The 122,224-nt window shown below is 35.4% G+C and overlaps 3 protein-coding genes and 1 pseudogene across 12 annotated transcripts in view; 2 read left to right on the top strand and 2 right to left on the bottom strand.

Moving 5' to 3' along the window:
- Nucleotides 1-10,678: 10,678 nt before the first annotated feature.
- Nucleotides 10,679-15,256, top strand: LOC117417129 (coiled-coil domain-containing protein 39-like; annotated as a pseudogene).
- Nucleotides 14,518-24,824, bottom strand: LOC117417128 (tetratricopeptide repeat protein 14-like). Of its 3 annotated transcripts, none has more exons than XM_034028976.3 (13): nt 24,731-24,824; nt 24,007-24,182; nt 23,483-23,598; nt 23,133-23,332; nt 22,872-22,956; nt 22,643-22,772; nt 21,828-21,983; nt 21,639-21,710; nt 21,298-21,417; nt 20,978-21,100; nt 20,570-20,687; nt 17,728-17,834; nt 14,518-17,186 (listed from the first exon to the last, which is right to left on the bottom strand). In XM_034028976.3, exons 2-13 carry the CDS (start codon nt 24,138-24,140, stop codon nt 16,292-16,294), a joined length of 2,256 nt encoding a protein of 751 aa, XP_033884867.3. In that variant the 5' UTR covers nt 24,141-24,182; nt 24,731-24,824; the 3' UTR covers nt 14,518-16,291. The 3 variants fall into 3 exon arrangements, 2 of the variants coding, with proteins under 2 accessions (XP_033884867.3, XP_034780674.2); XM_034924783.2 differs by lacking the exon at nt 24,731-24,824 and adding an exon at nt 24,273-24,718; XR_009330680.1 differs by lacking the exon at nt 14,518-17,186 and having other exon boundaries at nt 18,206-20,687.
- Nucleotides 24,825-25,492: 668 nt separating this feature from the next.
- On the top strand, nt 25,493-107,951 carry LOC117416941 (multiple epidermal growth factor-like domains protein 6). Its single transcript, XM_034028449.3, has 38 exons — nt 25,493-25,887; nt 29,082-29,216; nt 29,477-29,586; nt 30,144-30,248; nt 74,388-74,510; nt 77,840-77,962; nt 80,221-80,346; nt 80,863-80,985; nt 81,169-81,291; nt 81,670-81,807; nt 82,448-82,570; nt 82,857-82,979; nt 83,635-83,817; nt 84,071-84,202; nt 86,279-86,407; nt 86,773-86,901; nt 87,005-87,139; nt 87,265-87,399; nt 88,273-88,398; nt 88,741-88,872; nt 89,060-89,188; nt 89,397-89,528; nt 90,292-90,420; nt 95,428-95,556; nt 95,888-96,016; nt 96,500-96,628; nt 96,887-97,015; nt 97,184-97,312; nt 98,202-98,330; nt 98,582-98,713; nt 99,762-99,890; nt 100,168-100,296; nt 100,738-100,866; nt 101,192-101,320; nt 101,705-101,833; nt 103,180-103,308; nt 103,422-103,550; nt 104,046-107,951. Exons 1-38 carry the CDS (start codon nt 25,805-25,807, stop codon nt 104,105-104,107), a joined length of 4,797 nt encoding a protein of 1,598 aa, XP_033884340.3. The 5' UTR covers nt 25,493-25,804; the 3' UTR covers nt 104,108-107,951.
- A 4,465-nt stretch (nt 107,952-112,416) lies between these two features.
- The window catches only part of LOC117417159 (histone-lysine N-methyltransferase MECOM-like), a 193,424-nt gene continuing 183,616 nt past the window's right edge, over nt 112,417-122,224 (bottom strand). For all 8 annotated transcript variants that reach the window (XM_034029061.3, XM_034029064.3, XM_034029065.3 and 5 more), the window contains 7 exons: nt 121,345-121,511; nt 120,562-120,639; nt 119,027-119,196; nt 118,525-118,669; nt 115,944-116,192; nt 115,071-115,272; nt 112,417-114,274 (listed from right to left, as the gene is read on the bottom strand). In XM_034029061.3, the coding sequence (XP_033884952.2) occupies nt 114,140-114,274; nt 115,071-115,272; nt 115,944-116,192; nt 118,525-118,669; nt 119,027-119,196; nt 120,562-120,639; nt 121,345-121,511 (1,146 nt within the window). In that variant the 3' untranslated portion in view covers nt 112,417-114,139. The remainder of the gene's footprint in view (nt 114,275-115,070; nt 115,273-115,943; nt 116,193-118,524; nt 118,670-119,026; nt 119,197-120,561; nt 120,640-121,344; nt 121,512-122,224) is intronic.

Here is a 122,224-nt window from a genome sequence, read left to right as displayed (position 1 = left end):
GTGATGACATTTTTTAAAGTAACAACTAACACACAAAACAACTGTAATACAGTTTGGTGTTTGTTATGCAGTGTCAGTAGTTGCACGCAGTTGTATTTTCTTATTTGGTATCTTTTAAAAGCTTCATTAAGAATAGCAGCACCATAATTCGAATTGAACTCATGAGTGCATCCAATCACAATACAAGGAGCTCAATACTGTCAGTGCAAATGTTACGCAGCATCTGACACGTGCACCCACCCACCTACAGACAAACAGGTAAGTGCCTATGTCACTGTTTTTATAATTTAACAGAAACCATATCAGCTTGGAGTGCTGGAAAGAGGGACAGTTTGAGACCCCAGAATTTCTGATGTACTGTCTCCACCTCCACCTGGATTTGGACATTTTAAGCATCGGCTTATAAGTAAACAACTTTCATGATTGTATTGAATAGTATGGGGTACAACACACTGTTGAGTCAATTGATGAAGATGCTGTGTATTTTAGTGTTGATGCCTGCACTGCTCAGCATTAATGCAGTGTAGTCTGACTGAATTGGAAACAACTGGCTGGAGGCAGTGAGATCATTGTAAAAGTCTTAATTTAATATTTCTTGCAATATTCCTTATAAGTGTACACTTCTTTTGTGTATCGTTCTTGGAATTCAATTCAGCAATCAGATGCATGGCCTTGGAGGGCACAGACACAGGCAGTATGAATCTGCAGACAGTACGTCAATAACAGAAATAACAGACTGCAGTCACATAGGCTCTAACCATTTATTCATTTTGTTTATTTTTGAAGACTTCATGTTCTCTTCTTTTTTTCAGTATATCTCAATCATTTTGCAATGTTTATGATGTATCTTCCCAAGTAATCACATTTTAAATATATTCTTTCATGTTGAACAAACATAGTTAAAACACATTATTAGCATGTTAAAGGAGACATCTATCAGAATGAGTTAGCTGGTTGAGCATACTATAGTATAGACCACTGGATTGTGAATCGTCATCCAAAACGTATAAGTCAATTTCACAGCTGGGCTGGTCTTAATCTAAATAATAACTGGATAGCATCAAAACCATTGCAAGACATTGTAACAGTACATATTATTATTATTATTATTATTATTATTATTTATTTCTTAGCAGACGCCCTTATCCAGGGCGACTTACAATTGTTACAAGATATCACATTATTTTTACATACAATTCCCCATTTATACAGTTGGGTTTTTACTGGAGCAATCTAGGTAAAGTACCTTGCTCAAGGGTACAGCAGCAGTGTCCCCCACTGGGGATTGAACCAACAACCCTCCGGTCAAGAGTCCAGAGCCCTAACCACTACTCCACACAGCTGCCTGTATATGCTTTCAAACTGCAATAATTGGAAAATAGCCTGTTATACCTATAATTATTGTCTTCCAATGGCCTTACACATTAAATGTATGTTTATACAGGTATACTTTGTATAAGTTAAGTCTTTCCCTATTAAGAACCAAATGTACAAATGTTACTTAGATCAGGATATGGTGTGGTCCCTGTTTGACTTAACTACAAGTTGTTGACAATTGTCTGTATTAAGTTTTTTGGGGAGAATATAAAAATTCAGATTTGTATTTAAAAAAAAAAGTCAACCATGGCTTAAGTATCTTCTGATCAAAGCTAGTTTTGCATTTTTTGACCACATTTAATTTAAATTTAAATTTGGCATATTTGCCAACACATACTGTAGATTAAAAAAGAGCAACCAATGAATTCAGGTTTAGCTGCGATTGTATAACCCTTTTAATACACAGTGGTGTTTGGAGGACTTTATAAATATTGACTGATTACTTGTACATGGAAATTGTGGATTCCCCAGAATTGTATATGCAATTCATTTTCAACAACCACCAGACCTTTCCTTGCAAAAAAATATATGCAGTAGTACTAATTTTTAAGCTCAGGAACCATTTTATTTTTGCTGAACCTAGATTTTGCACTGCAGTTTATAGTCGTTCCACAAATTCAAACCTCATAACATTTCAGCCAAAGCTTATACTAAGCTTGTTAGTATTTCTGATGCTGCTGGTGATATCGCTGCAGCATTACCATAAATCAGCAGAATTAACTATGATCTTCAACAGCATTGCCAAAACTGGCTGACAGAAGTTTGCAAAATGCTGCGCTGAATATTATGATAACACTCTATAATAATGTTTATAATCTACTTAGGGCCGAGGTTCAAATACATTTTGTATTAATATTTTCCCCCATTAAAGAAAGTGTTACACAGTCATGATCTTGCAGAACTTACACATTTAACAAGTAGAATGAGAACATGTTTTAGGAACTCTGATTCTCTCTCTCTCTCTCTCTCTCTCTCTCTCTCTCTCTCTCTCTCTCTCTCTCTCTCTCTCTCTCTCTATATATATATATATATATATATATATATATATATATATTATCACATAAATTACCTTGAAGATTCACTATCGAAATACAGGGTGCTGATAATTGAGTGCTAATTTAGGTAAATTATAGTATAGTTATCATAGTTATCATAATGTGTCATTATCATGTCATTTTCTCTTTAGATTAGTAATTTAAATTAGATAATAAGAAGTAATTAGCCTCAGAAAAAAGTCATACCTGCCTGTGCCCCCCATCTACATGGCCTACATGGGAGACAAAAATGACCGTAACTATCCACCCATTAGTGCTTTTTATCCAAACCATTTACTAAAGGCCACAGATTCTTGTAATTACAGTATGTTTAAAAAATGTGAAGCAGTTACTTGGATCACATGTATATTTTATATTGTTCAGTTTCTTTTTTATCTTGATGTTCAGCCACATCTCACACAAATTACCAAAACAAGTTTCAGGATTTCATCCTCATATTCCTACTTTATTATCTCTTCATGTAAAAACACATTTATTAAGCTTCATGAAAGGAACATGTCGCAGTAACACCTCATTGTGATAAAGACATTATCAGTTGTTATCTAGGCCCAGAATACGTTGTTGTCTGACCTGTGGTACATACTTACTATGGGTAGACCAGTACTAAATACCAGTTATTTTATAATTACCAGTTTTAAATGGGTTCCTTTTTTTTAATTTGCACCATTTTGTTTAAAAGAAAATAAAGCTGTTGCTTTTACAAAAACAGAAAAAAGGCAGCCAAGAGGTTTAAATTATTAATAATAATAATAATAATAATAATAATAATAATAATAATAATAATAATAATAATAATAATAAAACATGAAAAACCAAGCAAAGAACCATCTCTTTTTTGTCCCAATGAAAGAGGGACTAGTGATAAGGTCTATCATGCTAATAAAATGGATGAAAGCCTTGGTTGTTACTGTTAATGCTTTGGAAGGTTACCTAGACGATCTGCAGCAATAATTTATCCAAAAACACTGTGGCACTGAAGGGGTTAATGTTTAGTGGCCACCACCTGTAATTGGAACTTTACTGAGTCATTGATTACAGCTGTGTACCAATTATAGGTATATAGATACTGTGACAAAGCGTGGTCTGTATAGTTAATATGAACAACACCGATAATGAACAACACAGGTAATAGAATTTAACAAAGAATACATATATAAACATGAGGACACTCAGACAACTGAGATATGAGGGGTTCTAACCCTGCTTTATTTTTCACGTATGATCCCCATAATCACACTTAAAAGAATACAAGTGTACCAAATATTAAGTCAATATATCAAAGCTTTAGGTTTTTATCATCCTGAGAACTAACTACCACATGACCCCAATCTTATGTCACAGGTCACAGTGAAGGGTACTGTTAGATTCTGCCCAAGGAGCTTCAATAACACTGAAAACATGAAGTTGAAATATGGTAGTTTATAAAATACTGGCAGTTGTAGAAGCGATATACAAGCTCTCCTAACAAGGCTGCTTCATTAGATATGACTGACGATGTCCATTAATGCGCATGTTATATAAATATAAGTACAAATGTAGTGCTGTGTGTAGAAAAAAAGTATAACACATTATGGCTTTCAATACTGCATACAAAATGGCATCTTCTCCAGACATTTTGACACAGCAGATTATGTTGCTAATGGGTGTTTAAAAATGATAAATTATTTATTATAAGTCCTGCTAATGTGCTGTATAACAGCTTGACAGGTTTTCATTGCCACCATCTGTATTTTTGTGTTAACAAGACACTATTTGCAAATTAGACTAATTCAATTTGAAATAACTCCTTTACCGCCAAAACAAAAACAGACAGCCTATGCATTTCAATGCCTGCAGTATTTCTTGTCCCTTTGGGCTATAAAGTCATTTTTAATCTCCAAGAGAAAAAGGTATTTTTTTTAATGATCCATTCACAAATACAGTAATAAGCTTTCCTAGTGTGTAAGAATCATGCTTAGTCAACCAAAGACATTTATTGTATAGAAAAGTTCTCATTAGACATAAGAGGTAGGCTACACACTGGTATTTTAATGTCCCGCATTTATATGGATAAGAAAAATGTGATTTCATTTATAATGCTTGGAGTTTCAAGAGAAAAAAAGATACCACATTTAACAAGATTAAATTACGACAAATTTATTTTTGGTACTTGCTGTAAATAAAGTCAAGGCTGTGGTCTTGTGCATAGCTTATTGTTTATTGTTCAGTATTGTTCAGAGATAAACAAAAAAAAGTGGTGGCAAAAATATGCAAGCTAAAGCAGAAGAGAAATTCATTTACTAGGGCTTTAATAAGGGACAGGAAATCTCCCCTTGCAGTTACTTTTTTTCCCGAGGGATTCGCTAATGATATTACAGAACACACTGCATCTCATCAAATCTGTTTGAGAAATCCTAATGTCACTTATGTCAGTCTTTAATGCAAACCAAATGAGTCTTTCCAGTAATAAGAAGCTTCCCAAAATTAGTTTCCGTTTGCAGAAAATTGCAATAGTGTTGGCACTTTTATCTAAAATTTTCACTCATGCATGAGCAAAAAACTCATATATTATTTGGTTACATTCCATCAGTATGAGAAATAACATTGTGTAAATTCTATGCATGCTAATGATATATAGAAATCCACCTGCTTTCAGATAAAATGAGTTTAATTTTCTGTTGCCCACTGCCTGGTTGGCCTTTCATAAATTACTTATGCACAGCTATTATGAAAATAGGGGGAAAGCAAATGAGAAAGTCTTCATATCTCTCTGGATTTAGCCAAGCCAGGTCTCTGGCAGTGAGAGTCAGCGTTTTGAAAAATTCTGCTCTCTTGATTTTTTTTTTTTTTTTCATCTCTATATATTTCTATACCTCTGTTGTAAATGCTGTGACCCCTGTTCTTAAAATATATATTTAAATGTATTTCTTGCTTAATTTGAATTCTCAAATCTGTCCACCTTACTCCTTGTGCATTTGTTGTTGCTCTGATTTGGGAAAAGGGAAACCTTAAAAGTTTTGCATTAGAATGATTTCAATCAAATGCAGTGCCATACCTTTAAAAGCATTTTGCCTTGTAGACTAAAGAAATAAGAAATATTATGGAAAACATGTGACCCTTTGCTATGTATTTGAAAGTGTATTTGTGTAAAGTATATTAAAAATCCAAACTTTTATGGAAGAACCGAAACAGACAATATGCGGTTTATATGGTGCATAAAAAGGAGTATTAAATAAGATGCATGCAATAAATCCTCCCTATACAAATTTAATTGACATACTCTGATAGATAGCACTCAAAAAGTACAATATACTTTTTTTTAGAAATTCAAAATAAAATGACATTTTATCTTATTATATTTAGCATATCATTAATACAACAATGTGCATTTTGTCTTATTGACAGGTTGGTAATGGGAATGACCACTTGCCAAGCACTTTTCAGGGCAATTTGGGCAAGCAGACTGTCACCTTTTCTGCAATGGATTGCTTGGCACTGCACTTTCAGAGCCATTGTGACTCATAAGGCTTTTCAATTTTCTATCCGGTGGACATTGCTTTCCCAAGATGGCAAGGATTAATGCAGATTCAGGGCATTGTGGGTACTGTGTGCTCTTGACCATAAAGACTTCCTGAACTCATTTTGCATGAAGTCTGCTAAATCATTAAAATGGAACGATTGTCAGCTGCTTGGCTGGGACGGGGTTGGAAACAGCCAGGACTGGAAGGTAAAAAGGTCAATGTATTAACCCAGCCTCTTTGTAATCATTAGTCTCCAAGGAAGTAAAAGTAGTGAGCTCAGATTATCCCTGCATAAATAAGTCAACTGCTACATGCCAAGAACAAAAGGCTCTGACCTGCTGAACTCTGAGCTTCTCTACTTGAGCATGCCTTGGCACTGCAGTAGGAACTTGAGAATAAACATGTTCTTGTGTGTTTCAGGCTTTTTTTTAATATTGCAAGTACACACCGTACCCGTTCATTTGAGATGTTAAGGAGTGTCAGGTTCAGAACACTGGTATAAACAGCAGCCGATACCACATAGTCTTCAGTTTAACTGAAATATAAATTAATAATAATGAATCTTGTTTTAATAATGAGAATGGGAAATGGTTATTCTGCCTAGTTCAATAGCTGATATAAAACTTTACAAATGTCTATGTTGAATTCTAATGACATTCAAGAAACTTGAACAAAAGTATAGTGTAGCACGCCATGTGGGAGTTTTGCTTTGTTTACTTTTGTTTGTGTACATAAAAGTGCACACGAGTGCTAAAGTGCAATTCTGGTGTCTGGGTTTGTGTTTAAAAAGGGCAAAACGAACCTCAGCCGTAAGGCTGTGTTACAATATATACATAGACTCCACCTGCTGGACACTTAAAGGAATGACAAATAAATTCTGAATAACAGTGAATACCGTAAAACTTTAAATAAATGCACCAGCGTTTATTTACAATATTTGCCAGTAGCCCCGGCACCTATTGGAAATCGGCGACTATTGGAGACTCTGCATTTATTATGTAAAATCGCTAACATCTGCACATACTTCACATGCAATCATGAAAAAGCTGCCTGCACACAACCTTATAAAAATGACATAAGTAAATGACAACATTCCAGCAACATCATTAAAGGTTGTGTCACTGGGTAATAACAGTTTGTATTGTAATAATAATAAAAACAGTAAAATCCACTAAAGACAGCCCTGTAAATATTGGAACACAAGTGTGTATTAAGGTAGGCTTGCAGCACAATAAAAAAAAAAAAAACAACATGGTTTTAAAATGAATAAAAGCAATGAGTATCATCTTTATTAACACATATTATATTTATTGTTAACTATTTCTACCGGTATGACATCCAACCTAGGTTCTTATGCTAGGAGATTATTTTTTATTATTCCTCAACTGTAGAATAAAAGTTGCTTTTCATAACATTCCTTGCAGTTACCTTTAACTTGGATGCCATTGTGTTTAATAATTTTGCCTCTGATGTAAATAACAGTGCCTATAATTAAAAAAAAATAAAATAAATCAGTATGACTTTAGATAGCAGAAACAGCAGGGTTTGACATTTTTGGAATAAAAAAAAAATACAGTTAAAATTATGAATACAAAACTAATATGCAACACACTAGAATCTGATGCATGCTTACCTTAATACATGCATTTGGCATAAAACATTTTGGAATTAGTCTTGGTCATTATAGAGAAGTTCTGTTCAATCCTGTAACCAAGATTGTTCATTATCCATAAGCTTTAAGATACAAACCCACGGTTACTTCATATTTTATTTTACAGCCTTTACTTGGTCATGCTTCAAGAATCCAATATATTACTTTTATTTTAAACAGCAAGATATGTCTCTCTCCACAAGTCGTCTAAATGACATATCTTTTTTCATGCCTCATTCTTCAATATTTCCAATCAAATTGCTTTATGAACTCAAATCGCTCATTTAAAATGGGCTAATTAGTTTTCAAAGTTGATGCTTTGAAAAATGAAAAAAACAAAATGACATGATTTAGCTCTTTAAAAATTGATAGCTTTTGTGGAATGCAGATTATATGAATTTTTTACAGGCAGATGTACATATATTTTAAAAAGGTAAATATTATACAGTTTAATGGCCATCGATTCCAAGGTTCAATCTAAACCTTACTGATGGAATTGAAGGTTCTGTTCAGTGCTCTGATTGGATGTTCTATATATTTTCCTAGGAGAGTGACAGGATACACACACAGACAGGAGCCCAGCCATTATCACACGGCTTTATAAACCCTTCTTATTACAAGCATCATTCTGACATTGATTCGAAAATCTCTTTTTGTCTTTCTGTTTGCTGATTTGGTTACTGGGATAGTTAAGTGTTAATATTTTTAAAATGTAACTACAAAAATAAACTGATCTGTAATGTATCAGAACTACAACTTAAAAAGACCATTCTAGAAAAGGTTGAATATTAGGAGTAATCGACTCAAACAACCTCTTCACTTCCTCATGTGAAACACTATAATCAATAGTGTGACAAAGGCATTCATGATGGAAAAAAATCCATATGGAAGTCAATTACTGCACCTAATTTCAACATCAAACTAATAAAATCATTATTGTCTCCTTCTACATGTTTATATATATATATATATATATATATATATATATATATATATATATATAATCCTGAGATTCCCAGTGAAAGTCAGTTTGGGATTGAAAAGGGAAAAAGTCTTGCTGAAAAGGCCCCCTGTATTTGTTTGAAAATGGATTTAAGTTCATTGCCGCGCACTCAAGTCTTCATCAACTTGAGCACTTCACTCTGCCAGATACATGCTTTTACCCCACTGCCATGAAGGATAAAGCATAAAACAGTAGGTGGAATGCCATTTGCATTTGTGAAAATAATGCTGTCTGGCTCACTGCCAACACACGAACGCTGTTATTCCCTTTCAATGCAATCCTGTTATTGTGCGTCAAGGTAAAGCAGATGTGAGCTGAGCTGTAAATTGCTGGCTGCTTTTGAATTACAGATCCATACATTTACAAAGTCAATATTATTATTCATAGGAGTTAAAAAACATAAGAAGACATCTTTTCTCTTGATCATATTTTCAGAATAAATCTTGAGCAGTTTTAAGGCTGTAATCATTTCCACTCTCACACATATCAGTAATAATTGTATTAAAGGAAAGTAATCAGAGTGCATATTTGCAAAATTATTATATTTTTGTTCTACAGCTTTACTTTATATTCTATATATATTCTATAGTTTATAATTGGCATAATGAATGCTTCTTTTTTATAGTTATACTGGCATTATATTTCACTTCTAACTATCTTACCAGGAAATGCGTGACAAATTACTTCAAAATTATATCATAACCTTAGCTGCATTAGTCATTAGTTATAATTGCCATAACACCCCATATAGTATTCTACATGATTGGGAAAAGTAATCTTAGTAATCTATAATATAAACAGTACATACTACACTATTGTACATTTCTGTTATTTTAAATTTTAAATGTAATTAAATGTCTGTACATTAATTAATTATGGTCTGATCAGTTTTGTGCTAAAGAAAACATCTTTTCTTTCAAGGGGTGTTGTTTTCTAAACAGCACAGTAGTGATGAAAACCAATAATGTAACTAATTTCTGACACTTTTTGTGTCACATCAAATTTACTGTAAAAATTGTAGTTGTCTTCAGCTGTAGGATTAGAAAGATACATGATTTTAACAGTTAACGATAGTTAAAAGATGCTTCTATCAGTTATTAACATTTGAAAGTGAGACAAGATAGACCGGAAACAAACTTATCACAATACACCAAATCAGAATGACAGTATGTACACAACATGAACACTGTTGGTTAATGTGTAAGTACTTTTAAATGAGACTACTGTATACATGTAGTATATCTATTACATGTATAATGCTGCATATTTAAAGAACTGCATATATATATATATATATATATATATATATATATATATATATATATATATATATATATATATATATATAATTAGATACATTGGGTTAAAAAAAGTATTTGGTTACCAGCAAAAATGTATAATCATGTAGTAACTTATTAAAGTACACTTTAATTATAATTCAAAGATTAGACGCAATTTCAAGAAGACCGGATAGCAATTAAATAAATAAATGTGAAATAGTTTGGAGAAAACATGCATGGCAAAGCAGCGCCACCTAGTGGAATGGATAACTGTATAGCGTGTAGAGTGCCACAGATCTTGAAATGTTATTCACTATTGGATTGAATGAGATTTATTTAACTTCTGAAAATACAAAGATAAATGACCTATCTATGTATATTGATGACAGCATATTAGAATGATGATTTCAGACAAACAAAAGGTCAGGAGGAATGACATTATTTAACCATTTCCTATTGACACTATCAATCAATTGAATCAGACACCTGTGTGTGCTCACGGTGGAAGGTGTTGTTTATGAACATTTTTTAATGTTTGTGTTTTGCACTGGAAACAGAACTTTGGTTTAGTCTCTCAATACAGGCTCTCCAAGATTTTTGTTGTTCAGAAGATAATTACTAAAATAATATTGTACATTTTGCTTATAAAAAATTTAAATTCATGAAAGGGTTAATGTATGGTTACAGTGTACTGTACACGATACTTTGGCATACAGCAGAGCAGACTGCAGCTGGTTAGAGTAAGGTCTCCCTCTAGTGGTTAATAAGCGGAAACCACGTTCCTGTGTACATTTTGGTAACCAGGGGTGTTGCTAGGGCCGCTGTCCAGAAACATTACACAAAAGCCGGGCAGAACTCCGCGGCTTCTAGAGAGGGCTTCGGTTTTAATTTTAATTTTATTTTTTAATATTTTAACACAATTGGCAAGTGAAATCTTGTCTCAAGTGGGATGTGATGAAGGGTTCGCCATTCCCGTTGCAGATGCAGAAAATAAAGTATTGGAAGACAAGGTAAGTGAAACAATAAATTCAAGTTAAAACTTTATATTAATAAGTAGTGACACTGTGTAGACCTATTTAATTGTCGCGTAATGTATACTTGATGTTAATATTATAGATATTGGAGAGTTACACTTTCTATTTAATTACATTTTTTTTTTTTAAATGGTATTGTAAACTATGGTAAAAGCATACCGTGCAAATGCAGTTTAATATATATATATATATATATATATATATATATATATATATATATATATATATATATATATATATATATTGCTGAACTTTTGGTAGCAATTAACCGTACTTTATTCAGCAAAAAAAAAGAAACACAAAGAAAAGGCTAACCTGGAGAACAAGTTAGGTGAATTTGAAGACGGGATCCATGTTATGGCTGCACACTTGAAAAATGTCACACAGGAGCTGTCTCATACAGTTATATTGAGTTTTCTGTGTGGGTTTATCTTTTCATTTATTTATTCATTAATTTTGTTTCATTTATTTAGTACTGTATTCTTGTATTCTGTAGGCTCTTTGTAGAGCCAAGGAAAGGAGTCTGAATGTGAGGTGCATTTCAAGTCTTTGGCTGAGAGAGAGGATGGACGTCTTCAGCAGGAGATTCAAGGGCTCGAAAGTGAACTGGTAACATTAAGAGATAAAAGGAAAGAACATTCAAGAGGTAATGTCTTCATTAACAAATACAGTTATGTTGTTATAACACAAAATAATATGTAATGTAATCAACACAACAAAAAATAAAAACTTTATATGGTTGTATTTTTCTGTTGTTATTTCAAAGTTCAGTAGAGGTATGTTATCCTTGATGTATTTTTACTACTCATGTAGTCTACAAATATTTCTCTTCCAATTCTGTTTTGTTCAGAACAACATTTTCAAAGCCACCCAGAGACTGGAGGATCTGGACATACATACATACAGCAAATTACATGAATATAATGGGCATTTTATATATATATATATATATATATATATATATATATATATATATATATATATATATATATATATATATATATAAAGTTATTTTGTTTCATTTCATTATTTTCAATTATTTCATATAAACCAGTAGTAAACAGTTTATCAAAATGAACGGGCAAGATGTGCTAACTTCTTGTGAATTTTCAGATGAAGAATATGAAGAGAAGCTAAGGTTTGATTAGCTGAAGAGAGCTGTTGAGGACAACAGGTACAAATGAAGACATATCCGAGAACTCCAGGAAGATATTCAGGTACTTAAATATTTGTACAGCTGAATAGCTTGAAGGGGACTGTGGATAGGACCGCTACTGAGCTATGAAGTTTATGAAATTAAGCTATGCAATGTTAAATAAATAATGTAATAGCAATCTGATATTTGTAAAGATTTAGGGAGATTATAACATTAAAACAATTCATGCATCAGTTTTTCCTTTATGAACAGTAGCATGGGTATTATTCGCAATAACATTAGATACCTAAAACATACAGCAATACACAACTACTATTGTAGTTGTGTATTCCTCTATGAAAATTGTGTATTTTTGTTTTCTCATCCTTGTGTTAATTCTGTTCCTATTGTGGTACCTAAAAGTAGGGACGGTCTTGAGTGTAAGTGTCTTATCTAATTATATACAAAAGAAAAAACCTTGGGACTTCATGGTTGAGGATAACATACTGAAACTGGAGGTCAAACGTCAAGCCTTGCTTTACAACAAAGCAGACAACGTTCTCCTTAGAGAAAAGGAAACTTCAGCTGCAAGCAGCTATGAAAGAAAGAGCAGAGGAAATAAAAGTTCATAGGGACATGTTACAAACACAGGTCAGAATTGTGGATCAGGCACATCAAAGGCTCAGGTTTATTGCTAAGAAAATTCAACTCGTGGATGGTTTGTCATAGTGTGCTCAGCTTCCAAATGTTTGAATGTATGTATGGGTTTTATTTTCTACTATTTGGACTTAATAAAATGTTTTTGTTTTATACGGTCCTTCATCACTGTATTGTATGTTGATATGAAAATTAAGCTAAAACCCAATTACATTTTGGAGATACTTTCCAAAAATTGATAAACTAAGGAACAGGTAGGAAATTGTAATGATTTTCACGGCAGCCCCAGAGGGAGAAGAGGATAAGTCACAAGCTTATTATGTTATTAAGCTAGGTAAAATTACTTTTTCAAATGCAAATACCGCTTTAAAAAGCTTGTACTGGCAAAACCTATACAATGTCAGACTTTAGAGGTACATTATTTTTAATTTCCAGGCTGTACAAGAGAAAGGAACTTCAATGTGAAGGGGATGAACTGGATGCAACAATGTGCAAGTCTGAGAGAATTGAGCTTTCGAAAACATGCTGCATGTGATCAACAGCCGCAATACAACATACAGGAAATCTTTTGAAAGAGTCAAAGAAACAGGCATGTAGCTCACTGTAAATGCACAACAAAGCCTGGACATCCATACATATAGCAAATTAAATTAATATAACAGGCATTCACTGAAAAAAAGTGACTTAGTTATTTAATTTAAACCACTAGTAAACATTATATCAAAACTGGCAAAATGTGCTGATTCTTGAGAATTTTCAGGTGAAGAATATGAAGAGAGAGCTGCTAAGGAGAAGTACAGGTACAAACAAAGACAAATCAGAGAACTTCAGGAAGATATTTGGGTAGTTAAACAAACAAACCAAAAAAAAACTGACTGTGATAGGAAAGAAATGAAACACATGACTGTTTTGTACAGTAAATGCAATTCCATTATGATACCTTAAGTAAAGTATAAGTAAAGGAATACTGTGAACAGACAGACAGCAACAGTTTTGCTGTGGATGTCTTTTTTTTACCGAATATGCCAATATTTCCTTTTCTTTGACCCTGGAAGGGTTCATATATTACAAGGAAGTGTTTAGCATAATTAAAGGAAATAATATTTCAATTTATTCAGGGTATGAACAGCACACTTGACAATCTGTTGACAGATGAAGTGGTTCACCATGAAAGGTCTGAGGAGGCACAAACTAAATTATGAACTTGAATAAGGAACTGAAGGCTCCAAAGCATACATTAGAGAGAGTAATAAAGCAGGTAGGTTATACACCAGTCCCATGACCAAGGGTGTCATTTTTATTGTTCATTGTCTACTGAAAGAAGCAATAAAGATAGCAGCCCAAGCATACAAAGCATTTCTGTGAAGGGAAAAAAATAAAGCTAAAGTCAGAGTGATCTGACTGTATTAAAGATTACCCTCTGTCACCCTGGAATGCTTCAAGTTAAATGTGTAATTCAGGGAAAAGTCAAGCATAAGTAAAACATAATTACATTTATGTGCATAGTGCAATTTCCCAATATTTGCTAGATGCAACAGAATATCTATATCAAATCATCTGTATAATCACATTTTAATCTCTCATTAATAAGGATGCAGTTTAGCCCAATTTACATAAGAACATTTTGTGATAATTCCTTGACTTTCAACAACAGTGCTCTAAACTGGCCAGGGTGATTCATACAGCCAAGAAGGGCAGAGGGGAGACCACAGAGGAACGCGATATAGATCTCCGTGGATTACGAGACTTTAACAGATCTGTTAATAAGATGCTGGTCGAAGCTATGGGGGACAAGCCTGAACTAGCATCAGCACTTCAAATATACTTTCAACAGGTAACACACATTGATACCGATGTGAGCAGCATTCTGATTTTCAAAATGCACCAATTTAAAATTATTAATATAACTCCGAGGGTTATCAATTTCTCGACCAAAAGTTTTTCAACCTTAAAACATACCGATTAGCAGTCTCATTTAAAGTGTGCACAAACACTTTATTAGTGTTTATTCAGTTTGTGTTCTTCAAGCAGTCACATGGAATAAATACACACATTGTTCATAGTGCATAACCTTAATTAAAAACAAAATCATGTGATTACTGTAGTCCACAATTTACTTTTACCAAGACTTATCAAATACCCTTTTCCATTCATTTGTATAGGACAAGTTGCCTTTACCTGCAGTTGTTTCTACCTCTAGCAGTCGGCACAGCTCAGCATCATCTGTGAGGTTAGTATAATACTGTAACTACTAAAGTGGGGGATGGGGATTGGACTTTTTCAATTGGGTGGTAATGCGTAGTAAATACTGGAAATAAAACTGCATTAACCATAACATGTTTGCATGCAAATACTATACCGCTTTATACTTGGACATACTGTACATAAACATTTAATACTTAATCTTAACACAATACTGCTATGCATTTTTAGGAGACAAGTCTCTTGAAGGTGCAGTCCTGGAAAGGCTGGTGTGCAGGCACCATCTATGAAGACCGCTGATCTAGGATTGGGACTGTCTGTGACATCACCTCCTCTAACAACAATTTCACCCCGGGAATCTCGCCCCGGCAGTGCAGCTAGCAGCAGCCACAGCCAAAGGAGTCTAAAGTAGTAATTAATTAAATGTGAAGCAACTATATTTAAATTAAAACAATCCAAAATGATTTGTAGAAGATGCAAACAAAATCAATAATTTTATTTGATTTCCAAAACAAATCCCCCAAAGTGTATATTATTAGATGTCAGCATATTTGGACAGTTTTGAATGTTTTATTATAGAGATCATCCGGTGTACAAAAAAAAAAAAAAAAAAAAATTGTGGAGCGTAACCATTAGCAACATTTAGGGATAATACACAACATTTAACATGTTATATTAATTAAATCAGCACATGAGTATACCATTTGCAAATTGTATTTTGTTATTTGTTTCCATTCCTGGGAAAAAAGCTGAAGTGATGTTGGTGCTGAACAACTGTTCTGTCTTGCAGAGCTACACCAAAAACCTATCCAATCTTAGTGTATTTTTTTCCAAATCCTAATACATTTTGAGATTAGTTGTTCATACTAAAATGCACACCTTTGAGTGCGTTCACATTTAATGGAAAGTAATCTAAACATTTTTCCCATTCTTGATTTGTTTGGACATTTATTACCAATTCTTAGGATCATATATTTTTATACAGTGTAAATATTAACCAATCACATGAAATGTAATCGAGGTTCAACTACATGGCATTAGCTCCTTACAACATATCTGGTTTGCTACATTAGCAATTTAAGGCAATATTTTTAGTAATGAACCCCCAGAAAAAAGCACTGCATTTTCTATCATCAAATGTATTTACCGACATTTCGTATCAAGACTTAACAATAATTTTGGTGCAGAAAACACAGCTGTTCATACTTTGAACCACCAATGCAAGTAAAAAAAGACAAAAAATGAAAACCTTGTAAATCTTTTGTAAATGAAGGAAACAAGTTTTAAACATTTTCTGACTATTCAATTGTCCAATGGTGTATTTCTCTTGCCATTAGAAAATTCGACAATGGATATTCCCAAAGGCATTTAGTTCAAAATGAAACATATTACACATTTCACTGTTTCTGCTTACTGCATTTCTCTTTTTCAAACTGAGCAATCTGGCTGAATATATTAAGCAAGTTTAATGGCAAATTCTTGTCCGCTGTCTCTTTAGCAGCAGACTCCTTACCATTCTGCAATCTACCTCTTGACTGTACATTTTCCTCTCCCTTAGGTTTCACCTTACTTACACCCTCTCGGCTCTTGTATTCCTCCTGCTTATCCCCACTCTCTACATTTTTGCTGCAACTATGATCCTGTGAATAAGAATCTCTTATTGCATAACCACACTTATCAGAATACTCAGAACCTGCTGAAGATGAGGAGTTCTTTCTATGGTCTGACTTTTCTGCACTACCATACAGGCCTTGGTGAATGCCAGATGCCTGGACCTGCCTCTTAGAATAGTGGTCCAGCTCTCCCTCTTTACCACTTGATAACCTGTGGCGAGATTTTGAAATATGATGTCTAGAATCCCCATCTATACTGCACTGACTTTTTCCTTTGGTGCTACCAGCTTGGAATTTGGCACTACGAATGGAATCTATGGAGTCTTCAGACCGATCTTCACCATCATCATTCAAGATTTCAACAGAAGATGAAGACATGGAGCGGTTGTGCCTTTTACCCTTTACCTGGGATTTCTGTTCTACTGACCTGACATTCCCCTCTAGCAGTTTAGCCATATCCTGCTTTTGGTTCAGGAAAGATGCTGAGGTATTTGCTGGAGGACGGTACCATGACTCCTTGCTATCAAAAGTTTTGTCTTCATTCGAGGAAGACCTGTGTGAACGCTTCTTGTGCCTGTGTGAAGATACTGAGCGTTTCTTCCTTTTCTTGGATTTTTTGCGGCTTGAAGACAATAAGGAGTCAGAAGGGGATGATGATCTCTTCCTTTTTCTTTTCCTTCTACAAAAGTAAACATTAACACTTACTGGTAAATACAGCACTTAAGAGTAAAATAGTAGCCTGTGCAAAATGCAATACAGCTTCACCTTTATACTACTGCAGGTCACTCAGTCTGCTCGTACATATAAGCTGTGTTGTTCACATAAGTGTTCACTAGGTGGCAGCACCAGTTTCAAGAGTATTTCAAATATCAGGCCTTAAATATCTTTGAAATGTAAATATAATCAAGTAGAACCAATGAGCACACACCTGCGCTAATGCACTGAGGGAATGGCTCAATTGTAATATCAATGGTAGAACTATATTACAATGTATCTTTACATTTATGATTGTACTCAACATTCTGAAAAATTAAGTTTCAGGCAAATTAAATATTGCATAAATCTATACTGTGGCACGAATGTTACTCTAATAACCCTTTATCTGCAGAAAACTACCCAAAATAAACAAATAACACATCTGAATTACTATTATGTCCACGCAAATTAAATTAACCTTGTCAGTTGGCTCCATTTGATAAAATAATGAATACAAAATGTACCTTTTTTCTTCTTTTAATAGCTTACGCAATTTTTCAGCACTTGTCTCCACACTTTTATTCATATCCTTCTCTTCTTTTGCTGCTTCCTCTTTCAATTTCAGTGATTTCTTTAATGCAGCCAGTTACCACAGTAAAACAGCAATTTCAAAATTAAGGTTTATATAAAAACACCATTTGAATTGTGTAGCATTAAACCAGTTTGTTTCAGAAAGTTTAAAAACACAACATAATAAAATGAAGTAGGAATATGTAGTATCGGGGCATACATTCCACGTTGGTGTACATGGAAGTTAAACAGTGAAGTTGTCAAGTAAGAAAATGTGAAAACAAACATGAATAAAATGGGTTCATGTGGCAGATATTGTAGATAAAATACATTTTTTTAATTGAATCAAACCATTTTTAAAAGATAATTAAACAAAACAAACAAGGAATAAAAAATGTTTGCATTACCAGATGTAGTTCAAGTCATACAAACCAGGTTTTAATCCGGAGTCCCAATTGGTTTTGAATCAGATGTAGTACGAGCAACAAATCACAGCAATCCAGTACAGTCAAGAAGCAAACGCCCCGGATCACAGACACATGTACATAAGAAAAGACTTCATCAGTATTACAGGAAATATATGCCAAGTCTTTTACACAGATATTTGTTTAATAAAATCACTGATGGATATTATGCAAGCACCTGTTTTCAGCCCATAAAAAAAAAAAAAAATTATATACATACATATATATATATATATATATATACACACACAACATATATATATATATATATATATATTATATACATATATACACACACACACATACATACATACATACACACACACACAGAGCATATATGTATTTATTAACCAAATCCATTTATTTTTCCTGAATATACAACTCTTATTTCTTTCACATAGTATAGAGTATATGAACAAGATACACTCGCGCATATCATGTGTTTATTGTTTAACACTAGAAGCCCTGCGGCAGTCATTTTGGTGGTTTTTAGTTTTAAAATTTAATTTTCTCCCCTCGTGTAACACATATGGGGCTGCGTGTTCATGTACCTTTCTGGCCGTATGTATTAAATAAATATTCTCACAAAGAATGAAACGAGGGCGTGCAGAAATAATGGCGATATATTACATTATACCTAAATGCCCCAGGAGCAGTCACATTGACGGCCACACAGAAAACAATTGTACTTTGATTATAAAGAACAGTATTCTACTTTATTATTTTTATTTACCAGTCTGCAATGTGTTTAGCTGTAATTAGATTAGTCTCTACTCTCTGCCTTTTCAAAGACTGACGCCTGCTTTCCAGATGCGCTTTTTTGGTCAATTAGCACCGTGACTAGTAAAAAAATAAATAAAAAATACCAGAGACCGTGGAGTTTTACTACACAACAAAATATGGAGTTGATGTTTTGGATCAGATGCCACGGAAGTATTCCGTGAAAGCTGGCTCCTGACGGTGGCCTGTTCAAGTGTTTTACAATGTATTGGACCTAGCAGCCATCAACTCCTGGGTACTTTACAAAGAATGCACAGAGAAGAATTTACCAAGGAGAGAATATATTTTACAGTTAGCACAGGAACTTCGCAAGAAACATTTGGAACAGAGGGAGACTGCCAAGCGTGTACCCACAGCTGAAGCTGGCAACCCCGCTGAGAGCCGCAAGAGACACCAATGCCAGGTTGGCAAGTGCAATAAAAATAAAACTTTGGACAGCTGTGCCCTGTGCAGAAAGGCGGTGTGTGGAAAGTGCACTGCACGTGTGGATTAGCGCATTACCTGTGCTGATTGTGAACAGCCTTAGACTCAAGCTAAAGAAATACCCTTTTGTCGAAAAAAACCCAGAAAAAAATTAATTACTTTTTTTATAACTTGTTGTGCTGCTGCGCTTCTGTAAAAAGTTTTTCTAAGTTTTTTTTATCTAATTGTTCAGTTAATTTTGCGCATCTGATAACAAACCGATTTCTGTTGAAAAGTTAAAAATGTATTGCTATCGTTTCAGTTTTATAAATATGTATGTTGTAAACCGATGTCTGTTCAGATGTTTATTTACATTTTGTTTTGATTTATAAAATAAATGCTCATATTATATATATATACCTAGAAAATAGACTTACAAAGGTTTTTCAAGTACATAGATATATAGATAGAGATAGATATATATATCTATATATATATATCTATATATCTATATATATATATATATATATATATATATATATATATATATATATATATATATAGTATTTAATATGCTTCGGTTGTTCAGCTGTCTGTGACGTACTCAAAGAAATAACCTAATTACATCCAACTGTTTCTCCTTTCGTTATACTATTTATGGTGTTTTGAATACAGCCGTCAGAAAGACTCCTGCGGGGCTTCTAGGTATGAGTATATCTACGGGTCTTCTAGTGTTAAGTCAACCATAAACATTATTCAAGAATCAATTCACCTGTAGAAGCTGTCACTTGACTGATTCAGATGTCCATTGAGCAAGGAAATTTGCAGCAGTTGACCATGGCAAAGAATATGGAATGGGTTGCACCATTCTAGCATCATATAGGGGTGCTGTCCTAGTATGTATTAAAGTGCTCAACGTGACCACCATTTACTTCCAGAATCACTTGAAGAAACTGTAAACGCATCATACAAGGGGATATCTTCTTCCTCATGGTCTAATGTTGCAATATGGATAGTTATATATTGCTCTATTGTTCCTATATCCCTGCATACATGAACTAGTACAATTTGTTAAACTACCAATACGGCAAGCAAAGCAAACTTGTCCTGGCAATCTTCTGCATGCAATAATCATTCTGCATTGTCTCACCTGGATGTGTTTCTGTAGTTTTTGCAAAGCTTCTTCTGCCTCTTCAAAAGCCTCGTCTAAAGCCAGTGCTTTTCTGTATAACCCTTCAGCAGTTACCAGTTTTTCTTCCTCTTCCACCCTATCAAATCCAGTAATAAATGAATTAGGAAAGGGGGGCTCACCAATTGAAAGTAAAAGATAAATAATGTATTATACACATACAGTTACAATAAAACATTGTCTTGGCAGGAGGAACAGTTCTCAGGACTTATCTATGAGAGACATTCTAAATAAAATTGTCTTACCACTAGGGGCAATATAATTACCGAAGAGAATATAGGTTTAGTGCCAATGCCAACCTAATTAGAATCTGACTTAAAATAAATAAATACATAAATAAATAAATAAATGAATAAATACTCAACTTACTGGCCTCCTCTTTGCACTAATGTTTGGCATAAGTATTTTCTGGCATTTCTATGCGTTGGACAGCTCTCTAATGCCAGTTCAAAGTCATCTATAGCTTTATTCAAATTACCCTTTGTAGCATATCTGACAAAAAAGAACACAAAAAACAACAGGTTATCCTTGACCTCGTTTAAAATATATGATTACTCCATTGATTTATAATTTGCTTAATTAGGGGTTAAATTGGTTTTAAAAGGATGTTCCTATTCAGAAATAAATAAAATATATATATATTTCAGAAATGTATGGATGAGGGTTAAAAACTCTCTGGAAATACTTACAAAGCCCCACGTGCCACCAATGCTTCCACATTGTTTGGATCAATTTCCAAGCCCTTGTTGTATTCATTCATCGCTTCTGCATGCCGTCCCGATTTAAAATGATCCACTCCAACCTTTACACTAGAGGAAATGTAAGGTAAACCTCAAATATACAACATACAATATATCAGCAATCCATCTATCCATCACAAGAGCATACTACGCTTCTTACCATCTTACCAGTAAGGGCTAAGGATTATTATTACATTTTTTTTAATCAGCAATATTAAACTGCATTAATGCACACAACACAAAGAGCTAACGAATTGCAGCATTTCAAATCACACAAATAAAACACATACCATTTTAATGCCCAAGATGCCGACTGCTTTTTTCTGATAGATGTCGCATAATCTTCTTTTAAGAAGTTTTTGCTGTTAAAAAAAAAAAAAAAAAAGAAAAAAAACATAGAAAATTAAAGTTCACGAAATGCTACTGTATTTAAAGTTCGTATATGGACATGCAGAAGGTAAAGAACACCATATTCTTACGTTTGCAATCCCCTCATCAGTGAAGCAGGATCGGTTTCACTAATTCCTAGTTTCCCCAAGAGAAACTCTACTGTGGATGGATTCGCAAAACCAAGTGTACGTTCCAAGACCGTCTCATAGGTTTCTGTAGTGCTGCTGACCACCGCAACACTCCGACTAGAGTCATGCAAATAAATGAACACAAGATTAACATAATCAATTTAATAAATAGAAAATACACTTCTAGGTTTGAAGGATGTCTGATGATGAATCAGCTAATGTACTGTGCACTACCTTTTCTCCTAATGTAAACTCAGAGCTTTTCGCATGAGTATCTTCAGTTCAAGCATAAAGGGAGATTAAACTGTGGCTTGATGCATCAATCGATCAGTCCATTATATTGTTTGATCAACAGTTACGTTGTTGCCGGAGATTTTAATTGTGCAATGGATTATTTTGTGCTTTTACTCAGCACCAATCAAGATGAAAATAAGGCAAGCCATTTTTTGAGAAGTTATGCATAATCTTATGTCTTAATTGATGCAATATCTTTCAATAACTTAGTAGATATTCAGTATAGTACTTATTCAGTACATAACCAGTAGCTCTAAATGTATTACTGTATCTATGTATTGGCCGTTTTGGAAAAAAATGTATCTATAGTTTAAAAAAAAAAAAAAAAAAGTGGCATAGTCCCAGCCTTAGTAGTGATCCACATACATTATTTACAACAACGTTTGTTTTTTTTATGGCATTATACCTTTAAATAGGATGAGCTAAATATTTCTGTACAGTTTAGAAAATATAAATATTCTTCTAGTCTTCCAAAGTCTCACCTGTAATGGGCAGGCATATCATCAACACCTATAACTCCAAGTTTCAGATGTGAAAGGGATGGAGGAAGAGAAGAAGGTTGCAACGAAACAGTCAGTTTTTCATGGTAACAGTCAACGTCCTTTACTCCAGCTAAAGTGGGGGAAAAAAACAAAAATTAATGTATATACAAACAAATATAAAAGCAGTTGTTTCCCCTTTATCTGAGTTTATATATATATATTTTCATACCTTGAATTAGATCTCCATTTTGATAGTACGAGAGAGGATCATCATGGTTACCATGGGTAGGCACATCCCGTAATGGACATAGGGCCTGAATTTAAAGAAAAAGGGTTGTTTTAAGCAGAATAGTTATTACCATAATAATATTAATTAAAAAAATAAACAACTTAATGTGTTAACCACATTACTCTGTATAACAATACTGTATATTTCTGCTCTGTCCACAATCTTTACAAAGATAACCTTTGATGGTTTAAAACATCTTACTGTTATTTCCAGATCCTCAATATATCTCTCCAGACCTCCGCTTAAACAGATCAAAGTAACAAAGAATCCAAATTCTCGTAAGGAGTTAATACGCCCGATCACAACATCCCCACATTCAATATCTCGAAAAAATAGGTTTCTCCTGTCGCTGCCAGGGACCTCCATGAATTGTTCCAGAGGTGGCATAACTGCATACATATCTAGAAACAAACCAGAGTTATGACAATAGATTTTCATCATTAATAAAACATATATGCAAGGGTTATTTTTTACTATTTTTAAAAAGAAAGATCTGTACATTAATTGAATTTCGGCAATAAAAACTTGTTAGGAAATCTAGTTAACATTACCTTCAGTCTCCTCTTTAACCAATGGGGTGCTGGACTGCCATGATGGAGAAAATAGGAGATCTGCTTTCCTTGCAATAAATTGCTGAATAGCAACATTTTCAACTTTTCTCTCTTTTCTGTGAAGGGAAAAAACAAATTACAAATTCTGAATGCTGTGTGCAGTGCATCATTTAATGTGTAGCCACAATCACTAAACACGGAGACGTTTCCGAAGATACACAGGATCTGTTTTAATAGACTGAATAAAACCGATTGTAATGATTTCTTTTTCAGACAAGTAACAAAATATGAGAATGCTGTACGTTTTATCCGAAAAAACAATGTAGTTACTTTAAGTTACATTTAGAATAAAAAAGTACTATGGCTAATGCATAATATGGAAATTTAAAAGCGCTTAAAAAGTTAAAGCCAAATCTTATATGCCACAATTGTTTTTATATCATCTTGCCAGAAGTAACTATTTGTAACTGTAATTATACACTCCTCTTCCCCTCGTAATACAATTAAACACGGTTAACGCATACCTGTATTGTACAGTTCTTGACAAGTCTCCAGCGATGCACTGGAAATCTGGGTTTTCCTGCTGCTCACATTTTAAAAGGGAGAACAGGGTATGTCCATGGTAACTCACAGACTGGCGTAGAATATCTCTATCCATATTGAAGTTCAAAGTATCCCATTACATCTAAACTTGTTTCACCTTTTGGGGGAAAAAAAAAAAAAATTAGTTGCCTTGTGCAACAGGTGGTGTAAATTAATGTATCACACATTGATTAACACACAGTTGTACCTTCAACAATAAGAATCAACTCTTCTCTTTAGAACAAGAATGTGAACTGCAAATACAGCCAACTCGAATTAGGCCTCCTTCACCAAAGAGACGAGTTACGAAGAGAGACTAACCAAATGTGGCAGGTAGCCTGGAGATGCACATTAAGGCTGGTCCTTGCTACAGAAATAAAATGCGCATACACACGAGCTTTTTGTCTTTTGCTCAACTATACTTATTTAATATCGTTAACAATACACTTTTGTCTCATCAAAAAAATAAATAATAAAAAACATATATAATAATACACAAACAAATCTGTGTGCAACGACGTCACCAATAATACAGCACGAGTTAATATTTTATACACGCCTTGATTGCTAAACTAGTCTGTTAAACACACTTGCAGACAACAAGGTCCGTTTTTGTATTATTTTTTTAAATCTTATAAGACACAGTTAATAAACAAACGTATTTACCTCCCTATATTGTCTGAAATGTTTACTACCGTAGACCGTGTGTCACAACAATCTCTGTCCTAAATGGAAACAAGGGACCGAAGCAAACAGTCCGATTACCACACTGAAAATAACGTACTACATATACAGTATATTGGGGGATTTATATATAATTGAAATGTCCAAAAAATATGTAGAAAAAGTACAAACGGGATGTAGTATGTCTTCACATTTAAACTACTTTGAAAACATTAAAATCATCGTTATAAGAATATAACAACATTGCCATCTTTATTTCTATATTTGAGACAATATTCTATTGTTACATTTCGTGTGTCATTTTGAATTGATGAATTGACTAAGTGGCACCTAATAAACATGGAACTTCAAGTTCATTCAAAGTAACATGCCTTCTGGTATCTGTTCTTGCCTATACGGCGGTGTAGTGGATTTCATATCTGCTTTTGGAAAAACATTTATGGGACTTCAAGAACTTTGGCAAATTAGTTTTCTTTAATAATAGTTTATTTAGAAAAATTGGTTAAAGGCTATACTTTTTACAATACATGCATACTTTCAACCTGCGTAGAAAACCATGCAAAGTGAAACTGCCGTGGATATTACCCTATTTAAGCTGCTTTAAGTTTGAGTGACATACTGATCCTACGCGTTTTAGTGCCCTATTCAACTTTGATGCTTGCATTCATTCCTTTCTGTCTCGGTGCACTGTCGCTTTAAATAATGCAAAAGTCTGCTATTTTAGTGTTGAGTTTCCATGGTGCCTGTTGATCACATGGACCCTCCTTGTAGAAGAGTAGGAAGAGGATTGGCGTATACACGAGTGATTGATCAGCTTTTCTTGTAGCGGACACAAGCAGGGAAAGAGGCGACCAGCGAGCAGGGAGATCCAAAATACTGAGCCATTCTCAACTCATCAATGATAGACACAGCACATTGTCTGCACACATCTTTCAAATGATCGGAAAAAAAAAGCTGATGCATGCAGGGTATTTCTGAACTGACTGGAAGAGCTATATTTAAGTGAAGCTACATATTTGCAATTTTGTTCTGATTTCAAGGGGAACATTTTTAAAAATGACCCTTGGTGTTTTATTGTTATGTATAATCTCATTCAGTGCTACAGAACTAGCGCCATCCTTGGAACTTAAACCTGACATGTAAGTGAACATTTATTTGCTTAAAAAAAAAAGTATTACAAATTATTTATTTTTATATTACTATAAAAAAATGAATTATTGATCTGTTTAGTGGAAACGGAAATACAGTATTGGATATACTTAACGGTGCACTTATCTGTGTATTTGCAGTCTGTTACTTTAAACAACTGCTCTGAATCTTCAATAATTTAATATAATTCAAGGCATTCTTCAGATGTTTAATGTTGCTGTTTAATCTGAAACTGGTCTTTCATCAAGTGTAGACTACATTATAAATAATGTCCCTAGTATGGAGCGAACATGATGTGAAGGAGAGGGAAGTAGAGGTGTTAGTATGAAACAGATCAATGGCTTGTGAGCATCGTTAATTGATACTAGGTAACTACTGTCTGTAGTGTGGAGTAACATAGCAGGTCTGATCTTTCGGAAAATGCATTGTCCACACACAAGTCTTGATTTCTCTGAATCACTAAATAAATAAACAGAACGATGTTTTAAAGGCTGTCTATTTAAAGTTGATACCCCAGAAGAGAACTTGAAGTAAATGATACATGATCAAATATAATTGCTCCACAATAATTTAGATGTGAATGGCACATCTATAAATCATTCTATAATAATGAGAAACCTTTAGTACAAAACCGGTTCTAACACAACCACGTTTTGATTTGAAAACACATTTCACTGGTCAATGATTGTTATTATGTGGCTATTTGCAGTATTGTATGAATTTACACTTGACTCGGAGTAGAATATTGTCAATGGAATTTAAAACAACTAGCTTTTGTAGTCACTAGATGTCGCACTTCTGTTTAGAATTAAACAACATAAACATTGCATAAACCTAAACTAACAAACAAACAAAAATGAACAACATTTAGATGATTCTGAAATAACAGTGTACACTCAATATATATATAATTTTTGCGGCTTGTTTTATTAAGTGTAATATTATTATTATTCAAGAATATTTTTGAAGAGTTTCTATGGAATTAAAGGGCAAAGAAAAAAGTACGACTGACTGAAAAAAAGATTAGTTTTAGATTTAAGTGTAGTTAAGTTAGATAACTAATAGTTATATCAAACTATGTTTGTTTTCTATCTTAAATTTGTATTCTGTTAAGGAATTGTGTTCTGATGTTTAGGAAAGTGTAATATACACAGTGCTATATTACATATTATTTTAGCAATTAAAAGTCTTTCTTGTTGGTTGATGCCTCTTTCTTAAGTAAAAGGTTGAGCAATTAGATACATTAAAATAACTCCTAATACAGACAACTGATTTTAGAATGTGTCGTATCCTTAAAACATTTTACTGCACCACACCTACTGGTTTTGAAGACCTCACAGAGCAATTATTATTATTATTATTATTATTATTATTATTATTATTATTATTATTATTATTATTATTTGTTATACCATGCAGGCAGTTTAAACCGATAATCTGAGAAGTCTCAGAAGTTCAAGATTTCAGATTTTAAAACTTCCTCAGGGAAATCCCTCCTCTCTAATTATCGAGTAATGCAACCTGGTGTAATTAGACCCCCTTAGTGTTGCTTGATTGCCTTGTTTACAGTAGTGTGCATTCATTTCTCATCATGCAACAGCAATACCAAACAAAGGCTGAGCCAGATCAAGTGTAGTGGTTCAAATATCATCTTGACAGAGCACAAATGTAAGTAAAGATAATTGAGATTTACAATATTGTAAATAATGATGTTTTGATGCAATACAGAACAATAAGCACCTTGCCTTGATTTATTTGGATAATTTGCATAGTCTGTGTCTGTTGAACCAGGTGTGAACTTCAATTCATGGCTCATTACTCTAGATCCCAAAAGCTAAGGTTGGGTCTGGTAACGTTTTGGATAAACTTGATCTGTTTTTTTTTGTTTTTTTTTTTTTCAATACACACAAACCAATGCCCCTCTGCAGCTTGGCATCAACATTTATAGAATGGCTTCAGCTTAACTATTTGTTGTACGCAATGTTGGGGAGTAATGCATGACATGTAATGCATTACTGTAATCTGATTACATTTTTCAGTAACTTGTAACTGTAATGGTTCCTTTCCAGACAGGTAATGAAATGTGGTAATGCATTACGTTTTATCTGAAAAGATTAGGTACTTTTACTATGGATAATGTATAACATGGAAATCGCAAAGTGCTTCAGCGGTGCAAGTCAAAATTTACATGTCACATTAATGCACTTTTCTCTAGAAAATGGTATCAGAGAAGTGAAAGATTGGGTTCGATAGCTGGATCTTCAAAGAATATTCTGAGCTGCAGCCTGACCAAGCTGAAAAAAAAAATACATTTGTAAAATGTAGTGTGCCTAAGAAGTATGTATTTGTAACTGAAACTAGTTACATTTTTTTAAGTAATACGTTACTGTAACGATTTTGTTCAAGTACCTTGATACTGTAACAGATTACTTTTTAAAAAGTGACTTCCCCTACAGTGGTTGTAAGAGGCATGTGTGTTAGTTCAGCTAGTGGGGCTTTTCCTTTAGCTAAACTAGTAGAGTCTTTGCCTTCCAGCTCACTGCACAGTTTGTTGATAGTAAACTTTTAAATGGACACAGTATTACTTTCTACTTCCTAAAAAGTCAAATAGTGAATTGGATTGTAGTCAATTTGTAGGACATACAATTAGAGATGCTTGTCACTAAGGTCATGGCACACAGGGGTGGAACACGATAAGTTTCACAATCGACTGCACTGTGCTTCCAATAATTAACAAAGAACCCTTTTCCAGACTTGAGAGGACACAGAGCTTTTATGGTTAACCTTACTTGCTTCTGCTGTGATTAGCAGCTAATACACGCTGTTGATTATTCTCTCAACATCCAATTAAGTCGCCCTGGATAAGGGTGTCTGCTAAGAAATAAATAATAATAATAATAATAATAATAATAATTAAAAATTCATCTCTTAACTCGCATACCCAGACAACATGAGTAAATAAGTTACACCAAGATACTTTGATGAATAAGGAAATCATGCATGCAGAATACTTGAAGAGCAACAAATAAAATCGTTTTTCATTTCAATAATGACAGATTCTATTCAGAATAATTTTAATGCTAATGTTTGCACTGTGCTTTGCTGTTCCTTTACCATGGTATACTGCAGTAAATGTCTGTCTGATCTACTCATCTTTCCTACTCGTATTCTGTGCTGTCTCTAGGCCTAACGTGTGTACAGAGCAGGAGCTGGCGATGATCGGGCACAGACAGCCATGTGTCCAGGCCTTCACTCGCATGGTCAAAGAGTGGAAACAAGGATGCACTGGACAGAGGTGGTGCGTTGGGTATGAAAGGAGGTAGGCCATTGCTTTAATGTCTTTAAGTAAAGCTTTCTAAATACGGGCTGTAGTCTTATAAACAATGCCAAGTACTACTTATTGAAGTAGGCATTAGCCTTTGTGTTTGTCTACATCATTACCTGAGAAATTATGATTAAGAGTCTAAAGTTATGGCTGAATCCTTTTCTAGCACCGCCAACACGTATTCTAATACAGTGTATTATATTTACAGAGTGTGATTTATGGATAATTCATTTGTATTTATCACTTGATCACAGGACTGGGTATTACACAGCTTACAGACAGGTATACAGCGTGGAGCTCCAAACAGTTTACAAGTGCTGCCCGGGGTGGACTCAGCAGGATGATGAAGTGGGCTGTCTGCACTGTAAGTGTATAACAGAGCAAGCTGTACATGCAGCCACGCAGCAGGAACACAGACTGTAGCTTATCAATGGGTTTCAGAAGGCTAGAGGAGGTCAGCAGACCAATGAGAAAAAATAAGCATTCCATTTATTGAGGAGCTGGGAATCGCTATTGGCCACTGTTTTAGTGAATGATTAATAGAATAGCAGAGCTTTTTCCAGTGTTTTGCAATGGTGTTACAATTGAGGACCCTATTATACAAGATGTTGATACCTTAATATATGCTTCCCATTAATTAATTAATTTACTATAGGCTTCTTTAAAGCTTAATAAAAAAATATATATATATAGATATAGATATAGATATAGATATAGATATAGATATAGATATAGACATAACATATACAGAATTTTGTGCTTCCCTTTGCCAAACTAGTTAAGGAAACATTTTTATGATACATTTGTCGAAAGACAAAACAAGCACCTTTAAGAAATGGAACAAAATATGTACAACTGACAGCTAAACCACTCTCTGTTGTGTATTTTCAGTCAGCAATCCGCGTGTCTTTGTTTCCGCAGCTGTGTGCTCTGCTGGTACGTGTTTCAATGGAGGGAAATGCTCTGATGGAGGCTCCCAGGTCTGTCAGTGTCCAAAAGGCTTCCAAGGATCCCATTGCCAGTATGGTGAGTGAGCGAGAGAGAGAGACAGCCATTCACACCTGTCTTCAAATAACCTGAGAACAAAGCAACAGCACTTGCACTTGTATGTTAAACAGGACTGCTCACTTCAATACATCCTTTAGTCCATTATACATGATTCCTTTGAATGTCATGTTCTTCTGCCTGGATACATGTGGTGGTTTATCATCTGTCAATTTAATGTTACGCCCCTCGGATTTCCTTCACGGGGAGGTAATATGCTAGTAGTAGGTATCACTTCTTCAATTTAACAGCAGGGAAATAATATTTACCTGCTGTGTATCTGTGCTTTATATTATAAAGATGTCCTTTTACTGTGATGTCACACCCTTTGACAGTAGGGGAGCTGAAACTGATTTCAAATCTGTTCTGCTTGTGAGCCAGATCAAACTGGTATTGAAACAGACTGTCATTCCCAGTTATGAATCTGGTTGTAGGTGCTAGTAATGCCTCACAAGTTAGTAGCCTACCACTGGTCATGGTTGAGGTATGTAGATAAGGCCTCTTGATTTCACCCTTATGTCCTCTTACTACAATTTAAAATGTATTTGCATTCATATCAAACAGTATGTAACTTTTAACCATTTTTATCTCAACAAATCAAAATCCTAGCAATACAAGTGTGTATATATATATATATATATATATATATATATATATATATATATATTATTTGTTTATTTAGCAGACGCCTTTATCCAAGGCGACTTACAGAGACTAGGGTGTGTGAACTATGCATCAGCTGCAGAGTCACTTACAATTACGTCTCACCCGAAAGACAGAGCACAAGGAGGTTAAGTGACTTGCTCAGGGTCACACAATGAGTCAGTGGCTGAGGTGGGATTTGAACCGGGGACCTCCTGGTTACATATATATATATATGATAGATAGATAGATAGATAGATAGATAGATAGATAGACAGACAGACAGACAGACAGACAGACAGACAGACAGACAGATATACTGGTATAAATGTAAAGTGCAAATATACTACCAAATACTATATATATTATATTCATTTTGTTTTTTAATTGACATCCAATCTTTCCCTTTTGTTTTGGTAAAGGTCCACAATGACTGGTAGTTCATTTTCCTCTAGCGGTATCTTAGACTCAGTACAAAACTAGACTCTCCCTACAGTCTGCAATTTGGTGAGATGGTTTTAGCTGTCACAGTTACTACTGACATGTTCCAGTGAGCTCAGGCTTTTCTATGATGTAGCTCACATGCAGGTTTTTTTTTTTTTTAATCCAATTATGACTTCTCTGGCTTTTCATATGTAGTTGACTTAAAAACATGTATCACTTCTCATCTGACCAATCGACTATAAGTTAAACATACAAGTATACAGTACACATCATATATAATAACACTCAGATGTCTTTTGCATTACAGCATTCTGTACAGCATACAGGTTTATCACAGTACCAGTCAGTGATATCAGAAAGGACAACTCTAAAGACATTGTACTGTTTCTCTAAGTGTCTGCCAGAAAAACTCTTCATGGGAATTGTGCTAGCCTATAAAAGTGAATTGTTCATTGATCTCTTCGACTTTAGTCTGTCTCAAACAAAAACTGTTTGATGTCTTTGAAATAGACTAACGAATGGATATATGTTATGGATAAACTCCTGCAGTGTTTTTGTGTTGTGTTAAAAGTGATAAAGAGTATTTTTAAAATCTTCTATTAGCAAATTTAATTATTTAGTATAGACTATTCAAAATATTGCTTGTAAGAAAATTAACTATTTAGTATAGACCATTCAAAATATTGCTTGTAAGAAAATGTATTTTAAAACCCTTAACACCATACCCAGACTTATAAGCCTTTAGCCTTATTACAATGCGGTTACACTTTAACTATAGACATTAAAATAATAACCAACTCTAAAGCCACTGTATACTAATACTATAGAAAACGCTTCCCAGTAGTGAATCGGGCCTACAGTGTGTAGAGATCGCAAGAAAACATCACTTCCAGAAACCAAACAAACAAAGAACAAAGTAACACACACTCAAAACCCCCCCCCCCAAAAAAACATACACACATTAAGAAAGAAAATGTTGTTTCAGCTTAGACCTTCCTCAGGAAATGCTAACTGAGAGACCAGGAGAGGCCTGACTACCCAAATATTGCTTTTCCACCTTTTTATTTTCCCTTACTGTGAATATTTTACATGCCTCTCAGTTGTTTACATTTTTTTGTCTCTAACATTACATGGAATAGATAACAATTAAGAACGAAATGTAATCCAAAGCTGCTCTGTGCTACCATATTGGGAATGAGAGATTATTGAAAATGACGCCTCTCCTGGAAGGTATCCAACAGCAGTGTTTCTCCTCAACTGCTAATTAACGGTTATGTTGGTGTTTGAAGTACTGCAGTAGCTTAAACCTGATTCCAAATGCTAACAAGGTGCTACCCTGGGAAATAGGTCTGGGACAACTTTTTTGTTTGTTTGTTATATAAGTGTTTTAAAGTAAAGAAAGGTTATTTCTACCTGTCAGTTAGAGCTTGTCAGTGTAAACCAAACCTAGCACATCTATTCTGGTCAGTTTTTAAGACCACCGCAAAGCATTTAATGTTTTTCACAATAGGAGCTAGAATACTTAGTCTCCTCATCTTTCAAGGCAGTCTTTAAAACATATTTTCTTGTGATCTGAAATACATTACCCTTGAAATATTAGTTTTCATGTCTAATTTCAGTACTTCAGTGGAATAAAGTTACACTAACATTGCAGCCTCCTGCCAGTGCCACGTCATTTCTACATGACAAATGCTTTTACCTTCACTCCTTGTGTGAGCTTGGAACAGGGAAGGACTTTGAAGCAAGTTCTTTGCCAAAGAAAAGACAATGAGTCCCCATCTGTAAGTTTGCATTTCTCAGATGCAAAAACATGTACTTATGAATTAATTATTTTATTTATTGCTATAGTGTATCACATTGTATACAGTTCCTCCTATCGGGGTATTACTGAAAACAGATAATGATTATTCACAACCAAAAGATCACATATGATTAAACACTAGAATACTAGTTGTGCTAATACTATACATATAATATAATAGGTAATACAATACCCAGATATTGTAACTGGTAATATCTATTTGTGGTTGATATTTTGTAATAAAACCAGTTATTATATCCTAATTTTGTTTCCGTTAGGTATTATTCTTTTTATATACACTGGTTCAGTCTATGGAACCCACATTAATAATGTGTTTTAATGGACATGTTTCCGTGATTTTCCAGGCTGTGCTCACAAAGTTCACCTGCAGAGTTCTTTTCAGTTGAATCAAGACGCTGAGAAAAAAATAAGAGGACTTTATCAAAGTAATGAATGGTCTTTTGTGGTTGATAAAAAGCAGGCTTCATTGTCTTTCAGCTTGATTTGAGAGGGGTTCCTTGCTTTGAGAATCCTGAAAAAAAAAAAACAACAATCTTTAGAAATGATATTGGCCTTAGGAAATACAAAAATCTTTCTTTCTTTCTTTCTTTCTTTCTTTCTTTCTTTCTTTCTTTCTTTCTTCTGTGACAGTTCTAGAAGTTAATAAGTGCTCATCATAAAATCTTTTTACAGCCGTTTCCATAAAATGTGTTACTGTGGCACTTGACTGTTAAACCCATTAAAGAGCCTAGACCTGTAGGGAGTTGTCAAAAACCAGTCCGTTCCCTAGAGCCTCTGTTTAGCACACACTACCAGTCATGCCACTGTGGTATACATTAAAATATTTTTGTGATGTGCACTAATGCACACTTCAGAGAACTATAAATAAAATGCTTCATTTGTTTTAGGCTGGTTTTAGGTGAGATGAAAGGTGAGTGAAATTATGTGGTCCAACCCTTTTTTTTTGCTATGATTTTATAGCTTTTTGCTGATAGCTTCTGGCAACAAGATCAAAGAAACCATACAAGCAAAATTTTGTGTTGACCAAATATGCAACCTACAAATGCACTATTATTTTAATCATGCATTGTTTCCATCTTGGCTCCAACCACTGTATGATTTCTTTATGCACATTTATTTAATACATTTTTGGGTTTATTGTAATATGGAAAGAAGGTAATCTGTTTTTATAGCAGTGGCTGGAAATAAAATGACTGTATTCTCCAAGGCTTTCTTCCATAACTAACTTCAGTTTGATTTAATTTTCACCAGAGACAATATAGCTTCTTGTTTGTTCTGCTAGGACCCAGCAAACATCTGGCTGTAATTACATGTTTAAACAAGAAATCTCAGCAGCATGCCTTTAGAGAACTGTTTGCATTCTAGTAGCGCTCATGGTTAGTCTGTGGAACAGAGATAACAGCATGGTATATCTTTAGCTTGCAAGGAACCTCTGTCCCAAGAAGCAAGTCTATCTAAATAATTACATTGACCCATATTGATTTGTTTGCTTTAAATCTGATCTGTCAAAGTGACAACCTCATGTATCTACTTTTGAAGCGTTTTGCTCTTTAATTGTAACCAATTTTCATGGCCATTTAATTAAACTGAAGAGGAAAAACAGAAACCAAGACTCTAATTAAAGAGAAAACTATGTGGTTGTCTATATGAATGATTCCACTTCAAATGCCACCTTTGAACTTGCCGAGTGTTCACAGTAATAATTGTGTCTCTGGTACCTGTACTGTACCTCAGTGAATAGCCTGAAAACAATTGACAGAGACATTCAATCCATATAGAAAGCAAAGCACATTTATCAAGGTTCTTGTTTTGTTTCATTAAAAGTTGTATTGTACTTTCTGCTGGTTCAATGAGGGAGATTTCTTATGAAAAACATTTAGTATCATTGTTAAAAAATACAACTGCATCAGTTTCTTTAAAACCAGACCCAGACCAAGGTACTGTAGTCAAGTAAAACTACAGTATTAGACAAACTCAATTCGACCTTTTGGCAACTGCCTTCAACTATGTAATAAAGCAGACTTAGTTCCGGATGTTATGGATGATTTACTTGAGTATTTCTTTTGACAACAGGAGTCGTTTGAGGCGAGCAATTAAATTAATTGACAATAAATAATATATCAAACCGCGAGCCCATTTTTATGGAACATAAATGAACTTGCTCAACATTCTATCTGTATTATATATGTCTTATTTTATAACTGCACAAAAACCATAAGAAACTTTTATATTGATAGTTAAATTGCAATTCTAGTACACAGAGCTTGCAGAGACATGATTGATAATGTATGCTCTGTACTTTTAATCCTTTTTTGTATGAAACACATGAATGAAAAATATCCTTACTTTCAAACACACAAGTGGCTTGAAAATCAGTCTCACAGTAGTACTTTATTTTTAGTTTTATAATTTTTATTTTTATTATCTATAGACTTAAAGATAAATGATCTTCGGAAGAATATTTATCATGGTGAAACTAGAGCGAGAAAGATATTTAATGTAAATTACCACCCAATCTAATTAGAATTAGTCGAATGAATGGGACGTTATCAAGGAAAATCATCCTATAGGAATGGGCCAGTAGGTACCTACTAGCCTCCCAACAGGTAGAGTAGGTCCGGATCAAGAGCTTTAATGGACGCTAGATGGTGCTAAACAAGCAATGTTGAAATAATAGTAACAGTTAGTTTAATAGTAACACATTTAGGTTTAGGGGTAGAGATTATAATAATAATAATAATATATTTATTTTTTATAGCATCTTCCATAGTGGACCACCATCACAAAATACTTTACAGAGGTAGGCTGTGAACTGTGCATTATATGCAGAGTTACTTACAATAGGACATTGATTTAACATCTCATCCACAGGATGGAGCACAAGGAGGTTAAGTGACTTGCTCAGGGTCACACTGTGAGTCAGTCAGCAGCAGAGGTGGGATTTGAATTGGTGATCTTCTGGTTACAAGCCCTGGACTTTAACCACTGGACCACACACAGGTTAGGTTTAATGGTAGGGATTCGATTAGAATCGACTGATTCTAATCAGATCGGCTGAAATTACAGTTCTCAAGTGGTACATAAATCATCTGCAATGTACACATTTTTAAGTCCTTCCTAGTAACTACATCTGTTGCACACAGTGAACCATATTTTGCAATGACTTTCTGTATTTTACAATGCAAATATATGCATTTTGCATGAAATGGTGATACAGGAAATTATATGTTAATTACTTAATGAAATACATATCGGTTTTGTGGTCCAATCATTAATTTCCAATTAATGGACTATTAACTATGCATCGTTATATTGCTTTACAATAAATTAAAAATGACTTATCTATAGACTTGGGGAGTGTGTGGTTTTATGGAATATAATTACACACTCATCTTAGAGAAGATAATGATATTTCTTTAGAGGTGAAATCTTTGAAGGAAAGGTAAAGCTAAGCAAATAGTGTGGTTTGCCTTTTAGATTTTGGGCTGACAAGGAGTGCCTAGCACAGTGCTTTTATCCCATGGTTTCACAGTAGCAGGTCATTAACCACTCCTGTTGATCCTAAACAAACACATGAGGTTTACAAGTAAAACACACCCGAGTGTTTACGTGGTGGTTCTTCTTCGGTAAATATTTAGCCTTGCAGAAGCCGTGACTTTCATGCTGCAGTAACACATTGCTTTCAATGAGGGGCCCTTGGAAAACACTAAGAGATAAACAGATTAACTTTTTTTTTTTTTTTTCTGGTTCTAATGAGGTAGCTAATAAAAGGGTTGTAACTTAATCCGTTTGGAAAATGGATACACCCTTTGTAGATGTGTTGTAAAGGTAGCTCTAAGAAAATCAATTGTATATGTATAAGATTACAAAAAGTATAGGAAGTAGTATCATAAGAAACAACACAGTCAGATCCCAGTTGCCTACAAATAAATGTACTGTATTATGTAGCATAAAAGTTCATAAAAGTTCAGTTCATTTTTACAATCATAACATCTTACTGTCATCAATGTTTTTAACAGTATATATATATATATATATATATATATATATATATATATATATATATATATATATATATATATACAGTTGTAGTCAAAAGTTTACATACCCCAATGGCAATTTATAATTTAAATAGATGTCTACAATTATTTACTGTATTTCAGCCAATATCAAGCAATGCTATGATATTATTGTCTACACGGTGATAGAAATTTCAATATGATAATGCAGCACCTAATTCTAGAAAAGTCTAGAAAATGCTTGATTGTAGGTGAACATCCTTTGAGAGTGTAATAGGGTTAGGCATGATTGCTGTCATTACAAATAAGTAAATATGGGAAAAAGTAAAGAGCTATCTGAAGACCTTAGGCAGAAAATAATTTATTGTCATAAAGCTGGAGAAGGATACAAGATTTCCAAGCATTTGAGTATCCCAATTCAACTATTGTTTCTATTACCATGATACTGTCACAATGCTCCCTCCATCTGGAAGAAAGAAGGTTTTTTCAATTGTAATTGTAAACATCTATTTCTTCTAACCTTTTATCCTCATCCACAAAAGAAAAACTTTTGCTACAAAAGATTTTTACTATAATTATTTGTTTTCGTGAAATTTCTAGAAATTATACATTTCCATTAGGGTATGTAAACTTTTGACTGCAACTGTATATGTGCAGACCTGTCTTCATTACTACAATAGGAGAGACAGTAAAATGACGAGCCCTACTGCACTGAAAAGGTTAATGAACTTGTCAGTACAAAGCTGTGGTGACCTGGGGAGATGGGGACAGAAGCTGCTCAAAGCTGACTATTGTTAGAAGTTATACATGTACAGCTTCCCATTGTTATGCACTATTATAATATTAACTGCCATAACTGACACAAGTCCTCTTTTATTAAATGTGTTTTTGAAGAGCTAGACCTGCAAGGTACAATCTTGTTATTGTAAAATATTGTTCATTCATTATCAGTAATATGAGAAAGGGTCAGTAGTTCATGTAAAGACACAAGACTAGCAGTAGAGCATGTCTATTTATGTAAGCTCTTTAGAACTTACTTAAATATAAAGTAAAGAAAATCTGTTTTTACTGAATGCATTGAAAAGGAAAAGCGTGAGTACTCAAGTGTGCTGCTTAGTCTGTAGTAAAACAATATTATATTTGCTGTGTACACTTTTTAACTAGAGTGTGGCTTTGCCATTATAATTCTCAACATCCAGTTTATTGCATGAATTCTATCATTTCCATTTACCTTTCCCAGCTAATAGTTGATTGAATTTGGCCATATATTATTGCAGATGATGAGTAAAGTAGATTAAAATAATTTTAATAAAATCATGTTTCTTAAAAAAAAAAAAAAAGGGATTGAAACACATGGTGGGTCTATTTCAGCTTTAAAATGTTCAGTGTGGGGCTAACTGACATGTACAGGGGACAAGCTGTGTGCAATTGCTATGTAAAGCACAGCAGTTGAGTTTGAGCAAAATGTTATAATTCTAATGACCATTTAATGACACTCATAGAAACGCTAGTCACTGCCCAATGTCTGCCTTTGTATCTTTTATACTAGATAAAGCACAGTTTAGGGGCCTGTGTTTAGACATTAAGATATATTTAAGCATGGTAAATATTAAACATGTGAAATGTTACATATAATGTAATGCTGAACACATACGATTTCAATTGAACCTGCTCTACGTTAAAAGTCAATTGCATTACTATGAGGTGTGAGTGGATGTGAAATGCTAGTAGGATCATTTTGACTGCTGCCCTCTGCTTTTACATATTCTCAAAACATTTCTAAAAGGGCACTCTCTACAAATGTCATGGGGGGTTCTTACATTTCATTACACGACTCTCGTTGTGGTGAATTCTAATTCAGTTAGACCAGTAGAATCCTCAAAGGCCATGTGTGTGCTAACCTTTTGAGAAAAACGAGTATTTCATTTTTATTGTAGAAACTATTTATTTGCAAGAGCTGTAATCTTTACTAAAGTTCTTACAACTATCCCTTGGCAGCCAAGAGAAACGTAAGTTAGCCCCCCAAAAAAACCAATCCTAATTAATCTGTTTAAGAAAACATTAGCATTTTATCATGTATTGGCTAAATATTTGGATTGCTTGTTTAAAAATAATGAAAACACCAAATTCCATAATTGTAAAACCTGCATCTGAAATTGTTTTGTGGGGGGAAATGGCAGTATCTAATGAAACAAAATGTTTTGTCTTTTTATTGCATTTTATTTTACAGCGGCAACTGGATTATCAAATTACCGTGTGAGATATTCTGACTGGAAAATATGTTCTGACTGACACTTTTCTACTAATACCTGTTTCCTAGGCAATGGTGAATAAGATCATTCTTACAACATGTTGCATTTTCCTAGTTTTCATCATTACATGAATCCCCATTGTGTTATATGCCAAGCAGTGAACCCCAATGCACATTGTTTGTCATTAAAATCATGGGAATACACCACATGCTTTCAGTTATTTGCTGTAGGGGGACTATTGTGTGCCTCTGTTCCTACAGTATAGTTAATTTGTCTTCCAATAGTTATACAGGAGAATACACTTGGTAGGCCTCAGTGCATGTGAGTAACACTTGGCATCTTCTGTACACCTTTCACTTGGGATTACTGTTATGTTGTTCTTTTCAGATTGTCAGGGGAAGCAGGAGAGTCTCAATGTTTCATGTTTATTTTTATGTCTGTTATCAGACAGGGCTGCCATTCACTATCAGCACACAACCAGAAATTGGATCACTTTCTGTATCTGGCAGGGTAAAGCCTAGAGGACACCTTTTTGTGACTCCCCTTGTAATGTTGCTACAATAGTTACCACTGCAGGATATCCTGAGGCCTCTCCTTTTACCGCTGTCTCATAATACCTTGATTAAAGTTCCTGGATTAAGGTATTAGACTTCATCATGGCTGAGAACTCTGTGTTAGTTGTAATTGAAATGGCATTGGGGCAAACAGTGATTCTTTTTCAGATCATAGAAATGAGATTCCTTTGGTTGGACCCCCCCTCAAGCTCCACTATTGTATTCCCATCTGTTCTCTTCCGTTTTTGTTCTGCTTACATGCGACAAGATTCTTCAATCCTACAGGAATAGTTAAAGATGTAATGTTTTGCTCAACTTAAAACGGAGACTTATGTTCCGAAAGGGCAAACTGCTTCAGCATCTGTCTGTTTATGTATTTTTCAAACTAGTGGACCTCAAGTTTATTGACCACAGGCTCATTAGTGTTTTTAACATAAGGTCGAGGATATTCATGTTTTTCTTTCTTGTCATTTAAATAACGTACATATTCCAAAATACACTGTATAAAATAAAATTACATTAAAATGCAGATGTATCTAATGGAACAAAAGCAGATATCAAGAGCACAGAGTAGTAGATTTTTAATACTGCTACATCAGTATTGCAGATTATGTCAGATGCTCACAGGTTAAGGACCACTGTGTTAAACAGTTTACACTTTTTAGAACATTTTCACATTAATAATTTATGATGAGATTCCTTGTTGGAACATACAGAAATAATCCAAACCAAACCTGTATGAATGTATCTAGACAAGAAAAAACTTTAATAAACTGGTATAAACATAAATCCCTCAACTCGGTAAAGTAACATTTTTTATACCTTTATTATGGTGGTTTTAAAAAAAGACAGACAGTAACTCTTCTGTTTCCTGCCCGAGATAGACAATACAGGAAGTTGTTAAAAATAATGAATTAGTGAGTGGGCTTGAGGGTACTGTACATTAGTACTTCCTATATTGGAATGTAGAAATAAATAAATCTGCAGTTCATGTTGTCAGGAAAGATGATATTGAATACACTTGCTTTGAGGTAATATAGGAACCATACACTGGAGATACTGGCAGGAAATGAAATGACCTATTTAACAAATCAGAGGAATTACAACTCACAAGCTGCATTTATAAATATTGAAAACAGTTAAGTAGAAAAAAGGTTACTTAAAGATATTTTGAACATATTCTTCGACAGAGTGTTTCTTAAGCTAAAAAACAGCAGCAATGTGCGATATGTGAAGCAAGTTTCTCATATTTTTGTTAATATAAAATGCATGGGTCTCATAAAATACATGTATTTGGTGTAACATATTTCGACCCCCCCCCCCCCCCCCCTCCCCCATATAGTATAGTATTCAATAAAAAATGCATGCTGGAGTCACAGGCATATATTGTTTGCAGCTTTCTTAGAAACAGGATACAATTAATTGCGTTCCTAAAAAATCTTTCTGCTCTTGCAAAAGAAGTGCTATAATAGTATATCATAATAACAGCTACTTCAAGAAATTCTAAACTTTTAAAACACTTTTTATAAAAAAAAATAAAAATAAGCATAACCTTACTGTACAGTACGTCTTTAAAGTTATTATACATATAAAGTATTATACATTACAAGTATAAAAACTATTAGTATTCCATTGTTAAACAAACTTAAAGTATACTTCCAGATTGTCACATTAGAAATAGACATTTTTAACCCGCAAAGATGAGTAATATATTAAAACAATTTATCAAAAATGAGCTAGCTCCTGGGCATTAGTGCTGGTTAATGTACAATAGGTTTTTAAACCTGGCAGCTAGACTTGCTGGAATCACTTCTGTTTTGCACACATGGATTTAATACAAATCATCTGGATCTTCTCTTATTTATTAAAGGTTTACCTTAAAACAAAGCAGAGCTTATTTCTCGAGTGGCTATGGTATTTAACACCATTTGGGGGCTATATTACTTGCAGAAGGTTGTCTGAAGTATGTGTGTTATAGCATAGATATCCAACAGATGCCTCCACAGTATAAACAGCAAACTGTTTGTTTGTTATTTCCAATGCTGTTTATTCTACCTGGAGTTCACTAAACCTCCCCATTGTCAAGCGTTCTCAAGTCTGTCTTAAAGTGCTTTGCATTTGTGTTCAGGAGCTGCTCTTCAGTTCTATTGTCCTGCCATAGACATGTGTGAGGTAGGCTGGATAGGCCAATGTGTCTTTATATTGGTAAGCACCAGCTGTAGTGTACTGCAGTGTATTTCCAGCAAAACCAAAGTAAACTTGATTCAACATGGTAGATCACTAGAGTAAACAGAATCTGTCATGTGATTGTTCTCCTTACAGCCCGCTAATATTGTGCAGTTAAAGGCACATAATTAACAGTCTCCAGTCTGGGTTTAATAGCAGATACCTCAGGCACAGAGGGAAGACAATACTAGTGTTGTATTGTATAGAACCACATGTTTCCATTAAGAGAAAGTACAATAAATACAGTTGGAAATGCTGGGAGATTGTTCGGTAAAGCAGGTGACTGGTACAGTAGGTAGTTTACTTGACCCCTTGGAGATAGAAGCACAATTAAGTGAAGGTCAAACTTGTCTGACCAAAGCCAGTTGCTAAAAACAAACTAGACTAAATCAGATCAGCTATTGTACACTTCAGGCAAAATCTGATTAAAAAGGCATTTAAACATCTAACGAAAGTGATAAAGTAGGTACAATAAATAAAACACTTGAATGTTCCAGGAAAGTAAATTTGTATTGGCTTTTAATGTTGGCCATGGGGTTTTCCTGATCTTTTGACCTTTTTATTAGCTGGATGAAAAACTCTAGAATGAAAAACTCTAGAATGAAAGTTCTAATGAGAGGACAAGCACAGCTTATAAAGCAGTGGCTACAAGACTAGCCCTAAAGCACTGCCAACTCACGTTTCACCATGAGACATAGCTGGCATTGTCTGGGAGAAATGGTTTAATCCTAAACTGAAGGTGAAATCCAAATACTAAAAGTAAAAGTAATAACATGTTCTTATAGGTGACATCAGAGCTAAATTATATTTATTGACTAATAAAAGAAACAAAGGATACAATGCATAATGGTTAAAACATGAATGAGCCTGGCACAAGCAGGAGAATTCCTTTGGAAACAGAATAAAATGCTTAAACTCACTAAGGGAGAAAAATCATGGAAGTAAAAACCAGAGGAAGAGAATTGTATTCAACCAGACACCTTTTAAATGATTTTACTTTAAGAGGAGTGGCTGTTTTGAGGTATGGTCTGACTTGAAGGGACTAATACAATGTTTTTAATGAATGAATGTCAAGGGAAATTCATAGATAATACATGTTGTCAGGCTTAACAGGAGAAAGGTTTTCTGTTACAGGGCAAAATATATTGTAATCATTTGTATTGAGTTTTTGAACAACACTTATGTGTAGCGCAAACTTCTTATGAAACAGATTTCAAAGCCAGCCCTGTACAGCAGTATGAAATATGTTTTAGGATTGTAATGGAATACACTTTTATGGCTTGAAACATTGACACAATATGTTTTTAATATATTCCTTTTTTATGTAGGCACTGCCATTGATTATAATAAAAATGTGGTCATTTGAAAGATTAATAACTCTCTTCTTGGATCCTGGTGTTCACATTAAGTGGTAGAAATATCTCTATGATCGTATATATAAGATCATTCAGTCTTAGCAGTTGGTGACGCTTGCCATACCACGAGAAGTGATCTAAATGGGGCCCATTCAGTGCAACTGTAATGCTATGTTGTTCTGTACTCCAGAGACAAAAAGGGCTACCATTAATCTTGGAGCGGTTTGCAGCAAGTACCACTTCTGCAGTTAGATTTATGAGTGGATTTTATGAGTGGATTTTCTATCTTTATTTTATCTTAAATGCACAGGTACCAGGAAAACCGAAAAGCTAGACACCCCTTCCTATGTAAAAGGGCAGCAGTGTGGAGTAGTGGTTAGGGCTCTGGACTCTTGACCGGAGGGTCGTGGGTTCAATCCTCAATGGGGGACAATGCTGCTGTACCCCTGAGCAAGGTACTTTACCTAGATTGCTCCAGTAAAAACCCAACTGTATAAATGGGTAATTGTATGTAAAAATAATGTGATATCTTGTAACAATTGTAAGTCGCCCTGGATAAGGGCGTCTGCTAAGAAATAAATAATAATAATAATAATAATAAAAGTACCCTTTTTTAACAGCTAATTGTGCCAGGTTGCTTGCCATATGGAAAACAACACCGGAAGGCTTCTTTTGATGTGGAAAACATTGGGCTACTTTATTGTCATGACAGTCTATATGGGGCTACTTTTCAGAACAGTAACTTCATGTCAAACACATTTTCTGAGGTTAGAAAGATGAAACGACACAGTGTTGTATGCCTAGACTGGAGAACTCCCTGATGTGGTGGTTTTTTTTTTTTCATAATAGGGTTGGAAGTGTTACCAAATCCTGAAACAGGCCTTGGTTGGGAGATTAAAGATTAGCCCCAGGGATACAGCCTAGAGCAAAATAGTCAGTTTGCTGTGACTGATTTGACCAGATGTTAAAAATCCCTAATATGGCTCCAAACTTTTCATTGTCTGCCTTCTGTGACTATGACAAAGAATGGCTTTGACATCAAAAAAATCAATTCAAGACGGACATGGTTTTTTACTGATCTAATATTTTATTTTGTGCTATCAGTGGGCAGTTTTGCCAAAAAGGCTTAAATATTAAAATGGAAACAAAATGAATGGATTCCTTTTTAAGCCCAGACCTAAATCTTTTCCCACATATTCTGGCTGAAAAGAATCAATAGTTTACATTGGGTGCCAAAGGGAGATCACAGAAAGAGGTGGAGCACATACTTATACATTGTCTACTTATATTCAATTCTTCATAACCTTAAAAAAACATTGGGTATCTATCTGTATGTAAATTTAATTTAAGCCAGACCCTCCAGCAGTACTTGGAGCCACCACTGTTTAGAGTGATTGAATAGACCCTGTGGTCTCAAATACCACCAGTTCTGACACTTTTGCTTTGTGATTTTGGTTGACTTCAGTGCTGACCCCCAATATTGCTGGTTTCTCTAGATTTACTGTCTACAGCCATGCAGAGCTCCTCTTGTAGGTTTCAGATCTACACACACGTGTAACAAATGCCCAGAGCTTTGAAATGATGTCACCACTTTGCTGAAACATATTTTTGGGATGAATCTGTTTAGTAAGCCATTCAGGGAATCTGTGAAGGTTAATGCTATTGACAAGAAGGTGGATGGTTTGAATACAAAGGTGCCTGTGTTGTTAATGTGAATGGGTTTGAAAATAAATAAGAGCAAATAAATGTAATGGTCAGCAACCATGTGGTACTTCTAACATAACATGATTATGTAGTTAAAACATGATATTGTTCACCCTTAAAAACAGGCACAAACTGTTTTGTTTTTTTTATTAAAAACTATTTATTAAATAGTTTTTTTATTCTCATCTGAGAATTCTTTGAGAACTTACATGCATAATTGTGGTCCTTAACCAAGTCTCTAAGCTAAAACAATGCAAAGAAATACACTCAAGTACAGAGTCTAAAGGTTTTTGTTTTTGTTCTTTTGGGGGCATGAATAATAACTTAAAAAGCAGTTTTGTCATGTGTGACAATGGGCATTATACAGGTTTTGTGTCTGTTAGCTTAACATCCAGATTGCAGGAAAGCACGTGCTATTTATTCTCTCTCTCTCTCTCTCTCTCTCTCTCTCTCTCTCTCTCTCTCTCTCTCTCTCTCTCTCTCTCTCTCTCTCTCTCCCAAAAAGTTATTTAGTGATATAATGTACATGATAGTTTGAGATCACATAAATCTTCATGTGCCCTAATTAAATTAACTTATAAACTTAACCAAATGGCATAATCTAATATTGCTTCTTACAGACATGCAGTTGTAATTAAGTTTGATTTTATTATGAATGCTGGTAGTTTTCCAGAAACATTTAATAGTCCTGCCACTGGGGCACATTACAGATAGAGTTTCTAAACCACTTATACTGATAAGTAAACACTTGTAATATATACAGTATATCTCCTTTACCTTTATCACAAGCATGCACTCAACCCAAGTGTATTTGCATTGCACATAATAACACACCACAAGACTGAAAATTAATTCAATTTATGACTTTTGTAAAAACGCAGAAGTTTACAGTAGATTTGAACTTTTGCACTGGATGATATTTGCAGCACTTCGGTTGGCTGTTGTTTACATCATTACATATACAGATTATCCTAAAATGGAGTGGCTCACCAATTGAAGATCGTTTGACACCTTGGGTATATTTTCAGAGTTTTTACTCCAGTCTTTAATGATCTTTTTTTTTTTTTTTCAAAGTACAAATGATAGTGCCTGGTGCATTATAGGTGATATTGTATGATGATATTGTATTGTATTTTATGTATTATTATTATTTATTTATTAGCTGACACCCTTATCCAGGGCGACTTACAATTGTTACAAGATATCACCTTATTTTTATTTTTTTTACATACAATTACCCATTTATACAGTTGGGTTTTTACTGGAGCAATCTAGGTAAAGTACCTTGCTCAAGGGTACAGCAGCAGTGTCCCCACTGGGGATTGAACCCATGACCTTCCGGTCAAGGGATCAGAGCCCTAACCACCACTCCACACTGCTGCCCCAGTCATTAAACAATGTCTCTTCTATACCAGGACTCCCAACAGCACATCTATAGTATGCTGATATGTTGGCAGACAAAGTGCTTTAAAGTTTTGCTCTTGGCATAGTATGAACTTGTATTATTCTACTACTAGACTACTACGACTACTACTACTACTACTACTACTACTACTACTACTACTAATAATAATAATAATAATAATAGAACACATTCATATCTTTGTAGCTACTATAAGATACATTATAGTAGTTTTCAGAACATGAGATGGAATATCAGAGTAGCTAAAGCTTAGGCACTATCCTGTTCATACAATTGCCAAGTTTCAAGCTGATTTTTAGACACAACAATAAAATAAAGTATGAATGAATAGGGAAAGTGTTTTTTGTCTGGATGAGCAGCCAATTTATGTAACAGGAAGCAATTGTGGCTTAGATTAGCTTGGAATATGCAGAAGGATTTATATGCATTCCTGTCACATATGTGCAACTAATTCTATTTGCAGAAAACGTTTTCATGAAAGCACAATTAAGGTTATTATACAGAGGAGCATGACTTTTTAACTTTCTGGCAGGCCTCACAGGACACTTAGGAAATCGAGTTAGTACCCAGGGAAGGTTATTTGACTACTTATTTGTAATGGAATTAGATTCCAGAAAAGCGTATTTTGTTGAAGCTGCAAAGAATGAATGAATCAGGAAAGAGCCAAAGAAATTAGAAATGCAGTTTGGATTACTTTTTTTTTTTTTTTTTTTTTTTTTTTTTTAATATAATGAACGTCTGTTTTTGTTAGCAAGACATTGTCTGCTTTGAAAAGGCACCCCTGGGATAATGTTGAGCCACAGGTGGCTTTATGTCCAATTCAAAATAGATGTTTTAAAGGGGATTTTAATCAACCTTTCCAAGGAATGCTGCAGATGTGCATGGAGGGACTGTATTGTAGGAGAAAACAGGAAGAGCTGTTGAGTATCAGAAGAAAATCACGGAGCCATGTCCTGTCTTCATCTCTCACCTACAAAATCTAACCACTCCAATTAGATCTTAAGAAGGAAACCATATTCTTACTGAGGATGAATTACAGCATGATCAAAATAAATGGAAAGCCATAAATTATGTTTCTTTTTATTTTTCTTCAGTTTTTATTCTTGCTGGAGTTTTTAAGTACTGTATTTACACCTTGCCTCTTCAAGTAAACGACTGCTGAAGTATTAAAATACTTCATAGCAAAAAAATGTAACCTACAGAAAGCATGAACAAGGAATGTCCAAAATCTTTACTAAATTTGCCTGAGCTAGTATGATAATACTAGCTACACTCATGGGGACATCTTTTATTCATTTCTCTCAACTTGTAGCAGATTTTATGAAGTTCCTTGTCAAATCTCACATGTCATCCATTCACGCCTCCATAACTAAGGAGTAATATGCCTAAAACATGCAACTGCTGCAAACTACATTGGAGAAGCGTCTATAGGCCCAATCTTTCAAAGCTCCATGATTATTAGTCTGTCTGTCAAGATTTCTGTTGTTCTTCTGGAAGAGCGAAGTTCCTCATGTTCCTAAAGACACTGTTTGATGAAGATAACATGAATTGGGGGTCAAAACTGAGAATGTGATTGTGTAGGAAACTATACCACTGGTTTTGTCAAATGTGTTAATGTTACACTATTTTAGAACACAGCAAGACAAAGCATGAAACACATTAGAACCGGATCTGGACATCATAAAGGATTGTTTTTTAATTACCATTTTTTATTTATATATTTATTTGCCTATTATGAAGTGGCTGTGCTATGGTGAAATACGACACCGTTTTGTACAGAAGTACAGTGATGTAAGGTGAAATGTTACTGTACCATTACAAGCAAGCTCAAATTACAGAAAAAATTACATTCATCCACATTAATATACAAACGTTATAGCTGTAGGAAAAAAGTGATCACTACCTAATTATTGTAAAATTTTGCTGAAATTGAGCTTTGAAAGAAAACCTGCTTAAATTCTGCATTAAATTATTTAAACAACAATGCAACAGTTTAACATGTTTAACATGGCCATTGGCTAGCATAATCTTTGCATTTATTTAATGCAAACTACTGGATTCTATGAGAAAGCATTTAGAATACAACACCTTTTAAAATATCTTCTAATCGACAAGGATTTAATTGATACATTTTTTTGTGCCAGATATTTTCTATTTCAGCATGAAAATGCTCTCAATAGGTTAAAAATCATCAAGCATGAAAGAAAGCAATGAGAAATCTGCCGTACAGTTTTCCAGAAATGATTTTTGGATCCATTCCATCTGGAAAGTCACCAGAATATATAAACATGAGGATGTAATATCTTATTTTTACATTTTGAAATACTTTGTGTAACATATGTATTTACATGTACTGTGCTGTTTATCCAAGACCCTGTAATGAACCCCATATTATTCACACCTTTCAGGGGGTTATATCTGTATGTTTAATAGTGAAGGACCAACATGTTTCCAACCTCACCCCTGGTGTAGCATAGAAAGTGAAAGCTGAAATGGCAGAAAGAGACTGTGACTGGGCAGGGCAAAGACATGTATAGACTTAAAACAGTTGCCTCTGAAGGTTTATTATTTTATTTACACAGGTTCAACATGTGTGTTGTTAACTAATCTGAGTGTCTGAAAGGACTGTTTGATCCCTAGCATCTCTGTAATACTGAAAGTACAGTGGATTGCCTGAGAAACCTGTATACGGATCTCTTCGTTATCCATACCCTGGATATTATTGCCTAAACAAGTTTTTCACAACCCTTTCAAAATGAGTACAAGACATAATAAGATCCTGAATTAGGAGATCCTTGATCACTGCAGCAGCACTGGGAAGGATTTTTTTTAGTATCCAGGTCACTTCCAATGTTTTATTCAAAACATTCCTTCTTTAAGCTCAATAAAAAAAAAGTAATATTTGGTTTGATAAATGTTGAATGTCAGGGATTTGCATCATGCTGTGTCTATTGCTGTATTGTGATTCACAGTTGCCAAATATGCAGTTACTTCAAACACAGTCGATTAATGGTCTTAAATATGCTGATCATCTATCTTGGGGAGTTGGGTCAAATACCAATGCTGACAGAAAGTCATTTTACGTTAATCTGATTCTTCAAGGTCATAAATTAGATAAGTAAAAGACTCTGATGACAGACAAAATCCAATGAGCCTGCTTCACTTTTCATATGTAACTTAGTTGTGACCTGGTGGTAACTGAGATAAATGCGTCTGTGTTTTGCGGGTTGCTTAATCTGTAGTGCATTCTGTCATATGAAAAAAAGAAAACAAATTAAATAGGCCCTGAAGTAAGTGGAGCAAGTGGGAAACTTTGTTTTATTGAAACAAATGGTCATCCCAAACACTAGGTATAATTAGTGTGTGCTTCAGCAGGATCATTAGGAGTCCTTTGTGGTTTTTTAATGTTGTTTAATAGCGTACGGATGCTCTTTGTTATGCCTAGTTTTTTGGCACGATAATCATAGGCTATGCTTTTAAAGTATCAAATAAATTCAACGCACACACTATATTGTACCTTCATATGTTCCACTGAGGTTGCGGTCAGCATGACTTACTGCCAAGGTCACAGTGTGTGGCGCAGACAGACTAAATTAGTCCTTGTTAGTTCAGTATCCAGCACCATTTTGACCCTGGTGAGTCAATTTCCTATTAGCTTCATTTGAGATGCTTTCTTTGACAGAAACTAGATGAGCAGTTTAGAAACCGAACCAGACAAGGTCTGACTTAATGGGGATGTAACCAGACTTCAGAGTCTTTTTTTTATTAGACAGCAAACCCATAATCACTTTTATTGTAACGTTAAATGATTTTATACAATTATGATACAAACTAACATCTCTCAATTTTAGTCACAGACAGCAAAAACAACAGCTGTTACAACAAGTTATTGGATATGTTTAGTAAATCATATTGCAGAAATATTAAATTTGGGGCCATTTGCTTAGAGCATTAGGAAATGTTATTGTAGGTGCATTACAGGCATCAGCATTTGCCAACATAAATGTGGCCAGTGCTTCATATACCACCAGAAAAGTTAAATAATTACATGAATAATACAAGAGAGTACCGCTACATATCCAAAATTGAGAAACATTTCCCTCCATTGTAAAGTAGAACTTTCCTGACCTCCACATGCTTGACAATCCTTTCATATGCTTCTGAAAGCCAAGAAATGAATCTCTGGAAATACTAATAAAAAATAAATTTATTAGCTTTTATGAGGGATAAGTGATTGCAAGGAGAGAAAAAGAGATTCTGCCAACCGCCACCATCTGATACCTAATTACCAAAGTTTGAGACTAGTGTCCGTTAAGCCAGAGGCTGTAGGCTGTATTACAGCCCTGACTAGTTGCTTTAGTATTTTTTTTTTCCTGTGGTAAAACTGATCAACCAACAGTGACAATTCCCACTAATTCCACTAAGGAAATTGGGTCTGAAACAGGTTTTTGTTTTTTGTCTGGGAATGGAAATGGTGATTCAGTTAATTCAAATTTTAAATATAAAGTTGGAAACCACATCACCCAAGCAAAAAACTAAAAACAAAACATCTAATATTGAATATAAAGAGGGGGGGCATGTACAGGTATGGATTGCCAGTATTCTGACTGATGGTGCTGTATTTATTTTCCAGGATATATTAATGTAACTTTGTTGAAATGGATTTCTGGAACATCTATTTTTAGTCTTGTAGTTAGGTCTGGCGTGTGCCAAATCTAGCCAGTATGTTACAATAGTTTATCTTGCAAAGGGTGCATCCTTCTATGTGTGGTCACTGCCTAAGTTTGATTAATAAAATCCTTCTGGCTGTCCCTGAAGTTTAGCTCAAAACTGTCTAGAAGGCAGGTCATTTAATTATACATCCATTCACTTTGTCTCTTTAAAACAAATCTAACCTCCACCCCTGGCCTCGCCCCTTGTTTGACCTAGATCTCAACAACTTTAGAGGTTTGCGCCTAAAAATGCTGAATATTGAAGTGAATTGACTGTTTAACATACATTATACTCCTTGACCTCTTACAAGGGATTTATAAGACTCAAGAGATTAACCTCTGACCCACCGTTGGTAACGGAAACAGAATTCAAGATGCAAAAACGTTGGTGTCAGTAACGGTCGTTTTCTCATCACAAAAATCATAAGAATTGTAGAAAAAAATATAAAAAACCTTTTTGTGGAGAGACCCAACCTGTTAATCAGTTGACTCACTAGCACAAGAATACAATTGCCCGTAGTTTTAAAAGTGGTGGTGTAATCCCAGTGGAAAAAAAGAAAAAATGTTTTGGTTTTGAAGACTTTGTAGTGTGGTTTATATAACAAAAATTATTCTGAAATTCTCATCATCTGGTTTAATGGTAACTCATTATGTTTTGTTCATTTTCTCAGCGAAACCACAACACCTGTTAGTTTATCCCCCCACATATTTAATTAAATAACAATGCATAGAAAGCAATCCATGGAGTGCTACACAATAGTTTCAGGGAAATAACTGAGGATGTAATTGGAAAATGTAGTCCCCCAGTGCCTTCCATATGGAAACTGAATAAGGGTTCAAGTTCTAATAAAAAGGCAATAGCTATCCTCCTTCCTAATGGAAACCCTGTAGTGATGTGTATTGTCTGTGTTTTAGCCAGGTTGGGGGGGACATTGGTGCAAATTAAATACTTATTATCAAAGACAGATATATATTGAAGATAACTGGTTGTTTTTCTGATACTTAATTGTGTCAACAGTGCTCACTTTTTTAAAGTTTGTAGAAAATGTCAACAGTAATAATCTATTACAGCAGTGCTGTGTTGACAACATTTACAATGTGGATGTGTTGATAGCTGCTTCTATAGCTTGCTCGTGTTCACTTGTTCACTTTTGATGTACATTACTAAGTAGGGAAGGAGGCTTCCTGTACTTATAGTACACCAGTTTATTCTTTACACTTTATCAAGCTCACCACATTTGCAGGACACTATAGCATTTCCAGACTGACTAATTGGCAGTATAGGGAATATCAGTCTATAGCATTAGGGAATAGTTTTGTCCGCTATAAAAAAAGCAGACCGCCAATGTAGATTTACTTTAAAAATCCAATGTGGTTATTGGACCGCTTTTGTTTTGTACAAATAATGTACTGTATTAACGAATGGGACTATCAAATCCAATGCAAGTTTGTTTTGTCCTGCAGTGTATTCTAGTGTTGATATTGTCCCCAGAAAGGTAATGTCAGAATCAAGCAGGTTTTTCCTATTTTTGCTCATAAAGTTATGTTCTCCAAGCATGTTAAACATAATTTTTGGCAACAAGTGATCCCCAAATAAATCTCTTAGGAACGGTGACAGAAATTATTAGGCTTTGCTTGATGTGAAAAGTGACAGTTTCTGTACTAGCAGGAAAGAACTGAGTTGTATTCTTCCATCTGTTTTCTATCACTCCTCTCTAATGGCTTTACCATCTGCAGCTACCAAGAGTCTACTGTGAATTTGAGATGAAACCTTCATCTCTGGACAAAAAGTTCCCATTAATCACAAGTCCCAGTTAGGCCCTCAACTTTTTCCTGGTGCACCGATGGTGCTACTGCCGAGTGGTGCAGAGCCAGGACACAGTGCTCACTGTATCCCGGCAACAGAGGAGAGCAAGCTTGGCATAGAACATAGAAGAAGAAATGAAAACTTTGGAAGACCAGGGAAACGTATACAAACAAAACCTCATTTCACCATAAAAGACTTTTGTCAAATAATATTACTCATTTTTACAGATCTCATTCTTCCAGTTCTTTCTAACAGTGTACACTAATCGTGTCAATGGAAATCATGTTTTAAGAATACTTACAGTTTTTATTTAAGACATTTTTTTACAGTGCTTTATTGTTTGCTCAATGTTATTTTCTAGCTCTTTAGCTTTAATCTGGCTACGACCTCCCTCCCCATCTATTACTGAAAATCAGTGATGCATCTGTAATGGATTAAGGTAGCCCAAAACAAGGCCTTCACTAATTAAGGCTAAACGTCATTATCTACATATACTGTGGGGCTTTCAGAGCTCCTTAATGTACGCTTGATTTTACGCAGACAGCATGCGCGCTAACGCTACACTTCCTCGTAATCGTGATTTTGGAAGGGTCAACTGCGTATCATTAAAACTGCTTAAAGGAGCGACCAAAGTATCCTGTCAGTGCAAAGGTCTTGGACATATTAGCACCCACCAATTGAGCACTTCTAAGATTGTTAGATGTTAGCTAATTGCTGTAATCTCGCTGACTGCTACTAGCACTAGTATGCCTCTTTTATTATCTGCCTATGATAGACCTATAATAACAGTGAAGGCGATCCACCAGATTGTCACTTTAGGCCCAATTGTACTGTAATTACATGGCTCAGATATGGCTTATTTGTGTGTTGCTGACCACCATTGACCGTGACGGCTATTTAGATCTTTTTTTTGTCTGTAAAAGTATGTAAAATAACAGGGAGGGACCAATTTTTCATAATTATTTTAAAAAAAAATCAAGATTACAAATAGCACAAAGTGGGCATGCCTCAATTTAAGTCATAGTTTAAGAATAACTCCCATTTGTTTCAAATACACTTCTTTCAACTGTCCTTTAAAAACTGAAAACACATGGATATTTACTGACAATAGTAACATAGAAAACAATCAAATATCCTGTCTTTGAAAATGTTGCTTTTATAAAACGTACAAGCCACACTATCTTTTCTTAATACAAATGGCCCTAATATATAATACAAAAGCACATAAATCTATAGTTGTGGCATTACAAATCCAAAACATCTGATTTGTGCTACACTAAATGCTTCCATGTAATAATTCTGCAAGGAAGTGCATATCAGTACCATTGATTGTTGGACAGATGTGGCTGGTTCAAGGCTAATAAGAGGGTATCTTTACAGGCCCTGTGATTTCTTCTCTGACGAATCACAGGTTTTCTTTGTTGAAGAATTCCATTTATGAAATTCCCTTTGAAACTGCTGCTTTTAGTGCTACAATGAAGTAATCCATTAACCATAATGTAAGATGTATCTTACATATGTTAAACATTTTGCCTAGTGTCTGCATCAGTATACTGCTTGACTCAGAATAAGTTTTACATTTGAATACAATTAAGTTGCCTGATTTTGAAAAAAAAAACAGCCCACACACAAGATAAATATACCTCTACTTAAGTTTCTTATCAGGTTTTCCTTTTATTTTTGATTGAGTGTTTTGAATTTATGGATAATTGTATTAAAATTAAAATAAAATACATGTTGAAATGCATATTCTAGATTACCACGGTATACATATAAGGATTCTGTTTCTAATGAATTTAAGCAATCATCAGACTGATAAAATGTATACAGGTACATTGCCGCTTTTTAAATTAATAGTTACAGTATATTATATCTATGTACATAAAGCAGTTGTAAAATGGTTGTTACTGACACAGTGCTATCTTTCTTTCTTCTGTTCTGTTTATGTCTGACCAAATGAACCATTTATCTTTCTGGGCTTCTTGTAGGTAAGTCAAATTTACAAAGTTTTTTAGCTTTCAGCTACATTGGGCATTTTCTGTCAGCTTTTTTAACGCCCAGTCAAATGACTCTTTTGTGGCTCCTGGCCTTTTTAGGGTCACCTTTCACCTTTGCCCCAGTTGGTTCTGTCTTTGTGAGAAGCTTACAGAGCAGAATGGATGTGATTACTGCAACTTGAGCACTTTTTGCAGAAACATGTGGAGTGTGGTATTATTACTAGAGTTTTGCATTTATGGATGTACCTTTTTTTATAATTGTTATTGTAATGTTTGTATTAGTACACATTATATACATGTTACTTACCATACAGATGTACAGGCTTGTTGGTGTAAATTCAAAGCCATGTATACTGTATATTAGGGCCACACCAGACTGAGCCAACCAAGGTATAATGGGTGCCAGTATGAATCTGCAGGTAACATTATTACAGTTATTCACATGTCTGTGTATGTGGGAATAGTAGCACTATTAGAAGTGAATGGTCCAAGGCTGAAAGTGAGTGTTGAAATAATGTAACCCTTAAACATTCTCATTCTTATTGAAAGGAGGGAAAAGGCTGATGAAGAGAATACTGTTAAGTGTCTGAATTTTGATGTCACAATTTTGATTTGATTCTCAGTTGAACGGAATTCTGAGAGGTGCCTCCAGTATGCTTTTTTACAGTAGATGCCAACCATACCAATACTGAGAATAAAACACAGCGGAAACTTAATATGGTACAGCTATTGTCACGAATGGGGTCTCTTTGTAATGCATACATCAAGTGAAAGTGGTGCTCTGATTATCTGCAAGATCCACAGCAGTCTTTAATTATATAAATGGGCCAAAGAAAACCCTTTAGTGACACATCAGTCTTGAAACTAAATTCTAACATTAGGTCTGTTTGACAAGATGAAAACTGATTTGTGAACCTGAAAGAATCCATGCAACCTCATCAATATATTTTAATCAATACAGGACTGCAGGATGAAGTCATTTTCTGTATTCTGTTGAAAGAAGCTGATAGAAATATAAAATTCATGATGAAGGAAGGGAATTAGACCATATAAATAATCAATGAGCTCTCTGCTATAAATATAACACTACACAAGTTGTTACGTTTTTACAAGCATTGTGCTATATTTTTCAATCGCTAGCATCTGACACTTGTCATTCGTACTTACTTAAGCACTTATACCATTCAGGATGATTTATCTACAGCCAGACTGACTTCACTAAGCATTCATTTTCTTTCACAGTCTGCGAAACATTAGCAACATGGTCAACTTTTGCATTCCTGAGTAACATAAGATGAATTTAATTGATTTAAACCTCACCACTATTTAGAGATTAGAGATTTTCCACTTAGATTTCTCTTGTGTTTGAATGCGGATTGATGACCTCTTCTGGGGTTTTAGAACAAAAATGTCTGGCGTTAAACAGCTTTACTCTTTTTATGTCTTTTGGCATGTTAAAGAGGAGGGTATTGTTCATGGTAATTGATAAATTAATATGTATATATATATATATATATATATATATATATATATATATATATATATATATATATATATAATAACTTTTTAACTTTGACAGTATTGATGTTCTGTATCTTTGAACTCACAAAGAGCCTCTTAAGGAACTACAGTAGAAAGTTGTGTATGACTTGAATAACAATAATCTGGACCAGCACTGCTTATCCTAGTCTACATTATATATAAATGAGAGATGTTCGGGACAAATAGAGAAAAGAGGACGTCAGATAATATTAAATATAAGATCTAAGTATCTTGGTCTCTAAACCGAAGACCTAATTGAGTGTTAACCAATGCTTTCAAATCTTATTGTCTTGCCTCTTACTAGTTACTGTATATTAACATTACTGGCCCGTTATTTATTGTGCTGAGAATCCTTTGGAGCTTCACTTGTCTTTGAGTTTGAACCACAGCTTATGCATTCATTTAGTACCAGGAGCAGCAACTTTTCCTCTATAGTGTTGTCTTTGAAATATCTGTGTAAAGTATAACATATTGCACCAGAAAAAAAAAACTTCAACTGAAGAAAAGGGGATCAAATGATTTGGTATTCCTTTAAAGGGTTGTGACAAAGTCATAGTCAAAGATCCTTTTAACCTCTCACACAATTAAAACCATCACACCTTTAGGGTTCATCAAAGGGGGAGAACAAAATCAGATGTGAAAAAAAGAAGAAAAAAGGTAGGAACAGATGACAAACATTCTTGTGCTTAAAACCAAATAGCTTTTTGTTCAAAAAGACAAATGACTGAGTTCCGAGTAATATGTAATAGTGTCAATCTTGTAATTTTGATATAATATATATAATAAAAACAGAGATCAGTGGTAATGTGTATTTATGAGTCAGGCTTTATTTGTATACCAAACAGATCTGTGTTTTTTTTAGATCTCTCCACAGCTGGTCCACACTTCTGTTGATATTAATCCTTCTTCAAAAACCCTGTCAAATAGTTTGACAGATGAGGCAGGTCACAGGAAGTTGATTTTAATTTTGGTGTGCTCTGCTTTTCCTGGCGTGGCTTCAGTCTCTTAGTACCCCAGTAGGAACATGTCGGAATGCTACCATTGGGTGCAGAGAAAAAGGGGGAGCCCCTTGTTTATTTAATGATGTTTGCAACAAGACCCTGAGAGAGCCTGCTTCATATGGTGTGGCCACATAAACCGGTCGGTTGATGGATGAAGCAAAGATTATCCATACCCTAGAGTTTACAAACATATTGCACATCCAAGCAGGCAATTTCATTCACCATTTAATGAGGTTAGCAGGAGGATATACATTAAGCATTAACATAGGGTGGGTTTACGTGCACCTGGAAATCGACTCTGCAGTTATGACTGTGTGACGTTGTCACTCGAATGCATCGTGAAACAGCAAAAGAACGTCCTTTGGTCAGCGCGACTTTAAGGGCAGGGTCAATCGCTTTCTCATGATAAAAATAGCTGTAAAAACCCATGTAAACCTGAGCAGGAATCATGCTTGTGTGTCATGAGATTTCAGCAGTCAAGATCCTGTTTAACTGGTGGAATCTCACATTATTCTTCAGCAAAGCCATACCAAACCACACACACACACACACACAGACAAGAAAGAACACAAGACGCTGCAAATGTAAACCTCTCGTATAGCCTATTATTCATGTTTTTATAAATGCATGTTGTTAAGTAGGAGTCTGTGTGGTCCAGTTGTTAAAGAAAAGGGCTTGTAACCAGGAGGTCCCCGGTTCACATCCCACCTCAGCCACTGACTCATTGTGTGACCCTGAGCAAGTCACTTAATCTCCTTGTGCTCCGTCTTTCGGGTGAGACGTAGTTGTAAGTGACTCTGCAGCTGATGCATAGTTCACACACCCTAGTCTCTGTAAGTCGCCTTGGATAAAGGCGTCTGCTAAATAAACAAATAATAATAAGCACAACTAACCAAACTTTTAGCCTCATATTATAATTATTATTAGTAGTAGTAGTAATAGTAATAGTAGTAGCAGTAGCAGTAGTAGTAGTAGTAGTAGTAGTAGTAGTAGTAGTAGTAGTAGTAGTAGTAGTAGTAGTAGTAGTATTTTCTTTCATAATTCTTTTAAGATGTCCCAGGAACAACAGAGCTCCACCTCTTCTTCCACCACACAGAACTGGAATGAATTGTTAGCATCATTTGGCATATTGTGCAATAAGTAATGGATATAGTTAACAAACAACATAAATGTACCTTTAATTTACCAGCACGTTACCTGTTTTTGGTTTGTCTCACCGTGTTTGTTTGGTATCTGTTTGTTTTGGCCAACGTGCCGTTTATCTTGGTGTCTCAATGTTTTGTTTTGTTTAAATCTCTTATTTATAATAAACTGGCACAACAGCGCATTTCACTCACAGTCCTGTCTGTCTACTTCTTGACCTGACATCACCACCAGCCGGCCTGTTCACAGGCTGTCTCTTCTATCCTATTTTTGTGGCCTCCAATGCAATTTATTCCACTGAAACAGCTGTTCTTTAGTGCTGCGAGGCTTTAGCCTTCCATCTCTTTTATTTAAAATCATAGTTATACAGCAAGGCAATTTTGGATGGGCTGAAGAATGAGACCGAGGGTGGCCTGGCCTTGCTTTCTTTAATAGAAAGATAAAACACCCTCTGGCTTCAGAAATGTTATGTTGGTGTTATAGTATAAAAGAAAAGCATCTTCTAAATTGTATGCCAATATTCCATTGTCAGGAGAATTTTATTTGGATTCCAGAGCAACATTTAATCACAGGACAGCACAGAGCTGCAAGTGTCCTTGAAATGGCATGTTGCTGTGTGTGTACCATTTTCACGTTCATTTTAAATTATAGTTTGGACTGTAGTTTTATTTACAGACTTTGTCCATGCTTTCTTTAGAAAAGATCCCATGTTAAATTGACTGAGACCATAATGTATCATAAGTTTGCTGTTCCTGAAGGTTAGAGAACATTGAAGGCTGCAGTCGGATTGACACACCACATAATAAAAAACAATACTTTATATCAAATAGTAGGATTCAGTCTCTCTCAAAAGCTGGAGAGTCATTAGGCAAAAAGAAAACATGCCAGCACTTGTCTGGAACTTGACGGAAACCACAAAACTACAAACTGGGTGCGATAACAGTTCCACCATTAAGGCTGGCATTCACAGTACACCATTCATTAGAATTTGTAGCGCTACAATGTATCATACTACAGTTGCATATAGACGGTACTACAGCTGCAGTGCAGGTATATGCAAAGCCCAGTAGTTAATTAGTGCTACAAAAGGTGCAAAACAAATGTGGTGATGTTGAATGGGCAATGTTAGCATGCACAGAGACCTTTTATTGAGTAGCGCAGCGTGTTTATGATGTTGTTATTGAATGTTATGGCAGATTCCTTAACACCTGACTAGCAACGACTGTTGATGTTGTATTCCTGTAAAGTCTGGCAAGTTGCTGTACAAATAAGTGTACCTTATATCCAGATCTGAAGATGTACATTACCTTGTTTATAGAAGCTTTACATTCAGACACTTTGTGGGACACAGGTGTGCTAGCAGGAAATGAAACCTATTAAGTTTGCAACATAGGGAAAGCATGCAAAGCTAAAGCAAGGGAATGTGCACCAGTGACTAGTGGCATGCTTTTCAGGCTTGGAATTCCATGGGATAATGTATTTATACTGGTGTACTGTGGTAAACTCGTGATATCTCTGTATGTTTCTTTGCCCCCATCTATCTCCATCCATTTTCGGCTCATCATTTATGCTTCACCCTCTCCAGTTGTTCTTTTGCTGCTGCTTACATGTCTCCACAATGGCTGTCTTTATCTTTAACTTGCACACAGTGGGCTTGAAGAGTTGTTTTTTGTAACAGTTTATTAGTTTACAGAGTAAAGTAATTGTGGGTTATCTGCCAAAAGGGGTTTCCGAAATCCTCTTCATCGACGAGCATGTCAGCTGAAGATGTATTAGTTTGTTGTTCTCAGTTCAATCTCAAGAGTAAATGCAGTGAGAAGAGTTATGGCAGGCGGATATAGCAGAGAAAGCAGGTTTGACAGCTCGGGTCAGGTAGGTTCCCCCCCTCCACTGGGTCTGCTTCTCCATCCCACCTCTCTGCCAGCTGTAGATATCCTCACGCACAGGGGGCCTTGTTAAAGCTTTTACTGTCTTTGTTTAGTTACTTAGGAAACTGATAGAATGTGTACACCAGGTACAGCCTTTGAAACTTGTAGTGTTGCTGCATAAACAAACCTGAAGTTTGTACATGGGTATGATCTACATGCATGCCTTTGTTCCTCACTTAGCAGAAATACAGTAAAATTCTCAAGTTCATGCCATATTTGGAAACCGTTTACGTTGCTTTATATAAAATAATGGTGCAATGTCATAGCCTTCCACAAAGTCAACCATTACAAACCGTGTTATGGTTGATAATTCAATTACATTGCTGCTACACATACATTAATACAGCTGCTTTTTTGTTCAACAGGAGCTGTAATTCACACAGTGAATCCTGTACAGTTTAAACTGTAATCTTGTTCGATCTGTGAAACAAAAGGAAGCCATGCTGAGCTGAAACAAAGACAGAGACAGTCGGAACGTCTTATGGTTTTGTGGGAGATATACAGTCTTTTGTAATTGAGATCCTGAAATACAAATGGTTCCTAAGCAAAAGGTTTCTAGGCACTGGATTCAAATGTTGGCCAAAATCATTATTTTAATATCTTTATGTACTAAACTTGTATTATGACCATTTGACTATAGCAGTAAACCAACTCCCTGCTTTGTGTAATGTATGGTTCTTAAATTACTTTGTGAACAGTAATAAGAATTCTAGATTACCATATTTTTTTTTTGATTGCATCACGTGCAGCCTATTTTGATATTGAAAAAAATGAAAGTATGAGAGAAATGTTCACCTCCCTTCAGTTCACTTTCAAGATCATAAGAGCCACATTGATAATAAAGCTATGTGCTTTTGTTAGGCATTCTAACTCTATTAATTTTCTCCATTCATGTTGAAAAAAGAATATACTTTGAATGCTTACTCTGTTGTGAATGCTAGTAATTTGGGAGTTAAATACCAAATGGGACTTTTGTAAATATTAAACAAACTGTAAAAGTCAGGCCCTGCTGATAACAGCTGAAGAGAAAAGCCAGCAAAGCTTTTTTATAAAGAAAACAGATGGACATGCTGCCTGTCTGTTGAAAATGTATTATACAGTACTTCCAATCTGTCCTTTGAAATGGTGCCAATTGCACACTTTTCTGGGTATGCAGTACAAAAACAACATGCATGTTTTGTGAAGATTATTCCCGATCTTAACATGTTGTTAACTGCATTTAATGAACATTTGATATGTTACGATATCCTCCTTTGCTACTTTTTAAAAATTAAAATAAAGAAATACAATTAACTTATTACAATTACAATTAATTCTTATATATATATATATATATATATATATATATATATATATATATATATATATATATAAAGACATTCTCACATACAATACATAGTGAAAATGTTATGTTTATGTAACATGTTATGTAAGGAAAAGCTTATTTTTAAAGTTTAAAGATATCAATCACTTTTCAGTTATTGAGCCTCTCCTGAATTTTCTTGACTCTAATGATATTTTAGGATAATTATTCTAATAGATAACAAAAAGGACATTTACTGTTCTTTCTTCATCTCCACAAGTGATTGATGTTGTGTTAGTGCTGAACATCATAAAACACATTGGGAAATTGGCCTCATATCTACTACAGTACAGTGTTAGATTGCTCCTACTAACATGTTTCAGTAAACATGCCTACAACAAATAGAATTGTCAGTATTTTTTTCAAATGAACCAAAACATTATTTTTTCCCACAAAATACTATGCAACTTTTGATTGTGATGCAGTTATCAGAGGGTATTTAACAGCAGTGTTGTTTTGTTTTTTTTGTTTGATTTGTTTTATACAAATCCATCTTCAGTAATGCTGGCTTTAGAATTAGTTAAAGCATAGAAAGTTGTTATTGTCTTCTCATGGATTCATGCTTGCCCATTTGTAATTAATGTTGGGCATGTGGGCAAGTGTTGATAACTTTCAAATGTATTGTTTTAAATGTATTCAGGTTTATACTATATGACTTAAATATTAAATATTAGAAAATTAGATATTACTCATATTTCCTACTATAGGGGTGAATCACTGTAGAATATTGTCTGCATATTGGTATCACGTGATGTTTGAATTCATAGTTGTCCTCTGAATTCTGATCTCCCACTCAGTTCTTAGTAAGTTTACTTTTACATCATTTAATAGTACAAACATTATCTTACACTTTAAAAATGTAATGGATACCAGAGGTCTACTTGGACTGTTTATTTGCAATTAGATAAGGTTCCTTCCTAATACAGTATACGATTTCCTGATACTGAGCCAGACAATCCTGCTTTTACAAGTTAGGTAAACTATTTAAAAAAGAGATGTTGCAACAACAATCTCTGTGCTTTCTTTTCCATTGCAAAGCCTTTTTAGAACGTTATTATTAGCAGAACTCATTTGACTTTAGTTGAGCATCTAACAAGGGTAGGTGAGCTACTCACACAAGAATGAAGTAGCGATATAAAGTCCAGGGGAATTATGTGCTGAAATCTTTTATCAGTTTTTGTGACCCACATTTCAGACATTACAGATGTTCTCAGTTATTTTTCAGGCTAGTTCCTTTGTGCTGGCAAACATGTTCTCTGGCCATGTTATGTTTAAAAAAATTATAATAATAAAATTAATAAATAAAAATCTATAGCCGAGTTAATCAGGAAAAAACAAAGCATTTCCCCAAGATAAAAATGCCCTTTCGGTTTCAGATGACTTACCGGGAGTGGTAGGAGATTGGCCTGTGCTGTAAGGCCTTAGAAATCAAGCATGGGTGAGGCCTGGGATTAATTTATCAAGGCGACCCATACTTGGTTTCCGAGGCTCTGCGGAATTCAACAAATGGAAATGTGTTAATTTTAAACTGTGCATGTTCTTTTATGCTAAGTTATAGGAAAAATATAGTTAATGTGTTGTTTAGTTTTATAAATTAAGCACATATTTGCAAACTAATGTTTTTCAAAAATATTTCTTAATTGTGATTTAACAGCAGGAATTAGAATACATTGATTGATTAACAACATTGTAACTGCCCTCCATGATGTAAGAGTTCACTTTTCACATTCAATCTGAATGATGTAAAACACACAGACCTGGCTTTGTAATTTTTGTAACTGATTAAATCAATACAAGGTGGTATGAGGATTTCCATTTACCCCAGATGATTTCTAATGCCAAAAGCATATTGTGAGGAGTCTATATTTGACTATATTTTAGATTTTAAAACATTTCCATATGTTACCATCTCTTAAAAATATCTTCTTAGGGGTCACATAACTTTAACTGTTCTTTTTCTTTTCCTTTTACCGTTAACCCATGAGAAAGTACATTGTGGTCAAGCTGGCCAGGTTTTTCAATTAGGAAAAGACAACTGTGATGTTACAAGTGATATGAACCCCCCTGTGTTACACCCAGTGATTTCCTGACGTCTAATACTTTAACAGATGTACTGCATATTTCTGTGCAGATTAACCATTTCGTTGACGTGGTGGAGCATTCCTACCAACAACTAATATAGTAACACATGAATATTATTAACAACTACTGCATGACCTAATCACATAATCCAGCGAGCAAAGAGGATATTGTCATGGTTTATGAAGTAATACAAGGATACAGTGTTAACCAGTTCTGATTACTTGTTTATGTAACAATGCTAAGCAATAATAATAATAATAATAATAATAATAATAATAATAATAATAATAATAACAACTCTTTGCTTGCAAAGATTTCAATTTTCTTTGTTTGTTTCTTTGCTGCAGTTTTGCATTTTAGTTTTTTGTCTCTCACTTTTATTGCACTTGTCCATGGCAAAGGGGTCCAGTCGGCTGAGAATCTATTACACGGCTGTAAATTTGAATTGAACATTCATGGTCTTTGGCAGGTTGCCTAGCTCTGTCTTCGGATTTGGGAGTTCTTGTGTTTTTCTTCTTCAAGGTCAGAAAGGCAGCAGGCAGTACACAAGCAATAATGTTTAAAGAGATACAGACTTTTACTATTGGTCTGTAAGGAAACAGCCACCCAGGCTCTGGCATCCAAACGAAATGTTGAACCCCATAATAAATATGATGCCACAAAAATCAGAGTTATTTAAAAAAAAAAAAAAAAGACTTGCTCCATAATGGTTTAATAATGCACATTCTATATTTAGCATCTTTAAAGTGTAAATAATATATTTATAAATGGGATAATAAAAGTACAATTAGTGGCGTACAGCAAGTCTGCTAGTGGAGTTGTAAACTTCAACCCCCCAAGGTCTGCGGGTTAAAATGTGACCATGAAAACCCACCTATACTAAAATGCTGACTTAACTGACACCTATTTTCTATTTAGATTTTCATTGTTAAATGAACTGTAACCAGCTTGTTGAAGTTTAGATTTAGCATAGACAGAACAGACAGGTCTGTGCAGCCTCATACGATATAATCTCCATGGCATATCCTTAAAATAATTCCACACGTGTAATTAACAGAAACCTATCGCAGTGGTCTTGCTGTCCTTAATAACAATTTAGGGGTAAGCAGGTTTAAACTTTTTTTTTTTTTTTAACTCAATTAGTATAATTAACCTTTAGTCTCTAACTAGAATATATGTCAAATAGTTTGTTACACTTTGCACCATTATAATTGAAACAAGAATATATATTATATATTTCCGATGAGTAAAAATACACCACAAAAGTTTTATAGCTAGAAACGTGATTTCATTGAGTAGCAGAAATAATCTGTAAACCTTTACAAAATAACATATTTTATAGACATTGTGTTATAGCTATTTCAATTGCAGAGTGTGTCATCATATCACTGACACTGATACAGGGGTATTTGTACAGAAAAAATCTTACTGTTTAGTTTGGGGCTAGTTCTGTTGCTATGTGTCTGTTCATTTCAGTATGTAGACATCTTGTAAACATGAACTAAACTATTTGTCTCACAACAGGATCTGTCATCCACAATACCTTTAGGTTTAACACCTTCCCCTATCTTTATATGATTCCCTATGACTATACTGTTCTAAGGAAACTCCATCGTTCTTACCAGTACAATCTTGACAGTAGTACTGTGCTGTACTTTATCACTGGTGTATTTTCTCTTTATTTATTGTTATAAACAGGGGACTGAGATTGATTATCTTGTTATGTATGGTGTTTTAGTAAGACACATTTTCAGTAACATCGGTAAAATAAATAAATAAATGGAAAACCTAGACCTGGTACAGGTATTGTTGTGTTTGGTTTAAGATTACAAAGAACAGTAAAAGTTTAGTTTTCTGCATGTTTTATAAAAGACAAATGCTTAATCTTATCCTTAATGACAGTTGTACCTTTTATAACAGATTTTACATCCAGAGACACACATTGTTTTTGCATTAGCAGTGCTATAAACTAGCACCTTCTGTAGACATGCCATTGCTCCATGTTATTACAACTTTCATGGGTCAGTACTTTTGTGTGGCGAGCCATTTTTCAACCTCCTCCAAAAGAACTGGAGAAGACTGAATGAAGGTTTATTTTCTTACAAACTGTGTGAACTTGCACATGTTTGATGGCCTTGAATTATGCCATTAAACTCCCAGGTCACAACTACTGCTCCATAGACAGTTAATCATGCCCTTTAAAAAATGTAGAACTGTTTTAATGCACAGTACACCCACTTTGCAATATTACTGCCATGTAGAGTGCATCTAGCCAGAAGTAGCAAACAGATGTTGATAAAACAAGAATACTGTTTTGTTAGTTTAAGTCTGCACCAAAAAGTGTGCTTGTTTCTTTTTGCAACTAAGTATTAGTGAAATAAAATAGATAAAAACAGCCTATTTCAAAATACTTGGCTTGGCAAAAGAAAACCAAATTAATTTAATTCACCAACATCATTAAGGCCCACAGGATCTTCACATATTTGGCCTGAATACTATGTCACTTAAATTCACCTTGCAACACTTTTAATGCCTCACACGAAGTAGACAAATTGGCATCTGTTTAAAAAGTACTGAGAATAACATTTACAGTATTTATTGTACTGTTACTTTCCTTGGCACCAACCAACATGTCAAGTAGAAAATAATTGAAAAATATCTTGAACCATTGCGACACACCCAAATATAAATGTATGTTGTCCTTTAACCTATGCCTCAAGGTTAAGATTCATCTAAATCAAAACCTTTTACTTTATGAAGCCAGAAATTTTTTATTTTCAAATAGTAGCTCATTGCTGACTCAAATCCATTGAAAATCATGAGTTAACAAACCACGTAATGAAACAAACTCACTGTGCAGCACATGATCAGAAATGTAAACTTTTTATTTGTTTAAATTCTGTTCATATTTTTTTCAGTGACCTGGATAAAGGTCATCATTCACTCAATTCACTGAAATGTCTTACTAGCACATACAGGTTCATTACTATTGTTTGTAGTCTCATAAAATAGTTTAATGATATAAGTGGCCATTAAACCGATGCACACGTTAGTTAATTAGGTTTTACTGCATGCCTTGGCAGTGATGCATTGTTTGTGACAGAGGGGCCTTTATTTTTCAAGTCTCTGTATCGAGCAGTAATATCGACAGCCAGTAAAACGGTTACTAGGTTAACAAGAAGTAAATGATCAGACATTTACACAGCTGACTGAAGACCAATTGAACCAAATGTGGTAGAATAAAAAGCTTCCATCACTTAAAGTTTGCGTCCACGTAGGTTGCTTCCTAAGAAATTGTCTTAGTTTCTTTTTATTTATTTTTTGTTAGTATTCAGTGTTAACATGAATTTCTAGTCAGTGGAAGATACAGTTTTATCCAACAGGGTATACAGTAGTGTCACGCTCATCCAGTGGCGATGAAGTCTCCGATCTGCTATTACAAAGGCTATACATATTATTGCCACATGATATGTTAAGAGTGACAATCACAGCATTTAAAATAATTACAGTATATCACTGGGAATAACCAAGTAATGTATATGTATTATTATTATTATTATTATTATTATTATTAAAAGAGAGTATTACCCTCTCCAGCCTTTTTATGTACAGTATGATTACTAGTTTTCACCAGACTGCCCAAGTTGCCTTTGAACGCATTAGCTGGTTGTGGCCATCTTGGCTGAATGCATTTAGATTATTAAAATGAGATTAGGAGAAATCAGTGGAGAATTAAAATTACAAACAGACCCAGCCTTTGTTAGCCCACACAGGGCTCAGCATGTTCTTACATCAGCAGTACTCCATTTCACTTGTCAAGTTTTCATGTTGTTCCAAGTGTACAGTTCAAGAGTTCCGGCGTTTTTTAGCCATAGTATACAGGTTGATTTTAAAGTGTATAGATATTGATCACTTCATGTTTCTCTCGCAAACACTACTGAACTATATTTAATTTTCAAAAACCAGCAGGTTATAATCTATATCAATCAGGTTCTTGTTGCTTTCATATATCATTTAAACTAAGCATACCCCTTCTGGAGCTGTTTACGTTAAAATGCTATACAGCAGTATTTCATATTTAAGATATCCAGTACATTTTGTAAGAGAGATAAAACTTATATATATTAACAAAATAATATCAGAGTGGGATATTCATGTTATAGATGTGGCAGGCAGTGAATAAAGGGGGGGGGGGGGGGGACTTCTGATGACAACGTCGCTAGTAAAACATGACATCAATATAAATGTATCATGTTTAATTCTACAGTACCCAGTGATTCTCTTTTCTATATGTCTAAACAACTACCCAATTTCTATGAATTTTGGTAAGGGTTTCTTTGAGAATATTTGAATTTGTGTATTCGGTCCTATTTACATTTTTTTCATATATCTGTAGCTCTGTTTATCCATCTTTGATGAAACGTGGCGAGGCCGTTCTTAAGCACAATGTACTTAGCCAATCAGAATCTGGATTACCCATCAAGTTTCTGATGAAATGCTAATTCATGGCCTTTCATAGCTTTTGGGTTTGAATCCATGTCAATCCAGTTCACAAGTGAAACAATTCTGGTGCGCAACTTGGCCCCCACATGCACATCACAAAACCCCTACACAACTCACTATTGGCAGTCTCTTCCTGAGAGTGGCCCAGGACTGAATGGCAGCGGGTGTGCAAGCACACCTTAATGCATACTTAGCATGTGCCTTTTTACATGTCATGAGCCATAAAGTATTTATTACAATATAAGTGTATCAGCTTTTTTTTACTGTAGACATTTTGCAGAACATTTATGTGTGGACATTTCATTTACATAGATTGGAAAAATTGCATATTAAATGTGTGTTAAAGTTTATATGCAGGGTGAGTGATACTTGTGGAAAAGTACAGTAACACCTTTCTTCTATAGCAAGCTGCCATCTCAGCTAACATAAGTCTGCTTTTACTATTTGTTTCCTACCCAAAGTTCTGTGTCTTGCATTTGTTTTATTTGCCACAAGGTATTTATTTTACACTTCACAAAACGTTATTTAATGTGACTGGCATCTGTTTGGATCAAGAAAAAGATAAGTGAAAATCCCTCAGTTCCTGTTTCTAAAGACAGTGGAAAAAAACACCACACTTTATTGGCCTGACATGTATAATAAGCTGCAATGATGTTTGTAACATAACCTTCCTTCGGTTTATGATGGTGGTTGATAACAGTATGTTGAACTTAGGTGCTTCAGATAATTCTTAATCGTTGCACTTAATAGTCAGTGCCAGTCCTCAGTTAGTGTATTTCAATAATATTTCTTTCTTGTGTATGCAGATACAATCTAGTATTTGGCCCTGGAATGACAACCTTGAAGGATCTCCTTAAGGGGAAGAGTTTCTTGGGGTATTAAATGTGGAGACAGCTTTAAAGTCTGATTGGGAGACTAGATGTCTGTAAGCCATTTCCCCTTCTGCTTTCAGCTAGCTCTATTGATGAGAATTGTGATGGAATCTTTTGTGCTTCGTTGAAGATCTGTTTACAGAGCAACATGCCTTGGCTTTAACTGCATTCTGTGCTCTCCCCGGGAAATGTCTGAGGAAATAGGCTTTTGTTCATTCGTGAAAGAAGAAATTTAGGGGAAGATGTACTAAAGTGTTGCACATGTCGCAATAGTCGCAAACCAGTTGTAAACGAGTCGGAAGTCTTGGGTGAAATGTACTAAACAAGCGCAATGCTGTTAGCAACTTTTTAAGGAATGCTTTGCGGCAGCAGTTTTTCTTTGCGGTTCAACCTTAGATGAATATGTAATTATGGGCATTCCTGCATAAATTCACAAAAAGGGGGCGGAGATAGTGCAAATGAGGGTTCACAGATATTATAATGAGATGTACTAAAGCTGCCGACAATTGCGACACTTACAATTGCATCAATTTGTTAAGAACTTTTGAAAGCACGTTTTAAACAGTCGCAATTGTTGCTGGCATTTCCCAGTCTGCTTTTTCTCGTGCATTGCCAGTTGTGTTCAATGCATGTTTGAGGCGAACACCTAAGTACCTAATTTTCACTAAAGTCAGGGTGTACTTATAAGACTTGAAAACAAATTTCTTTGACATTTCTGGTTTTCCCAGCATGTTGGGAGCAATAGACTGCACGCATGTGCCACTAACCCCTCAAACTCATTCCGAGCATCTGTGTAGGACCATGATCTATTGTGTGTTAATTATCAAGGCTACTTAGTAGACCAAGTTAAAAATAATAATAATTCAAATAAAATAAAAAAAGCCTAAAATCATTTAGTTTCAATTAAAAATAATCTTTCATTTGCATTGTACACCAATGTGTACAATGCAGCAGCATGATTTTTTAAAATTTTATTTTCACTTCAGAAGAATAAGATTGTGATATGAAAATAACACCTAAAAAACTATTCCTTTACCAACAATATTACTATCGAGAGAGAGAGAGAGAGAGAGAGAGAGAGAGAGAGAGAGAGAGAGAGAGAGATTTCAGAAGGATAAAAAGTAGTGGGAGAGTAAGAAATGCTTAGTAAGGGATAAAGTTAATATTTATGAAAATGTATCTATCAGCAAATTTCAATGTACTATTCATTCAATTTGAATATTGAATCACTTTCAAACATATGTTTAATTATTTGCTTTCCCTTCTGATCAATTACTGTAGAGCTATACAACTAAAATGTTTAGGTTTTGACTTATAGCTTGGTGTTTTTCTTAAATCCTGTTAAACCATTAGATTTCAAACAGTTTTAACAGCTTCTGTAAATAATATTGTGAATGCCAGATAGACTTGTGAATATTGTGAATGCCAGAGAGACTGGCTTCTCCACTGTGGTAATGGAATCTGTTGGCTGTGTGCCTTTTCTTATTCTCTTGGCTGGCCTCTCTCTTCCATCTGTCAGTTTTACAGGAAATCAACAGACAGCAAACCACAAGTTGCTCCTGATGTGCATTTTGAACTATTCCTTAAGGTACTAAGATTCTATGGGAGGAGAACCAACAATGTTGTTTTCTCCTGTTTGAGATTTTTCCTTTGAATTTAAATTTTTTAAAGCCAAGATTTTTTTTCTTGTTTCATAAATGTAATAATAATAATAATAATAATAATAATAATAATAATAATAATAATAATGATTGAAAAAACAAGGGAAATGTAAATTTAGTCTCATTACCTTTTTATGCAACATGTGTTTTTCTCATTACTGTCTTAAAGTACAGGGTGAGATACAGGGGGCAAAGCAAGTACAACTTGTTGACTGGATTGAAAAGCCACAACTGTTTAAATCATTAACTGACGCTGTTTTCAATATATTCAGTCAGGGAAGTGGGAAGCGTATATTTTTATTGACCATTGTGTCAGGAATCAATGCTGCTTAATTACAACCAATACAGTAGTGTAGTTGTGCATAGCTGTTAACAAGAGGATCCTTTGATAATCCCTTTTAGTAAATTAGCAATTGGTCGCCATATTGATAAAGGGTTAAGAAAAAAAAGGTCTCCTTTAACATTCACACAGAACAAAACAAAAGAATTCAAACACTGTACTTGTGAAGCAAAGTACTAACTTACTTCTAAATTACTGTCATTAGTATACCTAGACCAGTTAATTGCTTTGCTTGGAATGCCATTCAAATAGATTATAGACTACAGCATTAACTAAACATTCATTTTTTATGTCATTAGCTTCTTTTATAGATCCTGTTGTAGTATCTGGTAAAAGCTAGTAAAGGAGTTGGAATATCTTTAACATCCTGTAATGACTTCACCAAAGCTTTTCATTTACCTTAACTTCACATGCATACTTCATTTTGTGAAGAAGTAGGTAATAGAAACTTTATTTGAACGTTTTAACTCCACTCATTATCTTTTGCGAGCCTGTCGGGGCTGATATAGCCAGCAGCAGATAATTTCCTATGAATGCCCATGGAGATTTTCTTGAAGAGAGACAGTAATGATTGTTGTTGAAACCAGACAGGATAGTTCAAGGTTGTGATTCTGGATTGGCTCACTTAATCATTAGGAAAACCCATCATAAAACCTCACTCTGAAAATAGCCAGCCTGGAAATATTGAGAGCTTTGACTTCTGAGCCTGTAAATGTAGCGTCAGTCTGGCAAAATCCTGTTAATTACACCAGTAGTGCAATAGTTGCCCCTAATTGCATGAATGTGACTGAGCCCATTACAGTTTATTGGATCTTTATATTATATTCATTCTGCCAATGGGTCATTTTGAAAACAGTTGTAATGGAAAGTCATAGTTAGTGATGCTGTTTACATGAGCCCTTAATAATATAATGACTATTGCAGTGGTCCAAAAGCAGCTGAAAAGGAGGGGTCTAGCAAGGGTAATTCACAATGTTTGTGCAACACTTACATTCAGACATGCAAAGGTACTGTCTCATCAATGCACAGGTGAGGTTACATTTTTGCTTCAGATTCATGTATATCCTCGGTAATTGCAATTTGTATCACAACCATGATGCTGGCCAGTCTCTATGCTTAATCTCATTATACAAATTATTTTCCATTGGTAATTATAAAATAAAAACAAATTCTAATCACTCACATCTGGGCAATAAGAGACAGTAATGCTCATTGCTGTTGCTTATTAAATGAATTATCTATCAGAATGAGTAATAATATCCAATATTTTATGTTACCATAGAGAACAAGAGAAATTCTTTGAAAAACATTTCAACAAGAGTCTTAATAAATGTGGAGAATATATATATATATATATATATATATATATATATATATATATATATATATATATATATATATATATATATATATATATATATATATATATAAATAAGAATATAGCTGGCATAGAACCAAGTACAGATTGAGGTATGTAGACAATTGTGTGGGTTGATGTTCATAATGGAAGAGGTAACTGCTGCTGATGTTCTGTGTTACCAGTCCACAGAGGTAGAAACCTATAGAAAACTGTAATGTGGATTAATTAATTGAGACCACCAAACCAATTTCACCGCAGCCCTGCCCAGCCCCATGAATCCAGTTTTACTAAACCATTTAGAAGAATACAAAAAATAAAGATGACAGTCAGGCATTGATGTAGAACTCTCACAGTCTTGCCAGTTCAGCCATGAGGGAAAAGACAACTGTGAAATGGAACAGGGAGCAGGAGTATGATATTAAATCGATTCATTTATAGCTACACCCCTCATTAGCACAAGGTAATAGTTGCTTTCATACAGGTTATCTATTGACCCTTGTTGTGTCTGGTGCTGCCCTGTGCAATATAACCAAGTGGGCTATTTTACAGCTTGCCTTCCAGTTCAGTGGCTCCCTCTTAAGCCCCATTAACAATGACATAAATTAGTCAGCTAATTATGGTTCATGGCACAAAGTAGGTCTGCAGTTATGGGTGGTAATTAGTGGTGCCTTTTGACACAGAAACACCGGGAGGTCTTTGCCAATAAGTACCTTCCATCAGCATACAGCATATTCCTATCAGATCGTTTAATTCATCCACATTCATGAAATGTCTGAATGCTTAATTTCAAGTACATGTGCGGCTCGGTTGTGGAACGCTATTCCGGTTACCATTAGGCAGGTTGAAACATTGGATTCTAAATTGAAAAATTGAAGGCATACGTTTTTAAATGTGCTTTTATATAATTGGTTGTACAGTAACTGGAGTGCACATATATATATATATATATATATATATATATATATATATATATATATATATATATATATATATATATATATATATAGATATATATAGATATATATAGATATATATATAGATATAGATATGCCTGGGATGCCATGGTATGAAGGGTGCGATCTAAAAATAAATGTGTATTGTATTAACACTGTAAATATACTGTGCAACTGCTAAATAAATACATGTTATGTCACCTTAATGTATTTAGTAACATACCTTCAGGAAGTATATTACATGAAATTTAAAGCATTGATTTATAAATCTATTTTATTTTGGTTCAATGCCAATTCAATACTGTATGAACCACAGCCATACCTAAAGCAGGTCACAGATTACAGATGTAAAAAAAGTCCTGCAGGTAGTAAATATAATACTACCTAATTTTTAACCGTAATCTTTCCCATTGCAGACGTTAATGAATGTACCACTGACAATGGGGGCTGTCAGGACCAGTGCTGCAACACCATTGGGAGCTATTACTGCAAGTGCCCTTCAGGCCAGCAACTCGGGGAGGATGGGCAGTCATGTGAGGGTAAGTCATTTTCAGAAGTCATTGTTTTGCAGGTTTGCAGTGGTTGGCCAATATATCTTCAAAACAAATCAAGAAAAGACTAAAATTTAGTCATTTACAAAGAGAGTTTAAATGTATTCAATCCAGCATTCCTAAAGTAATAAAAACACATAGGGGCTATTTAATTCATATAAACGATGGTAGATCTAAATATAGACATTGTTTAAACCGCTCTACTCACAGTAGATAAATATAAACTTTTCATATGAATGAGAAAGTGAACTTATGCTTTGCCAAATCGGTATCATTCCACTAATATATCTTATAGTGCCTTGTGAAAGAAGCTCAAAGTTCAGCATCAAAACCTTAGAAATGTCAAAACAATGTTCAGATCTCCCCAAGGTGCCTGAGAAGGACAATGTATCCAACACCCTCAATACACAACCAAATTCAACAGGTGCGTACCAAACAGTGCATTCTAACTAGGAGGTCATTTTCTCCAAAGCTGAATAAACATATTATCAGTCTGTCAGTTAGATTCCATGAAGCTTTTTGTCTTTTTTCTGACATGCTTTCATCTATGAAACCTACTCCGGGCATATTAAGCAATTAATGTCTACAACAAAAGCATTTTTGTATTTAACAAATGCAGCAATACTTATTACCTTAGAAATTCGAGCCAGCTGACCCTTAGGGATCGGTTAGACTTCAGAGCTATGCCATGTTTCCTGATACTGCTGGCTATGACCTCTTACCTCTGTTGTGTCGTAGGATAATGTAATAACCACGTATTGTATATGCTCTGTGTGCTGAAGAAAGGTATCCATTTGTAAAAGAATGAATGTCCCAGGACACATCCTTTCGGATGAGATGTAAAACCGAGGTCCTATTGTATTGCAGCAACAGATTTATAGTTCACCCCCTAGTTTGTAAGTCACTTTGGATAAAAGCTTCTGCTAAATAACTCATTATTAGTAGTCGTAGTAGTAGTATTATTAGTAGTATTATTATTTGTATTATTATTGTCTTCCCCTCATTATTCATCATTTTTACACATACATTTACATGACGTGGACTAACCAAAAATCATCTTAATCTTATATCGGTATACAATCAACCACAGACATGTGTGTTACTTCCCAGACAAAGGTTAAAATAGTTACACAATTCTGTGGAATATATTAACGAAGACACTGAAAAGTTATATTTTATATGAAGTTAAGATGGTTAAGTTACTCTGTTCATGGGAACACCATTCTGTAATGATAAGGAATTACTATAATCACAATCTGCAAACATATTACTTTTACTCTTAATAAATTGTCATTTTGCATGTCTCTTAACTGGCATATTTGAAAGGAAAGTGGAAAATCTTCTTTTGTGCATCATAATAGAGATGCTTAATGGAAATTAGGTTAGGGGACAGAGAATGGCACATACCCAATCTATGTAATGTAAAAACCCTTCCCTCCTCAAAAGAAATAAATACTCCTATTTGGAAAAATATTAAACCTACACACAGATTCTGGACAGAATAAATATGGTTTTGAAATACTGGAAAACCTATAAGCACAATGGTAAAAATAGTGTGTTTAAATACCTCCTCTGTGGACAACTATGGAAAAGAATCACCATTTCATAATTTATGTACAGAAAGTGTTTTTTTTTTGTTCTTCTGAATAATATTAATGATAATTTGAGTGTTCCAAGATACATGTTTTAATCAAGTTAGAAGTGAAGAGATGGATGCCTTGGCAACCAACAGTGGACAACTTTTAACATCGCTTCATACAGAACACATGCACACATATGGAGTGGCTTAATTAATCTTAAAGTTAAAGAAAAACTAGACTAAGCAACTTGCGATCCAAAAGGCCTATGAGGATCCAATAGGCCTTTGCTTACAGAATCTAGCATTTGATGTATGTCTGTGAAATAGTTTAAACTCCAGGGAGGGTTCCCAGTTTAAACAATCTCTGTATTTTGATCTACCACCCATATTAATGAAATAGATCCCTATGTCTCTTGATTAATTTTGGAATGCCGCATTGAATTATTTCTTCCCTTCCGCAGTCAGCATGAGATCTACAAGCTGTACCACACTTTACAGGTTCATCCTAGAATAAGCAGCATGCTTATTTTCCATAGCAAGTTATTCTCCCAGCCCACTCTGTACTATACATTGTCAGGCTTTAGAAGATTGGAATCAATGACCTTAGTGGCCAAGATGCCATGCTGATTTAACTCCTCAGCTGTCATTTTCATGAAAGAGAGTAAAGAGAAATATGTCTAAAAATGGGGATAAAATACCCTAGCAAAGCAAAGTATGGCTCAGTCGAGATAGCAAGAATTGTACTCTTGTTATGTCATCTGTTATCATGACATTAGGAATGTTGGTCAAGATTTTTGGCAGCTGTCTGGGAACAGTGACATCAAACTGAAGACATGCTTTGAACACATTTCAAATACAGTATGCATAATTCTTTTTCTCAAAATTCTTCTAACTTTGAAGTGCTGTCTTTTTACCCCTATGCAGTACTGTACACTACTATGCTAATTGCTTGGTATATTCTCAAGGGCCTGTAGGTTGCAGGTTATGATTACATTTTGTAAGATCAATTGGTGCTGAGGTAGCAACAAGTCAGGAGATGAAGGATGCGTTAGGAAAACAGGCATGGTAGATTTGTTTAGTATATGTGCAATTTCATCATCCTTTGAGGAACATCCATCTCTAAAAGTGCCTCTGCTCTCCAGAGACTAATCTAGGAATGGTACTGATATACAGGACAGTACACTGTGGTTTCTGTCTTCCTTTTCTTAGTTTCACAAGACTGTTGGATCTTTTGTGAGTGACCATCAGAGAGCATTTAAAGTCTGTTAATAGAGCTGTAGGGCTTCTATGCACTTTAATTTATCATTGCCTTTGCTGTTTTTCCATGGCGTCTTCACATTGCTAGCTTAAGGGGACTCTTTTAAGACAGAAAAGTATGGCTTTTTTTTTTTTTTTTTGTAAATTAGTGGTTTATCCAAACTAATTGTATGTCTAAAACCACCACTATCACAATCACATGTGCTTCTGTTGTTCGGTAATGCAAAACAGCAATTCAATTAGAATTCATTTCAATTTGATGCCTCATTTTAAAATGTGACGCCTTAAAATTGTGTTCAAAATTAAATCCTGGCATGGTAATCATCAACCAAAAACAAATTATAAACTTCTATGTACTTTTCTTGGAAGTTTATGAAAAAAAAAAAAGAATATGCATTTGGCATTTTCCAGTGAAGTACATAAGTAGAGGCTGTCACAGCACATTGACAATCACAGTAAACAAGCTTCATTTCCCTTCCAGATGACGATGAGTGTGCTGTTGTGAATGGAGGCTGCCAACAGACCTGCGTGAACACTCAAGGATCCTTCTCCTGTGAATGTGGTGCAGGATACAGGCTGCACACTGATGGGCGCACTTGTATCAGTAAGTCAATGTTGGGCTGATTTGCTATTCTGAAACCTTGTGAAAGCATGTGCCAAATTACAGCTGGAATATGTTGACAAGTAGTTCCCTTGAAACCACTCCACTAAGGCAGGTGGTTGACAACAAACCAAATATTCTTAACTGTCAATGCAGAATAAAAAAAAAACTTTACTAACCATTATTGAATGAAAAAATTCACTAAAATATATAGACTACTTAAAATCTATTATAATGTTACTTGATATCTATGTGTATCAGTAATACCCTCCACCCCTACTTTAAACAAATTACAATCTGTTCTTACTCAGTCTTATCCAAAACCGCACATATGACAATGCTGTCTTAAATAAGGAACTGTTAACAAATAACAAAGACTGTTCTATAATTTAAGTCATGTTTGGGGTGAAGTGTCACCTTTGTAGCCTATTTGAGCCTTCATCACAAAGTTTTCCTAATAAATATGGAAGTGTTCACATTGCCAAATGCTGCTTGAATTACCCCCTTTGTGTCCCAAGAGCTGTTGAACTTTAGTAGCTATTTTATATAGCAACACTTTTTTAAATGATTGTCAGAGATAAATGACAAAAGCTGCCAAGTCTGCTTGAAGTATTAAGATAGCTTTTCTAAATGTTAAAATCTGAATTTAGTTTTTGAACCATTTTACTTCAATTGACAGAAGTAATAAAATGGAAAAAAACAGTAAATCCAGGTTACTAACTCCAGCAGTCTGTTGAGCTCATCAATTTATGGAACCCCTTCCCCTTCTTTGTGGTTCAGCTGTTATCAGTTCTTTCTTTAGGGGACCCTGTAGTCCTGGACCTGACTCCCTATATCAGCACTTAAATAAATCAACTCGGTTAACATGGATGGAAAGGACATTAGCTCGGGACATAGTGACGTCCTTTTGAAGACTTTTAAAATGTTATAGAATGTTCATATTATTGGGTGCCATTTTATAACTGTGATAGGCTATACATGTTTTATTACAGCTGCATTTGAGCCTAGATCTGTGGATTGACATATAAATGAAAAAAACATTTGACAGCCTGGTAGCACAGACAGGTCCTTCATATAAGGAGGTTCATTTGTAGTGTGTATTAGCTAGCTTCAACATGTTTGGCTGTGCTTTTTCTTTAATACATTAAATACAAATGCGGAATTGCCTCCCTTTTATTAGCATTTTATTCCACCAATACTTGCAATTGGGCAGTGCTGGTGGAATAAAATGCTAATAAAAGTGATTGGCATGTGTTAATATTTACTGGCAGGCATGACATGCCAACAGAACCCGAATACTGACAAACCAAAAACCAAAACAGACTTACAGGAGAAAAGTTACAGTATCTCAACGTTTAAATCCACATTTTCCATCTTGTTTCGTTGGTAGCACTGAGAAGGCAAGGTCAGACAATGACTAAAAAAACACGTTCAGGAACAAAAACAGAAAAACAGAAAAACAGAAGCAAAAAAATGCTTTTAAAAACGTTTTTTTTTCTACCGACTTTTTATGACCATCTTTGATTTTGTAATACAGTGAAATAAACCAAGGCAATAATACAAATACAACACAAACTGCTGTACAAATCAGTCCTGTAATTTGCAAAGCTGCATTTTGAACGCTTAAGTATTTGCCTTTGTGATTCCCAGCAGTGGTTATGCTTTGAAGTGTATGTTCCAGCTTTAAGGACTGAAATTGTTTAAGGTCAGTAGACTCACTATGCGAATAATTTTGGTCAATTAAACTACTTTTTTGTCTGCATCCCTTACATATGGATCTCTGCTATCACAATAATCTTCAAAGTGTTTTGAGTGTGATGGAGCTGGGCTTGGCATGCAAGCAAAGAAGTCCCATAGAGTTCCAGCTGCAGTGGATAATGCCTAGACATGGCTGCAAGATGAATGAGGTGAACAGGACTCAGAAGCAAAGCTGAAAGAAACCGGTTTGCTCTGGCTCTGTGTGATACCCTGAAGAACAAAACCTGTGCCTGTGGGGATTTGTCATTTTTTACTAGCTGCATACCTTTGCAATTTTAAAGATACAAATAACATTGCAAGAGGAACTATATTCACCTTGTCCATAAACATTACACATGGTAAAATTTATATTCATAACAGTACATAAAGTGATTTCAGGACGTTTCCAATGTTGTACCTTATGAATTGGGAAAACCCAGTTGTGAAAATTATAGGAAGGCACTCAATTCTTCTTCATGGCAGTATGTTCTTACTGTTTATTTTCTTCCTCCCCCTTCAACTAGCTGTGAACTCTTGCTCTATGAACAATGGTGGTTGTGAGCATGAGTGTGTAGATATTACTGAAGATCATTACAAGTGCCAGTGCCGTCCAAACTACCAGTTAAAAAGAGATGGCAAACACTGTGAATGTAAGTATTTTATTTTTCACAACATATATTACATATATTAATACACATTTAAAGATACGACATGCAGAAGTACAGTAGGCGCCTTATTACAGATGACCAAGGAACATTCAACTATGAACTGCAAACTTGCAACCTCAGGAGATACTGTATTTATGGTTAATAAGAATCTTACATTGTAATAACACATCAATTACACATGCGGTTGTGTAGTTACAATGCAACAACATGCTTCATACCCAAATGACAAATATTGGCAGTTGCTTGTGTTGATTGCAATTGTCAAGTGTTACCAGAATATGTGTAGCACCATACAGGTGTTGTGCAGTTAGATTCCATGTGTGTTTTTCTTTCTTATGATAATTTGCAGTAACAATGATGTGCCTACATTTTTACCGAAGGTCTTTTCTGACAATCAATTACAATCTCACTGTCACTTGTTGATGTACAGAGGTCAGTTCAATCATGTGTTTTTGGGGTTAGGTTTATTGATGTGTATTTTGGTTTTACAATCTATAGTGAGAGACCCGTGCATGGACAGGAACGGAGGCTGTGCTCACATCTGTACAAGTGAAGATGGGTTAGCGGAATGTGACTGCAGGCCTGGGTACCACCTGTCTGCTGATGGTAAAGGTTGTGAAGGTAAGAGGCTGAATAAGGAAACTGCTAGACACGATTACAGTACTTCAGATTCACATAGCTTGTTAAACATACCTTGAACCAGGAGAGGCGCACAGAGATTGTTGCTGAATAGAACAGTTTGAATATTTGAATATTCGTAAGTGCTTTTTCCCCATTTTCTATTTGCAATTATTGTCATTTCAGACATTGATGAGTGCAGTTCAGGGATTGCCATGTGTGCTCATCGCTGTGTCAACATGCTGGGATCCTTTACCTGTGTCTGTAACCCAGGATTTGAGCTGGGTGCTGATGGGAAACAGTGCTACCGTAAGTCTCAAATCATAAGTAATATCAAATCAATATAAAGTAAGATATAAAATAGCTGCAGTAAATCTGTTATCTTTTGATAGTTTTTAACTAAATTGTTGCTACCTCAAAGTGTACAGAGATTTCAAAGATGTTATGATTATAGGAATTCTTCTATTTCTAATGTGGTATCATAGCAGCTGAACAGACTGAATGTGAATCTCTATTGTATAGAGTTAGTCTTCAGAATGGGTAGCTAATCAGGATGTAGATACATTGCCCTCTAAAGACACCACTGTGTCGCTGTTAGTTCCCATAAGGTATGTGTTACACTGAATGTCTGAGCTGAGGAAATAGATCTTGGATTAAACAACTGCTAACAGTGTTTTCCCCCTGCAGGTATTGAAATGGAGATTGTAAATAGCTGTGAAAACAACAATGGAGGCTGCTCTCATCATTGTGAACATACTACCAGTGGGCCTCTCTGTTCATGTAACCAAGGTTACCACATAGATGTGGAGAGGAAGAATTGCATAGGTAATAGTATAATGTATAGGAGCAGCACTGTTCAACATACAACACTTTAACATATAAATTGCATCATCTTGTCATTGGCTGGATCTTGAGGATGTTTGCTTTTGCTCTGAATATTGTGCAGTGAAGAACAAAACAAAATGTAATAAACCAAATGTGTATTTATTTATTTTTATTTGATGTTCCCTGGTTAATTGCAACAAGTCTCAGGTTTCTGTGTAAAATGTAAACATTTATTTTGTAATATCCTATTCAAAGTAACCCAAGTAATGGGCAATCTACACGTCATGCTTATGTATTATTTAGGTAATGTGATGAGTCCAGTCATGGACTTTTGTGAATCGTGACATGAAAGTAGTTCTAATTCCCTATATATATATATATATATATATATATATATATATATATATATATATATATATATATATAATATTCTCATGTATGTAGACACTGGGAATTCCTGTAGGACCTTAATATTAAAACACTTCTTAGTTCAGATTTTGATTTATTACAGTTGCTATATTGCAGTACGTACACAAATGACTGTTTAATTAGAGGGGCTGTTCAGTTAAACAAGCACTTGTCTAGTAAAGGGTGATATTCAAGCCCTTGTCATCAGCATCTGTTTATTTTTGTCCCCCAGACACTGATGAGTGTGAATCAGGAGAGGCCTGCTGCAGTCAGTTCTGTAATAATTACCCAGGAGGCTATGAATGCAGCTGTAAAGCTGGCTTCAGACTGAACACTGACGGCTGTGGCTGTGACGGTAAGGGGGAGTTCTGGTGACAGACGCATGCTTGGATGTTATTCATCATAATCAGAGTTTCAGCATGTGCCACATTGGGGTAAGCCACAGATGAATTTTACATTTTAGCATTTTAGCATTTTACAGCACTGATCTATCAGCCAGGATTTCATAAACCACCTATCCATGTTCATGTATTTTTTTCTTAAAGGGAATGTGATATGCTAAAGTGTGAATGTGAAATCCTAATTTGCTGATCTCCTTAGGTCTTCTGATATGGTATCGAAACCTCTTCTTTTGCTTACAGATGTGGATGAATGTTTGGCTGACAATGCTGACTGTAATCATGAATGTGTCAACATGCTGGGATCATTCGAATGCTCCTGTCAAGAAGGGTTTAGACTGGATTTTGACAGAAAGACATGCATTCGTAAGTACTTCTCACTGTATGCACATGTGTTTCTTTAGGGGAGGGATCATACATCGTGTACAGTGGAAAAATACTAGTTACTGTGCCAAGTTCCTCAACAGACACAGAGGAACTATACTCTTTTGAGTCAGTGCAATTGTGTAGAGATGTATGAGACCTGCAATATGGTATTTGGAGTCTAAATGAGCGTGTTGGACTGATTCACCAAATTGTTGCATATTTTAGACCTTGAGAGGAAATGGGGTCATCAAATACCATGACCATACAGAGCCATGTGAATTGAATCCTTCCCTTCACATTGTGACCTTTGAACTCTGTTGACTCCACCTGTTCATGATAAAGTATAGAAGCCAGTGGAGTGAACCGTTCAAAGGTCACAATGTCACATGATTTCTCAAAAACCAATACATGGCAAAACATTTGCTGCCAGACCAGATGGAAGACAGTAACAGAAAAATGATTGAACAGAAACCTCAGTATTAGAGCAACGAAAAAGTAGAACCATTTACAAACATCGTAAAATGGTAAGGGAGGGATGAAAGACACAAAAAAAATAAAATAAAATGGATATGTAGCTTTAAATTGATGTTCCTTGATCATTTCTGCATGTGAAGATGGTGGCTGGTTTGCTATTCTGATTGGGGTCTGTCTCCAGCTCTGTATGACGATGATGGCCTGTATGAAGAGGAAGAGGAATTGGAGGTGGTCCGGCTTCCTGACCTACTGTTCCGAAGACCCCCGCAGCTCCTTCACTACACCGCCGCTCTACAATCTGCCTATGAGGAGGAAGAGTATGAGGAAGATATCAGAGGGGAACACACTCTCCTGCACAAAATTAGTAAGTGCCTAGGCAAGCCTTGTGCTTTCTGTCAGCCAATTCATATTGCATGTGGTATGCTAAATGAGAAATAAACATTGTCTACTAAAGCCTTCATCAGTGTTGTGTAAAAAGGTATATGAAAAGGTATACTTTTTTTGTGGAAATGGGAACTCAGTTGAAGAGTAGATTGCAAACCTCTAGATCATAACAGACAATAATCAGTAGTCTGATGGAAAAAAAGAGTTTAATAAAAGTGCTTTTTGTGTTTCAGTCTGTCTGGATAACACCTTTGGGAACGACTGCAGTTTGTGCTGTGAAGACTGTGAGAATGGTGGCGTGTGTAATCCTGACAGGGATGGATGTGACTGCCCAGCAGGATGGTCTGGAATTGTCTGCAATGAAAGTGAGTTCTTCACTAAGAGTGCTGCTGATATAATTCTCTGCACAGTTATTATGATTTATCTGCTGCCCACAGTGACCTTAAGTGCTTGGTTTCCATGGAGAGAGGTAGTACTTTGACAATGATTTGATTTGACCTTTATGAGCAAGCTTTAAACAAATATTTGCTTTAGAACAACATCATTTATAACCAAACAAGTTTATCACATAAAAATGCACAATTTATCATAACAGGAGTGAGGAGTAGTGGTTGTTTAAAGACAGTGTCATTTTCCTATATATATGTATATAAGGTCACTCTTGAAATCAGGACTTAAAGGATGTGTGTGTTGCAGTAAGAAAACCTCTGTTAAGAAAGGGAACAAGACCAAAAGGCTAAAATATGCACAAGAACACAGAAATTGGACTATGGAACAATGATCAAAGGTGCTTTGGACTATTGATGGATGGACAACGACACCTGTGCCTTCTGTCAGTTCTGTTGTCAATGCAACGCTTGTCGTCTTTCTAGTCCTTAAGGATATTATCTTCAAGTATTGCTCAACCTTGTTAAACAGCTTTTTGGGTCTTCCAGTCCTGGGTTTGTCAATTACAGGTGATGTTTCTCTGTACTTGTTGATTGTGCTTCGGATACCACACCTTGAAAATCAAGTGATGCAAGCTATTTCACTCAATGTTTTTCCATCTTTGTGCAAGTCAAAGTTGTTATAATAGTAGAATACACTAGTGGAGGCTTTGAGTAAATTGTTGATGCTCATAATGCATCAGAGTAGAGAAATGCAACATATCTAAGACTTTTGCACAGCATATATATAATAACTTTTTAACTGTGATAGTAATGGATGTTCTGTATCTTTGAACTCACAAAGAGCCTCTTAAGGAAATACAGTAGAAAGTTGTATGTTACTTGAATAACAATAAACTGGACAAGCACAGTCTATATTATTTAATTAAAAATGAGAGATGTTCGGGAAAAACAGAGAAAAGGGGACGTGGGATAGTATTAAATATAAGACCTAAGTATCTTGGTCTCTAAGCCACAGACGTAAAGGAGTGCCTTTCCTCTCACTAGTTACTTTCGATTAACATTACTGGCCCCCTATTTATTGTGCTTAGAATCCTTTGGAGCGTCACTTGTCTGAGTTTGAACCACAGCTTATACATTCATTTACCAGGAGAAACATTTTTTCCTCTATAGTGTTGTCTTTGACATATCTGTGCAAAGTATAAAATACTGCACCAGAAAAGATCTTCAAATGAAGAAAAGGGGATCAAATGATTTAGCATTTCTTTAAAGGGTTGTGCCAAAGCCATAGTCAACGATCCTTTTAACCTCTCACACAATCAAAACCATCACGCCTTTAGGGTTCATCACAGGGGGAGAACAAAGTCAGATGTGAAAAAAAGAAGAAAAAAGGTAGGAACAGATGACAAACACTCTTGTGCTTAAAACCAAAGAGCTTTTTGTTCAAAAAGACAAATAAGTGAGTTCTGAGTAATATAAACTAGTGTCAATCTTGTAATTTTGAAAATACCCACATGACCTTAATCAATGCTGGTTACATGCTGCTCCGGTTTGGGTTTCATGTCTGAATAACTGTGGTCAAATAATGAATGAAATGAGAAGAAAGAGTAATGTAAATTTTGAAAATAAATTAACACATGGTTGTCAAGGAGCCTAAATAAATATACAGTTCAATGTGATAGACTGCTTAGCTTCTGTTCGGCTTTTTTTTACAAAATAGAAAAATATCAGATGAGGACAAAAGTAAAATTTGGCACATTTTTTTTTGCTCAGTGGGATTTAATTAAAATAAAAGGTGTAAAAATATTTTTTCAAGTGTTCAAACAGAAATGTACTGTTTCACAACCTGCATCTAAAACATGTTGTTACATTTTCATAAGAAAATAGCATGGTTCTGCTTTTTTTAAAAATTCATTTTGACATCACATATGTACCTCAGGGAAATATATTTGGTAGTTATTATTGTGCTGATATTTGAAGCCACAACATCGATATAGATATGTGAGGATAGTTCTGTATAATATTCTTGTTTTCTTTTAATCTTGTTTTCACTAGCATGTCCTCAGGGAACTTTTGGGGAGGAATGCAACAGTATCTGTGAGTGTCAGAATGGAGGCACCTGTGACCCGGTGACAGGGAGATGCCACTGTCCACCTGGAATTAATGGGCAGTTCTGTGAAGATGGTATGAGTTTCCCTTACTCATTAAAACTCCATGGCTTAAGGCTAGGGTGATGTTCCATGGGCATCGAGTGTCAAAGCACTGTATTTCAATGTCGTTAATTTATTCAGCAGACACCCTCAGAAACGGTTTGTGTAGCATCATTACTGTCATGCAATAATAACATCGTTGAGAAATACATGTACTGTAATTTGTTAACTGGAAAAAAAAATATGTTTAAAGAATTTCAGTTGCCTTCAGAAATCAATTACTGTAAAGTTCAATATTTTTAGGGTATTGTTCACCCTGACACAAAATGTTTCAATTCAGCAGTTATTTTAATATTTATTTGGTTTTGTTAAATTATTATTATGTTTGAATTATCTTAGGTTGCCCTAAGGGATTCTTTGGGAAGAGCTGCGACAGAAAATGTAACTGCCCAAACAACGGCTATTGTCACAGACTGTACGGAGCGTGTCTGTGCGACCCAGGCCTTTATGGGCGCTTCTGTCATTTAAGTAAGTACTGAAAGTTGTGTTTTGCCTGTTAAATCTATACTGGACTCCAGTGAAGATAATTTATATTTTATATTCCTTCATTTCTATTGTTATTGTGCTACAGCCTGTCCAAAATGGGTCTTCGGAGCTGGGTGCTCTGAAGAATGCAAGTGCGAAGAAGAAAACTCTCTGGAATGTGATGCTAAAAATGGCACCTGCATTTGCAAGTCTGGTTACCATGGCGACAGGTGTCAAAAAGGTGCGTTCTTCATCATGATAGAGCACAGTTTCCCTAAAGATTATTTGAAGCACTTTTTTCTTTGTGATGATATGAAGCTTAATGTGAGATTTATCTCTAATGCTGGTAACATTTCGGTTCTGTAGAGTGTGGACCAGGGTTCCATGGAGCTGGCTGTAAGCTGAAGTGTAACTGTGCCTTCGGTGTGTCCTGTGACCATCAGACTGGAGAGTGCAAGCGCCAGTGTTCCCCAGGGTTCCATGGAGAGAGATGCCAGCTTTGTAAGTGTACTGGGCATGTTCAAATGAATAGGGTAACTTGCACCAAAAAGACATATCCATTCTTCAGCTTTAAACAAGAAGTAATACAGAATTCCTGCAACAAATTGTACATGTGATAAAAATACCATGAAGTACATGGGTACAAGAATCGTGATCCATTGGCTATTTATTATTGAAGTATACAGACTGTTTTCATAATTAACCAATATGCAGAGCATTATATGGTGACAATACATTGCAAAGCTTAAAATCGATCTCTGCAATACAAAATAGTAATTCCTACACAGTTTACTATCCTACTGTATATGCCTGCAGGCACCATTTAAATCATATTTTTGGCTGCTGGTTTAGCCAGTGGAACATAGGCTTTAGAGACTTGGAAGAGCTTGAAATATTTAATACAGTTTTATAGTTCTGTTTTTCCAATAATACAATTATTTCATCTTAATGTTTTGACCAGAAATTGTTTTTTTGGACTGGTACTTTGCTTTCAAAGCAATATATATATATATATATATATATATATATATATATATATATATATATATATATATATATTATTGGTGAGTAAACTGTAAAATAACTCAGATTTTGTGTTAAATCGTTACTGTATAGTGTTTTCTAAATAAAGTTATCTTCCATGTCATTTCTTTCTGAATCTTTTTTCTGCATGCTTGTCAATAGCCATTTGTGTATTTCAGTGTTTTTGTTTTTTTTGTTTTTTTACCAGAAAAAGAATTCAATAACATAATAATAGTAATAATGTTTCTTATTTATACATGTGAGATGTACTCTGTGACATCACAACCATATTACCCTGTAACATATCGCTTTGTACCTTTCGTGTTTTAATGCTATTATTTATTTACTCAGCTTGCAGCCCTGGGAAGTTTGGTGCTAACTGCCTCCAGACTTGTGACTGTGGAGGGGCACCCTGTGACTCCCGGACTGGTCAGTGCATGTGTCCTGCCGGTAGAACTGGCCCAGCCTGTGAGAAAGGTGAATACAAATCTCCTTAAGGCACAACTTAGACAAGATAATACACCATAGTAAACAGGAGTTTGAAAGACTCCTTCCATAACCAAAAAGATCAACAGAAACAGGCCACTGTGACACCACTTGTGGCAGATTTACCTCCGTTCCTACATGGGAGGATGTGGCAGTGGGAGGACAAACTTCATAATTCAATTTAGAAAATGTCAAGGTGCGCTTTTCTAAAAGGGTTTAACTAGAACCAGCCGTGGATGGTCATGTTGAATCCTTGTACATGAAAAATTGCTAAGAACGTTGAACTGCTGCCCAGGATAAACATGGTTACAATTCATTCTCTTCTTTCCTCAGACTGCCCTGAAGGCCTGTGGGGTATAAACTGTCAGTTCGCATGTGGGATGTGTGCAAATCGAGCCATTTGTAACAAAGAGACTGGCAACTGTGACTGTCCCCTGGGGTTTGCTGGAAAGTCCTGTGAAAAAGGTAAGTGAAAATCAACAGTTTGTTTTTTACTAAATTGTATTAAAAGTTATATAGGTTACTGAGAATAAGAAATGATTCACTATTGCTGTATTACAATAACAGCATGTGTTTGTTTTCTCAGTTTCACAAAAGTGGGACTTAGAAAGTACCCACACTGATAGCATTTTGATGCTTTCCTTCTCATCAGCTTGCCCCAGCGGGTACTACGGGCAGGGCTGCCTGCTTCTCTGTAACTGTAACAACAAAGCCCAGTGTGACCATGTGACTGGGGAGTGTGCGTGCCCACCTGGGTGGACTGGCCATCACTGTACAAGGGGTGAGTTTAACTGAAACAACCATTTCTGTTTACTTCACAGGAAAATTATATAGAGTTTGTGCCATACAGATCTCAGTTTAAGAATACTAACACATTTTAACTACTAACAAAAACTTTCACGTTTTGAAACTTGCACATACAGTGCAGGTATCTTGTAAGGTAGCTAACCTATTGATTAGGTCTAAGTGCATTGTTTTTTTGGTTTCAGCCTGTGATGCCGGTCGCTGGGGCAGACTGTGTGCTAATAAGTGTGAGTGTGATAACAGTGATGGGAGCTGTGACCCTGTGACTGGACTTTGTCTGTGTGAAGCAGGCTACACTGGAAAACGCTGTGAGCAAAGTGAGTATCAATGCCTTTAATGTTTTATGTTTATATTAGCAAATTTAATAGTGTAAAAACCAAGGCTTAATATAAACATCATTGCTTGAAAAATAGCAAAAAAAGCTACTCTAATTAGAGGTACGATCTTAAAAAACACCTTTTGTAAATAATAATAATAATAATAATAATAATAATAATAATAATAATAATAATAGTAGTAGTAGTGACGCCATCAAGGCTTCAGCTAATCTGTTTGAATGTCTTTATTTTTACAAGGAGAGAATGCCCTCTTCAGGCATACTCAGGTAGTTTTTTCCTAAACTCATTCTGGTAATAAAAACATGAAGGGATGACTGTTCAATTTATAGTCTTTTTTTCCACAAAGTATTGTAAGTAATATTTTTTTGGCAATAAGGCTGACATGAAAAGAATGCACAACATGATATATTTTGTGAAACACTATTGGTCATTTTTGAAGCACAGAGTGCCGTTTTCCTTTGCACTTGCATATCCCTAGGCTCGTAACAGCTTAACAGCTTCCTAGAACACCAGGTGCTATTATAACAGGATAAGTACTTGTTGGTTCAGTGATGGTAAGTCTCTTCTCTCGGCCAGTACAGCAATGCAGCATAAACATCATAATCAAGGCCCTATCTGCGCTGTGGAACTTACAAACCCTAAGCTTTGTATTCAATTTAGCACTATTTCTGAAGTTCAGGAAACATGACTATGTGAACGTTATCCCAGTATGCTAATATTGTGGGATTGGCTTGCTTTGCAGAGTGTCCTGGGAGCACCTATGGTCTTGCCTGCAAGTTCAGCTGTCAGTGTGAGAATGAAGCCACCTGTGATCACGTCAGTGGAGCCTGTAACTGTTCAGCTGGGTGGACTGGGACTTTCTGTGAAAGACGTAAGTCACTGGGTTATATGCAGTATGCGAATACAGTGGTGCCCTACTACAGTGTTATATCAATGAAAATATTTATTTAGCTTAATGTTCATTCTATATTTTTTGTTAAACATCCTATATATATATATATATATATATATATATATATATATATATATATATGGAGGCTGTGTGGTCCAGTGGTTAAAGGAAAGGGCTTGTAACCAGGAGGTCCCCGGTTTAAATCCTACCTCAGCCACTGACTCATTGTGTGACCCTGAGCAAGTCATTTGTGCTCTGTCTTTCTGGCGAGACGTAGTTGTAAGTGACTCTGCAGCTGATGCATAGTTCACACACCCTAGTCTCTGTAAGTCGCCTTGGATAAAGGTGTCTGCTAAATAAACAAATAATAACCACTTAAGCCAGACTTCTATATTTACATATCAATGCTAAGAGACAGACAGTTTGACTACCTGGAGTCAAAGCTAATGATAACAACAATGGCGAGAAGTAAACATAGAGTGCCCCCTTCTGGACACACGTAGGAAGTGCACTTCCACACAAAATGTTTGGTTCAGCAATAAAATGTAATGGGGTCTAATCCTAGACAGCTCAGTCTTCTATAAAAATCAGGGGCAAAGCTGTGCCAACATTAAACGTTCTCTGTCGCAAATAGCATCGTGAATGAGAAAAAAAACAAAAAAAAAAAACATTTACAACGAGATAGCGATAGTTTTGTCAACATCGTTCTTATTCTTAAAATACATTATACAAAATTTGCAATATAAGTATTTTTAAAGCACCGCACTGGTTTATAACAAACTCGAAGATGTCGTTATACTAACCCTCATTTTATAGTAATAAAGTGTGTAAAGTTACGGTCATAGTTTTCAGAGGAACCTTTGTGTTTTAAAATAGGGTAAAGACTTTATCGCTAACCAAATTGCTCTGCTGCCAGGTTCCGATATCCCAGTAAAGAAAACATTTCACAGTTACAAACGAAATCTACATTAAACAAATAGCGGTACAACATGTTTTTAATTTTTTTTTTTTTTTTTTACAGTAGCATAGGGACATTAGACTACTCTTATTTCAGATCATTAAAAAAAAAAAAAAAAAGTGATGTATTGCATGGGCTTTACAAAAAGAGCCAGGGGTAAGAATGCAGTTTAAGTATTTTAGAGCGTCCATCCAAACCATCCAGATTTGATAAATACTTACAACCTCGAGTTAAGTTTGATACATTTCACCGGCTTTCCACAAAGAATGACACTTTGTATCAAATATAAACCAGTAAACATACACTGCTAAATAAGCACCGCGTTCTGTGAATGTTGAAAGTAGAAATATGTAGCAGTTTTAAATGACATGTTTACACAGATAATCACTAATAAACTAAAATAAAAGGGGTAACGTCTCGCTTTCATCTAGGCAGATTTGTCAACACCAGCCTGTAAGTCTAATGTTTTTGCTGAACTAATACCAACAAAATATGTTAAAAAAAGAAATCCATTGATTTTCATGTATAACGTTACCTAATCATTTCTTTCCATATAAATTTTAATTTAAGCAATGTAACATTTTGAAACAGTAATTATAACAATACATTTCAACCAGAATGTATCTAATACCGTAGTGTACCACCTTAAATATTATTTTCTACCGATCCACTGTAAAAAAGACAACGGAGTTTATAGAACAGCTATGCAAACCTGAAAACACACAACACAGCCCTACACATGAGCCTAAACCTGAAAACACAAAGCACAGCCCTACACATGAGCCTAAACCTGAAAACACACAGCACAGCCCTACACATGAGTCTATATCTCATTTCAAATCTATGGTACCTTTTCATTAGAGCATGTTTAAATAATTTATCTGGGCATACACAATAGTCATAGTTTCTTCCGCAAGTGAAGTGGGCAGAGGAAGTTCAATCTCCTATCCTCCTTCGAAGAAAACAGAGGTGGATGAAAAGACTCCAGTTCCACAGACTGCAAGGTTTGTATGCAGTGACACCCTGCTGCCATCATCCCAAATACGCATACAGGAGCTGTGCACTGACAGCGCCTGTAGCTCACTGACCCGCTTTGCGGAGGTGATAGCCAAGAGAAAGGCTGTCTTCATAGACAGATACAGATACATGGAGTGTATAGGTTCAAAAGGGGTCTTCGTGAGAGCCTCCAGTACAACATCAAGGCTCCATTCGGGGAGAACGACCCTCCTGGGAGGGTGTAACCACCGAGCACCTTTAAGAAACCGGGTTGCCAAGTAATGCGCACCCGGAGATACTTAGAGTCTACGGGGGCATGGCACGCAGAAATAGCCACTAAATACACCTTCAATGCAGAAGGTGACCTACCAGCATCGAGCAGTTCTTACATAAACTGCAAGACAACTGGCACAGAGCAAGAGACTAGGTCATGACCCTTAGTCAGACACCAGTTCTGAAAATATCTCCACTTGTAGGCGTATAACGACCTAGTGGAGTCTGCCATAGCATTCTGCAACGTGCCCCTCGGAACTAGGCTCTGCCTCAGCAGAGAGCTCAGGCTCCCCTCCTTCCTCCATCTCAGTGGGGAAGGAGCTCTCACCCCAGGAGGCTGCTATCGATTGCGCGTCCTTCTCTGCCATCTGGGATGACACTTCCCGTTCACCCTGATCTCCCCTGGGGAGGGAGGGTACGGTACTGTAGGCGATGGCAGAGCCAGGGCTGTGACTGGAGCCGCAGGTGCCTGCTGCCTTGTCAGGAGTTCCAGGACCTGGGCCATCTGCGCCTTGAGGTCCATTATGTCCCTGCGAGGGGCTCTGGGACAGCTGGAGGAGCAGGGGCTGTGGAGCTCCAAGGTCCACCGACGACCTGGCCACAGGGGATGCAGAAACCACCTCCCTGGCCCGCAGATATCGCAAGCCACCAGGGATGAACAATTCACGTAATTTGTCAGCTCTGTTTGAAATAAAATTAAGGGGACCAGAATTGGGCTCAGACAAGATATGAAGATAAAAACAAAGATTGTTTTGTAATTAACAGCTTTTAATTTAAGAGTTTAATTATGAAACAGAATCAGCTCAATTTGTTTAAAAGGACTCCATCTGATTAAAAATAAAACCTGAAAACTTTAAGTCTTACTTTTGTGTGTGTGTGGAGGGGTGTGTGTGTGTGTGTGTGTGTGTGTGTGTGTTCTCATTTACTTTTTCCAAAATACTTGTTTTATTTCTTTTTTAGCAATATGGACCTCTGTTATATGGGGAATAGCACATTATTTTAAAATAAAATACAGTGCATGGTGGGATACTATTGTATTAATTTCCACAGTTCGTTGCGCTGCTGGGAATTGTAACTGAACTATTCTAATGGTGTGTGGACGCATTAAGCCTGACTAAACATGAAATGGTACTTCAATGTGGATGCTTTGAGCTTGTTTAATTAGAACAGTTTCAAGTACTTCATTCATGATCCGGGGTAGATTAGAAAAGAATGTTATTTTACTTATTTTATTCATTTGTGAAGGAAACTTCGATCATCTTATATGTGAATATATTATGTGTCTGAGGGGGGTCAAAAAGTGGAAGACACATGCCCTATAGAAAATGACGCCCCTGATAAAAATGATAAAAACAACAGAATTTCGGAATAAAACCAAACATACTTAAATTACCGTATATATTGTTAATTTAGCCTATTTTTACCATGTAAATAAAAAACAATAACTGATAGTTTATATAAATACAAAGAAACAATAAAAAATGAAAACAATTAAAACTACATATCTATTATTTAATTGGTAAACCCTCAACATTTCTCGAGAAGTTGTTTAAAATAAAATACTGTTTTGGCTCACCTGTGTTTAACCTTTCTCTATTAAGTCAGCATGGAAAGTGCCCGAGCCAAAGACATAGACATGCTTTTCTGTCAGACCCTTACATTTACTGTAAAATATAATCCTGTGCTGTTTTTATATTTTACTTTCAGATTAACTGACTCCACCCTTATCTGACACATAATCTGGCTGCATCACATATTTGATATTGGTTGTAAAAACAAATACATTATTGGGTTTTGTTCTGGTGTTCTGTCTGTAGCAACTGTAAGACTAACTTCAATTCGATAATAAATTGGCTTTTACTTCTTGGGTCAACACCACATTCAAGTACCTCTTGTGTAGAGAAACCATTTGGCACATAAGTGATCCAAGGAGGTACAGAAGATGAAATAGGTCTGCACAGATGTGCCCGGAAGCCTTTGGACATCACCTCCGCAGCTGTATAAATTACAGCAGCACAGTTGCCTAATACCCCTCAAAGAGAAAGCTGCATCCAGCTGGACGTTTTACTGCAAAGCCACAGCAGAGCCAATACTTGTTAAAAACTGCATCCCCAGAGCAAACCAAAAAGCCCTGAAGTATGCAAATGATTACACACATTTGACACAAGAGCAAAGAAAACAAGCTGTCTGAGTAGATGAGTCAGAAAAGGGTATAAAGGAAGGAGATGGTTGGATGTTGACAATAAAACATGGCAAAGGGGCTGGCAAGGTTCTGGGTGTCTTTCACATGGTGGCAATTTTAATACTGCTGTGACGTTAATTAAAGTAACTTCAAATTACATTTTTACTTACTTACTAATATAAAGCTGTTTCCTGTGTGCAATGTTCGTCCAACAAAATCTAAACACTCTTGTTTTAAGCAAATTGGTGAAAGTGTTGCCAACAACTCTAAAGCAGTTGCCAGTTGCTTGTTTCAATGCCTTTAAACCCTGACATCATGAAAACATCTCTGCAGGTGTTCTAATTATAGACCCCTATTCAATGAGTTAAAGCCCTAGATGGTAAAGCATGTGGTCTTCTGACTTTAATCTGCCTCTGTACAGATGTGGTCTATGAGATCACTCAATTAGTACTGCTTCTTAAATTAACCGGATAGCCGAGCCTCAACTTTCTGTAGTTGCTAAACATGCTGACTGGCTGTTTCTGAACACACACTGTCCTACCCATGATCTGAGGGATGTGTTTCCTGTTTCTGTTAGCATGCCCGGATGGATTTTATGGTCTTGACTGTAGCCAGATGTGTAACTGCAGAAATGGTGCCCGCTGTAACCACATCACAGGGGCCTGCCACTGCCCTCCTGGCTGGGTGGGAACCAAGTGTAACCAGGGTAAGGATTTCACATCGTTAAAATTTGGCATGATTTGGGATAGCTCTTTCTTTTATGGAGGCCTGGGAAATATGCTGGTAAATGTGTTACGAAAATGTCCAATGAACTACATTACTAAACTATTTATGGGAAACGTTGGAAGAAATATATCCATAATAAAATCATGTATTTACTGGTGATGACAGATGACAAACACATTTTATTATTATTATTCTATTTTAAGTAGTAGTGGGCATTGAAAATAGCTTTATACCACTTTGTGAATGCATTGTAGTTACTGCTGTATGTAGTGTAAATGCATTGTGTGGTTCACTTCCATCTTTCACCTCAGCATGCCAAGGTGATAGGTACGGTGAGGACTGCAGCCAAGTCTGTAATTGTCACAATGGGGCGACATGTGATCATGTGACTGGCCAGTGTCACTGTGCTGCGGGATGGACAGGAGTTTCCTGTCAGCAAGGTCAGTCAATTAATTGAATATATACTCATCATAGTGTATGTGAGTGCTACATTATTTGGAGCTCTGACATAACAAAGTGAAGCAACATGATCACAGGCAGCCACGGCACATTATTTTGAACATTTCATTATTTGAACATTACAAAATGGTTTGGCAGATTTGTCGATCAATTCCTCATTTCTGTTTGTTAATCTCCTGGGATAGTAGCTTCAATAAAACCATGAATCGGGGAGTCAAATATGTAAAATGAGTATGTGCAATATTCATATTCCTTCAAACTATTGCAAAGTTTCCAAGTATGTGAAAAAAGTCAGCATCTTCTCAATAAATTAATGATTTTGTGGAGGATGACTAGATGACCAGCAGGTTTCCCATATACACATAGAAAAAAAAAAAAAAAAAAAAACATTGCCTAAATATATTGTACTGAGAAGACTTTGGTAGTCTTTCTTTGTACTGTGTATTTTATGTTTATTTTTTTAGCTTGCCCTGCTGGACTCTATGGTGAGGACTGCCTTCAACACTGTATTTGTAGAAATGGAGGCACATGTGATCCGATAACTGGCCAGTGCACCTGTCCCAAAGGCTGGACTGGAGTTGCCTGTGAACTTGGTGAGTCTTGTCTGGTTATATATTAATCAATATGAAACAGTGGAAAAAGTGAGTGATTGAATTGTAAATTCACGATGTTAAATCACTGTTGTAAAATCTGGTTGTTTGTTGGTCAACCATTTGTACTCATTGCAGAATTCTATTACAAATATCATAATGCTTCACCCGAACCTGCACTTGCATACACACACATTCATACAAGCTGTAATCTTTTTTGAGATTGCAGGGATTTTAATTATTTTCACTTTCATTGTTTAGAGTGTGAAGATGGCTTATTTGGAGCAGGATGCAAGCAGACTTGTAGCTGCAGGAATGGTGGAACCTGTAACAGACTCACTGGGAAATGTACCTGCAGCCCTGGCTGGACTGGGAATCAGTGTGAAACAGGTGTGCGCATCAAGGAGTGGCTACTAGAGCAAAAATGTCCTGTTGTCAGCCGTATCATATTTAATTGCATGCTAAAATACATTTAGGCTAATGTCTTCACATAGACATTTATGATTGAGCATTGTTCCCACAGCCTAAGTAACTCCTGGTGTGTTTATTGTGTTTCAGCTTGCCCTGATGGTTACCATGGCAAGCACTGTGAGGAGAAATGTGTGTGTGATCATGGCTCTACTTGTCATCATGTGACAGGATTGTGTCACTGTGACCAAGGTTGGAGAGGGAGGAGGTGTGAGAAACGTGAGTTCTCTGAAAGGTTATTTCAGAATTTAATAAAGATCAGATGGTTTTTTTTTCTTTTTTCTTTTTTCTTTTTTCTTTTAAGGGCTGGCCATGTAAAAAGTAAGAACATATTCCATACTCCACCAAAACCAGACATAAATAATGAGCGGCTTTCTTGATGAGCCAACCAGGATTCACAGTATCTGCAACACAAACATTTGGGTTGTGACATCTTTCAAAGTTGAAAGATGTGTTTGTGAGCCCATTCAGCTGTCATGAAGTGGACAAAAAAATCATAAATGAATCGAATGTTCAACAAAACACTGAGTGGAGAATACAGTTCTTTCGTCTTTGTAATTTATAAAGTGGAGTTGTTTATATTTAAGGTAGTGGGTATGTGGCTCCTATTTTTTTCCAGAGTATGCCTTTTCACTCCCATTATAGTGTGAAACACGGAGTGCAGTCTCTTAACTATGCATTCTAACTACAGCATTTTAAAGAAGAAGCACTGAAAGTGGTAACAAAAGTCCCCAAATTATAAACCGGATAACCCAGAAAGAAACAGCTTAGGTATCAGAGCCTAAACATGTATATCATGAATTCTCTTCTCATTGTTTATTGAAAATCCCCTCCAATCCATAAGAAAATCCTAATCCATTAATCTAACAAAATTATGATCTTTCAGTTTATGAAATAAGGGGTAATAATAAGGGGCTTGCCACTTCTATATTGAAATATTAATGTTGGTGAAACACCACAGCTTTTAAAATCAGATGGTATAATGTTAGGATATGCTTTTTTGGTCTTTATGAATATTTCTGTTTCTTACGTTGTATTTAGTATTTCTGAAAGACATTTTAATGTTGAGTTAATGTTGTGATGTTGTTTGGTGGTTTGTCTTCTACAGCTTGCCTGCCCGGTTACTATGGTGATAACTGTGCCCTGCGCTGTGAATGCCTGCCTGGTGTGTCATGTAACCATGTGACTGGAGAATGTGGCTGCCCAGTAGGATTTACTGGAAATGGATGTGAAGAAAGTAGGACATTTAGTTGGCTCTGTGTTTTCATTACTGTGGTTTATATTGCCCAGTAAATTATTTTTCACATTTAACATTTTATCCATTGCTTAAATTTCTAGAATTGACAACCAGTGCAATATTGTAAAGTAATTAATTACTTGTTCAGCTCAAAGCTGTTGTTTTGTGTGTGTGTGTGTGTTTTGGTTTGTTTGTGTTTGTTTGTTTGTTTGTTTAGTTTTTTTTTGTCCTTATCTTCCGTTCTCTTTCAGCTTGTCCTTCAGGCACATATGGACAAAACTGTAACCAGCTATGTCAATGCTCGGCTCAGAATGAACAATGTCACCCTGTCACTGGGAAATGTACCTGCCTACCTGGTTACTACGGCAACCGTTGTGACCTCAGTAAGTGCGACTGGCTAGGGAGATTTAAGTATTTTGGAAGTTTCAATGAACTGAGCATAACATAGTTTTAGAAGACAACTAATACAATGCAATTTTCAAACTTAAAGAATAAGTAGCGGGGTTCCGAAAATATAGCGTTACGCGTCCTCACGTGTTACAGCAACTGTTTAAATAACGTACCTGTGATTTTCATTTTCATTGTTAATATCCTGACAACTTTTTACACTTATAACTTTAAAGTCTATTTTAAAGCTCTTTTCAAATTGGCCACTCTACTGTACTGATAGTGTAAGGATTATTGCCCTCATTGTCAAACAGGTAACGCAGCAATAACAATACATGATGTAGTACGGAACACAGTGATTTAGAGGACAGATCTCAAACCCCAGTGCACTAGAGCAGCCATTTTGAAAAGAGCTTTGAAACAGAATTTAGTTATAAGTTTAAAAAGTTAAAGTTGTCAGGATGTTAACAATGAAAAGAAAAATTACAGGTACATTATTTAAACAGTTGTAGCAACACGTGGGACGTGTAACTATATTTTTCGGAACCTCGCTACTTACTCTTTAAATATTATAAAGCTGAGGCACATGATATGTAACATGACCATATGTTAGGACTAGAGCTGTTACCTGTTACAGTAGTTATAGTAAGTTGGCCATAAAATATGATAATTACAGAAAACTACACATATCCATTATCAGTTGAACTGTGGATGGTTTTGGATGGAGCTAGAGAATGTTAAATATGTATTTCATTTCAAATTAATTTAAATATATATTTATGGCAGTTAGGGATGGGGTATTTAGCCAGATGAGGAATGTAGCCTCATTTGTACACTATTAAACACTGGGTGATGTCTAGTGTCAATACTATGTCACTAACATCACTACTACAGTTTTTTTTTGTAGATCTCCCTTCTTGCTGACCAGGCCTAGCTTTCATTCTCTTCTCAGGGCTGGAAGCATTCGAATCTGGAGTTGTATGCCTTCTATATGAATGTTCTATTCATTCTGAACACAGCTAACTCCCAACTCTTTTCACTCAGAGTGCCCAGCTGGTACCTACGCCCCATATTGCAGTGAAAGCTGTAAATGTCAGAATGGGGGACGCTGTGACACAGTGACAGGGACCTGTGAATGCCCTCCGGGGTTCCTCGGAGCTGACTGCAGTAAGAGTAAGTCTTGTTTGTTACTTCAGGGAAAGTGAACAGGAAAAACTTGCAAGCTGTCCGTAATTCCTGTTAAACTGTTTAAAACTAAAAGCTAAAATAAAATATGGTTAAGCAGCATAAGGAAAATAGTACTGCTTTTCAACGTGAACAAATGTATAGAAAAGGAACGTTCAGCTGCAAGCTAATACAGACCAGTAATTCTAAATGTAAATGTAGTTTATGTGACTTTGTTGTTTCCTTGTCTCATAAGTGAGTTTGTTCATTCTAATTGATTGTTCAGGCTGCCCAGAAAGTCGCTTTGGGAAGGACTGTGCCCAGGTGTGTTCTTGTGGTAAAGATGGCCGGTGTGACTCAGTGACAGGCAGATGCAGGTGCCCCTCTGGCCGAGTTGGACAAAGCTGTCAGCAAGGTACACTCTATTATAATTAGAGCGATAATAACATTGGCTTAAAAAGCTATCTGGGACACGACACCTTGAATCAAGAGTATTTAATTATTAGAAATCAGGTATGTAGCTGAGACCAACATGTGTAATATATATAAGGCATAATCTCTATTTTTCAGTTGATCCAAGATACATTGTGGGCTATATATTTATAACCAATTTCATACACTGTGTGTAATTTAAGAATTAATAATTGCAGAATGGCATTAAACTGTTGTTTAAATAAATACTGGTAGTTGTGTCTTACAAAAGATAATAATGTTTTTGTATGCATAACAATGCAGATTCGAATGGACTGATATGTTTTCACTGTAGCTGAGTTTATGAAATCTGAGCTGTTCTGTGGTTGATGATGTTTTGTTTGCATGTATATACAGTAAGCTTTTGATTTTCTCCATGCTCCAGCTTGCCCCAGAGGAAGGTATGGGCAAAATTGCCAGCACGCTTGCACTTGTCGAAATGGTGGCATCTGTAACCCAGTCGATGGGATGTGTACTTGTGGACTGGGATGGACTGGACCTTACTGTGAAAAAGGTATTGTTATCCTGTACAATATTCTGCATCTTACTATTCTTCATGGGGGATGCAGTACCACATGTCACACTTACTGTAATTTCATGTGTATTACCTGAACACCTTAATACAAAACAGAATTGTGTAAAAAAAATATGCATTATATTCCAAAAATTACAGTACTTTTTTTTTTTTTTAACATATATATGTATTTATTCATAGCTGTTGTGGGGGTTATGTACAGCTAAATATTAACAGCTAAATACTGGGTACTGTAAATACCAATATAATAAAATAGTGATGCAGTATGTTTTGTATAGTGCTGATGTATATTGTTGTGTTGCAGAGTGCCCTGCTGGTAAATACGGGGCAAACTGCCAGCTGGATTGTCTGTGTCAGAACAATGGGGCGTGTGATAGGTTTTCAGGCTGTTGCCAATGCATTGACGGTTACTATGGACAGGCCTGTGAACACAGTATGTATTTTTTAAATTTATTGTTGGCAGTACATTGTGAAACAGGCTAACTCTTGTAGTTACATCTACATCAGGCCTAACTAACAACACATGAAGTAAATAAAATGGATAGCTTGAACCACACAATTATAACATTAATTTGTCTCTGACAGATCTATCTCTTACAGAAACATTTGAAAAATACCATTGGAAATACCTTTACAGTACCAGTGTATTAATTCATGATGTGGTGCTGGAGAAAGTGAGGTGCACTAATATTGGGGCTCTATCTTATTATTTCCTGGATAATTACGTTAAAGTCATTAAAGCAAGGTGATCAGAAACTACAGAATAATGGAACTGTAGAGGTGTATCTGTATGAACTTGTATTTTTTTTGTTTGTAGGCTGCCCTCCGGGATTTTATGGTCTGTTTTGTGCTCGCACATGTGATTGTAAAAATGGTGCCACATGTGACCCTGTGACTGGACAGTGTATTTGCCCAGCAGGTTATCATGGATTCCAGTGTGAAAAAGGTAATTGAAACATTCAAGAAATAAATGTACACTATATATCTGATTAAATAAATTGAGAAATAACTTATTTTGTTGATACAAAATGTAGTATTTTGCAGAAAGATGCTAATGGTGGTGATGGTTTAATGATAATACAGTTAGATTAATATATCATACTATACTGCTATAATGTAGTAATAATACATCTATAATATGTGCCGTAGTCTAACACTAAACTAAATCTAATGCCTTGTTTCCACTGCGGGCCGGGGCGGGCGCTGGCTGGCCATGGCCAACCCAGACCAACAGACACGCGTTTCTATGTTTTTTTCCTAACGTGCCCAAGTTTGGAAGTTCTTGTCCTGCATCATCAGGTTATCGGGGGATTGTGGATATGAATTGTGCTGCGTTTTAATATTAATTGTAGTTGAAGTTCAGGAAAACAAAACTGCCCTAGCCAGGGATGCTGCAATTGAAAAAAGTTTCATCACTATTTTTATTTTCATGCTGTACACGATTGTAGACAGCATTCTCAAGACCCGATTTTCCGAACCAAAAAGAAGACGGATTGAAAGAGAATCTGATAACTCCCATGTTAAAAACATCCCATTTTAAAAACAATACAATACATGTATCACCAGTAGCATGGAGCGCATGCAGGATTTCCAATCAGGTAACATTCGTGTTTTATCTGTGCCAGAAACAAACATTCTTAACATCGGCTCAATGCAAATAAAATATTAAAAAAGGGAGCAAAGTATTGTGATCCCTCCCGTAATCCTATAACAACGCCCAAGACACATGTTACTCTAGAATCACTGTAGAGCTCTGAATGTTTACCGAAGCATGATTACTGTTAGCAGACACAGTTTCCTGCTTTCAGAGAGAACAGTAAAGCTTATATGTATTTATCTATAAAAACGTCACATGCATGTTTTATCTACAAGAAAGAAAAACAGCTTCTATAAACTTCTGGTTTACTAAAGCTTTACATAAATTACATTATTTTTTTTTAATGATAATATGTGAAACCCTACCTGTATCGTTCTGTTCTATCGTGGCGTTCTCCACAAAGGTACTGTTTATAAGACCCTGCAGCTCATTCATGGGCCGGCACCCTAAAACACTGTCCATTTGTTCGTAAATTGTTGCTGTCTTTAATTTTTCTGTAGTCAGCTCGCAGTTTTTTTTTATTTTGTCCTGGCACTGTTGTGGTGTGCGTGTGAATCCGTTATCTGTTTTTGCTATTTTTTCACGACTCGAATATTCAACACATAAGTTACTGAGAATTCCTTACGTTCCCAAAGTATATTTATTCTTTTTTTTTACTTATCTTTGATTTATAAACACTGCGTCTTATTTGTTAGGCTGCGAGCGGGGGAGGTATGGAGAGAGATGCCAGCAGCAATGTGATTGTGAAGGAGCAGGGCCCTGTCAACCAGTGACTGGAAAATGCTTTTGCCCTCCTGGCAGAACTGGAGACCGGTGTGAGAATGGTAAAATACTGCTGTTTATATAATTGGAATAATCAGGCATCTAATATTAAACATTTCAGGCTGGCTTTTCGAGTGCCTGCTGTAGTAACAAACTGTTTTATTTCTTCCCACAGAATGCAAAAGTAACCAATATGGACCAGGGTGCTCTCTGTCTTGCCAGTGTGCAAATCAAGCACACTGTAACACTCACAATGGAAACTGTGTCTGTCCTTTCCAGTGGATGGGACCCACGTGTGCTGAAGGTAATCCAAATAGGTTTTCATTTATTTCCCTAATACAGATAAAGTGTACAACTTAAAATAGCAAGAAATGCAATCTAATTATATGTAGTGTGATAGTAGAGTTTTACAGTCAAGTACTGCAGTACACCTCTACCCTAACCTGAACTTCCTACTTGCCTGTCAACCCTAAGATACTCACAAGTCTGCTGTTTGTTCCAAATCATGTGGGGTTTTGTGATATAGACAGACATCGACTGGGGGCTGAGCGGAGTCCACCAAACAAATTGCACTAGTGACTTGAGTCCAATTCAAACTCACGCTATAGATGAAACACATGAGAGTCTTGTGAGTGAATACTCAATTCTGGAAGTTAGATTTGTTTCCATAGAGTTTAGTCTCCAGAACATCATCTTGCTTTTTAAATACAACCCCCCAAACATGTGGTGATATCCGCTTGTATTGCACAACACCCTATATGATATTAAATTTAATTGTATTGATCTTTTTTTTTTACAGGAGGACCCCCTAAACCCACTTCTAACCAGGCCTACACTCCACAAGCACATAGAACTTCATAGGCATTTTTCACATTCTTAGTTTTATGAAGCTGATGCTAGACTGCATTATTTGTGCACATTTGAAAATCTCAAACCAGGAATCAATTAGCAGTGCACAGTAAGGATGGTATTGATTCCACTGAACACATACAGTGCATAGTATGATGCAGAGCCTACAGCAGCAGTGAATTAAGGAGTGGGGTCCCTGTTTAAGATGTTGCACATTTGAAAATGGTTATGTTGTATCCTCATTTAAAAGGTGCTGTTCAGTAAAGTAATACAGATCTATAAGTACATCTGGTCTCTGAAAACCAACTACAGTGCCTTATCTTTTCAGAATGTGTTAAGATTATCAGGTACAATGAATGAATCTTGCTTATGATGAAGCAATTCATAGTTCAACCAATGATGTTTACTTTCCCACATGGTGCTTATCTAAACACCAAACTTAAAAGAAGGTGCTTGATTATTAATACTTATACTGGAGTATTTTGCTTTTGTGTTTCTTTTTTAAAACTGATATATCTTTTATAACTCTCTAACATGTGTAAAAGTACTTGTTTTGTAATAGAATGCTAGATACAATGTTTTAACTGCATATCAGTTTGTACATTTCCTATTTGGAAAAGTACAGTTTAGCATCATGTTAACTGCAGTAATACTTTGTTACCATGTTTTGTTAGGAATGTAGCCCTTATCGATTTAACTTGAAAAATGTTTGTATACTGTGGTATTTAGAAGAAAATGGAACTCAACTTGACCCGTGAATGAGCCATACAGTACTATTGACAACAACATTTATGTGTTTTGAGTTAACAGTTATTTTCTGATGACTGTGACGGATAACTTGTTTAAGAACGTTTCTGTATTGTGTAAATATGTAATGTATTTTAAATCACGTGTGATGTTACAGAGGGTACAGACCTAAGGGGACAAACTACAGTGCATCTTAGAAATGATCTTACTGACCCAGGACTACAAAAACATAACATTGTTTTAGTGCCCGTCTGGTTTGTGCTGACTAACCACATTCTATCTTTAACCCTAAACCAAACTGCTGGCTTTTATGTTCTTTTTGGTACTTATGTGTACACCATTTACCAGAAAGACTGAAAACATGTGCCTGTATAGATTTATTATTAATTGTGTTTCATTGTGTTAAAAAGGATTGTTTTACTCATGGACAAGCAGACCAGTCCATCTAAGACTGTCATTACTATCAAATAGCCAATAAGGTTACCCAATAGGAGAATATGTTTTACTGTCTTTAAATTTAATAGAAAGGACTTATCTTAGACTAAGTGGTCAATTTGATCAGTCTTTACCCGACTGAGATAAGCCACAGCTGGGTAAGAGCATATTAGAGCACCAGAGAATCCAATTGGATTACATCAACCATTTAGTTTTGGCCTGACGGGTAACCACGGATAGCCGGTTGATAAAAACATGGATGATTACACGGTGCTGTAAAATGCTCCAGCTGTGGCCCCTAAAAAACATTTTACACTTTTGTGTCAACACATTTTCATTTGATCCTGCTTTTCTGTTAAAAATATGACCTCCAGCCATTGTAGCATTAGCACTTGCAAGGGGATAGTACTTTATCAATATGTAAATATTAAATATGTTTGGGACAATCTCAGGACGGTCATATGTCAGGAGGGTGGCATAAACCTCTACTGTACTTTCTCTATAAAACATTTCCGACATGTTTAACTGGTGCTACTTTAAAAAGAACGCTCTTTGATAATAAAGCAACTTGTTTTAAAAAAAAAAAGCCACAGCCAGTGTGGATTATTTGAACAATTAGTTATTAATTGTGTTAATGTTGTTCCTCTCTTTCTCAATAAACATCTCCAATCTATAGCTTATTTACTATAAATGTAACCATGGGCTAATCCATCATCCAGATGATGATAATGCTGGTTATTATTATTATTATTATTAGTGGTGGTGGGCATTGTAGTGGTATTCAAATCATTATTAGTTTGATTTTTACTATTATAAATATCACAAACTGCTAGTTGTTGACCTGCTAGTTGTTTTCTGGATCCACATGATTCTTGATATAATTATAAATCTATGCAAAGACCTAGTAGCTTAAAATATGTATTTGTATGAAGAAACTGTATTCCACTGTATTTGTATTGCATTTAATAATTGGGTCAATAAATCACTCCTGGAGGAAAACACCACCAGAATTAAAATCGAGTCAAAGCATGACTGTATTTAGCTGCGCTGCTGTTTAGATAACTAAAATAGACCCAAACGCCCAAGGTCTTTAGCGGAATTGTTTAAGTAGCAGTAATTATGCAGCTGGAGTTATATGTAATAAACTTTTCAATGGTGCATTAACATCCAGTTATTTTTCTAACTTCTAAAATATGGGTTGGCTCAATACACAATTCACTGCAGTTGAACTTATCTAACTTTTAACATTAATGTGCATGGGCATGTTTAAATGAAGCTGAGTACCAATGTTAACAGCTAGGAATGTTCTGGACCATTACGGCTGAGACAAATAATTTGGCCTGTCAATACTGCTGTGAGATACTTATCTAGTAATTCTCCCACAATCAATGGAAGTAAACATATTTTGGAAAGTTAGTTGGGCGTGACGTAAACTGTACATATTATTGCTGTAAGACTTCCCAGTTAAATCCTGCTTTATTGCAAGCAACTAGATGAATTACACATGCTCATTATGGGCATGATTCATCTACAGATCAGAGGCGCCACATGAACCTCAAGTGACATACTGTACATTGTTCAGCCCTGTGATTGGATGCATATCACGTGAGTATCCAATCACAATACAAGGAACTTCCAGGCGCACCCATCTAATCGTATTATTGCTTTAGTCACAGTCGCCTTAACAACACAGGACACACAACTGGAGTTCTGCAAGGAGAAAAGGCATTAAATCACTGTTCACAGATTATGGGCAGAAATGAATTGCACTGCAAGTTTTAATGGTATTAACTCCAATACAAACAATGGTAAAGTGCTTTGGTACAGTTTATGAAGAAATATATGTTGTTCTTTAGAATGTTGACCAATTTCTTTTCTTCCTCTACTATGAAACTTACCAAAAAAAAAAAAAACCTGAACGTTTTAAAAATGTAATGTCAGTTATATCCACCAGATGGCACCATAAAGCGTTGAAGGACTTTCAGTTCCTGATACTTAGTATTTAATATGTAGCAGCAGCACACCACATCACTCGGCAACTGGATATTATTAATAGCATTTTTTCTTAATCTAGACACCCATAAAATACAGCCCTGGGTTAAAAATAATGATACAAATTCTTTTTAAAAAGCTTCTGCATTTATTTCTCTGCAAGCATCTGTAACTCTTCAGCAGGATTGGAATCGCTAGTCTTGATCAGAACAATACCTGTTACTGATTATCCAAAATATATAAATGCAGACCCAGCTAACAACAGTCTAAACATCCATTTACAGAAAAGGTTTAGACATTCAATGCATTTCACCAATTCATGTACAGATAATAATATCTTTAAACATTGTGAAACAGCAGCCTGTGTCCACTGACCCAGCAGGAGTGAAGTAATTCCATGTACATTACTATTAAAACAAAAAAGAGTCCTGCTAGGATCTGCCTGCATAGTTATGCTTAAGGGATTCAGCTTGCAGAAACTTGATATAAATGTGATATAATGGATATATTCCTGGTTCTGTATATAGCATGAGGTCCTATGGTTAACACATTGTGGTCTCACAAATCTTCACAAGGACAGAACAGTTTGCATTGATCACCTGTTTGTTTCTCACTAATAGACATGCCTGTAATCAGGACCCAGAGGTCAATCCAGTCCAATTGTTCGCTAATCAAACAAAGGTGTGTTTTACAGTCACATAAAAGAACACATCAATATTCAATAAGAAACATTGCAAGGTGTTCTTTGGAAGTTGATACTTGAATAAACCTGTTTGTTCATTCCAGTGTATGACGTCCAGGATCTTTTTTGGCACTTATACAATGCAAAACTTCACCTCACCCAGAATGATTCTGTCTGGCGGGATGCAGATAAAAACCATGAGTGAAAACCAGTGAGGGACATGATCACATTTGTGACTGCTGGGCATAAAGGGAATATTTATAAACCTCCATACAATCTGTTGTTACAATCCCTGTGAATTGCTGTTAATATATTGTTAGAACCACCTCAATATGCAGCTGACAAAGCTTTAATACTCATACATTTTAAAAATTGTATGTCTGCAGTAATGTCGTTTATTTCTATTAAAGAAAACAGCTGATTAGTCAGTCTCAATACAGGTTCTCCTTCTGGTTCCGCTTTTAACCGTAACAAGGAACAGATCACTTAGCTATGCCCCCTTTTGTACTGTCAATCATGACCCCTTGGTTAACTAGTGCAACCGCTCCTCCAATCCACGGCTGCCACATCGTTTCTCTTCCGGGTCAATGATTTAGTGTATCGTAGCTCCGCCCCCTTTCTAGATGACGGACTTCTTTCTAACTCTGGGAATTAATTATCTGGCCATCTGGTCTAGGACACTCTGTTCCCTTTACTCAGTGCCCTCACAGGTCAGGAGAGAGATTTATCACCAAGAATCATTCACACCAAAAATCATTCTGTAACAGTTACCCATGCGCAGACCTGCGTAAAACGTAAAAGACAATGCAGTTCACCAAAAGATTAAAAAAAAACAACACCACAGTTTCAAGAATTAAAACAGTATCCAGTCAGTATTCAAAATTGCAGAATATAGTGGTCGATAAGGTCCATAATGTCACAATTCACTTGAAAATGAAAATTCACAAAAGCAAATAAAGATCACAGATTTTAAAAAATACATCACAGTATCTAAAACTGTTTAATGATTAACTGTTTTACATTACAGTAGCCAGTCTCGCTTTGTTGTCGCTGCACTGTGTAACTGCACAATAAACTGATTTGCGCATGCAAGAAAAAAACAACACCACACACAGAAAAAAATGCGGGCTGTGACGGATAATCAAATAAATTGTTTTCTGGGCTTTGTATCAGAAAACTGGTGATGGAGTCGGAAATCACTTGTGACGTGCACGTGCAATAATTTGTTACATATTTATAATGGGGATTGATTTTATTCTTAATACAAGGACAGTAAAACGTGCCTGACATGTATCTGAGTGTCATCTATCCGAGTCTTTCCACTAATTAAAAGCAGCAACACCAAAGTATGACATGAGCAAAGCTGCCAATATTTAAACCTCTTCTGGGAAAATATTATTATTATTATTATTATTATTATTATTATTATTATTATTATTATTATTATTATTATTATTATTATTATGTTGCTTAATGCAGTCTGAAAATGAATTGTATTTCTTAATTTGTGCCAGTATCAAACTTTCACAGCTGCAATCCTGAAACATGTATATATCCGAAGCAGTTATCTCTTATCAGCATTAAAGTAGAATGCCACACATTTCAGGATACTGAGCCAGCAGCCACTTTGTAAGCCTATATTGTTATGCCTATTAACCCTGTACTTTACCGGATTAGCCAATTATCTTCACTGGCTGACGCTTGCCTAGGCATTTTTTAAATGTATTTTTATTTTTTATCAATGAAACATTAGCTATTCTGACTGCATCCTTCAGCAACAGTGATTTAGGAAAATCCTCAAAATAATGGGGCCTATTTTCAAAGCATTTCCTCCAGTCTTTAATAAACCCCTATATTTTTAACACGCTGGAAACTAAAACTAGTACCATAACTAATACTCTGTTCTTACTATTCAAATAATTTACAATCAACACACATTAATCAGATAAAGATACTATTGCAGGTCTTTATATCGTGCCATCTTAATCTAATAGATCACATGAATGCTTGATCATGAGTTTAATTGATATGTTGTGTTGCTGGCCTCCAATGCATGCTGTTAAACAGCATACTACACAGATGTGGTTTGTTTTATCTTTGCAATACCACCATTATAACAGGCACTGGCATTGGACAGAGTATCCTGTTGGTTTTACTATGACTAATTTGCCATGCGAGCACATAGGGTTAGCCAAGGAGATCCTAATGTATTAACAGTGTGATTTTTTTCAGATATAACCGGGAGAGAGTAATTTACTGGTTGTGCCAGTCATTTTAAGGGAAGATACCCAGTACCCATTCCTTTACAGTACCTCTTAGAGAGTTAATGGACAGGGGGACTAAATATGTGTTTTCTAAATAAGGAATTAGAATTGGCACTGCCTACAGCAAGGGAAGACTCCAGCATAGCTGGGAGTCTTCACTGCTGTTGCTAACAAACACACATTTCATGTTTACTGGCTGTGGATCAGCAACACATCACTAAGGGATAGCTCTTATACAACTTTACTGCAGTATATCATGGTAAAAAAAGTACAATCTTACTAAAAAACAGACACCGGTAAGCCTAGTAAATCCCAATTAAGTACAATATTGTAAACACTTTAATTTTAGAAAATCTATTAAGTTTAAAACTCCAATCTTCATCTGAAGTTGTAGCCTTTTGTGATCATAGAGGTCGTTCACTCGAAAACTGTTTGGCTTCTCACAAATTGATTTTGATGCCGAGCAAAATGAAGATTTATTGCAAAATCATTATTAGATATTATCCTTGCAATTTGCTTCTGACTGCATTTAAACCTGATCCTTCTCCCCTTTGTTCTTTGCGCTCTACAGAATTCAACCATCTGTTTCACTGCTGCACTGTATCTTTTGCAATGATATCTCCTTTTGATTTTCAGGTGCCTAAATCAAAGTAGGTGGACTTTTGGGTTCATTTGTTTTGTTAGTGACCTAAAGCCAAGCCATACACACCATTTAATATACATCTTATCTTAATACAAGGTTTAAAACTGAGGACATCTTATATCTGATTACCAGGGCTCAACGTATAATTAATTGAGCTAAACAGTAACAGAACTAAATACTGCCATTGTTTAAATGTGTAAAATCAGACCATGCCTGGGGTTTACATACAGGATCCTCCCTATACACTAAATACACACTGCTATCAGTTTGATTTTCATGACCATGGTACTCAAAGAGACCTATTTTAATTAGCTTATTTTAAAAGAAATTCCAGGTAGGTACAGTACTTCTAAATTATTTGAATATTACAGTGGAAAGTATATGATGAGTATTTTACAGGCAAGTGTCACCTTTTTATGACAGAGCATATTGACATTCTTTTAAAGATTCATGAAGGAAGTGCACACTAAAACTTGTTGAGGTGTGCCCTAATGTATTTGCTAAAGGCATCAGTTATCTTGTAAACTGTAAGCTCCACAGTTTCCCAACAGTGCCTTAACGTTAGCTATTACGTCATGAAGGTGTGTTGGGTCTCATTCAGATCTCAGAGACGAGGGTTCCTGAACTAAAGTAAATGTGAGTCTGAAACGACTGGGTCGAAGCCATTCAATGGTGACTACTGAATCAGAGGGTGTATCACATTTCATTGGAAATATGCAGGCAATAAAAAGCACAGTACTTCTTGTTAATTTGTGAAGTGGAAGCAAACAAATGCATCACCTCCATATGCTGTATATTTTAGGGGGTTGCAGTGGTCAAAAGCAGGATGTTGCTAGTAGTCACTGTACAGTAAAACTATGTTGTGTTGAGACAAAGTCCACATATTGCTAAGACGATTTTAAGGAGCCTTTCAGAAAATGGGATCCATTATATACAAATATTATAGTTTCAGAACATTTTCAGGTTTACAGTTTGAAGTTAAGGCCTCTTCTGCTTTATTATTATTTATTTCTTAGCTGACGCCCTTATCCAGGACGACTTACAATTGTTACAAGATATCACATTATTTTTACATACAATTACCCATTTATACAGTTGGGTTTTTACTGGAGCAATCTAGGTAAAGTACCTTGCTCAAGGGTACAGCAGCAGTGTCCCCCACCAGGGATTGAACCCACAACCCACCGGTCAAGAGTCCAGAGCCCTGAGCCCTAACCAATACTCCACACTGCTGCCCTTTTGTTTCTTCCATTGTTCATTTTCTGAAGCAAGGCTTTATCTTAATCCAGTTTGTGTATATTACCCCAAAAAAGGGTTTAGTTGTAAGGTAACAATCTTCTTAATAAATTTTAAAATATGCTACATTCTTAGTTATTTATGTCTGGTTTGGTATCTTTATTGGGGGTGTTCCTCCTTTATGAAATGAATGTGCTAAAAATTGAGGAAATAGCTTTGAGAATTTAGCCCAATGTGTTTAAACTGTATGGGACTACACCAGTACACAAGTAACCTCCAAAAAAGTGGGACTTTGTAACCATAGCAACTGCACAACACTAGCTCACTTTTGAATTTCTTTATTTCTTAGTTGCTCCTCCCATAGCATTGTATTGAAATGCATTACAGTTACATTGTACAAAGCATTTAAACAAAGTACCTCAACTTGCTGATTATTTTAAAATGAGATTATAAACCAAAAAAACACAAACAAACAAACAAACAAACAAACAAACAAACAAACACAAAATCTGGTCCCTCGACACAGGGCAACATAAATGAATATAATCTGTTATTTTATTATAGGTTTGGCACACTTCATTTTACAATGAGGATTAACATGAACATAATGTCACATAAGCTTGCAGACAAACCAGCAGAAAATATCAGGTACAGTTCTTATCTGAAGAATCATGCTGTAATGAAAACAAGTGTACCTGTTTTTTTTTTTTTTTTTTTTTTTTATACAATTGAATCAATTAAGTGTATTACAAAAAACAAATTTATATATTTAGTATTCAGGTTCATTAAAAAGGATAAAGAATGAATGAAATGTTGAACACTATTTGGCACTCATACATAATCTACCAACCCCATTAATTTACGATTCAGGCCCCACCTAAGACATCACCTTTTGGTGGATTGAACAGTGCTATTCTGTCAACAAACTACAGTTTGCCAAGAAATAAATACAATTCTGAACATACACAACACACAATGATTGTCTAAAAAAAAAAGAAACAAATTTTAAATGACTGAGATAAAATAGCTAACATTAAGATGATTTAGTGGTATCCTGGCCAGACAAGAAGGCCCTGGTTTGCAATGATCTTATCATAACTATCTATTCTTTACATTTTGCAAAGAACACAAATTGTGTTTTTCCACTATAAACACGTATTTATTTTATATTACACTGGTGAAAATACAGAACACTAGAATGGTCTCTACAAAAACAGAATGATTTACTAACAATTGTAGACAGTGATTAAATTGTGCAAGAACACACAACAATGCAATTCCTTTATATTTCATAGAGGGATTTGTCTTCTAATCTTTTTTGTGTTTAAAACTTTTATAGTTTTCAAGGCATCCCACTGGAAATCAAGTTGTCTGATTCTTCACTTTCTTTTACACCTCCTGACCTGGGAAGTTAAGTAACATTAGACAGGCAGTCGCTGTTTCCTTTCTGCACTGGTGGGAGATTCTTTACAAAATAAAAACCCTTTATAGAGTCCTGCCATTCATTTTTATTCATTTTGGCGCAATTTAATTTAAGAGCTGTTTGCATATGTATCATTAAACTGCAGTCCTCAGAGGGTTTAAGGGCATTACACTTTAAACTTAAAAAAGAAAACAATATAAATGCAACAATTCCCTCACCCTTTTCGTGATCTTTATACAAAATGATTGGGTCTGAGTGCTTAGGTTATAATATACTTCATTCATTTCTGCTTTCCAACCTTCACCTGGTAAGATGGAAGACTCTCTTAGCTCACTGATTTTGATGCTTGTACATTTTCAATGAAATGGTTTGATGTCACTTTTGAAACCAGCAGCTGCCTTTGCTGTGCAAAACAAAGAAAGTTATCAGAATAAATACAGTTTTACATTTTTATTTTTATTTTAAAATTACCAATTTAAGGTCACAACATTTTTTCTTGATGTTGTTGATGGGCGACCCTGTAACTGTATAAGGCCTTCTGCTCAGCAGTCTTTAAATAGTCCCATGTGAAAGAGCCGCAGTACAATGCTGGACTTGGTCCCACTTGTCAGGTTTTGAAATGTCATACATGGCTCAGTGACTGGATGGCGCTGGACTCGGCAGCAGCTCTGGCCATGCTGTGCCACGTGTTTGCAGGAGTGTGGGAGGTGGCGTGGATAGAATCCTTGTCCGCCAGAGACAGCATCATGGCATATGCCTGGAGAAAAAAAAGCAAGAGAATTGCAGTTTTAAAAAAGAATCGCCACAATACTTTGGGTAATATATACAAAGTATTTCCAATTTCTTTTTTTTTTTTCTAGGGTAACAAATCTTCAAATTTGTTAACACAGGATTCAGAAATTGTACATAGTTGTTTATTGGTAGTTTTGAAACACTAATGGTTAAAGTGTGTCTAAAATGCAATTTGATCCAACTCTCCAGTGCTTTTTTGGGGACTTCATATGCTCAGTGTTACACTGACTGAACATAAGGCATGTTATTAAGAAGCGGGAATCTTGATAAAAAGTACGCACAGAAGTAGGGCCTTCATTTCTTTTTGGTCACATGTTGTTTTAAGGGAAATTTTTTAGGCAATTAAACTAAAATGTTTACAACCAGCTTCCAAGCTTCCAAATGTTGTTCATTTTTCAGTCACCTGTTGGTTTATATATATAGTAACCTATTTATGGACTAAAAAAAAGACCTGCTAAAACTGTTCAGAAAACATTAAGTCTAAGTCAGTCACAGAATTAAAATGTTGTTTAATTTGTGTAAAGGCACGTTTATATTAGTTTATAAATAGGTTAATATATATTAACTGACAATTCACACAAAATGAACAACATTTGACATTTTAGTAAGCTATATGATTAACGTTATTAAAAAAGAGCTCCTGAGAACACACGTGACCTTCTTTTCTTTATTGTGAGGATGTTGTTTTCAGTGTGGTAGCGCACGTTCTCTTATTCCATCAAGGATTTAAGGATTCCATCTTTTTTTTTTTTTTTAATTACCTGTGACTTTGACTTTCTGTACAGTGGCTGCTTTATAGCTTCGGGCAGGTGGGCGGCACTGAAAGCTGCGAGTTCCCCTTCCCTGTACTCGCTCTCCTCCATTTTGCGCATGTTTGTGAAGTGCCGGATGTGGTCCAGCGCAGAGAATCCACTCTTATCCTCTTCCTCCTCCTCCTCCTCCTCATCATCCTCCTCTTTAAACCTGCACAGACAAAATAATCAACCAATTGATCAATACATACAGATTTGGAAATCCGTGTTAGAACAAAGGGGTTTGTTTTTATGGATCTAAACAGCTAACGTGCCTGTAAACTCCTAAACACACTTTGACATAGACCTCTTTTCACTGCAGCATTTGAGTAAAAAAAAGGGGTCAATAAATCACGCCTGGGGGGAAACACCAACGGGATCAATATAGAGTTTAAGGGTGGCTATAGATCCACAACTGTTTACATCATTGAACTGGACCTTACATCTCTACTACAAATACTGTGCATAATGCTATGCATTTATCCCATATTGTTTGACATATTGTAGTCACTATGGTCTCAATTTAATACAAGTAAGATTGTGTCTATAGATCTTATCTTTGGGAGTCAATTTATCTAGTCAACCATATACCATACTTCATTAAAGATTTCGGCGAAAAATCTATGTGAGAGATTGATAAAATTATTTTAAAAAATACATACATTTCTATGTTATAATGAATATATTAATACAGATGCATAATATAGTTGATTGTCCTCTTCCTTAATAAGGATTGAGAAGGACTGATACACTGTTAAATTCATATGTTTTTATTTGGTACAATAATAGTAAGAACATATTAAATAAATAGATACATTGTTGGAATTGCTAGTAATCTTGTACCTTTTAGGAGACGAAATGCAGTTTAATTGCAGGTCATTCGGCCCTTCAAAGTCAATTTCATCGTGGGTGATGTCATCATCCACGTTGCTTGGAATTGGTTCATCCACTTGTTTTCCTGTGATGTCACTCTGTTCTTCTTCCTCTTCTTCCTCTACCCCGAGGTCATCCTCTGCCTCCTCTTCTTCCAGGTCATGTGACTCCTGACCAGGCATCAAGCCTTTATCCTCATCAAACTGGTTTCCATTCATACTGCATTGGGGAAACAAAATATATCTATATAAGCAAAGACTAAACACCGTAAACTCCCAGTGTCATTGGAAGAGTCTGAGTGAGGGCCCTGGATCACCCAGAACCTGTTTGGGTGGTAAATATATTGATCCATTTCAACAATATGAATAAGCTATTATTATGGGGAGATCTATAAAGCATAATTTCATTGGTACCCTTTTTATTTTTACCAGTGTGTTTCATTTTTGGTGAGAAATGCTACATATGGGTTGGAAATACCTCAGAAATTAATTTTAAATATTGGTCAAAAGTTCAAATATTTGACTATATTTTAGTACAGCAATGACATTCTCATGGTCTTACAAAATATATCTTTCACTCTGAAGCTGAAAAACTTCATTTTTGTTACCATGCCCTGAAAAAGCTGGAGTGGTCTGTCACCCGGCACTATAGCCTTCGGGTAAGAAGGGTGGTCAGCAAATAGCTTCACTACTTAACTTCTATGCTTTGGGTTGTATTGTTTATTTTTCAACTATCTCGTATTCATCTCACTGGCAAAATATTTAGCTGTCAGCTCCATTTGGTTTAAGAATTATGAGAGCCGTGCCAACCAATCCATTTCCCAGTCCCTGAGGAAAACACAACAGCTATCAAAACTCATAGTGACTTAATCTATCTGCTGTCTCAGTTCTACAGGAAACCACTATTTGTTAAATCATCTGTAACCACATTAGGACTGATTCGCTAATTATGGTCTAAGCCATCTATCGTCAGCTTTAAAAAATGCACATAAAGTCTGGTACATAAAGTCTAACTACAGCAGTCCTTTTCCTCTTAACATCCCTACCACAGAAAAAACAAGAAAATCAACACAATTATCTCTCAGATTAGAAAACCCGTAACACCAGGAAATGATCTATTTGCAACAGAAAAACTGAGCTTGCAACGATTCGAGAAGGCTTTACTGAAAAGGAAGAAAGGATAATTATGAAAATAAAGTCACACAATGCAAATCTTTGCCATCTTTTATTAAAACATGATTGTAATAGGACTTGGACAGACATGAGAAATGATTTAGCATGGGTCAGGCTGCCAACTTGGTAGTTGTGCTGTATAGAGATTGTCAAAAATCGTGTAGCCGTGGAGCTGAACCAAAATCTCCAAAGCCAAATGATTAAGAAAACAGATTTGCTAATTATGCTTTCAAATGTGGTAATTTGCTGAGGATAAAAAATCTATCAAAAGTAGTCAGAAGTGCACAACTTTGAAAGGAAACACTGGGCACCCTCCTGACCTGGTCTTTTTACCATCTTCCTGTTGCGGTACATGTTGAAACCAGATGTTGGAAGAAAACACCAATCAAGAAAACGAGAAATTTAAATATGCACGTAACTACAATTTAATCAATTTTCTTAATGCATATTTGATATTTATATCATCGCAGCTTCCATTACACAGAAGAAAAAAATCAAAAGAAACTCATGAGTGAGATTTCTATCGAAAAATCTTTTTGATCTAAAAAATGCTGAAAATATTGGCCTCATTATCTAAGTTCATCACTGCTACAAAAGTTCAAGCAAATCATGCAGAATTAAATATATACTGTATTCCTTGTATGGCCAAAAGTCAACAGCTTCAGAAATTATCTGCACATTTTGAAATGTTGTAATTATTTGAACTGTCTTAACTTACAATTGATCTATTTGTAAAAGTCCCTGGGCAAAAAGGTAATTAATAAAGTATGCACGCTATAAAAATGTTCAGCAACTGCTGCTCAATATTCTGTGATGTTTGAATAGAAATCACGTCCACGTTTTCCCTGCAGACTTGGTTATTTGCTTTGGAAAAGCATTTTCTGGTCCATATCCAACTACACACAAATAAACTGGGATCTACACTCTGATGTCCACACCTATCAAAGAATATCAGCAACCATCAACCAAATTTAATGACAACTTTACTAAAGTGGTTGAGAATGGTAATCTATAATCAATATCTGTTACACAGCAGAGCATTCGCAAATTATTACTTTGCTAAGGTGGTCATTTGACCAAAGACAAGATATATTTATACAGTATATCACCTTGATTTATGAGCGTTAGTGATTGAATGGATTTTGTAGTATCCTAACTAACATTGTAAAGCCAACAATTGTCAGATTAGGATGGGATCTTTTATGATGACAAGATTTTGGATGAAATGGGCTAACAAAAAAAACATTTAAAGCCTAATCCTGATCCAGAGAGATCAGTACGTAGTTTGCATACAGTACATGTTAGCTGAATGTATAACTTATGCATATACAGTAATATCATTTAGTTTTACTATATAAAGTAGAAGACAGGATTCTCACCCTTCCTCGGAATGTTCAGGTGATTGATTGTTCTGCCCGGTGTTCCCAATGAAATTCCGTATTTCATTAAAATAAGTGTCCTCTTTGTCATCAAGTATTGCACTGCTGCTGTCCAGTTCTGACTGAGGTGATGACATTGCAGTACCTTGAAAATATAAAATCTGCATTTAATTGGGCTTCAGTAAAGAACACTAAATAGTCTTGTGAATTCAAACTTTCATTTTTACATCTGAATGTATTTCTGGCGGGTGCAATAAAAAATAAAATGGTGCGTACGCATCTTGACAATACAACCCAATTAAAACAAGACTGAAGAAAAGATATGCACTATTGCTTTGCTTTTAGTAATTTTAGTACTATAAAATACTATAAAATATTAATGAATTATAAAATAACAGGACAGGTCACTGAAATCAGGACTAAACTGAGGTAGACAAAAGTTTTTGATTTTAGACATTGAAAATGTTTGTCTGCCTTCCTGGATATATTAAAAGTCGCTTACCTGACACATTTCCATTCTCATGTTTCTTCAAATGCCTGTCCAGGTTGGTCTGCTGGCCGAAGCACCGGTCACACAGATGACACTTGAACGGCTTCTCCTTGTTATGAATGTTGCGAATGTGCCGCTGCAAATTGGAGGAGATACTGAAAGACCGATCGCAGTACTTGCACCTAGGAAGGAACAGATTAGGAACGTTATTCATTGTTTTGGCAACAGAATTTTTTTTTATCACCTACTGCTAGTAAAATTGAATTTCTAACCTGAATTTTCAGGTGTGGAAATAATGCACATTTTATTTATTTGCACTGAAATATTGTTTAAAAGATTTGACATCATCATTTGTATTTAGTTGTTAAGTAAACAATTAGATTTGACATCCATGTTACTTTTTAAGGCAAATGAAACACTAAATACTTATTACTATTGTCAAAGTACAGTATAAACTTTTAAGGAAAGTGGATATTCACATGTGAACCATTTCAATATTATTTGTGTACAGTATAATGTAATTTCATAATGATCTGGTCCTCGTTTACCCTAAAGTGGCTGTTCCTAATGTTCACATTGATGTGATTAATGAGTGTTTCAATGTATAAAACCAACCGTTTCATGTGCTGCCAATGCAATAAAATTACATTATTTTCTTAGAAAATAAGCATGCAACAAATGTGTTCTAACCCTCCGCAATCTGAAGGACAGCCAAGTTTCTCCATGCAAAATTATACACAATGATTGTATATTTTCTTCTGCTACAATTAGCTTGCTCGATTGCCTGTCCCAGAGGACATTCTGTTATCTTCTAAAGAATTGCAATAAACAGTACAAATCTTTAATACACTGCCAACGTGTGCAGTTTAGTCTATCAGATTGGTACCAGAGGCATCCATTTTCGTACCCTGTAGTCATTTGTAGTCCCGTGGGCCTGTACTATATTTCTCTTGAAGCCATGACTCAGACATAATAATTATTCCAACTGCTCTTGTTGGATATCTGCCGACAGTCCTCATCACCCAAATTTTTCTTCTAACTTCCTCTTCAAGACTTCAAAACAACTGTGTCACACAGTGAACTATGACCATTTTTCATCACCCACATTATTTAACAGAATGATAATTGTTTCAGGATTTTATGTGGTAGCAAAACATACAAATCAGTTGAAAGTACTTTTGTAATCCCTATTGTTACTAAATCCTTGAAATATATTGTCCCTAGTAACTGGGATGCCTTCATTATTCTTCATCGTAATAAATAATGACCTAATTATGGAGTTAAGATATATGGTATGGCATACAGAAATGTAAGCGTTATAATAATGTGAATCAAATAGTTTTGCAATCTAAAAGGTCTGGAATTCATATGCTTTGACTGACAACAAAGAAGGAATTGCCACTTACTGTAACTCAAACATTATTTTAGTTTAATGAGGGTGCATAGTGTTCTCTGTTTAGTTTGTCAACATACACCAGCAGTACAGAATAGGTTTGATACAGAATTCAAGATCAGGACTCCCAATGGTTTTAAGAATGGATGAATACCTGTAAGGTTGTTCTCCGGTGTGTGTCCGCAGGTGACGGGTTAGGTTTGCAGAACGTGGAAAGATCTTACCACAGTACCTGTTGGGGAGAAACCTTTTTTTGTCACATTTAAAGTATTTACAATGAGTCAGAAATCAAGTGGCAGGGGAGGTCTGACAATAGTAGCTAAATTAATCTAAATACAGTAATCCAATTTATTTATTGCAAAGGAAGGTTACTTAGATTGTACCTCACCTAAAGTAACATTAGGTAGTAGTGCTAATCGGGGGTCTGTGGAACGAGCCATATATCTATAGTTGTATTAGTTCCTTGATTAATTGCTTTTATAAACATAATTATGGTATATTATGTTAGTCATACAGGGCGATATTTGCCAAACTTAAAAATATTTTTTGGGATTCAAGAAACTTGACTTAACTGTTGTTAAAGAAGCCAATAACAGTTTGAAAAAGTACACTTTGCTACCAGTACATGCTAAGTGAACTGTTGCTAAATGCTATACACAATTCTTTCTTTCTTTCTTTCCTGCTTCAGCAGAAAAAAATGGATTTATTTAATACACTGTTTAGTTCTAATTACACTGACTAAGAAAATTTAAAAAAATCTCTATGGCTGCTGCATTTCAACATAAAGACCACATTGAAGTAGATCAAAGAGAAAGCAGTGCCCTAACAGTTTCTATTAATCTTCTAATCAGAGGCAATTTCAAAAGTAAACAGTGTGGTTCTTGAAACGCTAAGTGTAGGCCCTGATCAAGCCTGCTTCAATTAACTCTATAATTACCTGCAGGTATAGCGTTCCTTGCCCTTTCGCAATAAGTTCTCAGGAAGAGCATTTGGAGGGGCCCTGAAGTCAAACATGGAAGGGACAGACCGTATAAGATCGCTGGTCTCTGGTTTTAGTGAATTATAACTCTCCAGTTTCTCTGCCATGTTTTCAATAGCTGACATCTGTGAAGAGAAACAGGGAATGTCAATCTTTATATGGAAAACACACAATGGACAAAAAGCTTTGTTATTATTATTATTCACAATTCAGATTCAAATATTATAATTTCCTGTTTTTGTGTGCAATAATGTACTTGCTTCTTTTTTTAAACTAGAATTTGTGAAAAAATGTAAATTAAATACCATTAAAATAAATACAAAATTGACTGTACAACAGACATCCTTTATTACTGTTATCTGTTTGATATTAATACATTGTACATGGTGAAAAAGTTGAATTAAAAATAAAACCACAAGTTACTGGTACAGTAGTAAAACTTATTTTCCCTGTTTTCTTTATTTCTGAATTATCCCTATTTTCTTCCATTATATTTTTGTGTTTCTCCAAACGACTGCTTACACATCGCAGTCAGTCAGCCTTTTATTTTCTGTAGCCGGTACAATGCCCTCCCCTTCTTTTACTACCACTCTGTTCGCTAGTTACAAATTGCATTGTACAGGGTACCACTGCCAATTTGCTAAACGTCTTTCATCAAATCTTGCAAAAATTCTCAGAGGAAAGTTAAGATGCATTTACTTGTCAAATGGCAAATGTGAAAACACTGGAAGGCACTAGAGTCCGTGGGCTATGGGGTTTGATTAATAATCACTCATAGCCTGTAAAACATTCTCCACACAATGCGAATGGACAGCACATTTGTCAATATAAAAGATGT

Source organism: Acipenser ruthenus, chromosome 12, assembly GCF_902713425.1.
Source record: "Acipenser ruthenus chromosome 12, fAciRut3.2 maternal haplotype, whole genome shotgun sequence".
NCBI lineage: Eukaryota > Metazoa > Chordata > Actinopteri > Acipenseriformes > Acipenseridae > Acipenser > Acipenser ruthenus.
The sequence above is the reverse complement of the archived record's forward strand: the minus strand, read 5'-3'. Positions and strand labels throughout refer to the sequence as shown.

Coding starts and splice junctions, on each gene's coding strand:
- LOC117416941 (XM_034028449.3), top strand. CDS start 25,805: ATGACCCTTGGTGTTTTATTGTTATGTATAATCTCATTCAGTGCTACA. Junction 80,986..81,168: donor TGATGGTAAAGGTTGTGAAG/GTAAGAGGCTGA, acceptor TTGTCATTTCAG/ACATTGATGAGTGCAGTTCA. Junction 87,400..88,272: donor TGGAGAGAGATGCCAGCTTT/GTAAGTGTACTG, acceptor TTATTTACTCAG/CTTGCAGCCCTGGGAAGTTT.
- LOC117417128 (XM_034028976.3), bottom strand. CDS start 24,140: ATGGATAGAGATATTCTACGCCAGTCTGTGAGTTACCATGGACATACC. Junction 21,984..22,642: donor GATATGCCTGCCCATTACAG/GTGAGACTTTGG, acceptor GCATGACTCTAG/TCGGAGTGTTGCGGTGGTCA. Junction 21,418..21,638: donor GCATCTTGGGCATTAAAATG/GTATGTGTTTTA, acceptor CATTTCCTCTAG/TGTAAAGGTTGGAGTGGATC.